This window comes from Trifolium pratense, linkage group LG6 (genome assembly GCF_020283565.1).
Source record: "Trifolium pratense cultivar HEN17-A07 linkage group LG6, ARS_RC_1.1, whole genome shotgun sequence".
NCBI classification, from domain to species: Eukaryota; Viridiplantae; Streptophyta; class Magnoliopsida; order Fabales; family Fabaceae; genus Trifolium; species Trifolium pratense.
In genome coordinates this window covers 27,570,209-27,691,843 of record NC_060064.1, presented here as the reverse complement: position 1 = coordinate 27,691,843, position 121,635 = coordinate 27,570,209, and the positions used below count along the sequence as shown (strand labels likewise).

Sequence of the window (121,635 nt, the reverse complement as noted above, 5' to 3'; positions counted from 1 at the left end):
ACATAAAAAAAATGTTATTAAACTCTAGATACATCAATTTTATAATAAATCTAAAAATAAACTTTTTTTTATATATATAGGACCGGAAATAAAAAAAATTATCAAAAAAATGTATATGAAAGCCGGGGGAAATAAAAGAATTATAATTTATAATAATCTGTTTAATTATGAAACCTGTTTTCTTTAATTTAACCATCCTGCATTAAATTTTGCATAGTGATCTATGTTGAAGAATCAGCAAAACAAAATAAAGAGTTACTACATTAGAAGCATGAACTGAAATAAACAAAACAGTGACATATAAAGGTAATCAAAATGGTATGGTTTTTTGCTATTTAATGTCAAAATAAATCATTGGTTCATCATCATTTTTTGTTTATCTTTGCAAATAGTCCTTCACAGTAGCAAAGAAAAATCAATAGGCGAAACTATCGACCAAATCTTGCTCCTTCGGCTGTACTACACACTTAACAAACATGTCTTTGAGCTTTTCGTGCCGCATCATTTGATCAAGAATTCTATCTTCAATGTTCCCAGCGCAGCTCTTTGACTCATCATCATTATTGGTATTTTTGGCTGTAAATACGAGTTCAGATAATCGGTCCTTATGGGCCTGTTTACAATATTTTGTGTATTCAGCAGTCCCTTGAGTGAGAAGATGATAAGTGTACACAACCCTCTTTTGTCCAATCCGATAAGCTCTGCTGATAGCCTGTTGTTCTACGGATGGATTCCATACAACGTCGAGTAGCACAACCCTTGAAGCTCCAACTAAGCTGATTCCCTCGGAACAAGCTCTCGTTGAAGCAAGCATAATCTTTGCTTGGCTACTTGCATCATTGAAGCTATGGATTCGGGACTGCTTTTCATTTGGATCAACATTTCCATCCAAGTACAGAATTTCCTTTCCCTTGGTCCATTTGAAAACCGAGTTTAATTGGTCTTCGATTAAGCTTAAAGTATCGAGGAATTGGCTGAACACAAGAACTTTCTCATTATTAGCATCACAAAGTTTAACAAACTCCAACAAAAACTTTGTTTTGACACCGCCATATAGATTTAACCATTGCTTTTCTAGCCGATCCTTGTCAACAACAGATTCTTCTTCTTCCAAGAGTTTGCATTGGAGGAAAAGAGATGGATGAACAGATGCCACTGTCTGCTTACGCTCAAAGATCAATGTGTTCTGATCACTTTGAATGCTCTCGATAATTTGCTTCTGCAAACTGTCCGGCTTCAAAATCAGTACACAATCTCTTAACCCGGGAAGCTTCTTTTGAAGGATAGCTCCTTTGTGCACATGAACAAACGGATCCATAATCAATTTCAACTGCATGATCTTATCATCAGAAGAATTACCTGTTGTACTATTGCCAGAATCCGCTTCCCAACTCCATTCTTTTGATTTACTTTTGCGTTCGCAAAATTTTTTCAGCTCACTAGGTATCGTGTTAGGAAAAGAAGGCTTCACTAAGCTAAATGTGTTGTAAAGTTCCAACAAGCTATTTTGAAAAGGAGTTCCGGAAAGAATAATTCGCTTACGCGCTTGAACTTCCGATAACACCTTCCAAATATTACTTCTTCGATTTCTCGGTGTGTGTCCTTCATCTAGAATTAACAAACCAGGAACTTCGAGTAGAACCTTTCGCATAACATCATTTTCTTTTCTCTTCTCCACATCCACCTGTTTTTTCTCTTGCGTATGTTTTTTCTTTTTCTTATCTTTAGATTCCCCACCTCCAAAGGCTAGGATCTTGTACAAAGCATAACTGATTCCAAGAATGCTCTTTTCTTTGAACCATGAAATTAGTTTCGCCATACGTATCTCGCCCTTACTTTGCCGTGTATGAGACAGATTAATGGCATCATTGTGCTCTTTACCGGATAACTCAGAACTGTTTAGATTGTGAAATGGAACTCCAATGTCCCATTTTTTGAACTCATCTTCCCAAGTAAGTAACAAACCCGCAGGAGCAACAATAACCGGCAAGCATTTCGGGAACACTTTCATATATGCCATGAGAAACACTATTGTCAACCTTGTCTTTCCAGTTCCAGGAGCATGGGAGATAATGCAGCCACCCTCTTTGCGAGGATTGGCGTTCTTCAACTTGTGAAGATGAATGTTTCCTGCCATGTTTTTCCAAATGAACTCGAAGCCTTCTTGTTGATGAGGATATAAAGTTTGTTTCACACCAGGAATTAGGTCCCAAACTGTGCCTTCATTATAAGAGAAATTCGGCACTGATTCTTCATCAGAAACATTGAATTGAGATCCATCATAGAGTGAGGCATTAACTGAATCATCAAATGAAGTTCTTTTTCCAGAACCTTCATAGGGAAATCGATCCACCTGTGCATGTACAACACAAGCATGCAAAAGTTAGTAGGTGCCTCTTATCAAGATATCTCATGAATCTCACAGAAATCAATTGCTGTTTTACTCGTTATTTTTTAAATAACCTGAGAAAAAAAAAAAAAAAACTCATACTTTCAACACATGGTGCGGCCGACATCGACACATAGTTATATTGAATCACTTATATTATTTTGAATTATTACCGATATCTACATGTCAGTGTCGTGTCTTGTATCCGTGTCAGTATCACTGCTTTAAAGATTAAGCTAGTTAGTTTTTTTACGCTAGTTTTCATATGAATCAACATCAAACCAAAGATGCAAACAGCAGTGCATCCTATCAACGAACCACATAATTAAACCAGAACAAACATATAACAACCAGTGCCTCCTATCATCGAATCGCATAATCAAATCATAACATACATAAAACAACTAAGGGCGTTTTCCACTACAACAACATGGAAACTAAATGACAGCATAATGCCATTAAATAAAGCATAATCAAATGAAATTAAAATTAAATATATTTAAACCATAGATGGATACCACATCAATTAATCCTTATTTTTCTCTTCAGTTTTTACTTATCTTAAGAAAAAAAAAATACTGCGAATCAGTTTGTCAATGGCGGATCGCAAAAAATAGCGATTTGTTCATATCACCACTTTAGCAGCAGTTAGACAACACTTCGCATTGAATTGCATATTGTGGAACTATAGCAGTTTTTTGTTCAAACTTTTCTAATCAAGATCAAAATAAAAAATTAACCAAGTTATTTTACATAAATAAATATGAAACCATGCTTACCACCAGTGGTGAGATATATTTGATCTCAGTGATAACCACACCACACCATCTGCAATATACACCAATCTCGTCGTCGAGACGAGTATCATGTTCACAGAGAGTAGATGGATTTCCCATGTTTTCTTGTTTAACTTCATTTGTCCCTAAACTTCCAATCTGCACATAGTAAACACACTAAGTTAATCATTGCTACTGATTTCTTCTTAAAATATCATTGAGTGTCTTGTAGTACTTATCATTTAGACCAAAGTTTAAGCATATAAACAATTTACATTAAAAATCAAAATCAGCTTAAGCACTAGTCCTATAGTTCAGAAATTAAACTTAAAAATGCGAAGTTCAAATTTAAATGTTCTTAAAGAGGATTACCATGGATTCAGCTTCTATTTCTCTAAGGGATGTATCCACTTGATCCCATAACATTTCCTGTTCCTCCTCCTCCTTAGTCTTTTCCACTTTTTCAACCTTTTTTAGGCTCCATATCAATGATGGTGTCTCTACACAAACCGGTGGTGGCCGTGAATCTCTCCGATCAACGGCGTCGGCAACATCCTTGATCTCCAATTGAATTGAATCATTCTTGGTGGTATCGTTCTTGTCTCCCCAATAGCACTCAGCAAGGAGTTTAGCTAAATGCAACTCCTTCCGCATAAACAGTGTGCTGTTTACCCTTCGATTCAAACCATTGTTTTCCATGGTTGCCTTCTTCTCACCATTCCAGATGTTAACTCTGCCTCTATAATCCCTTCCTTTGTTCTCCGGCATTTTTTGTGTATCTGAAAACCTCATCTTTTCTTGTTTTGCTTGAAACAAAGAAACTCCTCCAACGCCTAAACCTTTGACTTCTTTTCCTTCATCATAATCATCAACATTCACAATGTCATTAGCTTTAACATAATCTTTTGCTTTTGCTTTGGCATTATTTCTCTCACCCTTGTGAAGCTTAGAAGAACAGAAACTCTTGGGATGATCAGCAATAACTTGAACATCATCACAGACATACCATTCTATGTCTACACTTTTTGACTTGCGCTTCTTGGATGTTTTATTCTCGGTATTCATCTCAGAAATACCATTTTTTTTATCCTTCACCTCCTCCAACACACTGTCATATTCTTGCCACAACTTTTTCATACCCTCGTCTTCATCCTCTTCCACCACATCGTATTTTCTCCAAACCTTCTCCTCCTCCTCCTCCTCTACATTATTTGTGTCGCCCTTGTGAAGCTTAGAAGAACCAAAACTCTTGGGATGATCAGCAATAACTTGAATATCATCTTCATCACTGACATTTTGCATGTTTATTATGTTCACTCTCTTTGATTTGCTTTTCTCGGATACTTTATTCAGGTTGGAAGAACTCTTCATTAAATAACCCTTTTTCTCAAAGGTAACAGAGGTTGTTACACTAGAATGATATGCATGTTTCGAACCATCGTTGTTAACAGAAAAAGCACTACTCTCAATCCATACCTCCTCATTATTCTTCTCAGAAATTCCACTTTTGTTATCCTTCGACAGCTCCTCCATCATGGCACATTCTTGCCACAACTTTTCCAAACCCTCCTCTCCTTCCTCCACCTTACCATCATCATCATCATCATCCTTACCACCATCGTCATCATTAACATAAGGAGAACTTTCATCTTCATCCTCATCAACTCTAAAATCCTCATCACTGGTCTCATTTTCCTCACTCTCATCTTCCTCTTCTTCTTTTGCATCATCATCATCATCATCAGAATCAACATCAACAAGTTCTTCGTCATCACTTTCACCAGATTCATCTGAAAACTTTTCAACAACAAAGTTTTCATCTTTATCAGCAATCTCACCACTTCCTCCACTTTCATCACATTTCACTTCCTTTATAACATCAACACCACCCTCAAACATCTTCTCACCAAATTCCTCCAACCCTTCTTCATCTTCATCATCAACATCATCATCGTGGATGGGAATAACCTCATCATTCTCAAGATCCACAAAAGCTTCTCCCTTTACCCTCGTTTTTCTAGACCCAGTAACAGATCCCAAAACCATTTCATCTTCATCACTCTTTCTCCTCGTTGAAGATAAACCATCAAGTGAAAGACAACCAAACAATGGAATAGTTTTGCTACGAGTTCGGCTAGAAACACCACCCACACTTATTGTAATTGGTTTTTCAGTTTCCAAATCACATTTTTCATCAACAAAGTATCCATCTTTATCAGCAATCTCACAAATTTCTCCACTTTCACCAATTTTTAATTCCTTTTCAACATCAACACAGCCCTCAAACATCTTTTCATCACATTGCTCCGACCCTTCCACATCATCATCATCATCATCCTTACCATCATCATCAACAGACAGTTCTTCATCGTCACTTTCATCAGATTCATCTGAGTAATTTTCATCAACAAAGTTTTCATCTTTACCAGCAATCTCACCATTTCCTCCACTTTCATCACTTTTCACTTCCTTTATAACATCAACACCATCCTCAAACATCTTCTCTCCACATTGCTCCAACCCTTCTTCATCATCAACATCATCATCATGGATGGAAATAACCTTATCATTCTCAGGAACCACCAACACTTCTCCCCTTACCCTCATTTTTCTAGACCCACAAACAGATCCCAAAACAATTCCATCTTCATCACTCTTTCTCCTCTTTGAAGATAAAACATCAAGTGAAAGACAACCAAACAATGGAACACTTTTACTACGAGTTCGGCTAGAAACACCACCCACACTTACTGTAATTGGATTTTCATGTTCCAAATCACACTTTTCCTCATTAAAGTTTTCATCTTTAGCATCAATCTCACCATTTTCATCACTTTTCACTTCCTTTTCACCATCACCCTCATACTTCTTCTCATCACATTGCTCCAACCCTTCAACATCTTCATTTACCTTCCTTTCTTTAGACCCAGAAACAGATTCCAAACCCATATCATCTTCATCAATCTTTCTCCGCTTTAAAGATGAACCATCAGGTGAAAGACAACCGAACAACGGAACATTTTTGCTACGAGTTCTGCTAGAAACACAATCTATCATCCCAAAAGGCGCTTCTTTTACCCTCATTCTTTTAGACCCAGAAACTGAAACAGAGTCCAAACCCTTATCAGCTTCAACATTCTTTCTCAGTTTTGATGAACTATCAAGTGAAAGACAATCAAACAACCGAACATTTTTGCTACGAGTTCTGCTAGAAACACCATCCATAGTCACAAAAGGTTTTTCTTTGAACCTCATTCTTTTAGACCCAGCTGAAACAGAGTCCAAACCCATGTCATTTTTAACATTCTTTCTTGACTTTGATGAACCACCAAGTGAAAGACAACCGAACAATGAAACATTCTTGCTACGAGTTCCGCTAGAAACACTAGCCGTCATCACAAACGTTTGATTCTGTTTGTATTACTAGTATTTTTTACTGTGTCTCTGTTATTTTACATGAGTGAAGAAGAAAAATTGATGTTGAGATGAAAAGGGTTTGAAGTGATGATGAGGAGCAGAGCAGAGTTATGAATGTGTCAAATGTGATGTGAGAAGATACTAAAGAAAGATCGCAAATCGCAATAGAAGATAGTGTAAAGAAGAGAGAGAGAGAGAGAGAGAGAGAGAGAGAGAGAGAGAGAGAGAGACATAGGTCAGAAAAGTGTTTATGATGGCGCGAAACTAGAAGAGGAATCATTATTACTTAACATTAACACCAAATTAGGAGTAAATAAATGGTAGCAGTATTACATTGTCAGTCTATAATAACAACCAAACATGTTTTTTTTGGTAAAATAACAACCATGTATGCTATAGTATTTATTGATTGATAAAGAGAGGCTTAATTAGTATTTTGATCCTTTAAATATATTTTAGGTTTTATGATGGTCTCTTAAAGAAAAAAAAATTATGATTGGTCCTTAAAGAAAAAAAGGTTAGGATTGGTTGCGGTTCGGTTTGGATCTGTTATGAAGCAAAAAGTCATCCGATCCAAAGAAAAAATAGCATGTGGTTCGGTTCGGTTTTTGGATGACTAAGAAAAATATCCGATCCAATCCAATCCAATTTTATGCGGTTTACTTCGGTTCGGTTAGTTCGGTTTTATCCGGTTTTTAAATAAACAATACATAAATACTTGTAATATAAAAAATATATTTTATCTGAAACTATTAGAAAATAAAATTAAGCAAACAACTAATTATAGCTAGATTTAAAACATATACCGACAAAATTATATATATAGGATACTTGGTGGACGGTTTAGAAAGCCATATTTTCAGGATTGCAAGAGAAAAACAAAGAGTATTATTATGCAAAAGAAAAAGAACCAATAAAAAAATTAGGATTGTTGTTGTTATGACAATCGAGTTTTAACATGGGATTATATATGGATTTGGAGTAACTATAAAATATATAGAATAATTTAAAACCAATATATAATAGGTTAATGTAATATATCATACTAATAAAAAGAAAAATCTTTTACTAGTAAAAGGAATGTTGAGTTGCTCATAATCAAGCAATGTGATGATGTGGCACTCTATAAGAAAAGTTTACAATCTCTATTAAAACATTTTCATCATCTCTTTTTTAAATCATTTTAATTATCAAATTATCACTATATACAATTATCGTAAAAAAAAACTTACAAATTATGGTTACCAAATCCAAAAGTAATTTCTTTGCTTCACTAATAAAAATTTTATACTACTTTTTTAAAAAGATTGTACTAATGCAAAATCTAAATTAATAATTTGACATTTAACAATTTTTATTAATTTCTTATCATCCTATTCTTTTTTAAAATAATTTTAATGAGTGTTTTGCATAGTAGTTAATATTAGAGATAAATAAAAGTAAATTCTTTTATTTGTTGAATTATTTTATATTTATTTCTGATTATTTTTTATCTTTTCAAGTTATAATTACTAAAAAATTATTATTATAGAGCAGGCTAATGGATCGAAATTTATTTGTTGGTTATAATTCATACTCCAAATCAATGATTCATTTTTGTTATTTTTTTGTTCACAATCAATGGTCTATAACATCTTTTGCCTTTGCATTTCCCTCATCTACTTTATTATGTAACTCTCAATTAATTAATAGTATATTTTTTTTGACAATAATTAATTAATAGTATTTGTAACCACAATTTAGTGTCTTTGTCCAATTATCTCCAAAGCATATTGTGTGTATCCTTTTGTTTCCTTCACCTACTAATATTAATTAATTAATAATTGAATAATAAGTATATGTGTGCACCCCTATAAGAAAAATGTTATGAAAGATTAATAAAAAAATGAAATTAAATAAATTGTTATGAAAGATGAAACAATCACCTTTTTTAATGTTGGTTTTTTTAGTAGGTACTAAGTCTTTCATTCTTCTAACTTTTCAATCTCATACTAATAAAAAACGGTTGTGTGAATTAATTATTATATATAATATATATATATATGTCTTATGTACAACCCCTCCTCATACATATATGGGCATGTGAAGTTTCTATTTCAAAGGGTTATTAGTATTTTAGAAGAATGGTAATTTTCTGAAACTTTTGTGATCTCATTGTATTTTTTCTTTTTCTTTATATTCAACGAATGAGATACTATTGTTAATGTTGCAAGCATATTTTATACATTTATTTATAGCAATAACTAGCACTAACAATTCGTGTTTGATGCGAAAATTTTACTTCTCTTTTACCATCTTTTTACGTATGTGTGGTGTAATTAGTACATATTTTATATACCGTATGCTCTATATATTGATTGGGCAATTTTGAAGTGAATGATGTATCACTTCATATATATTGTGTACTCTAATTAGTATTTTGCTAGGAAAAAATATGTAGGGAATGCAATGATACCTGCAATCAATTTGAAAACAAGTTTTGCTCATTGTGATCTTTAGTTTAGTTAGTGTGGTAATTAATTCCACACATGTTTTTGATAGATCGAAAAAATGAATATGTATGACAATGATAAGATGATAAAACACAAAAACATGCATGGGTTTGTGTATGAATTTCTGAATGATATTGGTTTTATTGATTTAAATTTCTTGAAAATATTTATATTTTCAAGAAATTGCCTTATTATAATTCGATAATCTTTTTTTTTTTTTGACAATATAGAGAATTGTATAAAAAATGTCGATTGTATATAAGAATATATAGAGAATTGTATAAGGAAATGAGTACATAAAATATATGAAAAACTGTCGATTGTATTAATTGTAATAATGTGACACCTCTAAAAAAAACTTCTAAAAAAATTGCATTCTAATAAGCACTACTAAACTAAACTGAAAATCCGAATAAAAATTATTAAATAAAAAAAAGACAAAAATGAGGGGACAAAACTCATAAAAAAATGAGAAATATATATAAAAAAAATGAATTAAGCTTAGTAAAAAGAAAATAAATAAAACCGCTGGCTAAAAATATTCTAAATTTCTGACCAATAAATATGAGATATAATTTTACCAAGTAAATGTTTGAGAAGATACTTCAATATAGAAATCAATTTATTATTAGAACAAGAATCATCTTTTTTATAAGGAAAATGCTAAACAGTGCCCCCGGGGCATTGGTTAAGCATGTTAAAATAGAAATTTTATCTCGAAATGCGTGCATTCAATGCCTCAAAAGTACAAAAAATTGTCTTTTCAATATAAATTTTATTTTTTATTTCCTTTTTAGGTATACTTAACAAGTGCCCCGGGGGCACTGTTTAGCATGATCCTTTTTATAAATATGAGAGACCTTAAATTGTATGAAGGAGTAGAGTAGATAGTTATAATATTTCAAGAAAAAAATGAAAATCATCAATTATCAATGCTCATACGTCAAAATATAGTGTGTGTGTGTGATTTGAAATTTACTAAAATTTCCAAAATTATTAATTTGATTTAAATAATAATAATTTAACTATTTAAATAAAATAAGTACATATTCTAAAGTGTTAAAAAAAATGTGTAAGTTATGCCTCGAAAAAAAAATAGTGAGATATTTATAAGAATAATATCGCTTTTTTAAGCAAATAATAAGTTGACATGTTAAATTCTTCTAAAATACTAAATTTTCTTTACCTGAGCTAAATAACTAAACCTAAATTCAAATATATGAAATTAGTATCCAAACTTATATCAACAAAAAATAATAAGTAAGTAGAAAAATTATTTGATACTTTAAATTTCATAGAAGGAAGTAAACTGTTATGCTATTTTATACGTAATTTTCATAAAATGAGATCACGTGATAAAAAAAATATGTATGTATGTATGCATGCCTCCAACTCTTATTAAAAATAAAATAATGGATACATCAAAAATAAAAAGCAAAGTGACATGTGACTATACAATTACAACTTATATAAAGAAAACTAAGATCTTATACCATCATACTATTAAACTAAAATATGATGTATCCTTTCAAATTTATAAAATATTATAAGAGATCTATTACATTAAAATATAAACAAAATTACGATATAAATCAATAAAAAATCTCATATTTCTAAACAACCTATTTTTAATTTTTATACATATACTAATATTAAACATAATCATTTTTTTATAAATATACTCTTCAGAAATTCAAGTGCAGAATTCCTTGGAGCCTTTGCTTATAATTTAGGTATCTCTAACTCTCTTAGTGCTGAACTGAATGGTGCTATGTATGCAGTAGAATTAGCTCATCATTTTGGTTGGAAGAATCTCTGGTTGGAAACAGACTCAATGTTGGTGGTTAATGCTTTTAAGTCTTCTAAGACTATTCCTTGGCATCTTAAAAACAGATGGGACAATTGTCTTTTGCTTATATCTTCCATGAATTTTTTTGTTTCTCACATATATAGAGAAGGGAACACTTGTGCAGACAAATTTGCTAACCTTGGCCTATCTATTCTCACTCTTAATTGGTGGTGTAATGTGCCTCCTCATATTAGTGATGATTTTGTTAGAAATAGGTTAGGCTTGCCTTTCTATAGATTTGGTTAGCTTTCTTTAGAGGGTTTGGTGTTGCCCCCCTTCTTTTTGTAATCTTTTCTTTATTCATCTTAATATATTTTTTTCATGGGGCTTGCTTCCTTGGCAAGCTTCCTTTGCTAAAAAAAAAAAAAATAATCATATTTTAAGTTAGTATCTATCTTTTAACTATATGTGATTATACTTATCACAATTATTATTTTTCATTTATAAAAATATTTTAATTATATATTTTAACCAAACCCGTGCAACGCACGGGTTTATCCCTAGTAAGTATTAAAATACATGTTAAGTCAAAAAAAGTATTAAAATATATGTATGCGGTTTGGTTCGGTTTGGATTGGTTTTGAGAAATCAATCCAAAATCCGATCCGATCCAACGGTTTTTACAAAAGGGCATCCAAATGCATCCAAAATTATTCGGTTTTTTGCGATTTTCGGTTTTTTTGGATCGGTTTTCGGTTTTTAATTTGATTGGTTTGGATTTGAGCACCCTTAGGTCCCTTAAAGACACATTTGTTTTTCAATTGGTCCTTTCCGTCAATTTTTTACAAAAAAAAAATAGTTTTAGTAGACTGAATTGTGGATGTCATTAAGTGTAAGTGGTCCACCAAAAACCTTATTAATTTTTAAAATTTTAACCATTGGAATTTTTTGTTATATTTAGAGTTAAAATTTAACAAAAAAGACTAATATGGCAAAAATATATGTTTTAAGGGACCAATCCGGACCTTTTTTTTAAGGGACTAATCCAGACTTTTTTTTTCTTTAAGAGACCATTGTAAAATCTAAAATATCTTTAAAGGACCAATAAATAGCCTCATTGTGGAGACATTAAGAAGAAACCTCGTTGTGAACATGAACTATTGTAAAGTAGCCTTGAAGACATTATATGAAAATAAGTAAGAGTGCACCTGCTACTTGCTGACATTAGAGAAGAAACCAACGAAAAGTTTAATGAAGATATTGAAATGAGTAAAAATGTGAAACGAAGTTGGTCTTATTACCCATTAAATACGAGAGTTGATTTAGAAATAGAAACTGACAAAATTGTAGATGGATTTAAAAATAATTTTATTGGGATTTACATAAAATTATTAAATGGTTTATAAAATATTGTATTGAAGTTAAGTAAGTTCAAATTTAATTTAACTAGACCCTTACCCATGCGGATGCACGGGTGTGATGCGTTGTTTTATACTGTAATTGGAGAAATTGAAACAATAAATATTATTAAAATAATAAAATAGAGAATCCGAGATTCAAACTCCAATCATAGTATGATTGAAGTGTTTTCGCTTAATTAGTCCACAAATAAAAATATCAAATGTATAATTAATTAGAGCATCTAGTTTTATAAATCCATAAATAGGGGATTTGATGAACTCCTCAATAGTCATTCTTTGTGTTTGCATTAAATCATCGGCTAACGGAACAATAATGGGATCGATAATCTGACTCATACCTTGAATTCTTTGGAGTTAATATAGAAGATCACTTAATTGACAAGAAAATGAAAATTAAAATGACACATTTAAATGATACATAGATAATAGATAATTATGTCGCTTTAGAATTACCATAGGAATGCTAATTTGAATTACTCCTCACAAAAGACTTGCGGACTCGTAAAAGAGGATGAATCATATGAACAGAGAAATGACACAAATTAATGCGAAGTATTTAGTTTTGAAAAAAAATTCCATGGGTGTATTCATCACAAAAATACCAAAACCACTAAAAGAAAGAGATCAAAACAAAAATTATGAAAGAAAAATGAATAATGGGTCTTGTAACTCTAACTTAGCCTTCCCCTTCCTTCGCCGGCCCTAATTTTTTTCTTTTGAGTTTTCTTCTTCCTTTACCTCTAAGGGGTGATAACCTAAAATCACCCCCTCTGCATCTTTTTTCTTGTTTTTAATTTAAATAAGTGATTTTCACATATATTAAGTATTTTCATTTTCCTTCCTTTTGTTGTGATATCGTCGTCTGACTGCGGCGTTGTGTTGTTCGTCGTCATTGTTACGACATTTGTTTGCTCGTCTTGTTGTGGTGTTCGTTTAGTTCATATTGAAGACCAACTTCAATCAATTGCAGATTCGATCAATGATTTGGACATCATCGTTGCAGATCCGGAAGCATGGACATTCCAGTGACTTTAGTTTTATCATATTATTTGTAGGCATTTTGTCGTTGTATGCTATAACTTGAATGCTGTGAGTTTGTTCGCAGATTCATCATTTTTTTTTTTTAGCTATGTTGAATTTGTACTTGAATCTGATGTACTCTATCGATTATTGGAATGAATGAATATTGTTGTTTTCTTGTGTCAAAAAAAAATTATGAAGAAGAATGATGGTCACCTATCATCTGCAAAAAGGAAATATTACAAAACAATGGTAACAAATAATCACATAATTTGGACAAATGAAAAGAAGCATAAAAGTTGCATGAATGAAGGTAATATATATATAGGGGTAAGGGGATAGACACATGAGAAAGAAAAAAAACTTGATAAGAGCATACGAAAAGATAATGCATATAAATGGTGCAATATGAAAAGGAAAATGAAACTGATACATAAATGTTGATTGGTAGGCATTGAAAGATGAGGAAAAATTAAATTAACTACTAAATTGAGTTTTAGAGAGAAATAGGAAGTGATGTGGCATGATAGAGTGATTTAATTGGATGTAATGGATGACATGACTAAATGAAAAAATTTGATTGGTTTAAGTGGATTAGGGTTTAGATAAGTATTAAGTATTATGATAACTATCTAAGAATATATATATAGTTAGGAGAAGCAAAAATAAAAATTTGTTTGTAGTAATTTTCAAAATAAATATTCATTAAAAACAAAATAGGATATATGTATTGTGTTGCATGTGATAAAAATTTGTCTTTATTCATTTGTCAATAACATATGAAGAATATTTGTTTATTAAACCAATTGATGATGTAACATATCAATAGCATGTGAGAAGAATCTCATTTTTCTTACTCAAGATATCACTTTATTGATTAAAGCAAGTCATAATGTTACATTTTCAAATTCACACACTCTAGCTTTTTCACTTGTGTTTATTTTTATACAAAGTTCATCATATAATCTGTTAACTTGTTCCAACACTAATGTATCTGGACTATATTATAGACCAAATACATCAATTATTGAATAAATCTGAAAAGTAAATTTTTGCTTATTTATAATTAATAATGGAGGGAGTAATGATGACTTTTTTGAATTTGATAAAAAATGTACTGTTGTGTAGTTGAGTCATGGTTTATTTGTACATAAGTTTACATTTGATCCAATTTTTTTATTTGTAGCTACTAGCTATTTGTGTTTTACACTGTAACTTTTGTCATTTATCGTGTGTATTTTAGTTCAAAATTTCTTCTGTCTACAAATTCATCGGTATGACCAAAATGCTAATATATGGTTAAGCGGGTCGGGTCAGCTGGGCGACTTATTTGACCCGTTATTTTTAGGGGATTGGTCTGACGGTATTTTAAGTTGACCCATCCTGCCTAGTTTGTTTAAAAAACAAGGCAATGACGGGGCGAGTTTTGTCTGCGGGATTTTTATTTATTTATTTACTTAAAATGAAATTGGTAGTGATTTGAGGTTTGAAGAGAGAGTCCAATCCAATGTTTTTTCTTCTTTTTATCGGTAAAAAACTTATTTTTCCTTCTTGTATAAATATACTTGTTCCATATACTTCCTAAATTAGACTTTTTTGCTTTTGGTGTTATAGTTAAAGTTGTTTTGTTTATGTCGAAGAATATGACATTAACATTAAGACTTGTTGAAATTTTATTATGTGATGTTAAAAAATATCTTTTGTCGGCATCTTTGATAATTTTTTTTTATTTTAAATTATGTAGTAAATCAAATTGTAAAACACAAAAGGCGGACTGACTCACCTACTCGTCAACCCGCAAATAAACGAGGAGTTGTTGAGTTTTGAGCCCGCACATCTTAGTTTGCCCGTCGTGCCCTACTTTTGGCGTGGGCTTACGGGGTGTTTTTTTCTCTCAAATTTCACATTTTTATAACGTCATATACTTAAGTAGAGAACTAATCCGCTACTTAAGTAGAGAATTTGTTGGATATTTTCGAAAATATATTTGAAAGGTTGCAATGGTAAATTTGAAATTCAAATTTACATTTTTGAAATCCTTTCAAAGGTTGTGTCCCTTCATCATTTAACATAAGTTTCTCTATAAATTGAGACACTTAGGAGACAGAAAATATATAACAGAAATTATGTTTTCATGAGTCAGGATTCTGTCTAAAAATATTTCTAAATATTTCTTCATTTCTCTAGTGCACGAGAATATTTGAAGAAACTTTATTCTGTAAAATATCGTTGATCGATATGCTTGATGTGTATGTGCAATACATGTCAAGGTTTCCAAAGTATCCTGAACGGAATTCGCCGGTTAACCCTTTTGCATCCAGTTTATGGTGGGGGCGAATCGAACCTAAAGTTTAGTGTGTTCACACACGCTTTGGAATTTATGTGCACTATCATAATGTGTTCTTCTTCATCATCTTCTTGTTCAAGTATTTGCAGTAGTCCCCCAACAAATGTTCTAACAGAATTGGTAAAAATCTTGAATTTTCATATAAATCCGCTACTTAAGTAGCGGATGTTTTAAAATTTTCTTCATATAAATATTTAATATTTTCCTTCATTAAAAAAGAAAAGTCACAAGTTCAATACTACAATTTTCAAAATAACTTGTATATGCATGTTTATTTCACATGACAAACGTATTACTCTTCCGTACATCACAGTTTTAATGCATTCTCGCACCATCTCCTCTGAGTCTCCACTTTTGGACTTCTTTTTGTCATTTAAAAGTAGTGGTGCTAAAAAATATTATTATTTGAAAATAGTGAAAAAAATGTTATTTTTATGAAAAAAATATATATGGGGATGATATTATCATTTTATGATGCTAAAAAAGTAGTGAAAAAATAAAAAAGTTGAGTTATTTTTATAAAAAATACGTTGATTCGTCATTTAGTCATTATATATATATATATATATATATATATATATATATATATATGAGTCAGGATCCGTTGACACCAACTAGTTTGACACCAAATGTTACACCTCTCAATAACGTTTTAATCGATATAAATTTTATAAAATCCACCGTTGGATTGAAAGTTTACATCATATAGATCATTTGTGTAAAATTTCAAATAAATCCAAAATCATTTGATATGTTATTGAGATACATCAAAATTAACGGTTTTTGTATTTTTTTAAATGCCGTTAATCTTTATGTGTCTCAATAGCATATCAAATGATTTTGGATTTGTCTGAAATTTTACACAAATGATCTATATGATGTAAACTTTCAATCCAACGGTGGATTTTATAAAATTTATATCGGTTAAAACGTTATTGAGAGGTGTAACATTTGGTGTCAAACTAGTTGGTGTCAACGGATCCTGACTCTCTATATATATATATATTAAAATTTGGGTAACCCACAACCCACCCAACCCAACCCGGAAATAAGTGGGTTTATACAACCCGGCTCAATACTAAAGTGGGTGGTTATTTTGGTCGACCCAATTCGGAGTATCCTATATGATTCGGGTTTCGGTTTTGGCTAAACCCAACCCAATCCGGCTCATGTACACCCCTGTACTGAATATGATTGTTGAAGTCATGTATATCAATATATATATATATATATATATATATATATATATATATATATATATATATATATATATATATATATATATATATATATATATATATTAGAAGAAGATATTCTCCTTAAGTCTTCATTTATTAAAGATGACTCTTGAAGTCATACATTTCATATAATAATGAATATTATATATGTAAGAAATACAAAATAATTCTAAATTTTAACTTACATTTATCTATTATTTGACAAATGATGATTTTTTAAAATAATTACATAAAAATTTGTAGCGTTTTATTAATTTTTAGACAAGTTATAAATTCTAGTAGTTTTTTTTTTAAAGGATAAATTATAGTAGTTAACATTTTAAACTCAGATGAGAAAATATAAAACTGAATAATGATGAAGAGAAATAATCAATTTGTTTGGCATTCAATATGTATCTTTTCTAACGTGTGCAATGCGTTAAAATTTGTCTAAACTGGATTTTTGTTTTAAATGTTAACTACTAAGATAAGATGAAGAGAAAACAAACAAGAATTATTTTAGTTTGTTACACCTTTTTATTTCAATATTTCATTTATACAATATATTGTATAAGATATTAAAATAATCACGCATCCGTTTAGCTGCAATAAAAAAATAGTGCACACTAGAAAGTGCTTCGAATTCGAAAGGCGCCGGCTGCCTTCTTACTAACAGCATAACTACTTGCATGTTGACACTTAATTAGTAACGCTGATGCGTCACTCGTCTCACTAATTCCCGTAGAAAAGAACCACTAAAATGAAGTGGCTGTCTCACTCCTCACATATTTCTTTCAAATAAACAGGTTGAGCCATGGTAAGAATCCGCTAGGTCGGTTAGGATTTAATCGGTTCGAAAATGACAAGAATGGAGGAATAATGATTAAAAACCTTGAAACATGGAGTGGAGAAAGGAAGAGGAAAATGCCCGTATAATAAATTATTTTTTTGCTGAGGATCAAACCCATAACCTATAATGTAATATCCAACTTCTCTTTGTGAAATCTATTTTTAGTTTAAGGAAATTCAATTTCATAGAAAGAAAAAAAGTTTAAAAAATTAACTCCTGTAACTGCTGCTTCTTTAATTAAAGAGTGATACCCATTTAAGTCCATGAAAAAATTACAAGATACAATCTATTCCATGAAAAAAATAAAAAGAATCTGTCTTTGTTATTTTCATTTGTTTGGTTGATCAAGAAAAAATAGAGGAAATAAAAGGAAGTGAAATAAAAAAGAGAAATATATAGGTCAATCACAAAGACAAATTTAACTTACCTTCTTCATCAACATTGTGAATTATTGAACCGACATTAAACTTACGGCTCATTCAAAATGAATATAATTTGCATTTATCCACCTCAAAAAATAACAATCACAAATTATGGAGAGAAAAAAAGATGAACCCTAATTCCCAAGTATGAGAAATTTAACTAACAGCCCTAACAATGAAAGAAGTTGGAATGATAAAGTACTTTGGAGTAAAAACAATTTCAAATTTGAACCACCACTCTTATTGCATTTTATAATTTCATGTCCTTAATTTCTCTCTTTTTCTCTCATATAATATCATGCTACTACAGTACTACATAATCATCTTATTTTTTATTCATTTTTTTTTTGTTTCCTTTATCAACCAAACAAATAAAAGTTAGCAAGAACTAAGTTGTATCAGTTTATTTTTTTCAGTTACTAAACATTGCTTTCATTTTTGTTAAAAACTAAATTGGATCTTGAGGTTTTTCAGGGTATCTTCACTCTTAATTAAATCAATATTTGATTTGATGGCACTTGTGGTTATAAGATGACTTCAGAGTTGTAGTGGGTGCATTAAGGAATAGTGTGATAAAGACCTTCAATTCTAAAATAATACTAAAAATAATAATATTTGTTGTTTAAAAAAAGTAATTAATGGTGACACTTAACAATGGAAAATAAGATACATCAAAAAGTTACAACCAACTAAGGGTGAAATGAGTTAAAGGAGTTAAAAGTTCCATAATTCAAATCCTGACGAGATGAAAAAATATTAACAACTAATTACTAACTTTAACCGTTTCAAAAAAAAAAAAAACTAAAATAAATCAAATGCCAAAATACCAGATGAACTTGAAAGGCAAGCAAGAAATAAGCATTTCTTGTTTCTTAAAAGATGGTCCAATATGGTTGAAACAACTAAAATCCCCTCAATCACACTTTTCTTTTCTGTAACCAATCAATTTTCTGCAAGATTCAAAGTGTCACACCTCAACTTATCTGCTCTACAATGCCTAATTCCTTGCTGGCAGTACTAGAGCTGAAATCACTTTTGCAGTTTTGCTACTTTTCCTGTTTGGAGGTTGGCCATAGAAAGCTTGTTTAACTTATTTTACAAATGAAAAATTTCAGCCCCTCCAAATTGACCAAAAAATTTCTTCATAAACTTCATATAGCCTTAGAATGGCAACTACCACTTCTCTTTCCTAGTAAAAAAAAACTTTTACTTCTCTTGATTGTTGCTTATATCTTTGATCTTGGCCATCTGTAAATTAAGCAGCTCATGCACTCTTTGCTTCAGCTACACAATAAAAACAATAACCAAACAAGTTAATCAACTTTTTTTTTTTTTATAAGCAATGTTAGTTGTTAATATTACAATATTATGTTAGTTTATTTTCTCATTTGCCAGCCCCGGACCTCGTGCTCCTTAACCCTTAGCTCAACTAGCTTAACCAGTTGAGCTACCCATCCCACCCCCAAGTTAATCAACTTTATCTATAGTCGTTTTTAGCGCCAATTTATTAATTTCTTATAAAATATCTAGTAGATATTTAATCTATAGTCATGCTCATGCATAATAATAGCATTACACTATGAAAATGTAGTAGAGATTTTTCTCACCTCATGTATTCCTTCCTGTGTTGTCACAGACACGTTAATAGCTCCATCAGGACCTGATTTAAGGTACTTCTCTAGCTCATGTTGTGTGAGATCACGATCTTCTGTTGCATATATCACAGGAGACGACTTCAACAGATCAGCTTTGGAGACAACATCAAGCCATAAATGTCCAGAAAACTTTTCTCTGATTTCTTTGTATATTGAAAACTGCATAAGCAACCATCATCAAAGAAATGTCTTACCAAAAAGACACATTTAAAAAGATTACAATTGCGATGATTTTTTTATAAACCAAATACACTTGAAAAGACATAAACATGATGCAGTTAGGGATAAGTTGGGAATACAACATTCTTCACAAATTATCAGGACACAACATGGCCAGAATAGTTCATACAAATAAAAATATATTAAAATTAATATAAAACATGAATTTTAAATGCTTAAGCAGAACAAAATCAAGATTTTTGAAATGCATACGTGTACTCTATATTCCTCCAAAAATGTTTACATCAATATCTCAAATTACATTGAAATGAGGAAAATGATTGGAGTTTGAGTCAACATTTCTTCAGCTTAAAAATTGTGTCAATATCTCTAATTCATTGGTAGCCCAAGTTCATCGCAATAATCAACTACCTTTGAAACACTTGATTATTCATCATTATTGGCACTCTATGTTTCTAGCCAATAATAAATTGTTAAAATAATAGATTATTTGGCTTCACTCCTAATTACTCAGTAAGTCTTATATATCAACTACTTTGAAGCTCTAACGACTGTTAGAATTAGTTTTGCATTTAACAAAGTCCAACTATCCCAAATGATTATTGCTTTTCATAAACTATAAACTATATAAATACAAGCACTGGTCTAACCACCGCTTGTCACATATGAGCCGTGAGTACAAGATGCTGGTCCAACATTATTACCTCATATCTTGCTCAATATTCCACTCATACCGCAAAGTCACCAGACACAGATTCTGATTTTTCCATTGCTCTAAGGAAAGGTATTCGATCTACCTGACACAGATTCTATTTTTTTAAGCTATCATTTTTGTCTCATTATTCATCTCTGTCTTCATTATCATCTGTTTCAATTCTAAAGAACGTGTGAAACTTTGATCATCCAGGACGGCGACAAGCCAGAATTGACTAAATACAGGCTCTTGCACCTAGTGGATCATAGGAGTTGGTTCCTCTTCCTCCAGCGAAGAAAATTGTTGGTTGGTGAAGTCGATTGTCTCACAGCAAACTGTTGGTTGCAGATGGGTGTATGCTATCAAAGTTGGTCTATAATCTAAATGGAGAAGTTGATTGTCTCAAAGCTTGATTTCTCTCCAAAGGATAATAAAAAAATCTATGGTCCAAATGGTGAAAATTGTTGGTTGCAGATGAGTGTATGCTATCAAATTTGGTCAAAATGGATAGTTCGATCGTCTCAAAGCCCACAGACTCTAGACAAGTACATAATTCAATAATACTTTGTAGCAGTTAGAAGGTCATGCCTAATAATTCAGTTGTTCAAAAGGAACTCATGTTAATAGAAATTTTAAAAATGAATCAGAAAACCCTCTTAATAACTATTTAAAGAAGATAAATTTAACACTCATTGTCAGTTATTCAAAAAATTCAGTTCAACACAACTTTGCTGCAGTCCATGAAGAATAGTTGAATGGCTCGAAGGAAATCATGTCTTGCAGTATAAATATGAAACAATAAACAAGATAACCCTTTTTCATAGCCATACAAAGATCAAATTCACATTTAATTTTTGCTTATTTTAAGAATCCAATTTTCATAGAAACACACCTGAGCAGAAGGTGAGGTCCCACATTCCCCTGAAAGGTCGTGAACATACAAAACTGCTGTTGGTAGGTGTGAAAGGACAGCAAGGGTCAACTTTTCCAAATTATTTCTGTCATCTACGAATACAAAACACAAATAATTTTTTATAAAAGGTTAGAGTGGTTATGTTAAAATTAAAACTACACTAAAGATCAAGAAATCAATTTTATTAGAAATGATTATGAGGAACAGGAGAACTAAGATTTACCACCGACCCATACTATTACCCAATGACAATGTGGGAGTTTGTGTGATGTTTTAGGAATGTATACAATAATTAGTATAAGAATCTAAAGTTAGCTTGCAATCTGTAATTAGTTTAAATCAATCAAGGGGTTATTGGTTAGAGCAGGGGGGATATTTTGTTTTCCTGGAATAGTACCTCTATACTTATAGAATACTTGATTGTTCAGTGAAATCATCATTCAGACCCTGCTCCTACCTTCGGCTGAAAACTACCCTAAAACAACCCCTTTTGAATCAGTTGACCTTCATTGCAAAGTTATTTCCTCACTGTTTGAGCTAGCTTTTAGGGTTGTCTAAGATAATTCATGAGTCTTTTTGTTTCAAAACACCACAACAGAATAAGATAGCCCAAAGGGAAAATGGAAAAAACATTGTTGTTTCAGAAAAAGTGTTCCAGAAGGTAATCATCTGACACGACAACTATAATCCTTAATCAATAAATAAATAAAGATCATTAGTAAATAACATGCCTAGATAAGAGATAGTTAATGACTAGACACACTTCCAGCCATCAAACCTTCTAGTTCTAGCGATCTTTGAAGGCACCAGCTTAGAATCCTAAGGGATAACAAATAAGTAACACTCCTAATGCTTAGGACGAGCATAAGAAACAAAGGTAAATTACATTGGACATCATTCTCCACCCTGCTCTCTACTACACCCCTCTTAGGAAAATTAAATCCTAAAACCAAGAATAGAGTAAGAATTCTTCTACTAAGAAAACCTTGTATATAAAAAGGTTAACCAAACAAGATGAACAAATACTACTAAAAAATTGAAAAAAAGTTGAAATGTTACCATCATGTCTCTTTAGTAGGCCTGGAGTATCGGTTACCTACAATCATATCAGGTATGTAATTACAACAATGTGATGTGTAGTTAGAAGAGAGATTATGCAAAAAAATAAATAAGTCAAAGATTATATTGTTAACCTGAAACTTTTGATAGTTAAAAATAATATGACCCATAAGAATTCCTCTTGTTGTGAAGGGATAGTTACAAATCTGAAATGTTAGGAAGAGAGGAAAAGAGAAAACATGAGAAAAGATTATATGGATAGTGGAATTTTCATATCTTCTACAACTAGTAGATCTGCAGAAGCCCAAAGGAAAACATTTGTTAATCTAGCTTAGGTTAGTATCTGATAAAGACCACAATCAACAAAGGATAATAATTGATGAAATTTGGAACTTGGTGCATTTCCAATTCTTTTCTAATGGCAATTGGGAGGTCCAGGTCATCTTAAGATGTTTGGGTTTCAGTTTCATCCTGTAGAGCTAGAAATTCGGAAATTGTTACCATATTTGAAAGAGTTAAGTTGGACTCTTGGACCCGTAGGTATAGATTTTGGAATGACCTTTGACCTGTTTTTGTACATCACATTTTTTTCCAAATCACTCATCATTTTCAAACTCAATCTCATGGGAAAGGTTGACTTCAATTAACGTAAGTTCAGTTTCAAAAGAAGATCGAGATGGTTGAGACACCAACGCGATTCAGGGTTCAATTTCGGATTGGTGTGGTTCAAACTGATATGGAAGATGAAATAACCTAAGATATTCCTTTATTTTTCCAAGATTCTTCTCCATAAGATAAGTATGAGCGTAATGAGCTTTTTCGATGAAGGTTACATCCTGTGACAAAAAACTTATTGGTTGGAGGGTGAAAATACTTATAACCTTTATGGGTGGAAGAATACCCAACAAAAAGACATCAGTCACATCTTGGAGCTATATAATCAAATTCCCGGTCTTATCTATGGGGATCAACGATTGATACACACAAAGATCTGATCTATGATATTTCCCGTAGTGGAGAGATTCGAGGAAATGGAAGAAAATACATCAATAGGGATTTTGCTCCTAAAACTCTGAAGTGTGATTGATAAAAGATCCCTCATTAAGAGGGTATATGTGAGATGGAATAGAAGGGTAACAGAATGCAATTCAGTTAGTTATAAAAGCAATTTTATAAAAAGGAGGAAAATCAGACTAGTTGGGGAACTCTCAGTCTCACATCATCCTCAAGAATGTACAATCTTGGTCACCCTGACTGAGGCCTATCAATAAAGCCTTTTTCTGTTTGTGTGATTTTCTATTCATTTTTCCTTTTCTATCACCAATTGGGTAAGATCAGTAATCTATTGATATGGCATCAAAACTGTTTTAATTTATAGTAATATCTTTGCATCTAGCACTCTAAACTCCAAATTTGGTTTTAATATTGGTATACCAAGTTACGACTTATGAGTTATCGCCGGACAAGTCTAAATCAGTTTACTTGCATTCAAAGTCTAGTAAAAAAGTTACCGCTGTCAAAAATAGAATGAAAATGACACAGTAATCATGATAGAAGGCGCTTGAGCATTTCTGAACTACCGTGGCAATTACAACCAAGGTAAATTGCATCCTTATTGATATTTTCATGTGTTAAATCTTTTAGCAGACCCATAAAGAAAATAAGAGAGATGCGTGAAACACAATTTCTAAGAACTGGCTACCTTAGCAAGATCAATATTTCAATTCAAGCCATCTAAGAAGCCTAAAGGAAAAACAACGAATGTAAGGAGTTTAACAAAGAAATATTCAAATTCAGCTGCATACCTCAGGCTTGCCAGTAGAGAGTACATGGACCAAAGAAGATTTTCCTACATTAGGGGCTCCAACAAGACAGAGAGTTGGTGTTTCCAAATTAATTACAGGCATTGCCCTCAGAGTCTGAAATATTTATCAGAAATCAGATAAATGATTTGGATTAAGCTCAGGTGGCAAATAATTGAAGACAAAAATAAGATTCACTGACCACCCAATTAAGCATAGTGATATGTATATTACAGAAAGTGCACAGATGAACAAAACAAAAGACAGAGAGACACACATACAAGGATTTATGTTTGAAAGCATATTACCTTCGCTATGTTTAACAAATTGTCAACAACTTTTCGTTCTTGATCAAAACTCGCTTCAATTATTTTAGTCCCCTGCATAACGTCAACATATTGTGAAATCAGAGAAATTAGAAACCAGATAGTCATTCAAGAGATATACACCTCACCTCAATCAATCTTTCCTCTGCTTCTCGCTTTGTTGTAGACTGTCACATGGTAGGTTATAAGTTAGAGCAAAGGATAAAAAAATCACCAAATTAAAAAAATAATTATATAAAGAGACATCAGAAATCTTTATCCAAAAGAATTTAATTCCAGGAAAAATAAAAGACTGACATGGGCAATGCTAACTACCATTAGAATGAAACAAGTGAGAATATAAAAATCATATAAAGATCTATTTGAACAATTTTAAAGATCATAAAATCATATAAATGTGAAGATAAGATATTCATACCTTTAACAAAAACAAATCAAATTGTCATCTAGACCTACCAAAAGGATTCCTAGTTTTTCCTACTAAAACTTCCCAAGTATCCATGCAGATAACATTTTCAAGAATGAAAACAACAAAATCACCAAGAAAAAAACAGGTCAAAATCAAAATGTAAATTGTTAAATAAAACCTTAGCACAAAGTGCAGCATGTTCCTTTCCAACAGATACTACCCTCTTCCTCAAACCATCTACCTGCCCTAGCACCTGTTGAACAATTTTATATCCGCAATTAGAAAATGTCTGAAAAACAAGTTTGTATGTATTCAACTATTCATGTGGCCTTTTTAAAATGGGAATGATGAATATTCAAAACAGTATATGGCCTTCAAAAATTAAGGGAAAATGCTAGTAAAAAACACAATATCAGTGCTGCGCTGAAATTGTTCTAACATACCTTTTCATAGTAACCATCTCCAAGCGTCAGCTCAATAAGAGACCTTTCGTAAGGATGAAGGTGTGTTTTATTAGGAAAATTCTCCACATATGTCCTCAATGGAACTGCAAGTTCCTAAGATGAGCTTTAACTTTAACTTTTGCAACATGTTTTTTAATAAAATGGAGAACTGAAGTTGAAGTAGACATTATAGCATGAAACATGATAAGATCAGAAGTTTTAACAACATACTTTCATCAATGCGTCAAGTTGTTTTGCGCCTTTGTTTTTCTCTCTTTTTGCAATATTGACAATTCCTACAATTTGTGCCAGCTAAAAGATTAGTCTCAACCACAAGGTTTAGGTCACGAACAAAAATGTCTATTTGGGATTGAAGAACAAAAGCCAAGAACCTTTTGTTGCAGAAACCTTCCTTGCCTTTCTCAGTGCTGACCCTAGAATGTCAATAGATGGCATCACTACGGGCAACTTTTGAAATGCTCCAATAGAATCAATCGTTCTAGATGGCTTTTCCTACAATTTGAATGTTAAAATGGGAACGCTATTAAATCTTTCTCCAGAGTCCAGACCACCATAAAAACACTCGTAAGAGGGAATAAGAGATTGGATAATAGGTTAAAAAAAAATCAAAACACGGACGCTGTGGTTAAAGCCAAAATATAACAATATGATGCTTCAATATGACAATATTAATATCACAAATATAAACATGCTAAAATAATAGAAGTATAAACAAAAACAGTGAAAATGCAGCATCCTTGAAATAAAGCAGAAATCAAATAATCACGTACAGTGAATAGCCCAAGAGTTTGTGGTCAAGAAAGAATAACATTTTAAAATTATATCAACTATAGAAGTCTTTACAACAAGATTATGTTCAAGAGCACCCTTCTTCTCTGTTTCTCTGCTGTAAATTAAGTACTGTTTCAATATAATATCCATATGAGACAACTATTCCCTTCTTATTTATCGAGGACTCCCCAGTATACATCAAAACAATAAAAGAAATAGACAACAAGAACAAAACTTAACCCATTAGGTGAGGTCAGCTTCAAGGAACAAACAATGCTACGTATTTCTATCGAAAACCAGATTTCCAATTAATCATATAGAGTAAGGTTTTTTAAGTTTGTTCTCCTAAAGTTTTCTTCAATCTTCCTCTACTTCCTTTAACCAAACTAACTTCCATTTCCAGAGGCTTCTGTTAGTCTTGGCCTAACATGACCAATCACCTTAGAACAAATTAAACAAGATACATCAAAACACTAAAGCTATTCAACCAATTCAAACACAAATATATATCCCGGATAAACCTAAAAATCTAATGTACACAAGGATGCAATAAAAATATTTATATTGCTGTGCAAAGTAATGGCATGAATCAATTATCCACTAAAATTCCTTAAAGGTTCCTCCAAAGTATAAAGGAAGCTTAAACAATGATGAAATAACATGATACAAGCACAGAGTGTTAGCGAGCAAGAATTGGGGGGTTAATGTTATATAAGGTCTTCAGATTATAACTTTCAATTCCTATTAATCCTGTTTGCGACTGTTCACATGTGTGAATCCTAGGTCTACCCTATGATCTCAGAATCGGTCACCAACGTGTCTTTTTCTGCCCCTTGTAAGTCAGGTGTTTAAATCCTCCCTAAATCCTATTCGTCAAACTCAACCCCATATTTGGGCAAGGCCCATAAAACTGAAATATCACAAATCCCAAGATATTTCCTGAATCCAATGATTGAAGAATATGTTCTGGCGTGAGAGGTGCCATGTGGATGTGTGGACACATACTCTAAACCTCCTTCACCCATTTGGCCTATTGACCTAGTATGTCAGCTCTAGGTCTAACCGATCAATGGCATAGCACACAGTCTCCCAAGTGTAGAGCCTGTAAGGTGAAAGCATTTAATGAACTCTGCAATTGCTCTGTTTCCTCGCTCAGTTCTCCAGAACCAAACATTCCGCTGAGCTACCAAACAACAAAGAAATGCTTTCCCCTTATCAACAACTTCAGCTTCCCGTCATGAATTTAGCAATAGAGAATAAATTCTTCTCTGAACACAATTTCCCAATTAAACTTAATCGAAAAAACAAACAATAAAAATATTTAATGCATAAAAAAGATTAGCCAAGCTGTCTTTCTCAAGATTAAGATATCTTAACTCATCTCTATCTCCAAAATTGATTCTTTCACCAGGGTCATTAGCTTAACTAGTTTGAGCTAAGGGTTGAGGAGTTAAAAGAACAAGATTCAAACCCTGGTGAAGGAGAAAATACAAACATCACAGCCAAAATAATAACATTAGCAGGATTGGGTAGCTTAACTGGTTTGAGCCAAGGGTTAAAGGACCGAGGTTCAAACCCCAGGTGCATTACAAAAGAGATAATTTCCTTTCGCACCCCTCATATCTTCTTGCCCGCCCTTCGAAATTATCAAAATACCCCGCTTGCAACTTAACTTGCGAACATAATTCGCAACTTAACTAACTAACGAACCTTATAAAAATCTAATCTTTTTATCCTCCTCGCCAACAACTAATAATATAATAACATTAGCCTATCCAAAAAAATATTGATTCATAATTTTTGTGATAATTGAAATAATTTCCGAATTCCAATAAAGATGTGTGTGAAAGCAACACATACCATTGTATTATTTTCTTTTGTTTGTTCAACAGTGGGAGTGGGAACATAACTTCCTTTAGCAACTTCATATGAACTACTTTGAATACTCTTACAAAAGCACAAATTTGGAAGCAATTTAGCATTTTGTGTTCCTGCATTATTAATTACAATGAAAGTATAGACATTGATATTGAAATTAATATGCAAAAATGAAGAAAAAGAAAAAGCGATTACCTTTGGAGAATTTGAAGAGTGAAATGGAAGAAGGGATATGGGTTTTGAGGAAAAGAGTGGAAGGGGGTTTCATGTCGGCGTCGGAGATAAAGGCGGCAACGGCTACGAAAGCTTCGTTCTCCTTGTTTTCAGTTCAGTGGCTAACAACAGCAATGTTCCTTTTCGTTAAAGAAAGTGGATATAATTTTTGGTTTTATTTTTGTTTATTAAAACGAATTTTTAATAAAAAAATTATGATTTTTTTCTCTGTTTTATTTTTGAATATTTATTTAAATATATCATGAATTTTTGTCACGAAGTATATATCATGGATTTATCTAATATCGAAATTCATAATTTTTAAAACTCTATAAATAGAGGTATGGTTTAATGTATTTTAACATATAAAAAAAAATTCATTTTTAAACTTCCTTCTCGGGTTTTTCTTTATGCAATTGATCAAAACAATTATTCGTGTAACAACTAAAACATGAATAATTATCCAATTAATAGCCAAAGTTCAAGCAATTACACGGTGAACAATCAACATCCCAAACAACCACAACATCAAAATCCATCAAATTATAGTTTTGCACTTATGTTTGGTATGCCTTCAACTGTGCCAAATTATCCATCACAATACCACGGATCAATGATGCATTATGGATACAATTCTTCCCAAACAACTCATTATGCTAATCCTCGTTTTCCAAACCAAAATCCAAATGTTCAAATCACTAAAATTCTTGAATTTTCAACTCAAATGATGCTTGGAAACACGAGTGGTGCTAATGTTGATAATGAAGAAAATGTTGAGGAAATTCGTCTAAGTAGGAAATGTCAAATGGACCACTCGCAAAACTTAGTGCTTCTTAGTGGATGGATTAAATATGGAATAGATAGTTTTTTTTTTTTTTGAAAAACAAATATATTATTAACTAGTTCTCTACACAAGACAAATAGAGACCGGTATAAAAGTAACTATATAACAGGGCGTCGTATATATATGCGGAACGCCAAAAGTAAACACCAAAACAAACACCACTTAATAGAGGTCCACCTCCTAATCCCAAAATCAGAAAGGCACCCCTCAGATTTCAGGCCACCAGAAGACACCAATCCAGCCCCAAAAGTTGCCAATAGATTAACTCTAACTCCCGATCTCGAATAAAAAATGATCGGCCCATCAAAATCCAAAAAACAGCTCATTCAGGCTAAAAATTGATGAGACAACGGTAGAATGAGAACCTAGGCAGACATGTCCCAACTCGAAGACACCCTACATTAGACGACGACAGAGTCAACACACGCGGCAGCAACCGACAGATAAGTCTCAGCTCGCAGAACACCTCAAAACAGTGAACACCAACGCGAAAGAGGTCAACTAGAAACACAGAAAACCTATAAATCTCAACAGATTTGAACACCAACAAAGACTCAAAAAGAATTCTGCAAATCTCAACAGATTTGGAAAGCGGTCAGAGAATTAAGTATTCTAGAAAATCACTGCACACGACATCAACCAAATATCGGCGGCGCTAACACCAAACACCACCCATCACCACCGTACGCACCAACCCCACCACCCCATCACCTCACCAAAACCACCATGGTCAAGACCACCAATCAAGACCCCGCCTCCGGATCCGTGCCGAACCAACACACCCACCGAAAAACAACGACCCAAAAAAGAGCCCAACAACACCAGCGACCAACAGCACCTGGATCCGAACGAGCAAAGCTCAGATCCGCAACAACAACCTTCAAATTCCGGCGCGGAGAGGAACAGAACACGAGAACAAAAAGCTTGGCAATCGATGGCGGTTAAATGAAAGGGCTCGATGGAAAGGACAGTGGGAAACGTGGTGGTGTGGAGTGAAGAACTCCACACACCACCAGCCATGGTAGTCACATATTGAGAGAGGAGGATTTGGATTTTAGGGAATTTGCAAGTTTTGAATTTCTAGAGAGAAGGCAGAGGTTTTAAATTTTAGTGAGAGAAAAAAGTTGTATATATAAGGAACAAATAGTGTAATTGGAAGAAATAAAAAAGGAGATACATTTTGGGAGAAAATTGCAGAATATTGGAACACACATTGCTCATTTGATTCTCCACGCGATCACGTTGCGTGTAAAAAACATTATAACTATATCAACACCAAACTGGGTAGATGGAGAGGAGCATATGATGCTGCTAAGCATATGTAGCAAAGTGGGTGGTCAGAGAATGATGTTTTGGAAAAAGCTCATGTTGTATATGGAGATAATGGAAATGGTAGCTTCAACTTAATGCAAGAATAACTCAAGGTTCATGATCAACCAAGATATATGTCTCAAGTTGGTGGGAATATTGGATCAGATCAGACAGTAGTGGATCTAAGAGGGCTTGTGAAGGTGATACTGCTAATTCAAGTTTTGCTGGTTCCATTGCTCGTCCAATGGGAAGGGATGCAACTATAAAAAAAAAAGGAAAAGGGAAAGGTTCAAGAAGGGGAAAAGCGGAAACGTTAACCATGGTCGACGGAGAATGGGATGAGTATAAACATTTCAAGGAGCAAGAATTTGAAAGATTAGACAAAATTGCTTTGGGACAACGGGAGGTAGCGAAAGCACACAACGAGGCAACCAGAGCCAAAGATGAGGCATCTAGAATTAAGTTGGAAACACTACGTACAAAAAAGATGAAAATCTTTTTTAAGTTAAGTGCCAAAGAACATTTGGATGACTATAAACATCTCCTAGAATCATTGAAAGTATAATTATTTGGAAACCTCTAAATCAATGTATTTGTTATGTTTTATCAATAATACATGTGTTGTTAGGTTTCATATCTCTATTATTTATCTAGATTTTATGTCTGCAAACCATATAAAAAGTGGTAGAAAGTGGATTGGGCAGTGTGATGGGAATTGATATGATGAATAATCCCACATGAAAGAATAGTTCTATGTAATAGTGAAAGACGAACAACGTGAATAACAAAGTAGGTTGGACAGTGTGATGATGGGAATTAATTAATGAATAATCTCACGTGAATGAAAAAATGAATAGTTCTATGTAATAGTGGAAAACAAACAATGTGAATAACAAAGTAGGTTGAACAGTATGATTATGAGAATTGATGAATAATCTCATGTGAATGAATAGTTCTATGTAATAGTGGAAGATAAACCACATTATTATGAAAAATAATGCATGACACCCAATACTCATTATAGTATAAATATATTATCATTACAACACCAAGTTCAGAGGCGGAACCAGAGGCAGGGGGTGGCTGGGGAGGGCCGTGGCCACCCCGGAAAAAATGAGAAATTATCTAAATACCCTTGAAATTTTATAAAATTAAAAATATATACTAGATATATTTGTTCACTCGCGTAAATTGACTAAGTTGTAGCGATAGGCCTAGTTGGTGCTGCTTATGGTCATGCATGTTGAGAGTGTGGGTTCCACTCCCTATGGTGCTTGTTTTTGGCATTTTTTTTTTTACAAAAAAATCATTTTTAATACTTTGAACCCAAATTTTTTGAGGCCAAAATATTGTCACAAACTACTAAAAAGCAAAAATATGTCTTTATAAAATATTGATTCAAGAGACTTGTCGAAAGGATGTGGAGTGTGCATTTGAAGTGCTACAAGCTCGTTTTCAAATCATTCGTGAACCAACCCAAATGTGGGATATAAGTGAGTGACTTGGCTATTGGTAGGTGTGTGTATGAAATAAGCAATGAAATAGTGAAAGTACGCAGAAAGTATAAAGAAATTGGAAAATTGTATTAATGATACTCTGCAATTACAAAGAGAAAATAGCATAAAAACTGCAAAATGCTAATAGCCCCAAAACCAACAAAATGCTCCCCAAGTCACAAAGTAACCCCACAAAATAACCACTTCTAGCATGAATATTATTCCCTCACCGACACCAACTTTATAGCACTCACTCTCATGCACATCATCACTTGTCCACCTCATCATTCATAATTCTCTTTCCTTTCTTTGGTTTGGGCTCAGCTTCAAGGCCCATCTCTTGATCCATGTTTCTATCGGCTATCATCATGAGGACTTGTATCATATTATATAATATGATTGTCGAGAATGAACGTGATACATATGCACAAATCTGGAACAACTTTGATCAAGGAAATACAAGTTGTTCCAACTTCCAACACAACAATTCTCATCTGAGATACTACCCTCGTTTCATAATCATGTTCGTTCAAGATCTGGGTTACGCGATCCAAGTGCACATCACAAGTTGAAGGCTGATATTGTCGAGCATATCTGGAAAAAAATTGGAATGTTTCGTGACTGACTAGCATTGATTATGTATTTTAAAGTGTGATTTAGAAGGTTGGTTGTTAGCTCAGAACTTGTCTTGTTTGTTGCAGATTACTATTTTGCCAAATTAGCCTGCACTTGTTAATCATATACAAGTCTCAAGAAAAGTAACAAATTAAAGCATTGAACCAATAAATGGTATAGCCAAGATTCAAGAATGTAACAGAGCAAAGAATCAGAATACAGAGAAAATATGCAAATTTATTTTACATATCACAGTTAAGATCTTGGTCTGTACTGGATTGGGATGTACATCACATGTTCAGAAAATCAACTTAACTCCAATGTTACCCTAGAATAAATAGAGGTATTTAATTGTCTCAACAATAAAATAATAAATATGTAAATTACATCTGGGTCAAGCCAACCCATGATTGTTATCAGTTAGTCCAAAGCGAGGAAGACATCCAGCTAGGCTCATCGTACCCAAGATACAGAATCAATTTCATCCCTTGCTGCTTTATATAGTTCAAGCCTTTTTGCACACTGTATTCTCCTCTCCATCAATGCAGGGTCTTCGTCCAACATTTCAGATAGCTGTTTACCCTACACCAGGTAAAATCATATTAAGGATATATTGAAACTATGCAAGACAAGTACATAGTAATAATGTCCAACATTTTGTAAAATATAGGAGGATATAAACACATTTCAAATTAAAAATCAAAGTAGAAGAAGATGAGCTTATATCATGAAATATAGAAAAACATTGACAAATTCACTTGATCAGTGGTGGAGCTTGACTTAAACAGCATACTATTACTATTGTAAGTGTGTTACCAAAACAAGGTGAAGGGTGAATAAATCAAGTATCACAGAGGCACCACAAAACTATATACTTAAGTTTTGACGGTCAATATGGGTAAATCTTAAGGAGTAAATCTGCAACAATCCATATTGGAAAAAAAAAAGTGAACTCTTATATATAGCAGTCTTGTCAACAACTATAAAAATCTATCTAGCCTACAAGTTAAATTTGATACTAACAATCATGGTCATATGAAATAAAGTAATAAACAATAGACATAAAGTGAGAGCAAGAGAAAACATACCTCTTTCTTCCCTATTTGTGCATAGAAATGGTTAAGCAACGACTGTTTTGCTTGTCTGACCTGACAATAAACAACCGCCTTTGGAATTGTGTTCCTGAGTGTGTCTGCCACCAGTCCTATGTAAGACGACACATTTGATGCAATTCTCCTGAAATGACCTTCTGCATATCGATCTACATTTGAGGGAGCAGGACTTCCAGCTTTCTCCACTTCTTGAGGTAGTCTCCGGAAGAAATCCACAGTGAGATATGAGGATTCCATATCTACAAGCCGGAGAGTTGTCTTCTTACCTTCTTGACGAAACCTTTCTAAAGCCTCATTTGCAGCAGCAGCTAGTTCAGCTTGAAAAGTTGGGAATCGCTTCAGTTCCTGCTCAGACATATGTTAGTATCTCCACAAACTATCACTTCATGAAGAAGGTAAGTCAAAATACACTTGAAAGTTACCTGAGTTTCAGCTATTGATTTCCTCACGAGTTCTTTTAAGACAAAATTAACCTACAAAAAAATCAACAGACAGCTCACTTCTTTAGCTGTTGCATGAAAATCATAAATCAGAGAAGACAATAAGACTGCTTACAGCATCTACTGAAGCTTCAGCTGGGCCTTTAAAGTAACCAAGAGCCCCCTCAATCAGGCGCCTGTAACCTTGCTCTGGGGCAATCAAGTGAGGCTGATAACCATCCGACTCTGACACCACTTTCCTTACATTCTGGAGAGAAAAATGACGATCAAATGGAAGCTTTCGCAATGCAGCGGGAAGCTGATTGTCAAAGACATTATAAATCCTGTCACCTCCTGGCCGCCTAAAAAATTTAAAGAAATTTGTGTAAACATAAAGACCTATCAACCAGTTCATCAGTGATAATAGAAGATATTTACCCTCCATCTAAATGCTCCTTGAATATCCGTTCAAATGCTCGGCAAAGTTCTAGGATAGTGTATAGTTGAGCCTGAAACAGATGATAACATTCAGCAAATACTCAAGAGGACATCAGAATAAGAACCTTACTCTTAAAAAGAAATCACCAAAAGTACAAGCCACCTACCCCAGCATCAAGAGCAATAGGTCTCCCAAGATGATCCATCTCTGATTCAAGTTCCTCAATGCTTTTGTTTATTAAAGACGTTATACTAGGTATCCTTGCCTTAATTACCGACTCCAAGTGCTACAGAAATAAGCTCACATGATTAAGATGATAATCCATCTCATAAAAGACTAGCAAAGAACATACTTAAGAAGGAAACCTTTGAGAGAAGCTTTGCAAGGTATTCTGAACCCATTTTATTGGCCAAGTGCCCATAATCAGGACTGGTTGCAAAATATTCACGCTCCTTCCGTCTAGCAACAATCATATCAACATTTTTATTGATGTCCGACTGAGACCGATTTACTATGCCAACCCAGGGATGTTGCAGACGGTAAGATCTTCCCTCCAGGACCTTGAGGGAATAAAAGTGGATAAGAGGAACATATAAGTTACATGTTTCAAATATGAACATAAGGGATAGGAAACAACTCAAACAAGACGAGGAGAAAAAAATTACATCCAAAGCATTAGTTCCTTTGTCCATCAAATCTAGCTTTGTCAAAACTCCAAATGTCCTTTCACCTAGAGTGATCATTAGACCAGAATTTTAGTCCGAAACTATAAACAAGCAAGGAAATTATTGGCCATTCAGAAAAGCATTTAAAAAGTACCTGTGGGATCAACTTCCCTGGCAAGTTTAATAGCATCAGAAGTTGCTATGTCTTGATTGGCTGGAGATACTGCTAGAATGATGGAATTAGGCTGTTGAGAATAAAGCAATCGAAAAATGAAAATATGAACCTTTGGGGTAAAAGACATACAGTAATTATGGAATTAGGATGTTGAGAATAAATCACAGATGAGCCTTTAGGGTAAACCTCATATAGTATCTCTTTTAAGAAAATCAGCAAGGAAATAAAAAGGCCCGCTTGTATATCATCAATAGAAATACAGAAAAAGGAATGTTATTTAAAAATAGAAAGTTCAAGCTAATACAGACTAAATGAAAAAGAAAAATGAAGTAATATATCAGTACAAAAGAAATGTGCTCTCATCTTAGGGAATTATTTTTAATATTTCATATTTCAGTACAAAGAAAGGCAAATGGAGGTGCAAAACAGAGGAGCAAAGTAAGATAATGCTCCTGTGTAAATGGAAAGAGCACTGCAAAACAGATGCGAGTCTGTCCAAAACTATGGAAAGCGTCCATAAAATATGTGATTTACTGGCAGTTAGGACCAAGGGAATAGTGTTTTTTTTTAAAAAAATTGAGAAAGGATAGCCCTAACAATCTTTTTGGGCTCTCACTCTCAGCCACACTGTAATGCCCACATTTGAGGATCACACACTTTTGACAGCCCATGGTATACCTTCATTCATTTCTAATTATCAAAATTCTTCATCCTAAATTTCAAAATTCTATGTTGACTTTATTATGAAATGTATATATAAGCTTTATCAGAGGAATTTTGACCGGACATGTTTACTATGCACAAGGCACAACATTGAATCACATCATGATGTAAATATCATAGCAGCTAACAGCTGCTTAGCTGCTCCATCACACAACAGAAACACTTCAATACATACAGGCACTATTCACCACTGTTTCCTATTCCGGTGCAAGAAATTTAGGGCCAGGGATGTCTTAGGTCAGGGCAAGAAGCTAAGTTCAATGAGTCATTGAGAGAACTCATCAGCATATCCAACAATAGAAAATGCTTAAATCCAAAAGTTCTGTAATCCAATAGGGATTAAAGACAAGCAAACTGATTGCAATCACACGAATAAATGTACAATTTATACTGAAGTTATTTTACCTTCTCAACATAAGATCGGACCATAGCTTCAATGTCTTGAACAATACTCTCAGATTGTCCCTCTGAAAAAGAGATGAATATTTAGCATCTAAAAATCATTTCATCCAAATAATTTATCGACTTTGAATTAGCAATTAGAAGTTAAATACAAATCATACCTACAGCCACTTTAGTCAGACCGGGTAAATCAATCAAGGTTAGGTTGACAACTGTTCAAAAAACAAAAAGAAGAAGCTTTAAGTCACAGCTGTTTTAGTCTCATTATGTGCCATATAATCATATAATCATACTGCAAAGGAATACACATACACATCTGAATACACTTGGTAATTACAAATTTATATCCGTCACAAAATTATGAATTGTGTCCACAACCACCAAAATAGATAAATAATAGCTGTATATCATTAGTTTTTAAGTCGTAAGAAGTTGAAAATAAATACACTACAAATTTGGTCTAAAAATAACCAGGTTTTGTTGTTCTCAGATGTTGATATTTGAGTTTAAGTCAAAAAGGAGTACAAAAGAGAAAGACTCTTGACAAGAAAATATATGATAGAGAATTTGATGTGATATAATACAATACACTAACCTAATGCTACAATTTTGCTCCTATTTCTATAAATAATTAGACGATGTACTTCTAGTACTAAATACAAAGACTACAATAACCCTAACTATATTGAAACATCAGACAATTCAAAATTCAAAACAAAACTTAGAGAAGAAACTAGTTCAAATCTATATTATGTGATCAATTTTAATTTACACAACAAACCCTCTAGCTTTAAAAGCTCTCACACAAAAAAGAGACTATAACAGATGAAACGCACCATTCGCAGAATAGATGCTGAGATGAATAGGAATAGGAGATATCTGTTTCGACTTCCCTGTTACTCGGTCGGTTTCATCCTCAATTTCCTGGCGGACCAAGGCTGCAATGGGAAAACCAGATTGTGGTTAACATCATTTATATTATTATATATTATGATGCAGAAACATTAAAAAGGTCAATTGAATACAAAATCCAAAAATTAGTTAATAGGCAGTGTAACAGTTATCAAATTGCTAGCCAATGATGAGTTGTAGACACTTGATTTTTCATCATATGAACACTAGAAATATAAATAGGGAATTCAATTCATTATAGGTTTGTAGAATATAGGATATGATGCCATGCCGCCACTCTGACTCAAACTGAGATGCTCTAGCACTGCTTTCTAAGAGCAGCATAGAGAGAAAAAAAAGAAGCCATGACAGGCATATATATAATATAAAACCAAAGAAAAGGTTTGTAGTGGCAGGAGTTCAACCTAATAATCTTTAACCGAGACTTCTAAAAAAAATGGCATCAAGCACAAAGTGTGAAATAAAAAATGCTCAATAATGTTGACACAAGAAAAGTACAAATGCACAACATGAACATAAATTAAATAATTGGCTTTTTTGAGAGAACATATACTCAAATTTATACACTACAAACACAGAATATTGAGCAATATTTTTACGGTATATGTTAACACACATTAATATTCTTTTACAGCCAACCAGAAAAGATAAGCTATCCTATGATTAGTTAAAACACACAATTTTACGGAATATGTTTGTAGGGTTACTGTCAGTACTGTCATACCAAAATCAGTGAACTTTCTCCTTGGCAGGTGAAGAAACTCGGCATATTCTTGTGTCCCACTTTCTACCTTGTGCAGCTGCAACACCAATGGACGCCTTGTCACAATCCCTACAATTCATTCACACCAAAAAACAAACATAAGCCAAACCATAATTAATAATTTGAGGAATAAATGAAAGAAAAATGTCAAAAAGAAAAAAGTCGAACCTGATCCTCTAGGAAGAAAGTCACGACCAACAATGCTTTCCAAAACTGAAGACTTCCCTGAACTCTGCACAAATTTCAAAAGAACTTAAGAAAACCCGATACACAAAAATGGGGTAGGGGGATGAATCATCCGGAAAATTGGATTCTTTTATTACAAACCCCGACCTAGCAAACAAATGTCAAGAACATTAAGGCTGGAAAAATTCCAACCAACAACTAAGAACCAAAAAAATGAAAACACCATTGTAAAAAATGCAACAATAAACGGTAAATTTTCTCAAGCTCTAACAGGAACAATTTTCTCGAGCTCTACTCTACTCAAGAAACAATGAGACATAAAGAGTTCAGAACTACACCAATAGTCACATTAGGTAAACTTTAAGTCCTTGGAGAAAATAAGATCATCTTGCAGTATTCACGAGTACTCTAACAAATAGCTACTCTCACAATTTATTCTCATCAACTTCTGCAGCTCAATTTTTTCAAAAGCTGTACCATTTAGTTTCTATAAACTTATAAGTTATAACAAAGTTAAGAAACAAAATATATCTTCCCAAAACCCATTTTGAGCTAGAATCTAATCCTGAACAAGTAGAAAAAACAAAAACAAAATAACAACACAATAAGGAAAAGTATTCAAACCCCACCCACCAAGAAAACAAAATTTACGATTTACCAAAAACACTCCAAAACTGAACACTTCCTGAATTCACCTCAAATTTCACAAAAAAATGGTTAAATATTCTTTTAGTCCTCTAAAGTTCACAATTTTTCAAGTTTAGTCCTTACATAAATTTTGTTCAAATTTAGTTCTATTTTGCTTTTGTAGTAGGACTAAATTTTTAAAAACTCTCATTTTTTTATTTTTTATTTATAAAAAAACTGCTTTCACAATAGTGTTAGAGACTAAAAATTAAACAAAATTAGTACTATAAGATTAGTAACTAAACTTCAAAAGCCTTAATTTTTTTTTTTGGTTCAGTAGCCTAGTAGCTATATTCACACACCATAAGTGTGGAGAAATGGAGAATCCAAGGTTCCAACCTGACCCCTCCAATAATGTCTCTAATAGCTACCATATGAGCTACGACTTCAAAAGCCTTAATTTTTATAAGGACTAAAACATATTTAACTAACCACTAAAATAAACACATAATACAAATTCATGAATTTTCCATTCTCCATAGCAAAACATGAAAACATTGAAACAAGAAGAAGAAATTGAAGAGTTGAAATAGAAATACCGAACCTGTCCACCGACAACAGCAACAGAAGGAAGAGCTTCCCATAAAGAATTAAAAGAGTTACCATCAGCACCTCCATAGTCACCAAGTACAGTACAAGCTCTTTGAATTCTGTTGACTAATCCAATCAAACTCTCCATAGTTGTCATTTTGTATAAACCCTAGATTCTCGGAATTGACTAGCTGAAAACGACGACGTACAGAAACACGAACAAGAAGAAAAAAACACGAGTGAACTCTAGAGAGAGAAAGAGAGGAAGATAATGTTTGAATGAAAATGATTGAAGGTGATGCGCACCGTTTTGGTGATTTTGTTTTTTCGGTTTAACGAAGGGTGTAAAGTTTCCTAATTTGAAATTTTGAAATTCGAGGTGGGGTCCACTTGATGCTGTTGTTGGCGGGGTCCACGTTGCTTTTATTCTTTTTGGCGGTTTCATTCCGAACGTTGGATTGTAGTAAGTAATTGAGTTGAGACTCGTAGTCTAGTCACACTAGTGAGGTCCAAGTCCAACGGATAGATATCGAGGATAAATTACATGACCGTACTACTAATTGTTAATGATATGAAGTATGATCTTATCTGCATATCAATCTGAACACCATAAAAATAAAACAAAAAGAAAAACTCAAGAAAAAAAAAAGTTTCCATTTCGCGAACATCACGAACGTCTTTTAGAGGAGAAGCATAAGTCAATAAGTCGGTATTTGAGGAAGCTATAAGTTTAGAGAAAAAATCCGTAGATTGATTCTCATATTTAAGTGTGTAATAAAGAAAAACATTGGTTTGAGAGCGCACCTTCTTTATATTCTGGATCCACACAACATGGATATGGTACTTAACTTGGGACCTTTGATGAGGTTGACACGGTGTAAAGAATCAGAGTAACAAACAAGTTTATCAATATTCACATCTTTGACCAGCAAGAGGCCCTGGTAGATAACATACAGTTCAACGAACAAAATGTCAAATGACCCTTGAATGAAGCCTGAGAAGCCTGCAATATAGTGACTGAAGGTGTTTCTAATAATGCTGTCAAATCTAGATCGAACGTGAGAACCGAGGAAACTTTCATCCACATTAAGAATGGCACCAGGATAGTTATTATTGTTTCACTTGATATATCTATCAACTACCCCGTCATTAAAGTTGGGGATAAGCGGCTTATGGATGTTTCGATCATAGCTCATATGTTAAATGAGAGCCGACTTAATGACCAAGTCTCATTGTTCAGGAACATTAGGTTGCAGTGTCTCCAAGACCACTAGACACCAGCCGAGAAAATGAGATCCTGTGAACCTATGACACCCAGCCTGAACCAATCGTACACATCCATAACTTGGAAATCACATATTTTACCGAGAGATGTAGATCATGTTTATCGACATAGGAGACGAGTGTTCCATGAAGGCTAAGTGTGGTCCAAGGAGTGAACCAAAAGGAAGAAGATCCCGAACTCACACACCAAGAGAAACCATCTTTGGAGATGTTTTTTGCTCGAGTAATAAAAGACCGAGTTGAGGAGCCACTAGAAGGGTTGTCGGAGAGGAGGAAATTTAGCCCAATAATATTTTGTTAGAGAGGTCAACTCCAAGCTTACTTGAAGATTGCATCATATCTTACTTGAAGATTGCATCATATCCTAGACAAGTTTTTCCAAAAGAAAGATATAGCTTCCCTTCTCGATTGGACACCAAAACTACCACACTGCTTAGGGCGAGTAATTTTATTTCATCCCAGTAAGAAGATACCATTGTTGTTTGAGTCTCTATAGATGAAATTACGAGTGATTTGATCAATGATGTCACAAATGCTTGAGGGAGCCAAACAATCTGCATGTAGTAGGAGGGGATAGAGGTGAGGACAGATGAAGTTAGCGTCAGACAACCTGGTTTGTTTAACAACATATTTTTCCAAGAAGCAAGCCGCGACTGCATTTATCAATAATAAAATGGAAATCACTTCTCTGAACACCGTACTTGATATTAGGTTTAAATAGAATTTTAATCTCTATATTTTCAATTTTTCGAAATTTTGGTTACCCTATTTTAAAAATAAGCTTTTTGGACCTCCTATTTTAGTTTTTTTTTTCTTTCTAACTTTTGGTCCTTCGTCCTATTTTTGAGGTCAATTTTAGTGACATGACAAAGTGCGCTGTGACATGTCAGATGCCACATGAATGAAACAGTATACGTGACACTACTCTTGATTTTAATTTCTATTAATTTTATTAATAAAACAATACATTAGAAATCCATCGCTCCATCTCTCTGTTTCAAACTCTGGTTCATCTCTCATCTGCTCCATTTCTAAATTTTCATTTTATTAGGAATGGTTCACACTGCATTTTTTACGTTCATGATGATGGAATGATGAAGAATTAATATTAGGGATTTAGTTTTCGTTTATTTAATCTAATATAATAGTATATTGTTTTATTAGTAAATTAATATTTAATAAAATTAATAGAAATTAAAAGCAAGATTAATGTCACGCATAATGTTTCATCCACGTGACATCTAACTTGTCACAATTGATTTTGTCATCTCACTAAAATTGACCCCAAAATAGGATAGGAGACCAAAAGTTAGGAAAGACTTAAATAGGAGGACCAAAAAACTTGTTTTTAAAACAGGACCAAAACTTCAAAAAAATAAAAATAGGAGCACTAAAATTGCATTTAAATTTTGAGATTATTTAGTCTAATAGCTCGGCGAGAATCCTTCTCATCTTTAATCTGGTGATGCATGAAGTATATTTTGAAAATGATACAACCTCTAATATTTGTTTTAAGACACAAGATTATAGAAATTCTTAAGTCATTTTGAAATCTTTTGTGTGTCATTCTAAAGTCTGGTCTTATGTGCTCTTCAAATCAATGGCGGAACCAAAAAAAATAATTTGGATGGGGGACTCAGACGTTGAACTTGAGTCAAATAAAATTGCCACTCATATAATAGGGTGGGAATAGTGCACATATTCTAAAATGCTGAGATTATTTTGGTAGTTTCAGGGGGTGTGTCAGAATTTCTAGGGCTGCGTGAGAATTTCTGGTGGCGCAAAAAATAAATTTCTACTATATATCGTAAAAGTAACTATTAAGCTCAATTATAACAAAAAGCCCAATAATATAAGCCCAAACTATTTTCCAAACATTCCCAACCTATACAACAAATAATAAATATGTAATTTGATTGTATCATATCATATATACCCAACTTATACAACAAATATACCAATCCTATTTGTCAAAGAAATAATAATAAACCATGATAATTTGGATGTATTTATCCATCAATCAATAAGTAAAAGTTTGTTGATAAAAATCCACTTATGTAACTTTTTTTTTTGTTGATAAAAAGTTTGTTCTATTAGTTATTGAACAAATACTCCCAAATTATAAAGAGTAATTGAACAAATACTTTTAAATTATCAAGAGGTGGCGTAGACATTGACTAAATGATATCATATCCATTAAGCAAAAGACTCTGAGTATCCATACAACAAACTTTTACCACAACATTCTCTATCAGAGGACCCGAAGAAGGCCCCGCAACATGGATAATTTGCATTTTTAGGCAATTGAAATTGACTTTCGTGAAAATAAAATGGGTTAGCAAGATGTCTCTTTCTACATTACAGTATATACAGGAGACAAGTAGTCAATTATCATCAACCATAATTTAGAGTGAAACTTACATACATCATTTGCATCCAAAATTAATGAGGAGGAAAATAAGCAAAGTGTGTACTCTTCCAACCAAATTCTTTTTATATGTAAGTGTTAGAAATAGAACTCATGCCTACCTATTTAAGAGACTTGACACTTTTATCACTTGGATCAATTCATTCTTAGTCACTCGTATTCATATTATTCATGTCATGCTCTCACCGATTTTTCGGTAGGTTGGTTTCTTAACTCACAAGAGTTTTAATTCTTTTCCACATTCTAGTGCGGTTCAACATAATTATTTTCGGCAAAAACTAATATGTGGCTGAGTTAATTAACAAAGATATTTGACTCAAATAGTTAATGATCCCTCTAGGACAAATCGTTTGGAGAATCCGAGTTCGATTTTTAGTGGAAACAATTTTTGGTCAAGTTTTACTTACCTCGTGATCAAAGTCCCTTCCACCCGGAACGTTAAAAACCAAAAAAATGTGGCAGAGCTATAATTTATTTTTAAAATTTTGGTAGAAGGAGCTGTAGTCATTTTTAACCTGGGATCAAACATAAAAAATAATTAAAAATAAGTTAAAAACTTATACATACTGAATTTAAGAGTTATATACTTTTAGTTCCTATAAAATAAGAATTAAAGTTATTAAATTTAGTTCATATACAATTTTATTTTATGGTTAAATATATTTTTAATCTTTACAAAATCACAAGCTTTTAAGATTAATTCCTGACAAAAATTTTATTCACTTTTAATTCATATTTTCATTTTATAGGAACTAATTTGAGGGGCTAAAAATATTCATTTTTTAAAAAAAGTTTTCAAAAAATAAGGACTATTCTTACAAACAATAATATTATATATGGAGGACTAAAATTATCATTAAAGTTTAATATAAATTAAATTTTAAAGAACGTGATTATGTATGAACTAAAAACATATTTAACGATAATCATATTTAACTCTAAAAACATAAAATGAGTTATTTTAGTCGCTTGTATTTAATCTCTACATAAAAGCAAAAAATTTGTAGGGACTAAACTTTTTTTTTTAAGCAGTAGGGACTAAACTTGAAGATCATGAATTTTGTAGGGACTACAAATTCAGGTGTCAAAATCATGTCAACTCGCTAGTAGATTTGAGAACTTGAGACTATGTTCAAACGACTGGATTCACAATTTTATGCTAAAAACAAGTGAATTTGTATTGAGAAGTGCATTACCCTAATTTTAAAATTAGGTCCAAATTTAGAAGCCCAACAAGACATCCCATTTTCTTGAAAAAACAAAAATGTTTCTTTATATCAAGTGGTTCAAACCCCTTTCGATCGCTGTTGCGGGGATCGAACTGTGATCATTTATACAAGTTCAGCATCAATCACCACTGAACCAACTAACTATTGGTTGTGTATACGATAAATTTGACTAGTGTTTTTTTATAAGCAATGTTAGTTGTTAGTATTATAATGTTATGTTAGTTTTTTTTCTCCTTTATCAGGACTTAAACGCTGAACCTCCTGCTCCTTAACTCTTAGCTCAACTAGCTGTTCATCCCACCTTGACTAGTGTTGAATCTATCCACCTATACAAATCAGATTTACTTAAAGACTAGAATTTGACAATTTTAATTTTCTAAATCCTATATATGTCCATGAGAATAACAAATTAAAGTAAAAAGATAGGAATGCATATTCCAAATATTTTACCTTAAGCAGAGAAATATATATTGGTAATATGCTTATGATATGTAATTAAATTAGCAAATAATTTTGGTAATAATTAGATTTGAACTTATAACATTCCAAACTCCTACAGACTCTTACGTCTTTTTAGTGCATTTTGTCCTCACTCGAAAATTCACTTAAGGTCACCCATTAAAAAAAAAAATGCTTCAAGTCGAGTTTAATTTTGAAGTTCTTATGATAGGAGCTATAAAAAATATGCACTTTGTTGGTATAAATAGTGCATATCAATTCTTATAAATCTTCATTTAACTATATGGAGTATCACACCTACACGGTTTCATGTTCCCTCTCATTTTGATGTGAATTTGGTTAATTCATTTGTCATTTTTTGCATAAAAGCTCCCACAAACCATTCATTGACATGTCTTGTGCATCAACGATTAGTCCTCTCGTTACGTTAGTGTCTCAAGCATCGTAGAACTTATGTTAGGGTTTTCATTTTCTTAATGCATGATTGTCATCAAATCAAATAATTGAAATACAATATACACAAACCTAGCTAGTTAAGGTTCCTACCAAATCAAGTAGTTAAACACAAAACGTTGGTTGGTATGGTTTTGTTGTGAAGCGCATGGCTCATTCATTCTTATTGGTAATGTTTTTCATTGATTAGCGGAGTTCACCTAAAACCAACCTAATATAGTGCCACAATTTTGTCTCTATTGAAGAATTTTATTTTATTAACTTAACGTATATTGGTTTCATCCGTAATTAATCCCAATATTTGCGCTTAAAAGGTAGTATAAAATTGCTTTTTCACGTCACTTAATATATACACCAAGTTGGACATGAAAATGATTTATTTCTTTATTCAACTAATAAAAACAAATTACTACTGCGTCAGTCAATCACATCTAAATTTTGACAAATCATTCTATTACATCTTAATAGTTAAGTTCTATAAAAATAAAATAAATTTTGAATTTATTTTAATCATAAATTGTGTTGGAAATTATTTTAATCGTAGAATTCAGATGTAATTTGACCTAACAACCTCCATTGTATAAAAAAAAGTTTGAATTGACATATCCAAACATAAAACATAAAGAGCATATTGAGTAAAAAGAGTTTAAGATATAATCGCTTGTGTTATAATTAAGCTATAATAGTATAAATATTTGAATAAACTGTTTATCCAAATGAGACTTAAATATGGTAAATGTTATGACACACAAAAATAGTAATACATCGCTTGGTAATCGAGGTTAAGAAGTGTTTATATACAACACGCACACCTTTCAAACTACCGAGACGTCTTTTCTAAAAAAGGACAAAATTGTGACGGGTTAACCCCAAAGCGGACAATCTCTCAGAGATGTCTTGAGGTAACATCGGAACACTGGGCGGAACATTGGGGCCATCTGTGGGAACGACACCGCGTATGCTCGTGGGTCGACACCCTTTAGCCCCTTAGCTTCGACTGAGGGACTACTGTTCTGGATACACCAAAATAGTCTCACGTCGCTTGGTAATCGAGGCTCAAACACTCACACCTTTCAAACCGCTGAGGTGCCTTTTCTACAAAGGACAAAATTGTGATGAGTTAACCCCAAAGTGGACAATCTCTCGGAGATGTGAACTTGAGCTAATATTGGAACATAATGTAATAGATATTTTAAATTAACGATGTAAAGAAAAGGAAGAACAAAAGATAAAATGATGAAAGATACCAAAACAAAATGACCGAAAAGAAATAGTAGAGCGAAGAACTTGTTAACAGAAAAAATTAAAAGTCAAAAAGTTTTGCATAAACTTAAATAAAAAAAGTAAACGTCAAAAAAGTTTTGCATAAACTTAAATAAAGAAATAGATACATTAGATAGGACGAAAACATATTTAAATATTTTAAGTGTATTTAGCCATCAAAGCGGTTGAAAATCAATGCCCAAAAAGTCAAGCCAAATAAAAAATGTTGCATGGAATAGGGGATTGATTCATTGATAGTGTGACGTCCATGAGGTAAGATACTAATTTATTTCTGTTTTGAGAGGATACTAATTTGGATGATTTAATTGGTAGAAATATCGTACTATATGTGTAGGAGTCGGAGTTCGAGTTCGAACGCCTTTTCTTATTCAATTTTTTAAGTGAATTTTTTAGCAACTAAACTACTTGACAAAACACAATAATAATAATTTAGATGATTCATTTGGGGATAATTTGAAGATGGTTGTTAAGTGGCTTTCTAAATTGATTACAATCTTTTTCATATCTATTTATTTATTGAGAGATATTTTTTTATAGTATAAATTTTATTAGAAAATATTTTCAGTATTGCGAATTTTTACTGGAAAATATCTCACATAGTAGTATAAATTTTATTAAAAAATATTTTTGATAGTGTGAATAATATAGGGTGGGGAAGAGCAACCATTTAATGTGAATGGTTTGAGTTGGGTTAGACTTTTAGACAAATTTGAAGTATATTTTCTTATATGATTTTTTCATTGAAGTATATTGATGGATAATTTCGCAAGTGCACGAAAATCACGTAGTAATAAAAATATCGATCCACAGGGATTGTGTGATCAAACTAGTCGAATTGTGTTCATAGACATTATACAGAAAACACACATAAATTGGGGGTATGTTGAGTAATGAATTGCTGGAAAACGTGCTTTGATATAAAGGAAAAGCGAGGTAGAATCATCGGAATCATCTAGTCTATAGCTAACCACATGCAATCTACTATATCGTAGGAATTTACTCAAATGTTCACAACTAGATCGACAAATTAGTGAATCGCAATCTCTTGTCAAAATCCACTCTATTCGTTGTCGATACTCCCCCGATCTCTCGGGCGGAAGCTACCTACAACGAATGATATTAACGCGCGTCAATCGTTCGCTACACTCTATGCCTCAATCTCTCGACCGGAGACACTCGAGTGCTCAATACAATTCAGTTCAGACATTAAATCAATACTCTCGCACGTGACTTAACTCAAAATCATTATAACACTAATGCAGGATTATAAAGCATTAAAATCAGATTGTATTGAATGAACACTATAGAGAGAGTAAATTCTTACAACATTTGCAGATTACATTCAGTTGAACTACATCCTAAACTATCCTAGATTCTACCTTCAAAGGAGTTTAGCTCCTCATCGTGCTTCGTTCGCTTCCTCGCTTCATCGCCATGGCTTGTGCATCCATGCTCTCGACGTGCTTGGAGCTATCCTCTGGAGTCTTGAATCGCGATCTGCAAGTTCCAAAACCAGAATGTAGATCAATTTTGCAGAATTTTCCAACCCGAAAACAGAATTATGCAGAAACTATATATACAGAAGGCAACCACGCCGCGCGCCAGATCTACCACGCCGCGCGTGGTTGCAAATCCATCAACTACGCCGCGCGTAGTAACAGAATCACGCGGCGCGTGATCAAGTCAGAGAGCAATCTTCATCTTCAGCAAAGCTTCACGCCGCGCGTGATAAGGCATCACGCGGCGCGTGATCAGAGTCAAAATCTTGGCTCTCTGTGAGCTCCATCACGCGGCGCGTGATGGGCTACGCCCCCAGCGTAGTGAAAATCATTCAAATCCTGCAGTTTTTCCTGTTTTCTTGCAAAACAAGTAATCAAGCTAATGGTTAGATTTCTCTTATATTTATTGCTAAAAACCTACTAAAATGTATCTAATGTTGCTAAAATAGGCATGGATTAGATAGTGTGACGATTTGTCATCACAACCCCAAACTTAAACCTTTCCTTGTCCTCAAGGAAACAACTTTTACCTCAAGCTTTTGTGTCAAGACCTTGGCATTTTCCTTAAATTCACTCGAATCATACATACGTGAGGATCACCTGATGATCAATTCTCCACCTGCAAACAATATGCTCAATTGCACACTCGTTCCCGCAAGGCATTTTCAAGTAGTTCACACTTTTCGACCAAGGCTCTATGATTTCATCACACTACTCACATGCACTCTTCAGTTTTTGGTAATTCGCTCAAATCGACACATCAATGCAAGTCAACAATAATTTTGCAAGTAGTCTAAGAATTCATTCGGTTCACTTTGTGCACACACATTAGAGGTCTTTTAGGGTTATAACGTGGCTTGGCTAGGGTGGATGGTGACATTTTGGGATAAGTAGTAGAAAAACTTGGAGTTAGATCCCCCTAAGGTCAAAAAAATATTTCATAAACCAAACCCCTTTTTCCTTTGAACTATAGTGGACTAGAGAACTTTTTCAATACATCAAACAAAGTTTTGCAATTCTTTGAATTCAAGGCTATCACTTCTTTTTGTACTTCTTTTCTATTTTTCTTTCACATTCATCTCTTTTTTTTTTTTTTCATTTTTCTTTCTCTTGCCTTGCAATTTTTGAAATTTTTCTCAATTTTTCAAATCAAAACTTTTTGTAAGTTCTCTAGTACCCTCACCCCAAACTTTATTTGTTGCTAATTCCAAAGAGCAACCCCAAACTTAGTAGTGAGCAATGCGCATCAACCACTAATTAGGTGCCTAACCTCCAAGAAAGTCATTCCTTTTTTTCATCAAAAATTTCTCAAGGTTTTGCAAAAATAACATTTTCTTTTTCAGCTCAAATTGGTTAAGCAAATGATATATATATGTAAGGGTGGATAGAAAGGCTCAAAGGTACCAAGGAACATGCCTCGTGTGTGCTACAAGAGTACCAATCAAATAAAAAGACGACAAGCAAAATCGAGAGACAATACATGAGTGGATGTCACACATAGAAGAAAAAGGAGTGTTTGGCCCAATACCTCTCGGTTGGGTCGAATCAAAGAACCGGTCAAAAAGTGTGCGTTCCCTTCCTTTGCCTCTTGATCACATGAGTGCAACAAGCTATTGCACTGCAAGTTTCACATATCACACACGGAGAAAATCAAGTAATTGATACTCAAGTAACTAGAAGGAACATGCCAAAATATTGAAACAAACTCTAGAAGTAAAAACCATTCCACAATTAAACAAAAGAAGATTCAATTTCAGAGTACACAATTAAAATATCCAGCCAATATCCAAGCAACATCAAATATTATTACAAACCAAGCAAATAAAAGACAATTAAGTAAAGATAGAAATAGAGTAGGAGAATAGCAGCAGCAGCAGCAGTAGAACAGCAGCAGAGAAACCCTTACTTTACAGTTTTTTTATTTTGAAACTTCTTACCAACAAAAGTGCAAAATCTATGATTGAATAAAAGGAAGGTTAATAGTAGTCACGTGCATTGATTTTAGGACTCACATCCTGTTGAAATACCGAGATAGATAGGTGGATCTGAGGCCTAAAACCAAACACCAGACTGTATACCTTAATACCTGCAAGAACCCTCATGAGATTGAATTAATGAGATGAAGGTTACTGGATTCACTTGCACTGATTTTAGGCTTCACATCGCACTTAAGAACTTTAGTGAAATTGATAGATCTGAAGCCTAAAACCAAGCAGATGAATCTGAACCTTGATGAATGGTGAGTCTTTAGCTAGAACTTGAGAGTTTAAATAATCAGAACAGAGTCACCTGATGACGCCGCGCGTGACTTCCTCCACGCCGCGCGTGATCTATTTCAAAATTTCTCTCTGGCCCCAAAATCCAACGGTCATGTTGACCAAATTCAAACGGTCACGTTGACTTGATCACGCCGCGCGTGGCTCTCCTTACGCGGCGCGTGATCACTTTAGCACAACCACTTTCCTCTCTGCCTTGTTCACGCGGCGCGTGAAAGATACCATGCCGCGCGTGATCACTAGTCAGAGAGCTCACTTATCCACTTCCATCATCACGCCGCGCGTAGGAAGCCTTCACGCCGCGCGTGATTGATACTCCAGTGGCACCTCTTTCCTCTATTTACACGACGCCGCGCGTGACTTCATTACGCCCCCAGCGTAGTTCACTTCAACCGTGCTCTGTTTCTGCTCTGTTTCCTACTGAAAGCTGCGCACCTACCTACATCTTGCAAAAGAAAACAAACTAAAACATTAGAAACCGTTGGGTTGCCTCCCAACCAGCGCTTGTTTAACGTCCCGATGCTTGACGTTCCATGCCCCTAAGGGTCTTGAAAGAAAAGGGCCACGTTGTGCCGAACGAGCTCTCCACCACGATAAACTTTCAACCTTTGACCATTCACCTTAAAACTCTGATTCTCCTCCCCTGATGTGAAGATTTCCACAGCCCCATGTGGAAACACCTCCTTAACTACAAAAGGACCGGACCACTTGGACTTGAGTTTACCAGGGAATAACTTGAATCGAGAGTTAAATAGAAGCACCAACTGTCCTTCGTGAAACTTTTTCGGAACTAATTGCGCATCATGATAGCGTTTAGTCCTTGCCTTGTATAGCACCGCATTTTCATATGCCCTTTCGCGCCATTCCTCTAACTCATTGAGCTTCAACAACCGAGCTCTACCGGCGAGTGTGACATCCATGTTTAGTTGCTTAACAGCCCAGTATGCCTTGTGCTCAAGCTCCACGGGTAAATGACATGCCTTTCCATAAACCAACTGATACGGGGAAAAACCGAGGTGGGTTTTAAACGCAGTACGGTATGCCCATAACGCGTCGTCGAGTTTGAGTGACCAATCCTTCCTTGATGAAGAAACCGTCTTCTCAAGAATCTGTTTCAACTGGCGATTGGACACCTCAACTTGTCCGGAGGTTTGAGGATGATAAGGAGTAGCAACCTTGTGCTTAACGTTATACTTCCTCAACAAGTTTTCCAGATGCTGATTAATGAAGTGCTTCCCTCCATCGCTGATTAAGATCCTCGGCACCCCGAATCTTGTAAATATGTTCTTTTTAAGAAACCGCACCACAGTGGCTGAATCATTGGCTTGGCAGGCTGTAGCTTCGACCCACTTTGTAACATAATCCACACAAACCAAAATGTGCACATTAGATTGGGATGAAGGAAATGGTCCCATGAAATCGATCCCCCATACATCAAATGGTTCGACTTCAGTTAGGCCATGCTGAGGCATCTCATCTCTTTTAGAAACACCCCCCGATCGTTGACACGCATCACAAGCCTTTACAAACTCCATGCAATCTTGAAAGATCGTTGGCCAAAAGAATCCACATTGTAAAACCTTCGCGGCTGTTCTTGGGCCACTATGATGCCCGCCACAAGGCGAGTTATGACAATGCCACATAATACCTCGGATCTCACTATCGGCCACACATCGACGAATCATGCCATCATTACTCATCTTGAACAAAAATGGATCATCCCAGAAATAATGTCGCGAATCCGCGAAGAGCTTCTTCTTTTGTTGTGCCGTCATTTCTTCCGGAATGAATCCACTAGCTTTGAGGTTGGCAATGTCACCGAACCATGGAAACTCAGATACGGCAAGCAATTTTTCATCCGGGAATTCACACTTAATAGCTTCTTCCTTATTAGTGATATCCGGATTGCTTAGCCTTGAGAGGTGGTCAGCCACCACATTCTCTACCCCCTTCTTGTCTCGAATTTCCAAATCAAACTCCTGTAAAAGCAACATCCATCGCAACAACCGCGGCTTGGAATCGCCCTTTGTCAACAAATACTTCAAAGCTGAATGATCTGTAAAAACAATCACTTTTGACCCAATTAGATAGGAACGAAACTTTTCCAAAGCGAATACCACCGCTAGCAATTCCTTCTCCGTTGTTGTGTAGTTGATTTGATTCTCATTAAGGACCTTGCTAGAGTAGTATATCACATGGAAAAGTTTGTTATGATGTTGGCCTAGGACTGCACCAACCGCGTAATCGCTTGCATCGCACATCAATTCAAAAGGGAGATCCCATTGTGGCGCAACGATCACGGGAGCAGTAACCAACTTAGTCTTAAGACAATTAAACGCAGTCACACAAGCCTCATCAAAAAGAAACACCGTATCCTTGACTAGTAAGGATGATAAGGGTTTTGCAATTTTTGAAAAATCCTTAATGAACCGCCGGTAGAACCCGGCATGTCCGAGAAAACTCCTTACCCCCTTTACATTTAACGGTGGAGGTAGCTCTTTGATTACCTCAATTTTGGCTTGGTCTACTTCAATCCCCCTTGATGAGATTTTGTGACCGAGAACAATCTCTTCTCTTACCATGAAGTGACATTTTTCCCAATTTAAAACCAAATTGGTACTTATACACCTTTTCAGCACATCATTCAAATTAGATAGGCAAAAATCGAAAGACTTACCGAACACCGAAAAGTCATCCATAAATACCTCCATTGTGTCCTCCATCATATCGGAGAAGATGGCAAGCATACATCTTTGAAACGTGGCTGGGGCATTACATAATCCAAATGGCATTCTTCGATATGCGAACACCCCAAAGGGACAAGTAAATGCCGTTTTCTCTTGATCTTCCGGATCGACGGTGATCTGATTGTAACCTGAGTAACCATCAAGGAAACAGTAGAACTCTTGCCCCGCTAACCGTTCCAACATCTGATCCATGAATGGCAAGGGAAAGTGATCCTTCCTAGTCGCGGTGTTGAGTCGGCGATAGTCGATGCACATACGCCATCCCGTAACAGTCCGAGATGGAATAAACTCATTCTTATCGTTTTTCACCACCGTCATTCCCCCCTTTTTCGGCACCACATGCACCGGAGATACCCAAGCACTATCGGAGATAGGGTATATCATGCCGGCCTCCAATAGTTTCAGCACCTCTTTCTTCACTACTTCCTTCATGGTAGGATTGAGTCTTCGTTGGGGTTGCACAACTGGTTTAAACTCGGCTTCCAACTTGATTTTATGCATGCAAAAAGTGGGACTTATTCCTTTCAGATCGGAGATAGTCCACCCCATTGCGGCTTTGTTGGACTTCAAAACTCTCAACAGTTTCTCTTCTTCCAAATGAGTGAGTTTGCTGCTAATGATGGCTGGAAACGAAGCATCATCACTTAAGAACACATACTTCAGATGTGAAGGGAGTTGCTTCAGTTCGGGGACTTTCCTTTCTTCTTCCCTTTGATCCTTATCATTCACTTCAAGGAGGTTTTCAAACTTAGGACTTTCATCTATCCGATTAACATTCAAATTGCTAAGACATAACTCAATTTCTCGCTCCCATTCGTCTTCCACATTATCCAATGAGTTAACTAACACCTTTTCAAGAGTGGAGGAGGAGTGTTGAACCTTAAAGATATCTTCAATGACCTCGTCAACCAATTCAATTCTGAAACATTGAGTGTCATCGTCGTGTTGTTTCATAGCTTCAAACACATTAAAGAGGATTTGTTCACCGTCAGTCCGGAACATTAGTTCCCCCAACTCCACATCGATAAGGGCGCGTCCGGTAGCTAAGAATGGTCTTCCTAACAGCAAGGGTTCCCAATTCTTATCCTCCTCCATGTCTAAGACAACAAAGTCAGCTGGAAACACAAATCCGCCGACTCGCACCAGAACATCATGTAAGATACCTTCCGGATATACGATTGATCTATCCGCCAAAGAGAGACTCATCTTTGTCGGCTTTGCTACAGCTCCCGGTATCTTCTTCATTATTGATAACGGCATCAAATTTACACTAGCACCCAAGTCACACAAAGCCTTTCCAATAGTAAGATCCCCAATGGAACATGGAATTGTAAAGCTCCCCGGATCTTTCTTTTTCTGAGGTAGCTTCCGTTGAATGAGGGCGCTGCACTCTTCCGTCATACTCACCATTTCATCATCTAATGGTTTTCTTTTCTTTGTAAGCAGCTCCTTCAAAAACTTTGCATAACTTGGCATTTGCTCCAATGCCTCCACTAATGGTATAGCCATCTCAAGCTTGTTCAACACCTTCATGAACTTCTTGAACTCCTTCTCCCGCTCAAGATTCTTAACTTTCTTTCTCCTAGGAAAAGGCATCCTAGCATATGGTGATTCATCACTTCCTTTACCTTTCTCAACCTTCTTACTCTCTTTTTCTTTTATCTCCCTCTGTTTTTCAACTTCTTCTACTTCATCCTCACTAATCTCAACTTCCTTAGGCATATTTTCCTTTTCTACTTCTCCCTCATATCTCTCATTTTCAACTACAACTTCTTGCTTATTTTCAACTTCTCCCTCAACGACCTTCTTTTTCAAAGGCTTCTCCACAGCTGGCCTTTCCGGTATCTCTCTACTCCTCAACGTGATTCCATTGCAAGTTTCATTTTTCGGATTATCATGAGTGTTTCCACCGAAACCTCCTTGGTTTTGCAACATAGAAAACTGTCTTGACAGCTGACCCATTTGCACCTCAAGATTCTTTATAGAAGCTTCATGATTCTTGTTAGAGGTTGCTTGACTCGATTTCATCGCTTCAAAGTTGCTTTGGGTCATGAGCATGAACTGATTTAGAGTCTCTTCCATCCTTGATGGAGGCCTTTGCTGCTGTTGCGGTGCACCTTGACTTTGCATACCATTCCCCCATCCGGAACCGTTGTTATTGTTGTTGTACGGCTTCCGAAAATTGGCCAAGTAGCGAGCCTCCTCTGAACCCTCCGGGAAGCATCCGCCATTTGGGTGGTCCTGCAAACAAAAATCACAGCGCACATTGTCAATTTTACCTATTGGAGAAGTTTGGACTTGCGGATTGGATAGCAACTTCATCATTGCTTCCATTTGGCTAGTCATGAGCTTTTGCTGAGCCAATAATGCTGTTTGAGTATCCAATTCCAACACTCCGCCTTTCTTTTTGGCTCCCCTATCATTAGTAGCTCTATACTCGTTTTGAGCCATGCTTTCCACCAATTCTCTTGCTTCAGTTTCGTCACGGTTCTTCAACGAACCACCGGCTGATGCATCAAGTATCATTCGCGTTTGAGCCCTCAAACCTTGGGTAAACATTTGCATCTGATTGTGGCCATCGAAACCGTGATTCGGACACCTTTTAAGACAAACTTTGAACCTCTCCCAAGCATCATACAACGTCTCACCATCCGCTTGTTCGAAGTTGCTAATTTCAGCCCTTCTTTCTAGAAACTTATGAATAGGAAAGTAACGATCTAAGAACTTCCGCTCCAGCTGTCTCCAAGTCTCAATAGTTCCGGCGGGTATCGTGTCTAACCAATCTTTAGCACGGCCGGTGAGAGAATGCTTGAATAACCTCAGTCTTTTGTCCGATTCGCTCACCCCCGGTGGATCGGTATAGTCGCAGGCTTCATAGAAATGAGACAAGTGTAAGTTCGGGCATTGAGCTTCCGAACCTGAATACGGATTCTCTTTTAAGGCGGAAAGGACTGTGTTCTTGATGTCGAATGAGACAGGATTCGCCGGCTGAAAGCCTTGATTTGCCAACGCGTCATTGTCTCTCCTCCCATAATCACCAAGGGTACGCCTTGGCGGTTGAGGAACCGGTGGAACATGGACCGGTGGAACCTGTTCTTCTTCCATCGTCACTGAATTCTGTCCTTGACAGTCCGGTGTACCACCTAGCAAAACTCTTCCCCTTGAAGCTTGAGCTTCCCTTGTTGCCTTTCGAATTGCGCGAGCTGTCTTTTCAATCTCTGGATCAAATTGCAGCTCTTGAGGACCTGTTCTCCGCATGCACAATGAAACACACAAGTAGAACGCTCCGGGAGAAAAATATAAAACAGAAAATAATGAAGAAAACACAGAAAATATGAACACTATTGCCTAATTGAATCAATCACAATCCCCGGCAACGGCGCCAAAAACTTGATGGATAATTTCGCAAGTGCACGAAAATCACGTAGTAATAAAAATATCGATCCACAGGGATTGTGTGATCAAACTAGTCGAATTGTGTTCATAGACATTATACAGAAAACACACATAAATTGGGGGTATGTTGAGTAATGAATTGCTGGAAAACGTGCTTTGATATAAAGGAAAAGCGAGGTAGAATCATCGGAATCATCTAGTCTATAGCTAACCACATGCAATCTATTATATCGTAGGAATTTACTCAAATGTTCACAACTAGATCGACAAATTAGTGAATCGCAATCTCTTGTCAAAATCCACTCTATTCGTTGTCGATACTCCCCCGATCTCTCGGGCGGAAGCTACCTACAACGAATGATATTAACGCGCGTCAATCGTTCGCTACACTCTATGCCTCAATCTCTCGACCGGAGACACTCGAGTGCTCAATACAATTCAGTTCAGACATTAAATCAATACTCTCGCACGTGACTTAACTCAAAATCATTATAACACTAATGCAGGATTATAAAGCATTAAAATCAGATTGTATTGAATGAACACTATAGAGAGAGTAAATTCTTACAACATTTGCAGATTACATTCAGTTGAACTACATCCTAAACTATCCTAGATTCTACCTTCAAAGGAGTTTAGCTCCTCATCGTGCTTCGTTCGCTTCCTCGCTTCATCGCCATGGCTTGTGCATCCATGCTCTCGACGTGCTTGGAGCTATCCTCTGGAGTCTTGAATCGCGATCTGCAAGTTCCAAAACCAGAATGTAGATCAATTTTGCAGAATTTTCCAACCCGAAAACAGAATTATGCAGAAACTATATATACAGAAGGCAACCACGCCGCGCGCCAGATCTACCACGCCGCGCGTGGTTGCAAATCCATCAACTACGCCGCGCGTAGTAACAGAATCACGCGGCGCGTGATCAAGTCAGAGAGCAATCTTCATCTTCAGCAAAGCTTCACGCCGCGCGTGATAAGGCATCACGCGGCGCGTGATCAGAGTCAAAATCTTGGCTCTCTGTGAGCTCCATCACGCGGCGCGTGATGGGCTACGCCCCCAGCGTAGTGAAAATCATTCAAATCCTGCAGTTTTTCCTGTTTTCTTGCAAAACAAGTAATCAAGCTAATGGTTAGATTTCTCTTATATTTATTGCTAAAAACCTACTAAAATGTATCTAATGTTGCTAAAATAGGCATGGATTAGATAGTGTGACGATTTGTCATCATATATTTTCTTATATGTTTTTCTTACAATTGTTAACATAAAATACAACTTTTTTCTGTGTAAAAAAAAAACATAAGAAACACTTTTTTAGATTTTTTTTATGAGTTTAATTGGTATGCATTGTCGGTGTAAAGTTTATTTATACATGCATTCAACGATGTGTTGCCACATCATTTAATGAATATGACACATCACGTGTTTTTAAATATAATACATGATATATTGGTATATTATTAGAGGAATGTGTAAGATTACTTTTCCCTGATTGTGTATATAAATTAAAATTTTTTTTTATATTAATTCTTTGATTTTTAGAAAGAAGATCAGAGTAATTTAGGCTTATTATTATTTACCCAAATTTATTTAATTTAAAAAAAAAACTTTCCCACATCAAATGTAGGAGTATTCGGATTTGATCGAATCATTTGTTGACTTGAATCATTTTATTTTTCCCATCTCGTTCTTTCTATGTTATGACAAAATCTCCATTCTTATTTTATTTTACAGATAGTGTGACGTCCGGTTAAATGTATCTCTAGAAGTATATTTATGATATAGAGGAGTGCTAGCAACACACTCTTTAACAAACAAACTCTAACACACTTTCTTCTATTGGTTAAAATTTATATGGGTCCCATAAAAGTTATATGGGTCCACATTTTTTTATGGGACCCATGTGAATTTCAACCAATAAAAGAGAGTGTGTTGGAGTGTGTTTGTTAAAGAGTGTGTTGCTAGCATTATTCTTATGATATAATATATCTAGAACTTTATTCCAATTAAATAAGAAGTGAAATGTCTTTTTTAGACAAAATCTCTAGAACAGTTTATTCTTCTTTTTCCTTTTCATCCTAATCTTACTACGTAACCCCAAACTTCCTTTATTGTTTCTTACTAATGTCAAAGTTTGGAACCACATATTGAATTTAATTAAAAAATTTAATTAGATTTATTTTAATTATATTTTTTATATTTGAAAATAAATATGTATTATTCATAATTTTTATAGTTGTACTATGACAAGAGGTTGTCATATCATTCAGTGAGGGAAAAAAAAATCTTATTTTTGTCTTATCTCTTACTACTTTTTTTTGTCAAGTAGTCTAGTGGTTAGACTCTCCCACATTTAAATGTGGAGAAATGTGAAATCCGAGATTCGAACCTCAGCCACTCCAATAATGTTCCTGATAGCCACCATTTGAGCTATACTTATGGGACTACTTATTTTATTCAGTCTAATAATCAATTTTTAAATCAAACAGATTACATAAAAAGTTGTACAATCTAATTTTCTATTTGTTAGTAGATCTAATACATTCTTATCTCTTTATCATTAGGTCAAACTCGTAAAATTAAGTAATTAACAATTTAAGAATTTCTAATGAAAATTTATCCAAAAATATAAAAATAAAAAAGATTTCCAATGAAAATATGTCCAAAAAAAAAGATATTTCCAATGAAAAATAGTAAACACATATGGAGGGAATATTGGCAACATAACAAAAGGTTGGTTCCAATTTGGCACATAGTTGCACAAAATTCAACTCTTTCAAACTAAACGCGTTGAACAACATCACCAAACACAACACAACAATTAATTAAAAGCCACCAAATAAACACATTCTTAATCAACACCATTTTATGATTCACACACATGTTCAAACTTCAAATTATTTTCTTTCTCAAAAAACCATCATCACAAAAAATAAAACCATGCAACTTCATAATCTTTGCATTGTTTTACCACAAAATTCAGGTGAACTAATGAAACAACAAGAACCTCAAAAAAGTTTCAAACAAAAATCTTTTAAATCTTCAAAGAAACAAAAATTTAAGTCCAAAAGTTCTTCTTCAAGAGCTTGTGGTGGAGGACAACAAGTTCTTGATTTGCTTCATGATTCATTAAGCAAGTTATGTAACTCAAAATGGTTGGTGGGTGCAAAAAGAATTTGTAAAAATGGTGGGGTGCAAAAAGAAAAAAAGGAAAATTCTACTATGTTTCATGACATGGATGGTGTACAATTTGGTGTAAAGATTGGAAGAGACAATCCAAGAATTTTCAGCTATGCAGAACTTTTCATAGGGTCTAATGGTTTCAATGAAGAACAAGTTTTAGGAAGTGGTGGATTTGGAAAAGTTTACAAAGCTCTTTTGCCAAGTGATGGAACTTTAGTAGCTGTGAAATGTTGTTTATCAGAAAAAGGTAAACAATTTGACAAGAGTTTCTTAGCCGAATTATCGGCTGTGGCTGATCTTCGACATAAGAATCTTGTTAGGTTAAGAGGTTGGTGTGTTCATGAAGATCAATTACATCTTGTTTATGATTACATGCCGAATCGAAGCCTTGATCGTGTACTCTTCCGAAAGCCGGGGAATTTGAAAGGTGAGCAGCCTCTTGGTTGGAGACAAAGAGAAAAAATTGTTAAAGGTTTGTCTGCTGCATTGTATTATTTACATGAACAATTAGAGACTCAAATCATTCATAGAGATGTTAAAACAAGTAATGTTATGCTTGATTCCCATTATAATGCTAAGCTAGGTGATTTCGGCATGGCGAGGTGGCTAGAACATGAACTTGAGTATGAGTTTAAGTACAATTCTAGCAATAAGAAAGCTTCAAGTAGAATTGATCATTTCAAATTAGGAGAAACTTCAAGAATCGGTGGAACAATTGGTTATCTTCCACCAGAAAGCTTACAAAAACTAAGCAATGGTACATCAAAATGTGATGTATTTAGCTTTGGTATTGTTGTGCTTGAAATTGTATCAGGAAGAAGAGCTATAGATTTAGCATATTCGGACGATAAAATCATTTTGCTTGATTGGATTAGAAGGCTTTGTGATGAAGGGAAGCTTATAGAAGCAGCTGATACAAGGTTTCAAAAAGATGGATCATATAATTTTTCTGAGATGAAGCATTTCATTCATATAGGTCTTCTTTGTACACTTCATGATCCAAATTTAAGGCCTAATATGAAATGGATTGTGGAAGCACTTTCTGATTTAAGTTTTAAACTTCCTTCACTTCCTTCATTTCTATCACATCCTCTTTATATCTCTTTGTCTTCACCAAGTGAAACTACTAGTCCTAGTAGTACTAGTGGCACGGTTACGGTCTCGGAAAATGTTAGCTTGATCACAAACTATAGTTCATCAAACTATGTTACAGCTGCAGGTGAAACAATTTATGTAACTGCTGAAAACAAAAATAGTGGAATCAATTCTTCTAATAAGCATCATCATCATCATCATCATCATAATCATAACAGGCAACGATTTCCGGTGGTTGAAACTCCGAGAGAAATCTCATACAAAGAGATTGTTTGTGCTACAAATAATTTCTCAGAGTTAAGAAGGGTAGCTGAACTTGACTTTGGAACTGCTTATCATGGAGTTCTTGATGACAATTGCCATGTTTTGGTGAAAAGGTTAGGAATGAAGACATGTCCTGCGTTGCGCGATAGATTCTCGAACGAACTCAGAAATCTTGGTAAGCTTCGGCATAGGAATTTGGTTCAACTTCGAGGATGGTGTACCGAACAAGGGGAGATGCTCGTGGTTTACGATTACTCTGCTAGTAGAATTCTCAGTCAACAGCTTCTTCAAATTCATAACAAAGGTATGAACGAAGTACTCGAATGGCATCATAGGTACAACATAGTGAAATCACTTGCTTCTGCTGTTCTTTATCTACATGAAGAATGGGATGAACAAGTGATTCACAAAAACATTACCTCATCAGCTGTTATTCTTGAACAAGATATGAATCCAAGACTTAGTAGTTTTGCTCTAGCTGAATTTTTGTCAAGGAATGAGCATGGCCATCATGTAGCCGACGATGCTAACAAATCAGTTCGAGGGATTTTCGGCTACATGTCACCGGAATATGTTGAGTCTGGCGAAGCAACTACAGAAGCTGATGTTTACAGTTTCGGCGTGGTGGTGCTTGAAGTTGTTAGTGGACAAATGGCAGTGGATTTTAGGTACCAAGAGGTTCTTCTGGTGAAAAAAGTTCATGAATTTGTGGTGAGAAAAAGACCATTGAAGGAATTAGCTGATATAAGACTTAATGGAGAGTATAATGAGAAAGAACTGATGAGATTGGTAAGATTAGGAATTGCATGCACTAGTGGTGATCCTAAATTGAGACCAAGTATGAGACAAATTGTGAGCATTCTTGATGGAAATGATAAATTACTCAACATGATAAAGAAGGAAAGTAGGGAAGAATGGAGAGAAAGAAATTCAAGTTCTTTGTCTATGATTAGGAGAATTCAAGCTTTAGGAATACAGTAAGAAGTTAGTGAATGCACTTTCTTTTTTTACTATCGGCCATTGGATGAAGAGCGGCAGGGATGGCAGAACAGATAGGGCCGTTGAGGATCCAATTTCCTTTTTCTCTCTATGCTTTATCTATTTTATCTGATTATTATTTTTTCTATGTTGTATTGTATAGTTGAAGCTTAATGTAATCATCAGTGTTATGTTTCTATGCATATACACTTGTGTTATAATTTTCAATGTCATAAGGAAAGTGTGTAAATTTCTATAACATGTTATTCATGGTTTGTTCTTGATGAATCAGTGTATGGTTTTGTTGTGATGCTTATATTTAATTTTGTTTTCCAGCTTCTTCTTTCCAGAGCTTCTTCTGATAATGAATAACTTTTTTTATATAACTTGAGTTTAGTACTTAGATGAAGTTTTTTGTATTAGGCTAAAAAATGATGTATTTCCAAACGCTGTGGTTGAGTTTTCTAGGAGGCAAGCTAACGGAGCAACTCATAGTTTAGCAAGAGTGGCTACATATACTAAGCATCCTAGCTCAGATAAATCCGCTACATTACTATTCAAATGATCAACCACAGTTTTTGAATCAAGTTAAAAAATATAACATTGTCCATATTTTGATCTTTCAACCAATTCATAGCGTGAGTCTAATGATTCTGGCCTTTAAAAATTGCTCATATGTATCTTGAAGGCACATACAAGCCCAATACTTTCTTCTCCAAAAGTTGCGTCAACATTACACTTAACCTTGCCGGCTGTACTTGATCCGCTGAACCTGAGCTGCTGCGCCACTGTTCTGTCTGTCTATCGGGCTTCTGGTTTGCATCTCGCCACTGGTGCATCAGTGTGTTGGCTTGGTGACTGACTGCTGTGATGACATCATTGATGTCATCGCATAACCATTGGTTGCAAATATTTCAAATGCTCCTCAACAAAGCACACCAGCTGCTATGTCTGTTATGACTTATGAGACAATTTTCCTGCAAACCTGAAAAATAAATCAGTAAAGTCTGTTGCCTGCATGATTTCCGTTTCAATATCACTCCAAAATTCATTCTGCCAAAATGCCATCTAGTCTCTTCTATCCTTAAATGTGAACATAACGAAGAGTATGAAGACTCTTCATTCTACTCTTCATTATGTTCACATTTATGGCAATACAGCGAGCAAAGCACGCATTTTCTACGAATACACTCTTGTTGGCAGAGAATCCCTCAAACTTAAGGGAATAAACAAAGAAGATAGAATGGACTCTTGATGCACTTTGCACACAAATGACACAATGTAACTTTGGCATAACTTTGGTTTCAATTTTTTCTTTGTTTTGACATAACAAGTTTTAACTTAGTAAGAAAATAAAACATTCTCTAGAGTACTTTTAAAAAAGGAAAAAAAAAAACTACTCTAGAGTAGTAGTATGCAAATTAATAAAAAATCGAAAAATTAATAAAAAAATATTAAATTTAATAAAATAACTACCAAAAAAAATTAATAAAATAAAGTACACATTAATTAAGTATACCAAATAATAGTTAGAAAATAAAATATAATTTTTGTGAAAAAGATCAAAGCAATATATTTAGGTTGTTTAGAGATTTATTTTTTTGTGAATAGTTTGTTGAGAGATATGATATGTATTTATTTAGTTTGCTCCATATACACTCATCAAAGTAGTATTTGTGTGGAATGGCAATGGGAAGGGTCGGATACGGATTTTTGTCTTTCCTAAATCCAAACTCATAAAATTCGGGTTTTTTCAAACCCGTCGCGATTCTCAACAGGTATGAAAAGTAGAACTTCAAATCTATATCCAATGAGATTTAGGTATCTCCATGGGATTCAGGTATCCCCATTTCGCTTCACCTTGATATGAACATGCATTGAATTTTAGTATTTTTTTTTTATTAAAAAGGATGTAAAAGTCGAAAACTATTAAATCCACCATAGATGCTGGTCTCATTACTGGCCTTAATGTTTTGAAGATAATCAATGAACCAACTGCTGCAGCTATCGCATATGGTGTTGGCAAAAGAATTAACTATGTGGGTGAAAGAAATATTTTTGTCTTTGACCTTGGTGGTGGAACTTTTGATGTGTCTCTTCTTACAATTAAGGATAAGGTCTTCCAAGTTAAGGCCACTTGTGGAAACACTCACCTTGGGGGAGAGGACTTTGATAATAGAATGGTGAATTACTTTGCAGAGGAGATGAAAAGGATGAAAAAATTGAACATTATTGGGAACCCAAAAGCTTTGAGGAGGTTAAGAACTGCATGTGAGAAGGCGAAAAGGGCACTTTCTTTTGCTGTTGTCACCAATGTTGAGGTAGATTCTTTATTTCAGGGTGTTGATTTTTCTTCACCAATCACTCGTGCCAAGTTTGAGGAAATCAATATGGACCTTTTTGACGAGTGCATGTCGATTGTTGATAGGTGTCTTACTGATGCTAAGATGGACAAAAGCAGTGTTGATGATGTTGTCCTTGTTGGTGGCTCGTCTAGGATTCCCAAAGTGCAGCAACTATTGCAGGACTTCTTCGAGGGCAAGGAATTGTGCAACAGCATCAACCCTGACGAGGCTGTTGCTTATGGTGCAGCTGTCCAGGCTGCTTTGTTGAGTGGGGACAGTAAGAATGTCCCAAACTTGGTGTTGATCGATGTCGCACCACTGTCTCTAGGTTGGAAGGTAATACATAATGTCATGAGTGTGGTGATTCCTAGGAACAGTCCCATTCCTGTCAAGAAGACAAGAAACTATGTTACTGCTGAAGATAATCAAGAAAGAGTTCCTATTCTTGTCTATGAGGGTGAGAGAGCGAGAGCAACTGACAATCATCTTCTTGGTTCTTTCGGGCTTACCCCCTGCTGCTGCTCGTGGCCATCCTTACGATGTATGTTTTGATGTCGATCAAAATGGTATTTTAACAGTTTCTGCTATCGATGAATCTACTGGCAGCACAAACAAGATTACGATAACCAATGAAAAAGGAAGGTTGTCGACTGAAGAAATTAACAGATTGATTCAAGAAGCTGAGACTTACTGTATCGATGATAAGAAATTCTTAAGAAAGGCGACAATAATGAATGCACTGGACGTCTGTGTTTACAAAATGAGAAATGTGTTGAAAAAGAAGGATATTAATCTAAAGCTCTCTTCAGAAGAAAACAAGAAGATCAATACTGCAATTACAAAAGCCGAAAATTTACTTGATGAAAGTGACCGTCGGAATGAAATTGATGCTCTTAAGGATCTCCTGAATGAGCTTGAGAGTATGTATGAGCGCATCATAGGCTAGTTTTTTATGTTCTGACTTAGTATTTTAAGTGTTATGTTGTCTTGTCTTAGCTTTATTTTTGTAAGCAAATGCTGACCTCTATGATGATAATTAGTTAACATTTGTGGTTTGATATAGTTTGCATTTCACTTGTTATTTAAATTGTTTGGTTTATTTCACTTGTTAAGGTTTAATATGGTTAATACTCGAGGTTTTATATAGGTCTGCATTGAAAATCTTTAAACGTTTTCAAGCATTGATATAGGTTTGAGTGGACTAATTAATCTTCCTGTTAATCTATATACCTGAATTAAAATACTCATCAAAAGCATTTACTTTCGGAGTTTCGGTAAACTTGAATTTGAAAAATTGGTTCAATCATGCAGGCCTGTTATGGTGTGGAAAGATAGCATTTACTTTCGGAGTTTCGGTAAACTTGAATTTGAAAAACTCGTTCAAACATGCAGGCCTGCTAGGTGTGGAAAGATAATGTAGGAATTTTTTTTTCACTTAATAACTTGCATGGCACAGAAAATATAAATTCAATTGTTTATTAAAAGTGATGCTAGTTTACTGTCTGATTATTATGATATGTTATGTTGTATATAACTGAAGCTTAATGTAATCAGTGTTATGTTTCTATTCACATACTTGTGTTCTTATTTTCAATGCCACAAGAAAAGTGTGTAAATTTCTACAACACATTAGAAAATGAGAACTCAAGCTTATACAGATTCAGCATAATCTATCTTTAAGCATTCTTATGATGTGCAGTGTAAGTTCTTTTCATGAATCTACTCATCAACATCAATCCCAACCCAATTAATGAAACCAAATAGAAATTCCCTCAATGTCACTTGTCCATTCTTGTCCCAGTCCATTTCTCCTGCGACGAAGACAAAACCAGAGATCTTTATATTTAGGAATCGAGATAATAAGAATGAGGAAATGATAAAGGAAACAACATATCATGCTATAAAAGAAGAATTGAAATGAAGTAAACAATACTGAATCTGTTTTTGGTAATGTGTGCCGGAGATCTTTCTCTAGGATGAGCCTCATTCATTGTCCTGATCATGTCCTTCTTGTTAAGCTTCCCATCACCATTTTTATCGAAAAACAGAAAAATGTCAACTATGGTATCAAATACTTGTCCAACCTGTGCCACTGCCAACTCCGCCTTTGGAGACTGTAACAAAAAATAAAGTTACAACGTAGTGTCATATGGTTTATGTATATCAACTTCAAAATCAAGAAAAAATAAAACGAGGCAGTATTTCTAGAACCAGACCACCCGGTTGAACCTCGAACTAGGAATCGGTTGAACCAGGAATCGGCCAGTCTGCCGGTTGGTTCAACCTGTTCTCATCTGGAGGTCTCACCGTTTTGATCTCTAGACCGGTTTTGAAAACATTGAAATCAAGTTTCTGAAGAATACATTATTAGAGGATACAGGTTCTGTTAGGATATGGAGGAGGCATAGGAGAACAATAAATTCATTGAACTGTATGCCTTTGCTTCCATCAATATCACAGTACTGAAAAATAGTCTCAATCTCATTCTCTTGAAGATGAAGTTGCAAATCTTCTAAGAAAGTTTTCAGTTCATGTGCCTCTATGGATCCATTAGAGTCCTCATCTATGAAAGATACAACATAACACCATGTTAGTTTTCTATCGAAATTATGAACTTAGGATGTGGCTTATAAAGAAAAGAATGAGTGAACAATTATTTTCGTCACTAAATATGTCTAAGACGCTGTCATTATAATCATCGAAAGACACGATTTGGTATGATTTTGTAATTTTGATATATTCAAGGTCTATTGTGATTTGTGACAGCGTCTCAGACATTTAAGGACCAAAATAAGTGTTCACTCAGAAAAGAATGTTTAGATTGTTTTTGAAGCTTACCATATTCTTCAAACATTGCTCTTAAGGTTTTTAGTCTCTCCTTGAACATAGGGAACTGCATAACTATACTATCAACTGATTTCAATTTGGTTTGTCCAAATTTATTTCTTCTTATTTCAGCTATTTTCTTCTCAAGCTTCTTTTCCAAGCTCTTTTTCTCACTTGGTTCACTCATGCAACAGATTACTGCTCCCATTTTTTTGACAAAGACTTGAGAAAAAGGAAAAATGTAAGATAAACATTCCTTGTAATACAAGGAAACATAAAGTTATAAAAAAGATAAACATTACTCAGGGTGTTTTTGATTTTTCACCAGTCACAAAACAAATTGTTTATGGTCAAAGTGAATAATTTTCTAATTTTTTAAGAAGTGAACCGGACATCGAACCAATGAGATCTTTGGATCATAGTTCAACTGCTTTAATTCACTCAAAGCAAGACAAGACCATAATAATGTTACGTTCAACGTCTAACTGATTGAACCATCTAGTTCGGTTTTTAAAATACTATTTTTGTCAATCTTACTCAAATTTGGAGCCAACAAACATCATATATATGGATGCACAATTTTCACTAAAAATTCTGTATTCTTGATATATTTCAAATCATTACTACATGATAGTATTCAGATAATTGAATTTCAAATTCAAAATATTCTCCAATATACAATAGATTAAACAAGAGAAAAGGATTATTACAACAGTAACTTACAGAATTCTTGTGCTTGGCTACATATATGTTAAGAACAATCATAGAGTCATAAACAAGTAAAGTAAGTAGCTAGACTATATATATGCAAAAATTTCTATGAAAAATGGAAGCACCTTAGAAATCTTAAAGGAAAAGTAAAGATGAAAAATATAGTGGATTCCAAAGGGGAGATGCCAATTTTTCTTTGAGTGTTGTTCCTATATGAGTTCTTCTTTTTTCAAGTATATCTAAATTAAAGGGTACTCAATCAAAGAATATATTCTGTTGTTGACTTAATATAAACTGGGAATAATGCTTATTCTTTATTTGTTTGATGGTGTTTCCAATAAACTAAAACTAAAGAAAAGGACAATTCAAAACCATGTTACAATATTGATTTGGACTATTGGAAGATGTTTAATTGAAGAAAATTCTGCATATGTAGAAAGTGTGTAAATTTCTGCAACACTTTTTTCTTGAGAAAGTGAGAAAATACAAGGTTATACTTCTCTCAAGCATAATCTATATTATTTGCAGTGTAACTTCTTTTCATGCATCTATTCATCAACCAACTTAATGAAACCAAAGAGGAAGGTTATGATGAGTTTTTTAGAGGAACTGAGGAGGACAAACTATTTGAGAGAATACTTCTTCTTTTTTTATTAATTGTTTTATGGCTTACTTTTTACTTATTCAGTTTACAAATGATATGTTCTCGACTATTTATAGACGCCAAGGGAGAGTTATGCATACATCAATATTATTCTACACTTCAAGAAAGAGTTCTAGTACACTATGAAGCACGGACACCTCTATGATTAAGTGTGTCACGGTGTCCGACACTCGTATGACACTCATACGACACGTGCTCAGACCGTTGTCCAAAAAAACTCAGTTTTTCCTTTACTTTTACACTCCATGGATTAGTGTCTGACAGCCGTAAGGAAATAAGAAGTGCATTTCTGCACTACACATATCTTTTTCTTGTCCATGTAATCATTGGAAATGCACAAAGTAATTAGAACTTCCAATTCTTTTAGACACTAAATCAACATGAACACTAAATTGCAAAAAGAAATGCATAAAATGATTACAACTTCTAGTTCATCAAGTGATAATAAGTATAGAAAAAGAAAAAGAAACATACTTGGAGACAAACATAAATCTTCATAATCTCAACCATAGCAGTACATGTTAGGCAAAGCAAGAAAAAGAAACATAATTGGAGACAAACATAAATCTTTCAAACCACAAAACTCCTAAATCAAACAAACACCGAGAGGTGGATTTGATTGAGGTCTATACTTTGCAAGCAATGTGCTCCCAATCTTATGATAAGAGTAAACATTAACAGTAGCAAGTTTAGCTAGGTTTTCGCTATAAGGATAATGTCCCCAATCAAAAGTCATGTTTAAAGGCCTTTCCTTACGAAGATCAAGTTCATCAACCAGAAATGCTAGTTCATCAACGCCACAAAAACGTAAATGAGGCTCATCCATGATAGTAGCAGCCAAGGTTCCAAGTTCTACAGCATTTCTGCATCCGATCCCATAAAAATGTTTCTCCAATTTAGCAAAATTGTCTTTGATGCCACAGCCAACGAATGTATAATTTGGTTGACGAAGAAAATTAAGTAGCGAAAGAGGAATCTTACTCTTAGGACGTGTGTAAATAATAAGACACGAATTTCCATCACAAAGTTGAAAGGTTGCAGGACTGGCCTGGGAAGGAGGAGGACAGTTTCTATCTGCAGATCCATGATTGGTTTGGGGATTGGTTCTAGCTGATTCAAAATATGTAATCGGATGCCACTCGAAATCAAACCCGATTACCTTAGTTCCGTGATCGCTGGTAGGTTGTAAGAAAGACATTATGCGTTCATTGATCACTATTGCTTCATTGGTCACGGTGGTTTTGATTTGCATTCCATTCAGCTCAAACGACATAACCTTTGTGGAATTCATGATGCGATCTGCTTGCCAAAATAAGGATGCTGAAGACTATTTATAGTAGTAAAGCCATGAGGGCATTGTTCTATCTACTAGTAGTAAATAAATTGCATTACCTGAATCTCAGCTACGGATTGGTCTTTGCAATTGTGTGCGGAGGATACCTTTAGTTTACGGAAAAAATTGCATTCATTTAAAGGTGAAGGATAACATGAAAGAGTTGATCAAGTGGTGCACAGTGCAACACTTGTCAATAACTCTATAACCAATACGAATTTTACAAAATCTACAGTTGGATTGAAAGTTCATATCATGTAAATCATCCATACAAATTTTTTAAAAATTGAAAATCATTTGATGTGTTATTGAGACCCACATTTGTCATTTGATGTATTATTCAATTAAAAATCAATTGAATAATAATAAAATTGAAAATCATTACTATTTTTTTATGGACAAAACTTATATGCATTGTTTTAGATGCAATTTTTCCTGTTCCTCTCACAAAAAGGTAGTTATTTATATTTTTTAATTAAAAAAAGAAAAAGAAAATTTTTTTAAAATAAAAATAACTTTTCCCCATATATCTAGCACAGTAAGAACTGTGTACATGGAACTGTACATAATTTTGATCATTTTTTTTATTATTAAGTGCCAAGTAGTGATGACAGTTGAGTAACTTAAGTGACTCGCCACGTCTCCATTGACCACGTTAAAGTGGTGGTGACGGCTAGTGTTCGAGGAGAAACAGTTTTAAAGTTTTTTTTTTGTTACATAAGCAGTTGTAAAGTTATGTAGGAGTAAAACATATTTAACACATTATTTATTACCCTTTATTTTTTTCAATTCTTCAATGTATATTTCTTGTATATTATTAATGATGAATGATAATTTTGTAAATTGACTTATAATTCATATTTCTTACATCTTTTAATTTGTGTAAAATTGTCAAAACAGAATATAATTTGGGATAGATGAAGTAAAACAGAATATAATTGTCAAAACATCTTTTAATATTAAAAGAGGTTTGCTTTTCAAATTCATTGAGAATCTAATGTATCTAACCTGTAATATAGACTAGATACATTAGATTTTCAATAAAATCTAAAAAGTAAACTTCCTCTTATATTAAGGACCGGAGGGAGTACTCAAAATCGTTGATTTTTTGTAGCTATAGAAAAAGGAAGTGACTCTACCAACCAAAAAAGAAAGAAAAAGTGAAGCTGCTTATTTTGATATGAATTTTTTTTTGAGGCATTGATATGGAAATATATTAGAAGGAATTATTAGGCATTTGAATACCAACAAGAAGTATTTAGGCCACATTATATTGGCAGATGGGGTCATAGCAGACCCTAAAATTATAGAACCTGGGTATGTGGCAGACCCTAAAATTATATTTTGGTTAGATAGTTTGAATCTTATTAATCATCAAATGATAAGTATTGTACCCAAAAATTGATAAAGTAGTACATTGTTTATTAAAGAAGCAAGAGACAATAAAACCTTAAAACACCTTCATATTAAACATAGCAGGAGCAAATACATATTAGGCAAAGCAAGAAAAAGAAACATAAAAAAGAAATTGTAACTTCAAAATTTAAATAGACATCAACAAATCTTTCAAACCCAAGGTTATTGACTCATCACCTGAAGATCTTTGAGGCAAGGGAATTTGATTAGGCAATCCACCCATCTGAGCATTAGGAGGGGATAACATAGATGAACCTCTTGAACCAAAATCCATAGGGGTCCTTCTTGGTGTACTAAAACCCATACCACGACCCAGCCTACCAGCTTGGGATTGCCTCTCTTCCCGGTGCACCTCTTCAATCTTCTTTGACCCCTCAACTTTTCTCCTTTGTTGCCATCTATTCTTTCTCAAATCAATGGTATCCTTTAACATTAACCTCACCCTAGAAGATAAATTCATGTTGTTTGACATTATTTTAATTCTTTCAAAATATACACCCATTTGTTCCTTAGCTTTGGGGTGGTCAATCATCTCCCCAATAGTACTCATCAGTTTGCACAAAGCTTCGATGTCTTCTTCATCCGGATTCTGACACTGACCAAGTAACTTTTTTATGCACTCGTGCATTATTCTCTCTGTCAGCATTTTCTTCTTATATAGTTCTCCAATTAACCGGATATTACCCAACATTCGTCTTCTAGCCTTGGATCGTTTTGCTTCTCTTTCCTCATCAGACTGTTTCACGTCACCCTCATCAGCTTTATTAGCTTCCTCTTGCTCTCTCTCACCCCTCTCAAATTCTTCCTGGCACTTATTTAACAATAATCTCTTAAATGTTATCTTTTCATTGTCTTGACTGAGATCAGGCAACGCAGCTGCCAGATGAAAACAGAAATTGGCATACATTTCACAGAAAGTGGGTTCCATCAAGGCCTTCTCAAAGATTTGGGAGATGACACCAGTGAGAGTGACTACATTATCAATATTAACTGCTTTAACCTGCTCAAATAGCTTCTCAAAATTCTGGGGTGTTAACTTGTTCAATATACCTTTCAACTGCCTCTGCTTTGCCTGTTCCTCATCTGTCACCTTACCCACCTCATACTTCTTCTCAGCTTTGTGCATAGTCTGCAAAGGAGATTGAGAAGAAGGAGATGGCATTAAACCCCTCTGCTGCTGGAAGCTAGTAGCACGCTGCCACCTTTCGCCATCAGGGCTATTTCTTTGCATTCCTCCTTGATGTACCATTGATTGCATTGGCCCAGAAAGAATCCCTCCACCATACTGCACAGTTCCTTGTGGGCGTTATAAAGAGTTCTTATCACGACCCAAGTTTAAATTATGCATTGACATTATACATTAACCTGTTATAGTTAGCCATATAGTTTCAATTGTTTTTAAAAGTCAAATTAACAAAATTAAAGCACAAGAAATGTAATGAGAAGGTATATAATAAAATTCTATTGTTTGGCTTTGCAAAAAACTAATGGAATGGAATGAAATGGAACTCAATGGAACCAATTCCATTCTATACCACTCAATCCTTCAATTTTTCATTCCTCCCAATTTGGGGGTATCCAATGTTAGAGTCGAAGAGAGTGAGAGAGAGAGAATAGTTTCATCAATGAGCATTGATTATTATTGATCATATGAATACAATTTATAGAGATACAAATTGTAGTGTATTGCTTAGTTAACAAGCTAACTAGAGTAACTAAGTCAAGTTAGTTACTAACTAACCAACCAACAAACCAAAAGTAGTTACAACAACCTAACAAACTAACAACTATCTTGAGAAGCAAGTGACTAACAAAACATAGGGACAGATGCCACAACATCTGGTACAACATCTTGTGCAACTGATTGAATTATTCTTCAACATCCAATAAATGGAACATCAAATTTTTTATATTATTTTTTTATCCTTATTTTATTTGTCTATTCCTCTTCTCAAATACTCATATTTCACTCATCTCTCTACTTTACTTCTTCTCTGTGCTGTCTGTGCTGTACTTTTGCTGCGCTCTTTTTGTTGACATGATTATGAATTATGTTTGTTATAATTTTTTTGTTATGAATTATCTTTGGTGCCTTGTTATGATTTAGTTGCTTATTATATTTTGTGGAGATCAAACCCAGTTTTTGTGTGTGCTGAGGCGTAAACCACTTTGCAGTGTCAACGTGTGACTTTTAAACCAACTAATTGTCAATGTTCTTCTGTAACATTCACATAGAGCTCATAGTTTAAACCAACAAATCTAGCACTTGCATAATAGACGCTGATGAAACAATATGCATTGGTTTAGTATAGATTGGAATATAATAATAATAATAATAATAATAATAATAATATGTTTTATATGATATATTTAAATAAGGGTAAAAGTGGAATAAAAATATTAAAACTTATTGCATTCCATCCACTTCCCAAATAATAGAGTGGAAACGTTACCGTGTTACATTATAAACTATCCAAACAGTGGAATGAAATTTATGTTTCATTCCGTTCCATTCCGCTAATTTATGTTCTGCTACGCTCCACTGGTTTCCATCAATTCAAACAGAGCCTAAGGGAGAGTTTGTTGTCCATCTGAATCCCACAACACTCGAGGGATTAGTCTTTGCAGTTGCTTGATGAGAATGACCGGAAAAATGAAATTGATGTTCTTGAGGCTCACTTGAATGAGCTTGAGAATATGTATAAGGTCATTATAGGCAAATCCCGTTAGTTTTTTATGTTCTTACTTTATGATGATTAGTTAATATTTGTGGTTTCATATATAGTTTGCAAAACACATTATATTTAATTGTTACTATAATTCGCTTTGTTAAGGTTTGATATGGTTAATACTTGAGGTTTGGTGTATGTCTGTATTGTAAGTCTTCAAATATGTTTAAAGCAGTAGTTTAAAGGAATGAGTAAATATATCCATTTGCTTCATGCACTTCATGCATTGTTGGAAATACAAGAGAATAGTAGTTGGAAAATTGGTGATGGCACAACTATCAACTTCTGGTCAGACGAATGGCTCCAAATCGTATCTCTGATGTGTCGAATCTCGATAGTTCTATCGTTTCAAGACTCACATCCACTGTGGCTGATTATATTAGAGATGGTACGTGGCATTTTCCGGCTATTATGCAACAAAAAATTCCTCACATGTGTGACATCAAAAATATGATCATCCCCACTAGCTCAGCTATTGACACTAGAGTTTGGGATCACTCAAAATCTGGAAAACTTGATTTTAAAGATGCTTACACTAGCAGATTAACCTCCTTCAACAGGGTTTCATGGGGAAAATTCATTTGGTCATATTGCATCCCCCCTGCCAAGTCATTCATTATATGGAGAATTTTTCATAATGTAGTGGCCACAGATGATAATTTGAGGAAGAGAGGTTTGATTATGGTTTCTTGTTGTTCTTTGTGTGGAAAACAATATGAATCTGTTAACCATCTTTTCTTTCAGTGTGATTTTGCTGGTACTTTATGGAATTGGTTTACTAATGTTTTGCAGGTGCAAAGATCTTCAACCAAAATTGGAGTAAGACAAAGTTATCCCCATGCAATTTGGGTTATTTGGAAATGTAGAAATCTTATTAGATTTGAAGACAAAGTTATCCCCATGCAACAAGTGGTTAACATCGTTAAAGGTGAAGTAGCGTTGTCAGCAAATCATTCCAAAGGGAGCATGTATTCATCAATTCGCGAGTTTCAAATTCTCAAGGCTTTCGTCGTTAAATGTCATCCCCCTTCAGCTCCTAAGATAATTCAAGTCAATTGGTCTTGCCCTCCTTTATCATGGGTGAAATGCAACACTGATGGAGCTTCTCGAGGTTGTCATGGGGCTTCTGCTTGTGGGGGAATATTCAGAGATCATGGTGGAAGCTTTCTTGGATGTTTTTCAGAGTCTTTGGGAATTTCTGATGCATTTCAAGCAGAAGTGAAAGGTGCTATCCGTGCTATAGAATTTGCTGCTGTCAAGGGATGGACAAACTATTGGCTAGAATGTGACTCTTCTCTGACTATCCAAGCTTTTAGTAGTCCTTCTTTGGTTCCATGGAGGTTACAAAACCATTGGTCTAATTGCCTTGATATTATTTGAGGATTTCACTTTCGAGTCACTCATATTTTTCGAGAAGGCAACAGTTGTGCGGACAAATTGGTTAATCATGGCTTTCAAATCACTGGTGTGGTGTGGTGGGATTATGTTCCTAATTTTATCTCTAATGACTTTGCCCGCAACAAGAACAATCAACCTTTCTTCCGTTTTTGTTGATACCACTTTTGGTATTGTCTATTTGTGTCCTTTGGCGTTGACTTTCTCTCATCTTGTCATTTTTCTCTGCACTCTTTTTTTCCTTTTGAGGTTTTATCCTTTTGGGGTTTTCCTGGTAGAGTTTTTAATGAGGCAGATGTTGTCGATGTTTTGTATTGTATCATTGGGTTTTGATCTAGTCCCCCAAGTCTCTTTATGCTTATTTATTTAATAATATTTATTAGGGTGCTGCAACTGCAAATGATAGGTGGTGGTTATGGGTGCCAACATAGTTGGAATGTCATATCCACCATGTGATGCCTTTGCACTCTAATTTTAGTCTAAAAAAAATCTTGATGTTAATCTTAATATCTGAATCATTTGCTGCTTCAGATATATTTGAATTAAAAAAAATATTGATGATAATTTGTACAAAAACCATATTGATGCTAGTATTGATCCTCTAATGTTCAATGAAGTTTAATTAGTTGTGTATAGTGGAATGAATAACATATTTTTTGCATGAAATGTCACATGCTAAACAATTATGCCCTTTTTATGTCGCCATATACCTTATCTGGATTATAAGTTCCTTATCCAAAAAAATAAAATAAAATTGGCAGAGTGTTATGGTGACCACCATCACAAGTGATATAATTTTAACGATTGTCAACAATAATTTTTAAAAGTAATAAATAACATACAACGACATCATGAAAGTGCCTACAAATATGACAAAATAAAAGTAATCGAAATCTTCATACTCCCGGATCTACGACGTTGACGTCCAAGTTTTCATCAGATCTGTAATGAGTTGAGTTAGATATGTCAATTTGAATCAACGAAATACCGTACTAAAATAAACCACCAACAAACGCCACACAAGACGACGCAAAAAACAACACCGCACAAGACGACGACAGACTTAAAAAACAAGAAGCAAATCTGTGTGGATAATCACTTATTTAAATGAAAAGAAAAGAAAAAACAATTTAGATGAGTGATTTTGGATCAAAAATCAAAAATTAATCCTAAAACCACTCCTCCTTGGTGGATGAACAAAAGAGAAAACTAGGGTTGGAGGTGAGGGGGCGGTGGCTCTGAGAAGAAGGAGAGAGGATATGAAGATATTATTAAATCATAACTTTTACAGTTAAAACCAGCATACAAAAATGGAGTTTTGAAGACATTAAAAATAGGAAAATGTCGATTGTTACAAAACAACCAGCATACAAAATGCAAGAGCATAATTTTAAAGTCATGTACCATTATGTTTCACTACATGACTCCAATCACCACACATCTTTTGTATACGAGGTTGCTGCAAGTCAATAAGTCATAATATTTTCATTGACAGAGATGAATGATACAATACTTGTTTTAAGAAAATTAAACCCCTCATGACAAACATTATATATCTCAGCCTTAAATTTCTGATGCTTAAATGTGCCTTTCAATTTTCATAACTGCAGTGAAGATATTATTTAGACAGAAATCCAAGGATAAAATTCTCCCAACCACTACTCCCACAAAGGAAAGTATTTTTGCAAGTTCGAGTATTCTAAAAGCACGAAGACAAGAACAAAATTTCACCATTTCTATCCCCTAAAGGAATTTTTCTAGCTTCCGGGATTTAATAGGTTCTGGCGGACAGAAGGTCTTCAATTGCAAGTTGGAGCTTGTCTGGATCTCATTCAAGAAAGCATCACCCTTCTCTGTTTGTATCACTTCCAAGGTACTTCCGAGAATGTCAGCTGCAAGTCCAAATTGTAAGCGGCTACTTGATTCCTCTCCGCCGTCACGTATTAACAGCCCAATCTCTTTCAAAGAGGCTACATGCTCTGTTATAGCTTTGGCAAAAATGCGACCAAGATACTCCGGTGCTCTTGGGGCATCCGTAACAAAATCTTCCAGAGTACTTAGAACAGATTCCAACCTAGCCAATAAAAACAGGTATAAGCAATAAATTTATTTTTTGTTAAATCACAAGACAGATTACCACTACTAGTCAGGCATGTTATCAAATAAATTATACCCTTTAATGAGCTGGGGTTGACTTAAGGTACAGTCATGAGATTTCACAAGGTCGATCAGCAGTTTGGCCAAAAGATCTCTCTCTGTGTCCTTTCTCTCAAATGAATCTGTGACCCAATGATAAACCATGGAAGGATGAAAGCTTGGAGAGTTCAGATCTTTGACGCACAAAACAACTTCGTTTACATCTCTAGCACTGAAATGCATAACTTATAGTCAGATCACTATATGAAAAGACAACTGGAAAATAAATCATCACAGTAAAACAGTATACAAATTAGTAAACAAGTGCGTGTGAAATGTATAGTAAGTTTAATTTAAATTGGCTACTGTGACAATAGCTAATAGCATGTCATTGAATAGAAATAAAGTAGGGAGAAACTTAACCCCAATGGTTTTGCCATTTTCATTTTCAACATTGTTGATAAAGTAATGCAGGGATGTTAATCTCTTCATATGCCTTTCTAAAACAACAGGGTTCCAAAGAGGTATTGACAGGAATCCAAATTAACAGAGAACAGAAATTAGTATTATTGATTGAAAAAAATTTAACTCATGAAACAAATATTGGGGAATTGCTGTTGTGGCAATTAGTAGTATAGTTTAAGCACGTCATTTTCTTTGTTTATAAATAATACAAATATGGCAATTACAACCCATTCAAGACTAGTTAGATATGCTTCAGAGCAATATATTCAGGGAAGAAATACAGAGGACACAATAGAGTATGAACGTAAACCATAAAATCCTATCTCATGGGAATAATATGCTCTACTAACAAAAGCGTATGTGTTGAAGTAAGAAGAAACAAAAGATTTACCATGATGAATCTAGATATGTTCAGCATAACGAGGATTATACTTATAAGAAAATGATAAATCGCCAACTAGAAAATACGCTTCTCGAAAAACATAATTGGCACAAGCTTAAACAAAGGGAATAGAAACCATGTGAAGAGTGTGTGGTACCTATAGTATTCTTTAATTGCTGCCATGGACATCTTCTGTAGTTTCTCTTCTGACAAACCCTTTTCAAAAGAGGTATTCTGGGAGAGTGCAGTCTCTTGTGCTCGGGCAGGAGGTGGATTTACAACAGGTCTATCAAGAAACCTATCTGCACTTCCCAAATCCCTATTACCGTAATTCACACTATGCTCTGGAGCACTTGATTGATCATAAGCAGTTGGACCAGCAAATCTATTCGGAACATATCTTGGTGTGAGGTCCTCCCTAGGGGTGTATGAAGCGCGCTCTGATAAATTACTGTAACCATTAGGACCACCGAAACTGGAAACAGCAGCTGGAACTCTGCTAGAAATTCCTCTAGCAAGACCACCTTGGGGTCCCAAGGTTATTACCTCATCACCTGAAGATCTTTGAAGCAAGGGAATAGATAGCGGCCTAGCCTCATAAGATTGCCTTTCATACCCACGAACATCCTGAGAACCATACCCACGCATTTGATTAGGCAATCCACCCATCTGAGCATTAGAAGGGAATAACATAGATGAACCTCTTGAACCAAAATCCGTAGGGGTGGTCCTTCTTGGTGTACTAATACCCATACCACAACCCAGCCTACCAGCTTGGGATTGCCTCTCTTGGGAAGCATCCCGGTGCACCTCTTCAATCTTTTTTGGCCCCTCAACTTTTCTCGTTTGTTGCCATCTATTCTTTCTCAAATCAATGGTATCCTTTAACATGAACCTCACCCTAGAAGACAAATTCATGTTGTTTGATAATAATTTAATTCTTTCAAAATATACATCTATATGTTCCTTGGCTTTGGGGTGGTCAATCAACTCCCCAATAGTACTCATCAGTTTGCACAACGCTTCGATGTCTTCTTCATCCGGATTCTGACACTGACCAAGTAACTTTTTTATGCACTCGTGCATTATTCTCTCTGTCAGCATTTTCTTCTTATATAGTTCTCCAATTAACCGGATATTACCCAACATTCGTCTTCTGGCCTTGGATCGTTTTGCTTCTCTTTCCTCATCAGACTGTTTCACCTCACCCTCATCAGCTTTATTAGCTTCTTCTTGCTCTCTCTCACCCCTCTCAAATTCTTCCTGGCACTTATTTAACAATAATCTCATAAATGTTATCTTTTCATTGTCTTGACTGAGATCAGGTAACGCAGCTGCCAGATGAAAACATAAATTGGCATACATTTCACAGAAAGTGGGTTTCATCAAGGCCTTCTCAAAGATTTTGGAGACGAAACCAGTGAGAGTGACTACATTATCAATATTAACTGCTTTAACCTGCTCAAAAAGCTTCTCAAAATTCTGGGGAGTTAATTTGTTCAATATACCTTTCAACTGTCTCTGCTTTGCCTGTTCCTCATCTGTCACCATACCAACCTCATACTTCTTCTCATCTGTCATCATACCCACCTTTGGCCCAGAAAGAATCCCTCCACCATACTGCACAGTTCCTTGTGGGTGTGGATTCCTTAAAACACCAGCATTTCCACCACGTGCAGGTCGGAATCCTGTATTACCTACATTACCATTATCATAATGAAAGGCACCAGGAACTTTACTCCGTTTATCATCCTCGATAACACCACTCCCACGACAATCTATACGAGACATCCCACCTGACCTATCTGTATTTCTTCCAGGAAAAGGATGTGTGTCGCGTCCCATAACACGTGAACCAATATTCAAAACCATCAAAGCTTCAGCTATGTCTGCCGTTGTTTCAAACCCTTCGGGAACCTCAGAGAACTGCTCTGCAAATTTTAAAAGGAAATCTCGAGAGTACTTTTTGACAGTAACTTCACTTCCGTTGCTGTCCTTTTGAGTTTTATCTCGAGAGTACCTATATATTAGTATTGTACATTATTTATTCAATGAACTTGAAAAATCAATGGCTTCTTATAAAAAAAACCAAAAATAGTATAACTTTAAAAAAAACAACCTAAATCAAACAAACGCGATAGGAGGATTGAGGTCTATACCTTTCAAACAATGCACTTCCAATCTTATGATAAGAGTAAACATTAACAGTAGCAAGCTTAGCAAGTTCTTCCCTGAGCGGATAACTATCCCAATCAAAAGCCAAGTTTAAAGGCCTGTATTTGTGAAGATCGAGTTTATTGACCACAAATGCTAGCTCATCAACGCCGCAAAAACCTAAATGAGGTTTATCCATCAGAGTAGCAGCCAAGGTCCCAAGTTCTACAGCATTTTTGCATCCAATGCCACTGTGTTTCTTCAAGTACTCAAAATCATCTTTAATACCGCAACCAACAAAGGTATAATTTGGCTGACGAAGAAAATTACGGAGTGAAAGAGGAACCGAAATCTTAGGATGTAAGTGGAAAATAAGACATGAATTACCATCACAAAGTTGAAAGATTGCAGGCTCCAACATGAAAGGCGGACGCCACTCCATATCAAAACCGATAACCTTAGTTCTGTGATTGTCGGTAGATTGTAAAAAAGACGATATGTGTTCATCGAGCACTTTTACTTCATTGGTCACGGTGGTTTTGATTTGCACTCCATTCAACTCAAACGAAATAACTTCAGTGTAAATCATGATGTGCTCTGCTTGACAAAAAAAGGTTGCCAAGACTATTTATAGGAGTATACTGGCGTTTGTGACTTTTGATTAGTAGAATTTCCAAAGCCATGAGGGGCATTATCTTTATCTACTTAAATTGCATTCATTTAACTTTTGTACATAGGAAATGTAACGTCTTTTGGGAATATGTGAGATTAATTAGCGCACTTGAAAATGTTTTGGAAACGTAAATTACTAAAGTCTCTCTTGCGCCCACTAGGCACTGATCCGAAGAAATAATAGGTACGTGATAAGACCATCTCCAACGGTGTAGTACCTATTAGGTACTCATGGTACTTATTAGGTACTACCATTGGAGCACAACACATTTTAGTACCTAATAGGTACCACTTCTAATATAAGAACTCTCTCTTCTTTTTATGAGACCCACTTTATTTAATATATTCAAAAAAATTTAATTTGGCAATATTATTTTAAATTAAATTTCAAATTTTAATGATGTGGAGTTATTGATGGGACCCATTTTAGAACTTTTTAAGAAATGCTCCATTGGAGGTGTTGAGTACCTATTAGGTACTATTATTAAAAAAATAATAAATTGATGATGTGTCTATGTGGGACCATTTAAGTACTCAAAAATGGAGTGCTCCATTGTGGATGCTCTAACTTAGCTAATGACTTAGACCATCTCTAATGATGTGTACTTATTTTTTTAAGTACCAATACCTAATAAGTACTCCTATTGGAGCAAAACACAAAGAGTACCTAATAGGTACTGGTTCTACAATAAGAAGTGGTACCTATTTTATTTTTGTGGGTCCATTTATAATGATGTATAGTTATTGGTTGAATGTGTTATTGGCGGGACTCATTTAGAACTTTTTAAGATATTTGGGTTGGAGAGATTGAGTATTTATTATGTACTATTATTAAAAAATGGAGAATGTTAACATGTGCATATATGACACATGTTAAGGTAGCAAAAGTAGAAATTATGCTTTAAAATTTGTGCATTTTAACTTTTTAAACATTAAATGTCTTGTATCATTAAATGTTAAATTTCTATATTAAGATACCTTATCATGTGCCTTATATGCACATGTTAACAAGACCCTTAAAAAATTATAAATAAGTGATATGTACACGTAGGGTTCAGTTAAGTACTCAAAAATGAATATTTCCATTGTGGATGCTCTTAAAGTTTATGGCATATAATCGATATCTTATAGTTTATAGCTGATATATTAATTGAAATGTTTGATAAAATTAACGATTTAACTAACTAATAAATGTAAAATAAAAAACATAAAAGGACATTCTTAGTTAATAATAAAATTTATGTTAAATTTATGTAATTTAAATATATTGATGTAATATATCTTTCATATTATTATTAAATTAATTTTTTATATTTTAAAATTTTAATTTATTTTAATTTTACTTTATTATAACATATATGTGACGTGAAAGTGTACTTGTACATTAACCAACTAGTGCTTACCAAAAAAAAAAAACACATTAACCAATGGTGATACTTGAAAATAGATTTTATGCTCAAACGTTTCGTGTCGTAGAATAAAATGAAAAAACAATTCTTAATTTATAACAAAGTTTATTATGTAAAATGACATAAGAATAATATATATTCGATGCAATTATATAAATTTTCCAATAAAAATTAAGATAATATTAACTACGCTCGCTAAAAACAAATTATATTATACATGAGATGTTTTGTATTTTAAAACATGATTATATTATATTATTTTAGATTAAAATAAATTATAAAAGTGAATTTTAGTTAAAATAATAAGGGTAAAATAAGGATGCCAGGACTATTTATAGTAGTAAATCGAGGTTCCATGGGTTTACATGCATTCATCTTTTCTGTTGAAGTTTGGTGGATTTGGAGACATCATAATTTGATGTGTTTGAATAATGAAACTTGGTCCCTAAATAAACTCTCCTTCAACATCATGAGCATGGTTGAAACCCTCGCCTCTTGCCTCTTCCCCCCGTTCAGGAAGTGATCCGAATGATAGACTTATCGAATGGAATAACAATAATCACTCTTGTGTCATCCTCAATGTCATTAGAAGTTGTCTAGGATCTCCAATTCAAGCTGGATTCGGAGGAATTTTCAGAAACAACGTCGGGTACTACTTATCAGGCTTCTCTAGCTTTAATCATGATTCATCAGACATCTTGCTCGCTGAATTATATGCAATATTCCATGGTCTCACCGTAGCCAAAAACATAGAAGTTGATGAACTTGTCTACTACTCGGATTCTTTGCAATGACATCAACCTTATCAAAGGTCCCAATTTTCAGTTTCATCTCTATGCAGTGTTGATTCAAGATATAAAGGATTTGCTTTCTCACAGTAACAATACTGTTTGTCACATCTTTAGATAGGGAAACCAATGTGCCGATACATAATTTTTTTAACTATTTGGCTAGAAATTTATCTCTAGTTTGGTGCACATGAAAAACATGTTAGGATTGGCCAGAATCTAAAATGAATGTAGTTATTTCGAGAGAAAATACCTTGGTAACAATTATTCGAGGAAAAAATGCAGTAGTTAAAAAGAAAAGGCTTAAATATGTTAGTAGTCACTTCAATTGTGACACTTTTTGTCATAGTCCTTGCAAGTTATTTTGCTTAGTTTGAGTTTCGCACTTTGTAAAAAAATTACTTTAAGTCCCTGTTTTAAGTTTGACGTTCAAATAAAAAAATAAAAATTTGCTTTAATTACCTGTTTTAATCTTCTTCTATTTTACATTACAAATTTTCTTGTCAATTTAATTATAGGAATTGCACAAAGTAATTAGAACTTCCAATTCTTTAGACATAAATCAACCTATAAACTAAGAGTCGAGTAGGTAGCTGAACTGATTTGAGTTAAGGGGTAAAAAAGTTAGAGTTACATGTTCACATTTCATAGGAAAAAAAAACATTGATCATAATATAACCTTAAAAAACATAATAAGTTGATATAGGAGTACTAATTAGAGACGACCATAAATCTTTCAGACCATAATCAACAAAGCTCCTAATTAATCAAATAAATGGTAGGGCCTATGCCTTTCAAACAATGCACTACCAATCTTGTGATAAGAGCAAACATTAACAGTAGCAAGTTTAGCAAGTTCTTCGCTAAGCGGATAATCACCCCAATCAAAAGCCAAGTTTAAAGGCCTGTACTTGCGAAGATCGAGTTTATTGACAACAAATGCTAGTTCATCAACGCCGCAAAAACTTAAAAAATGGTAGTCCATGAGAGTAGCAGCCAAGGTTCCAAGTTCCACAGCATTTTTGCATCCAACCCCATGGTGTTTCACCAAGTGATCAAAATTGTTTTTAATGTCGAAACCAACAAAGGTATAATTTGGCTGGCAAAGAAAATTACTTAGTGAAAGGGGAATGCTATTATTATAACGATGTAAGTGGAAAATAAGACATGAATTTCCATCACAAAGCTGAAGGGTTGCAGGCACCTTCAGGGAAGGCCTACGCCACTCGGCATCAAAGCCGAGATAACCTTGGTCCCGTGATTGTCGGTAGGTTGTAAGAGTGTTCATCGATCACTTTTACTTCATCGGACACGGTTGTTTTGATTTGCACTCCATTCAGCTCAAACGACATAACATTTGTGTAACCCATGATGTGCTCTGCTTGACAAAGAAGGGATGCCAAGAGGACTATTTATAGGAGTTTATACTGGCGTTTGTGACTTTTGATTAATTAGTAGATTCTCGAAAGCCATTAGGACTTACCCTTTTCCTATTTAAATTGCATTCTTTTAAATGTTTCTAGTAGGAAATGTAACTTCTTATGAGTGATCACACAAGTTTAATGGAGAGGCACTTAAAATAAGAATAAATAATAAATCCAAATTACTTCCTCCGGTTTAAATTACTTGATTTTTAAATTAAAAAAAAACAAGAAATTAAGAAAGTCTATCTTTGCACCTTATTTTCCTATTATACCCTTATTTTAATTCACCAATTTTTTTTTTTTTTGCACACACTTTCTCTTTCCAATAAATTTAATATGTTATGTATCAATTTTTTTTAAACAAATTATACAAAGATGTTTAGTAAAAAAAAAAAGATACAATAAAAAGATTTAAAATAAAAAATCTAAAATAAGGAGGGTATAATAGACAAAATATAACATAAATTATCAAAAAGACAAGTAATTTGAAAAAAATAAAATTTTCTAAAAAGTCAAGTAATTTGAAATAGAGGATTATTTACGAGTTTAATGAAGATGCACTCAATTATTTTTCAATAAGTCATGATTGGAGTAGGATTTAGTATAAGTGTTTATCATGATAAACACAAGTTAAAAGACAAGATAAAATAAAATAAATAGTTTTGTATAAGTTAATTATAAGTTATTTTCATAAGCTTGTTTCAAAAAAATATATATATTTTTTCATAAGCTATAACTTTGAGAGCCTATGAAAATAAACTAAAAAAAGCACATGTCATTAGTTGTGTTCATAATTTCTCGCAAATATTTGTATCATTAGATAAACTCAAATAAAAAATAATAAAATTAATTTGGGTTGACCTAGTAGTGTTGACTTGAGATCTTAGAATGTGCAATATCTTAAGTTCAATTCTCTCTTGTGACAATTTTGGTTGGTGAACCATACAAAGTAAAAAAAAAAACTCTGACTTTAAAAGGAGCCCCGCAAGTAAACAGTGGAATTCCCCTCATTTAACATATACTACTTGTCACTTGACCATTGTGACATTTCTATTACTCTAGGTAATTGAAGAGAAGAGGCATCAACTCCACTCTGTAGGGAAGACACAAATTTGACAGCATAAAGGCAAAGTTCTAACAAACCGCTCTTCACAATTTGATGTTTATGAATTGAGACTAATAAGAAAATTGTAAAGTAGTTTTGGGACATGATGAGTAATAGTTCCATTCCATATGTTATGTAACTCTGTTTCATTACAACTTTTCTTGTCTACGTAATCATTGGGAATGCACAATGTAATTAGAAATTCAAATTCGTCAAATTCAAACACTAAATCAACATGAACACTAAATTACAAAAAGAAATGCATTAAATGATTACACCTTCTAGTTCATCAATTGATAAGCATTGTACTAACAAATTAGGTAAAGTAGTACATTGTCTATGTAAGAAACAAGAGGCAACAAAACCTTCATAATCTCGAAGATAGCAGTACATATTATGCAAAGCAAGAAAAAGAAACATCATTGGAGACAACCATAAATCTTCCAAACCATAATAAACCTTCCGATAATCAACAAAATTCCTAAATCAAACAAACGCAACGCACAGGTGGATGTGATTGAGGTCTATACTTTGCAAGCAATGCACTCCCAATTTTGTGATAAGAGTAAACATTAATAGTAGCAAGTTTTGCAAGTTCTTCACTAGGTAGATCACCCCAACTAAAAGCCATGGTTAAAGGCCTTTCCTTACGAAGATCAAGTTCATCGACCAGAAATGCTAGTTCATCAACGCCACAAAAACGTAAATGAGGCTCATCCATGAGAGTAGCAGCCAAGGTTCCAAGTTCAACAGCATTTTTGCATCCAATCCCATAAAAATGTTTCTCCAAGTTAGCAAAATTGTCTTTGATACCACAGCCAACAAAGGTATAATTTGGCTGACGAAGAAAATTAAGTAGCGAAAGGGGAACGCTACTGTTACGACGTGTGTGGATAATAAGACACGAATTTCCATCACAGAGTTGAAAGGTTGCAGGATGTGGGTAGATTTCATATGATTCAGAATACTTGATCCGGGAAGGAGGATGATTGATTCTAGCTGATTCAAAATATTGAATCGGATGCCACTCAAAATCAAACCCGATAACTTTTGTTCCGTGATTGTCGGTAGGATGTAAGAAAGACAATATGTGTTCATCGATCACTTTTGCTTCACTGGTCACGGTGGTTTTGATTTGCACTCCATTCAACTCAAAGGACATAACTTTTGTGGAAACCATGATGTGCTCTGCTTGACAAAATAAGACTACTGTATTTATAAAGAAGTATACTGGCGTTTTGTTAATTGATTATTTATTACTAGTAGAATTTCCAAAGCCATGAGGGCTTAACCTATCTAGTAAATTGCATTCATTTAACTTTTGTACGTAGGAAATGTAACTTCTTTTGTGAGATTAATTAGCGTACATGAAAATGTTTGCGCAGTCAAAACGGTGCCCACTTAGCTTCTCTGTTGTTTTTGGAAGCAGTTTTTTAGAAGTATGTGTAAGATTAGGGGTCTCGCGGTTCGGTTTGGATCGGTTTTGTGGTAAAAATTCATCCAATCCAAAATTAAAATTATTCGCGGTTCGGTTTTGGATGGCTAATTAAAAAATCCGATCCAATCCGATCCAATTTTGTGCGGTTTAATTTGAATCGGTTTTTGGATATCCAAATTACAAATTAAATTTTACTTATTTAAATATTAATGTTATAAATACATGATAAACTAATATATTTTATGTAAAATATAAGACATAATACGTTAAAAATTAATATTTTGCAATGACAATTATCAAATATATTTGAAACCTATGAAATAGTAAAAAGAAATAGATGAAATTGAACTAATATGTGTTATTGAGAAAACTAAAAACCAACAATTAATATGTTAATGTAATATATCATACTAATAAAAAGTTGAATAACTATTAAAAATTAGGCTTAATTAATAAAATGGTCCCTTAAAGACATTTTTGGTTTCAGATTGGTCCCTTAAAGAAAAAAAGGTTCAAATAGGTCCCTTAAAGAAAAAAAAGTCCGAATAGGTCCCTTAAAGACATCTCCGTTAATCAGTTTGGTCCCTAAAAAGAGGTCTAAATAGGACCAAACTGATTAACGGATATGTCTTTAAGGGACCTATTCGGACCTTTTTTTCTTTAAGGGACCTATTTAGACCTTTTTTTCTTTAAGGGACCAATATGAAACCAAAAATGTCTTTAAGGGACCATTTTATTAATTAAGCCTAAAAATTATGTATGCGGTTTGGATCGGTTTTGAAAAATCAATCCAATATCTGATCCGATCCAGCGGTTTTCACAAAAGGACATCCAAACACATCCAAAAATATTCGGTTTTTTGCGATTTTCGGTTTTTTTGGATCGGTTTGCGGTTATTTTTTGGATTGGTTTGGATTTGAGCACCCCTATGTAAGATGATAACAAAAGAAAAAATTTCACATTTGATAAAAAAAAAGTAAAATATAATAATTTGAAGTATGATATTTTGTGTTTTCCTTGAAATACGTTTTATGGGAAGATGTACAAATAAAATTAATGGTTATTGATTATGCGAGAAAAAAAAGTTAAATAAAATTTGTATTTAATTTCATGATAATAAGTAAAAGTAAATCTTAAAAATAATAAGAATAGGTTGTTTTTGCTTATGATTTGGGACAAGAAAAAATATTTCTTTTTCCTTATAATATATATTACTCGTATATAATATGGAAGGGAGGGAGGGATTATATAAAAAGAAAAAGTATGGAAGGTGATAAACAATGGACCTCGATCCCACGTAGTCAAAGTCTGTTGCAGTCATGCAGTCATTATATTGGAGTTATTGGATTAAACTTTGATCAAATATATAAAATACATTAATAAAATTCAATGGCTCAGATTAACCTACAGTCAAATAGTGACTGCAGGGAATCCATTTCCGATAAACAATACCCAGCACTGTCAAAAAAATAAACAATACCCGGTACTGATTATAGGATCCGGATTAAACGCAATAATTGTGTGACGCGGTTATTGTTTTTAACCGTCCGATTTTAAATTGACGTCCAATATGGTTTATAGTTAATTTTGTTAAAGTGTAATTTAAGTTGTCTGATTTAAAATCGACGATCAAGATTTAGACCATGCACACAAAAAAAATGTTAAAAGTATATATTTTTATAATTTTTAAGGTATTGAATTCACGAGTTTTAAAATAAAGTTTTCTTATTTTAATTAATAAGCCTAACTAACAGATCGTTAGTTGGTTCGGTGGTGTTTAGCGCTGAACTTGGTAGGGAAGATCACGGTTCGATCCCCCGCAACTGCGATCGGGAGGGGGCTAGAACCAATTAATATTAGAAAAGACTCCCGAACCACATTAAACTAGTGGTGAAAAGACAAAAAAAAAAAGATAGCTTAACTATGCCCGACGGAACAGTTTAGCATTTGCTTATAAGTATTTACTTTTTCAACCCGTTTTTCATCTAGGCCGACCCAAAACTGACTAGATAGTCCGTTTTAATAGCTCTAATTACAAGGGGCACGAGAAAACGTGGGGACGTGAAAAGAAGAACTCCCAAATTAAAAGTAGAGGTTTTTAAATCTCATACATCCTCCATCCTTTTTATGCATAGGTAATTTATCTTGAGAAAATCGATAAATACCTTTGTTGTCAGTCTTAGAGTGACCCCACCAAAAAGCATTTAACATCTTTTCAATTTCGTCACAAAGATAAGGTGGCGTTTAGGGTGCACAAAATGTAAAATTTGTGCACCATGCACAAAGTTTCAAAAGCAAGATGGGAGGTTGGATTTTGCATTTCCATTAAATCTTATCATACACCTCATGCACCTTATCACATACCCTTCTTCTTCACTCTCCTTCTTTGCCTCCCTTACCCAAATTACATGTTATTTTTAGTTATATTTTTATAAAAAAAATAAAATAAAAAAAAACTTAAATAAATAATATTAACCCAAATAATCTTATTCTTTCTTCATCTTTAACTCATTGAAGAACACAAAAATCACAGCACATAAATCTCTCTTCATCTTTAACTAATTGAAAAACAGAAAAATCACAACACAAATTTTTTGGACAAAATTGTTTTGCTAACCACTTATTATATGTACAAGTTTATTTAGGACAATTTTTTTCAATGTTAAACTGAGCGTCGATTCAGGACAATTATTTTGTTTGGGTTTTCTGTGGACAGTTTATTTATTTTTCTCAAAATTTAAAGGGTCATGCTAACCAATGTCCTGGGGCACTGGTTAAGATACCAAAAGGAGCAATTTTTGCATTAAAAAAAGTATTTTTTATACTTATAAAAAATAGATTACACAATTTCCAATACATTCATACCTTATTTAGCTCCTTAACTAGTGCCCCAGGGGCACTAATTAACATTAATTGAAAAAATGATAACATGAATGACACAAATGATTAAAAGAAAAGGGGTAGAAAGAAGTTGGAGTAACAACTAGGAGAAATAAGATTCAAGATTGAGCACCACATTATAAAATATGAGTTTTAGTTTTTTGTGAGGAACTCTTGGATTTGTCAAACACACATTGGTTGGTTGGGATTTGGGAGAGTAATTTCAAATTTCACCATTGGAGCAGCCGTCGGAGAAGACACAGTTAACCGGGTGTGGAAATTAATGGCCAAATTGTGTGTGACAGTGTACATATGTTCTCTATGGTTCTCTATTACAGCGGTCTTGGGTGTGAAAAAAATCTAGTGTTGATAGACTACAATAAAATTGTGTTCCTTATATAATCCAATGGTCAAAAATTAAATAATAAAATTGTGCACCCATGCACAAATTTAACAATTTGTGCATTGTAAATGCCACCCAAAGATAATAAGGAAGGATAAAAATAAGCATGGAGTAAGTCGAAGAAATAGATTAGATTTGATAACAAGTTCTAACTCCCAACATACACAAGGTACCATATGGTGCACGGTGCACAAGTTAGCGTTTTCATTATATCGAATACGAATTTTAAAAAATTCACCGTTGAATTGAAAGTTTATATCATATAGATCATTCATAAAAAATTTTAAAAATCATTTGATATGTTATTGAGACTCGTAAAGATTAACGGTATTTAATAAAAATTTATAAACTGTTAATTTTGACGGGTCTCAATAACATATCAAATGATTTTCAATTTTTTTTTAAAAAAATTATGGATGATCTATATGATATAAACTTTCAATCAAACGATAGATTTTGTAAAATTCGTATTTGTTATAATGAAATCACTAACTTATGCACCGTGAAACATATGGTGCACTTGTGCATGTTAGCTATCTGTTTTGATAAATAGTTCACGTGCCACCTTTGATAAGCACTTCTTACTCTAAAAATTAATCATCTTCCAAATTAAGATTCAAAGTTTGATTTTTTGCTTCATTAAAGATGACAAACTCACATATTTATATGACCATCTCCAATGGTAGTACCTATTAGGTACTCAAATAGGTACTCTCTCCTTATTATAATATATTTTTGTGGGACATATTTATAAAAATGTAAAATTATTGATGAGATATAGAGTTATTAGTGAGAACCATTTAGAATTTTTTAAGATGTGCTGGGTTGGAGAGATTGAATAATTATTAAGTACTATTATTAAAAAATAATAAATAAGTGATATGTACAGGTAAGATCCAATTAAGTACTCAAACTTGAAAAACTCATGGATCTCTAAGTGGCCAAACAACTTTCAACACCAAGTATGGGTGAAATGTTTTGTTGATCTGCTTGGATGATGTGAAATTAGTTATTGTACTGTTTACTATTCATCTTCCCACACCACATCTTCGTATGTCTCTCTATCTTTTATATTATAAGTTTGTATACACAAGCAAACTCTAAACTCTAATTTGTTTTTCCTGTTTTCCCTCCATTTTATCTTGAAATTTTTATTAAAAAACAATACAATTTTGTCTTGACTAGGATTCGAACCCGCAACCCTTCAATGCAAGGCAATATTTCCAACCAATATGGCATGTATACCAATCATGATTAAAATTATGTGCAATAATTGATAAGCGCCATCAATTTTAAAAGTATATCATATCAAAATTATTGTTGACTATATTATTCATCACGAAATATTTTTATGAGCAAACCCTAAACCCTAATTTATTTTCTCTGTTTTCCCTCCATTTTATCCTGCAATTTTTATTAAAAAATAATACAATTTTGTCTTGACTAGGATTCGAACCCGCAACCCTTCAGTGCAAGGCAATATTTCGAACCACTATGGCAAGTATACCAATTGTGATTAAAAGTATGTGCAATAATTGATAAGCACCATCAATTTTAAAAGTATATCATATCAAAATTATTGTTGACTATATTATTCATCACGAAATATTTTTATGTCTTTCCTTATCAATGATTTTTTTTCTACCGGATCATAAATTTAGAGAATAATTATCACGTGAGATTTGAAAAGTTATTATCAAACTCAATTCTACTAAATCAATTTTTTTTTTTGCAATACAACCAAACACAACCATAGTCATGTCACTAATCACATTCATTATTTTCATTTTAACATTGCAGATTTAATATTAACCGATGATCAATTGATACAATATGCATTAGCAGACCAATTGTGATTTAAATTATGTCCACAAAGTGTTAAGATCCATCAACTTTCATAGGAAAGATTTCATACGACAATTAAGCACCATCAATTTTCATTGCACAATTTAAACAATTAAAAACCGATAATCTCTTATCTCTTATATTATAAGTTTGCTAACATAAGCTAACTCTAAACCAAATTTTTCCCCCTCTCATTTTCTCTTTCAGTTTTATACTAAAAAAAATACATATTTGTCTACGATGGGAATTGAATCTGCATCCCTTACTTACAATAAAATCTTTCAACCGCTAAAACATGTGCTTCAATTATGAAAGAATTTAGAAATCCTAATATGTTAACCCTGTTTTCAATAAATTTGAACGGCGGAATTAATCACAATTTTTATTTATTTATGGATGTCTACTTAAGTTTATGTTCTTGATTGTGTCTTTAATTTTTTTTTTAACCTTTAATTATCATCAATTTTTTAACCGTTAGTTATCAGCAATTTTTTTTAATAAGTAAACAAAACTCCAAAATTATTTAAAAAATATATAAAATATAAAATAAAGCACATAAACAAATATAGAATAATTAGTCCATGAAATTCCCTATACTACTCTTATTGAAAATGCTCTTAGAATTTTTGTATTTTATTTTTTATTATTACATATTACAGCTAATTAGACCCATGCACCGCATGAGTCAAAGTTCTAGTTATTATTACGTCATTCTCCTTAAACGTTTGGATGGATGACCTAGTGACATAAGAAGCTCATGAACAATGTCAAATTAAGATTTTTTGTTGAGGAAGATGTTAATGATGGGTTAAGTAAATTTGTTAGAACTTTTATACAAATTAAATAAATAATAGTTAAATAAAAAATATTTAATTAATATTCATGTCAAAATAAAATAAATTAATTGTTTATGACCCGTTTGAATTTGACTTATTTTTTAGCTTATGAAAAAAAGTGATGCAAATAAATAAAATTTTATAGTAATTTATAAGTTGTTTTCTCCAAAACTATATTGAAAAACTTATAATAATGCATAAAAGTTTATGGATCAGGATCAAATGAAACTAGTTTGACATCAAATGTTACATCTCTCAATAACGTTTTAACTGATCTAAATTTTATAAAATTCACTGTTGGATTGAAAGTTTATATCATACAGATCATTTGTGTAAAATTTCAGACAAATCCAAAATCATTTGATATGCTATTGCGACCCATAAAGATTAACGGCGTTTAAAAAAGGGACAAAACATTAATTTTGATGTATCTCAATAGCATAACAAATGACTTTTAATTTGTCTGAAGTTTTACATAAAATCTATATGATATAAACTTTCAATCCAACGGTGGATTCTATAAAATTTATATCGGTTAAAACGTTATTCAGAGGTGTAACATTTGATGTCAAACTAGTTGGTGTCATTTGATCCTGACCCAAAATTTATTTATTTGCATAAATTGTTTCACATAATCTCAAAAATAAATCAATCAAAATGACCCCTTAGTTATTTTCCGTTAATTTTTTCACTTTAGAATTAAAGCTTAAATGCAGTTTTACCCCCTATTTTGAAAAATTGGAATTTTACTCCCCCTATTTTAAAATCCGGAATTTTACCCCCTATTTTATAATTTTTTGGATTTTGCCCCCACCAAAATTCTGCACAAAATCTGCTTGTGAGCCTCAAGTTCAAAGCTTCGCACAGAACTCAATTTAGATCAATAATTCACCAAACTGGTACCGAAATGACCGCAATCGAGTTAGTTTTACACAGAATCAAACTCCACTAAATTTGGAGTTACAGAGAGAGAATAATTACCGTTTTAGTGAAGGTATGTCCGAGTTAATCATCGTATGGAACTACTACTGGTATTTTCGTCATGTCTCTCACCTTGTAGCTCATTTTTTAATAGTATTTACATGTCTGAAAAGCTAACGAAATTAACCTTGTTGAAATTTCAATTTCTTCGAATTTGGAGTTACGATTGGTTCGATAAACGATGTTGAATTTGAAGGTCAAAAGTAGTTTTTTGCAGAATTAGTAATTGGACAGACCTTCACTCAAACGGTAATTAATCTCTCTCCGCATCTTTAAATTTAATGAGGTTTGATTTTGTGGAAAGCTAACTCGATTAGGGTTATTTAGGTATCAATTTGAACATAAATTCATATGAAGGTCGAACAGAAGGCAGTAAAAACTCACGAATTTCCTTAAGATAATGAATAATTCTTTATCTTATAGAAATTTGATGAAAAACAAAAGTAGTTATTTTAAACATTTTGTATTGAGGACAAAATTTGTTATTTTAAACCGTTTGAGATAAAAATTTGTTATAGAAACAAAAAAAACATAAAAAAATAAATAATTAAATCTCAATTTTAGAAATAATTAAATCATAATTTAATTTTAATTTTTGTTAAAACCTCCTCTTCTTCTCTCACCAAACACTTTCTCACTTTTCTCTCTCTTTTCCAAAAAATCTATCCTTCGTTCTCTCTGCTGTCGTCTCAGGTACTCTCTCTCTCTCTCTCTAAAACCAATAACTATAAACCCTAATTTCACACTCTTCAGTTCCTCGCTTCACTCTCTTCCCCAATACTTCACTTTATTCACGCTACTCATTTATTGTTATCAATCTGTATTTTGAAATTCGTCACATGTATCGGTGAATTTTGATCAATGGCTCTGTTTTGAATTTGAATTTGAATTTGAATTTCGTATGGTTATTATAGACTTATAGTGATGATCATGATGTGGATCTACTTGTTTTATTGCAGGGAAAATTGAGGGGGAAAAACCCCTCTTTTTTTTTTTCCTTTATTTTTATTTTTCTTTTGTTACTCAACTTTTGTTTATTGAGGAATTAAGGATTTGGATTTATGTCCTTCAATAATCAATCAAAGTCCGATAAGAGCGACACCGCGTACCGACGAACCGGTCGATCAACCAGCTTCAATCAGCAGCGAGGTAACACCGGTGGTGGTACATACGTTAAGGCCGGCACCGGCGCCGCCGCGCCTTCACCCTCACTTAACTCTTCTCGGAGGTTAGTTTCTTAGGGTTTTCAAATTCATGTTTTTGTTGTTTTCAGAGGGAGGTGGTAAATTCATGTTTTTTTATGTTTTTAGAGTGAGGTGGTGTTATAAAAAATAGTACATGTTTTTATCAAAAAAAAAAAAAAACCAGTGAATTTTGGTTTTCTTACTGGAAAAAATTAGTGCATTTTTGGAGGTTGAAAAGATGCGATTTTTTGTCCCTTAGGGACTGAAAACAAATTGAAATTTTTTGGAGGATTAAAACGTAATTTTTTATAGGGACGTGAACCAAAATATTATGCAGTTATTCTTTTAAATATTACTTATTTGTTAAAAAAAGAAATTTAGTGATTTATTTGGATAAAACAAGATAAAACTATAGATAAAATAGTTTAAATGAAGGATGAATTTGGAAGAAAAACTATTAACCAAAGTTTGGTATCCCTTTGATATATAGGTAAAGAGGTAGGATTTAGATCATTAGAAACTTTTGACTTTTATAATAACTATTTATTAAGTAACACACAAGATTGGTTGTGATATGCTGAAGCGTAAAACTTTACATTGAAGTCATGGAAGTTATACTCTATATAGGTATATATAAATTCAGTTATTTGATTGAGTAATGAGGGATAAAATTGGAAGAAAAAAACAAAACCAAAATTCGGTATCCCCTTTATATATAGGTATAGATTATAAGTTTTCTTTTTTCCACCCTTTATATATGGATATAGATTATAAGTTTTCTTTTTTCCTCCATTTTTATTGATATTGATTGTTGCTTTTGTTAGTTTTAACAAGAAGTCTAATAATCATGCACAAGGTGGACCATCTAGGGTAAACCCTACCCAGCTGAATTCAGCCGAGTCTAATTATGCTTCTGCAGTCCGAGCAACACCGAATGGTTCCCATTCCCATGTACAGCCGCAATTTCATGGTAAGCTTAGACCTTGGTTATGTGAAAATTACTTGCATTCCATTTTATAATGGAAGAACCTGTTGGTTTTTATATATGAAAATTTAGTGTTTGGTAAAATGTGATTGTCTTTTGTGGACGAGACTCATCTATGTTGTTTCATAGGAGGGTTTGATGCATCAGTTACAAATGCAACTGCCAAGACATCCGAATCATCAGCTGCACAGAGGATCACCAGAGCTGTTCCTAAAGCTCCTATTTCTCAACCTCCCCCCGTGAGTTCTGATTCAGCAGCACCTAAAACCCCTGCTAAGGGTATGTTATTACTACTCATTTAGGTTTTTATTTAGCACATAAGGTGTGGAATATGGTTTTTTGTTTCCTAATTCTTGTATAGGACCATAGTTGAAATATAACGTTTTCTTATTACTTGTGAGAATGATCTGAATGTTGCTATCTTCCCCAGGAGATGCATCCAAAGCATTCCCTTTCCAATTTGGATCTATTAGTCCTGGCATTGTGAATGTGATGACGGTAAGTATCTCATCTGCAAGTTACTTAACATACAACTGAATTTTTGTATTACATAATGCCTGGATTTAGGGGGAGTAATCATGTTCTGTTATAATATATTCAGATTCCTGCTCGCACAAGCTCGGCTCCTCCTAATATAGATGAGCAAAATCGTGATCAGGTGTGCTATTTATTCTATTTCCCCCCCCCCCCCCCCCCCCCCCCTTTCATCTCCTTGTTATTTATATTTTATACGACAGTTTAGAATATAGATCTCCCACCACTGCCATATCCTTTAGAAGGAAAGAGGATGCAATTGGTGGTCACTGATTCTGACACAACTTAGGAGTAGGATATCCTTTTTCTGTAATAGAAGCTGACAAAGGTGTAAATCTATATATTTTTATTAGTCTTGTTAAGTTTATGTAATATTTTTTTTTTCATAACAATGCAAGTTTCTATATCGTGTCTAATTTCATAACTTTCAGGCTCGTCATGATTCTCTAAGGCCTGTGCCTTCTGTTCCAACACCTACTGTTCCAAAGCAGCTGCCAGTGAAAAATGATACAGGTGTCGCCGACCAATCTAAGGTTGGAGAAACTCATATTGGTACAAGGGCAAAAAAGGATACCCAGGTGTCACCTTTACCCCCACCAAGCCTTATGCAGAATCATTCTGTTGTTCCTCTAACTGGAATGTCAATGCCATATCACCAGTCACAAGCACCCATGCACTTCGGTGCTGCTAATCCACAAATTCAATCTCATGGTATGTCAACAGCACCTCTTCAGATGCCTTTACCAATGCCTTTTCAAATTGGAAACGCTGCACAAGTGCAACAACAGGTATTTGTTTCAGGTCTTCAACCTCATCCTATCCATCCTCAAGGAATCATGCATCAACATCAAGGCCAAAATATAGGTTACATTCCTCAAATTGGTCATCAATTTCCCCATCAGTTTGGCAACATGGGTATGGGCATTAACCCACAATTTTCCCCACAGCAAGGAGGAAAATTTGCTGGGCCTCGTAAAACTACCCCGGTGAAAATAACTCACCCTGATACCCACGAAGAGCTTAGACTTGATAAAAGGGCAGATGATGGTGGGTCATCAGGTTCTAGGTCTCATTCTAGCAAGCCTTCTCAATCTCCATCTGTCAAGCCATTTGCTGCTTCTCATGCTAACGCTCAGCCACCAAGAATTAATTATGCTGTGAGCCATGGTCCACAATTATCATCGCATAATACCCTGCCTGGCAATAAAATTGTCACTTCTATTCCTGGCAATGTTGAACAACGTAATCAAGAATTTTCCCATGATATGCCTAATGCAATTTCATCAACTCCTTTAGGAGTATCTTCTGTATCTATAAAGCCATGTGGTGGATCTGGATCTATGGACTCCTCATTTGCCAATTCCAGTAATTCTCAAAAGGGTGGATCTCCTATTTCCTCAGTAACATCTAGTGATGTTTACTCTTTGGTGCCTCCAAAAGGACCTGAAACTTGTTCTGAAATCTCTTCCCAACAATCTACTGCTGCATCTGTTTCTGCTGAGAAGCTTACATCAGCTTCCTTGTTGCCTTCTTCAACTGCTTTTAGTGAGAATTCTGTTTGTGCTCTTAATGAAGGCAGAAACAAGGAATCTCTTAGTAGATCAAATTCTTTGAAGGATAATCAGAAGAGACTGCAGAAGAAAGCCCAATTGCAACATCAGGTACAAGAGTGATAGTTATTCAAAAACCCTTTTTCTAAAACGATATCAGTATGTTTCAAGTCATGTAAATGTCCGTTTTGTTTTTTTTCCCTCACAGGTGGATGTACAATCTTCTGCTGTGGGTAATGAACCTTCCCTAGCTGATGATGGTGGTATCTCTGATTGTGTAGTTTCTGAAACTGTAGGAACTAAAACACCCTATTCTGCAGCAACTGCCAATGAAGATCTATTAGCAATAGCTTCTGGCACAGTTTCAGCTACCAGTGAGAGCATACCTTCTTCTGTTGAAGAGAAGACCACTGGTTCTACAAAGGTGTCTGCTAGTGCTTCAGCGGAAGGACCTGTTACTCAAGCTGTGGATAGTTTGAACAATCATAAGAGTGATGAGCTAGATGTATTCTCCCGAGAGGATAAACAGCTGAGGCAGAACGAATTAGTCGGTGATAAAATTAAAATTTCAACTCCGCAGATAAGTAAAAATGTCAATGGTGACGGCGGAGAATTTAGCCACCTCAAAAAAGGTGCTTCAGAGATAAACACTGGGGTTGTAACTTTGCAGACTGGGCTGCAAGTACAGGATGAAATTGAATCTGCAAGTTGCAGCATAGACCGTGATAGGATGGCTGATAATTTAGGCATGTCTACTTCTGCACTGAATTCTAAAGACGCGTCTTTAAGCAGCAACGACGGTGTAGTGGGTAATGAAGTCACTTCTACAAATTCTGGCACATCAGATCATCAATCTTCTGGCCATCTCGAAACAAATTTAAAACATTGCAAAGATAGTTCGGAGGAATCTGGCACTGGCGCAGTGTCTCTTCCAGCAGCATCTGTTACTATGGACAGGCCAATTTTAGAGGCAAGTAAGGTGAAAGGTACATCAAAGGGGAAGAAGAAACTAAAGGAATTTCTTCAGAAAGCAGATGCTTCTGGGTCTACTGCTGATCTGTATAACGCGTATAAGGGACCTGAGGAAAAGAAAGAAGTTGTTGCAAGTTCAGAGACTTCTGGAAATTTGAAGCAGCTGCCTATGGATGCTGCTCAGCCAGCTGCAGTTGCAAATGAACAATGTGGGCAGAGTAAGGCTGAACTTGAGGACTGGGAGGATGCCGCCGATATGTCCACACCTAAGCTAGAAGTATCAGATAAAACTCAACAGGACAGCAACGGAAGTGAAGTTACTGGCAAAAAGTACTCTCGAGATTTCCTTTTAAAATTTGCAGAGCAGTGCTCTGAGCTTCCCGAAGGGTTTGAAATCACGGCAGACATAGCTGAAGCTTTGATGGGTTCGAATATTGGTTCTCATGTTATGGTACGCGACACACATCCTTCTCCTGGAAGAAATACAGATAGGTCAGGTGGGATGTCTCGGATAGATCGTCGTGGGAGTGGTGTTATCGAGGATGATAAATGGAGTAAAGTTCCTGGTGCTTTTCATTATGATAATGGTAATGTAGGTAATACAGGATTCCGACCTGCACATGGTGGCAATGCTGGTGTTTTAAGGAATCCACGCCCACAAGGAACTGTGCAGTATGGTGGAGGGATTCTTTCTGGGCCAATGCAATCAATGGTACATCAAGGAGGAATGCAAAGAAATAGCCCTGATGGCGAAAGGTGGCAGCGTGCTACTAGCTTCCAGCAGCAGAGGGGTTTAATGCCATCTCCTTCTTCTCAATCTCCTTTGCAGACTATGCACAAAGCTGAGAAGAAGTATGAGGTGGGTAAGGTGACAGATGAGGAACAGGCAAAGCAGAGGCAGTTGAAAGGTATATTGAACAAGTTAACACCCCAGAATTTTGAGAAGCTATTTGAGCAGGTTAAAGCAGTTAATATTGATAATGTAGTCACTCTCACTGGTGTCATCTCCCAAATCTTTGAGAAGGCCTTGATGGAACCCACTTTCTGTGAAATGTATGCCAATTTCTGTTTTCATCTGGCAGCTGCGTTGCCTGATCTCAGTCAAGACAATGAAAAGATAACATTTAAGAGATTATTGTTAAATAAGTGCCAGGAAGAATTTGAGAGGGGTGAGAGAGAGCAAGAAGAAGCTAATAAAGCTGATGAGGGTGAGGTGAAACAGTCTGATGAGGAAAGAGAAGCAAAACGATCCAAGGCTAGAAGACGAATGTTGGGTAATATCCGGTTAATTGGAGAACTATATAAGAAGAAAATGCTGACAGAGAGAATAATGCACGAGTGCATAAAAAAGTTACTTGGTCAGTGTCAGAATCCGGATGAAGAAGACATCGAAGCTTTGTGCAAACTGATGAGTACTATTGGGGAGATGATTGACCACCCCAAAGCCAAGGAACATATAGATGTATATTTTGAAAGAATTAAATTATTATCAAACAACATGAATTTGTCTTCTAGAGTGAGGTTCATGTTAAAGGATACCATTGATTTGAGAAAGAATAGATGGCAACAAAGGAGAAAAGTTGAGGGGCCAAAAAAGATTGAAGAGGTGCACCGGGATGCTTCCCAAGAGAGGCAATCCCAAGCTGGTAGGCTGGGTCGTGGTATGGGTATTAGTACACCAAGAAGGACCACCCCTACGGATTTTGGTTCAAGAGGTTCATCTATGTTATCCCCTTCTAATGCTCAGATGGGTGGATTGCCTAATCAAATGCGTGGGTATGGTTCTCAGGATGTTCGTGGGTATGAAAGGCAATCTTATGAGGCTAGGCCGCTATCTATTCCCTTGCTTCAAAGATCTTCAGGTGATGAGTCAATAACCTTGGGACCCCAAGGTGGTCTTGCTAGAGGAATGTCTAGCAGAGGTCCAGCTGCCGTTTCCAGTTTCGGTGGTCCTAATGGTTACAGTAATTTATCAGAGCGCGCTTCATACAGCCCTAGGGAGGACCTCACACCAAGATATGTTCCGAATAGATTTGCTGGTCCAACTGCTTATGATCAATCAAGTGCTCCAGAGCATAGTGTGAATTACAGTAATAGGGATTTGGGAAGTGCAGATAGGTTTCTTGATAGACCTGTTGTAAATCCACCTCCTGCCCGAGCACAAGAGACTGCACTCTCCCAGAATACCTCTTTTGAAAAGGGTTTGTCAGAAGAGAAACTACAGAAGATGTCCATGGCAGCAATTAAAGAATACTATAGGTACCACACACTCTTCACATGGTTTCTATTCCCTTTGTTTAAGCTTGTGCCAATTATGTTTTTCGAGAAGCGTATTTTCTAGTTGGCGATTTTTCATTTTCTTATAAGTATAATCCTCGTTATGCTGAACATATCTAGATTCATCATGGTAAATCTTTTGTTTCTTCTTACTTCAACACATACGCTTTTGTTAGTAGAGCATATTATTCCCATGAGATAGGATTTTATGGTTTACGTTCATACTCTATTGTGTCCTCTGTATTTCTTCCCTGAATATATTGCTCTGAAGCATATCTAACTAGTCTTGAATGGGTTGTAATTGCCATATTTATATTATTTATAAACAAAGAAAATGACGTGCTTAAACTTAATTTACAGGCTAGTGTAGAAATATTAACTACATAAAACTGACGTTCAAAAAAAAAAATGTAATGCATATAACTACATAAATGTACTATTACATTGTATACGAGTTGATATTTTATAACATTTCATGCATGAGTTGGTTAAAAATTAATGTTTGATGTAAAGTTGAAAAGAATGGGATTGTAAACTGTTCTTTCTGCGTTTCCCGTTGAAAACAAATAATAGTGTATCTTATTGCCTAGATGCATGGTTCACAACTTATGCATTGCTGTTTTCTTTTGGTTCAGTGGGTTATCCATATATGTCATTGTCATGGAATGCTCAGCAGTGTGGTCAATACCCTGGGTTATAGCATTCATCTTGTTACAGTATATGAAAAATATGTTATAATATGTAAATTGTATCTTAGAGTAATTTAGGGAACTTAGGTTGTACCTCAAGATTTGTATCTATATTTCGTCATATTTCATGATTTGTTTCATAAGTTGATGAGATTAAGAGTCTAATATTAGTATATATAAGGATTAATGCCTATACTACTAATTGCCACAACAGCAATTCCCCAATATTTGTTTCATGAGTTAAATTTTTTTCAATCAATAATACTAATTTCTGTTCTCTGTTAATTTGGATTCCTGTCAATACCTCTTTGGAACCCTGTTGTTTTAGAAAGGCATATGAAGAGAGTAACATCCCTGCATTACTTTATCAACAATGTTGAAAATGAAAATGGCAAAACCATTGGTGTTAAGTTTCTCCCTACTTTATTTCTATTCAATGACATGCTATTAGCTATTGTCACAGTAGCCAATTTAAATTAAACTTACTATACATTTCACACGCACTTGTTTACTAATTTGTATACTGTTTTACTGTGATGATTTATTTTCCAGTTGTCTTTTCATATAGTGATCTGACTATAAGTTATGCATTTCAGTGCTAGAGATGTAAACGAAGTTGTTTTGTGCGTCAAAGATCTGAACTCTCCAAGCTTTCATCCTTCCATGGTTTATCATTGGGTCACAGATTCATTTGAGAGAAAGGACACAGAGAGAGATCTTTTGGCCAAACTGCTGATCGACCTTGTGAAATCTCATGACGGTACCTTAAGTCAACCCCAGCTCATTAAAGGGTATAATTTATTTGATAACATGCCTGACTAGTAGTGGTAATCTGTCTTGTGATTTAACAAAAAATAATTTATTGCTTATACCTGTTTTTATTGGCTAGGTTGGAATCTGTTCTAAGTACTTTGGAAGATTTTGTTACGGATGCCCCAAGAGCACCGGAGTATCTTGGTCGCATTTTTGCCAAAGCTATAACAGAGCATGTAGCCTCTTTGAAAGAGATTGGGCTGTTAATACGTGATGGCGGAGAGGAATCAAGTAGCCGCTTACAATTTGGACTTGCAGCTGACATTCTCGGAAGTACCTTGGAAGTGATACAAACAGAGAAGGGTGATGCTTTCTTGAATGAGATCCAGACAAGCTCCAACTTGCAATTGAAGACCTTCCGTCCGCCAGAACCTATTAAATCCCGGAAGCTAGAAAAATTCCTTTAGGGGATAGAAATGGTCAAATTTTGTTCTTGTCTTCGTGCTTTTAGAATACTTGAACTTGCAAAAATACTTTCCTTTGTGGGAGTAGTGGTTGGGAGAATTTTATCCTTGGATTTCTGTCTAAATAATATCTTCACTGCAGTTATGAAAATTGAAAGGCACATTTAAGCATCAGAAATTTAAGGCTGAGATATATAATGTTTGTCATGAGGGGTTTAATTTTCTTAAAACAAGTATTGTATCATTCATCTCTGTCAATGAAAATATTATGACTTATTGATTTGCAGCAACCTCGTATACAAAAGATGTGTGGTGATTGGAGTCATGTAGTGAAACATAATGGTACATGACTTTAAAATTATGCTCTTGCATTTTGTATGCTGGTTGTTTTCTAACAATCGACATTTTCCTATTTTTAATGTCTTCAAAACTCCATTTTTATTAGTTTAAAATTCAAATGAATCTTACTATTTTAAAAATAAGTCTCACTAAATCATTCAAACTCCACATAAATTTAGTGAAATCCATGAAAATTCAAACTAATAGGAGATAGTGTTAGAGCTGGAGTTAGCTTTTTGACCAGACACGGTATAATTTTGTTGGAAAATTTCTAACATGGACCACTTCATATGGACTAATATATTTAAAAAATATTTAAAATTTAAATGATAACATATGTTGTTGTTTGGAAGTATAATTTTTATGATTGACCAGATACATTCACTTTTGCGACGGAGTAGTAATTGTTACCAGCTTAATTAAAACAACAAAAAATACAAATGCAATTCATTGAATTGACGCAAATTATATCAGTTTTAACTGTAAAAGTTATGATTTAATAATATCTTCATATCCTCTCTTCTTCTCAGAGCCACCACCCCCTCATCTCCAACCCTAGTTTTCTCTTTTGTTCATCCATCAAGGAGGAGTGGTTTTAGGATCAATTTTTGATCCAAAATCACTCATCTGAATTATTTTTTCTTTTCTTTTCATTTAAATAAGTGATTATCCACACAGATTTGCTTCTTGTTTTTTAAGTTTGTCGTCGTCTTGTGCGGTGTTGTGTTTGGCGTCGTCTTGTGCGGCGTTTGTTGGTGGTTCATTTTAGTACGGTATTTCGTTGATTCAAATTGACATATCTACCTCAACTCATTACAGATCTGATGAAGACTTGGACATCAACGTCGCAAATCCGGGAGTATGAAGATTTCAGTTACTTTTATTTTATCATATTTGTAGGTACTTTCATGATGTCGTTGTATGCTATTAACCTAGATGCTGCAAGATTGTTTGTAGATTCACCTTTTTCAGTTTTTAGCAAACTTAATTTTGTAATGATCAGATGTACTTTCAATTTGAATGAATGAATCCATATTTTTTTAGTAAAAAAAACTGTAAAAATTATGAGCCGTTATTTATTACTTTTAAAAATTATTGTTGACAATCGTTAAAATTATATCACTTGTGATGGTGGTCAACATAACACTCTGGCAATTTTATTTTATTTTTTAAATAAGGAACTTATAATCCAGATAAGGTATATGGCGACATAAAAAGGGCATAATTGTTTAGCATGTGACATTTCATGCCAGAAAATATGTTATTCATTCCACTATACACAACTAATTAAACTTCATTGAACATTAGAGGATCAATACTAGCATCAATATGGTTTTTGTACAAATTAGCATTATTTTTTTTAATTCAAATATCTCTGAAGCAGCAAATGATTCAGATTAACAGTTTTATTCAGATATTAACATTAACATCAAGATTTTTTTTTAGACTAAAATTAGAGTGCAAAGGCATCACATAGTGAATATGACATCTCAACTATGTTGGTACCCCATAACCACTACCTATCATTTGCAGCACCCAAATAAATATTATTAAATAAATAAGCATAAAGAGACTTGGGGGCACTAGACCAAAACCCAAGGATACAATACAAAACATCGACAACATCTGCCTCATTAAAAACCCTACCAGGAAAACCCCAAAAGGATAAAACCTCAAAAGGAAAAAAAGAGTGCAGAGGAAAATGACAAGATGAGAGAAAGTCAATGCCAAAGGACACAAATAGACAATACCAAAAGTGGTATCAACAAAAACGGAAGAAAGGTTGATTGTTCTTGTTGCGGGCAAAATCATTAGAGATAAAATTAGGAACATAATCCCACCACACCAGTGATTTGAAAGCCATGATTAGCCAATTTGTCCGCACAACTGTTGCCTTCTCGAAAAATATGAGTGACTCGAAAGTGAAATCCTCGAATAATATCAAGGCAATTAGACCAACGGTTTTGTAACCTCCATGGAACCAAAGAAGGACTACTAAAAGCTTGGATAGTCAGAGAAGAGTCACATTCTAGCCAAAAGTTTGTCCATCCCTTGACAGCAGTAAATTCTATAGCACGCATAGCACCTTTCACATCTGCTTGAAATGCATCAGAAATTCCCAAAGACTCTAAAAAAAACCTCTAAGAAAGCTTCCACCATGATCTCTGAATATTCCCCCACAAGTAGAAGCCCCAGGACAACCTCGAGAAGCTCCATCAGTCAGTGTTGCATTTCACCCATGATAAAGGAGGGCAAGACCAATTGACTTGAATTATCTTAGGAGCTGAAGGGGGATGACATTTAACGTCTAAAGCCTTGAGAATTTGAAACTCGCGAATTGATGAATACATGCTCCCTTTGGAATGATTTGCTGACAACGCTACTTCACCTTTAACGATGTTAACCACTTGTTGCATGGGGATAACTTTGTCTTCAAATCTAATACGATTTCTACATTTCCAAATAATCCAACGAATGTTAGTGATAAAAGAAAGGATAAGATCTTTGATTTGTTTACTCCAATTTTGGTTGAAGATGTTGAGAAGCTCACTAATCGAGCTGATATTTGGTTGCACCTGCAAAACATTAGTAAACCAATTCCATAAAGTACCTGCAAAATCACACTGAAAGAAAAGATGGTTAACAGATTCATATTGTTTTCCACACAAAGAACAACAAGAAACCATAATCAAACCTCCCTTCCTCAAATTATCATCTGTGGCCACTACATTATGAAAAATTCTCCATATAATGAATGACTTGGCAGGGGGGATGCAATGTGACCAAATGAATTTTCCCCATGAAACCCTGTTGAAGGAGGTTAATCTGCTAGTATAAGCATCTTTAAAATCAAGTTTTCCAGATTTTGAGTGATCCCAAACTCTAGTGTCAATAGCTGAGCTAGTGGGGATGATCATATTTTTGATGTCACACATGTGAGGAATTTTTTGTTGCATAATAGCCGGAAAATGCCATGTACCATCTCTAATATAATCAGCCACAGTGGATGTGAGTCTTGAAACGATAGAACTATCGAGATTCAACACATCAGAGATACGATTTTGGAGCCATTTGTCCGACCAGAAGTTGATAGTTGTGCCATCACCAATTTTCCAATTACTATTCTCTTGTATTTCCAACAATGCATGAAGCAAATGGATATATTTACTCATTCCTTTAAACTACTGCTTTAAACATATTTGAAGACTTACAATACAGACATACACCAAACCTCAAGTATTAACCATATCAAACCTTAACAAAGCGAATTATAGTAACAATTAAATATAATGTGTTTTGCAAACTATATATGAAACCACAAATATTAACTAATCATCATAAAGGTCTGCATCTGCTAACAAAAATAAAGCTAAGACAAGATAATACTTAAAATATTAAGTAAGAACATAAAAAACTAACAGGATTTGCCTATAATGACCTTATACATATTCTCAAGCTCATTCAAGTGAGCCTCAAGAACATCAATTTCATTTTTCCGGTTATTCTCATCAAGCAACTGCAAAGACTAATCCCTCGAGTGTTGTGGGACTCAGATGGACAACAAACTCTCCCTTAGGCTCTGTTTGGATTGATGGAAACTAGTGGAGCGTAGCGGAACATAAATTAGCGGAATGGAATGGAACGGAATGAAACATAAATTTCATTCCACTGTTTGGATAGTTTATAATGTAACAGAGTAACGTTTCCACTCCATTATTTGGGAAGTGGATAGAATGCAATAAGTTTTAATATTTTTATTCCATTTTTACCCTTATTTAAATATATCATATAAAACATATTATTATTATTATTATTATTATATTCCAATCTATACTAAACCAATGCATATTGTTTCATCAGCGTCTATTATGCAAGTGCTAGATTTGTTGGTTTAAACTATGAGCTCTATGTGAATGTTACAGAAGAACATTGACAATTAGTTGGTTTAAAAGTCACACGTTGACACTGCAAAGTGGTTTACGCCTCAGCACACACAAAAACTGGGTTTGATCTCCACAAAATATAATAAGCAACTAAATCATAACAAGGCACCAAAGATAATTCATAACAAAAAAATTATAACAAACATAATTCATAATCATGTCAACAAAAAGAGCGCAACAAAAGTACGGCACAGACAGCACAGAGAAGAAATGAAGTAGAGAGATGAGTGAAATATGAGTATTTGAGAAGAGGAATAGACAAATAAAATAAGGATAAAAAAATAATATAAAAAATTTGATGTTCCATTCCATTGGATGTTGAAGAACAATTCAATCAGTTGCACGAGATGTTGTAACATCTATCCCTCTGTTTTGTTAGTCACTTGCTTCTCAAGATAGTTGTTAGTTTGTTAGGTTGTTGTAACTACTTTTGGTTTGTTGGTTGGTTAGTTAGTAACTAACTTGACTTAGTTACTCTAGTTAGCTTGTTAACTAAGCAATACACTACAATTTGTATCTCTATAAATTGTATTCATATGATCAATAATAATCAATGCTCATTGATGAAACTATTTCCTCTCTCTCACTCTCTTCCACTCTAACATTGGATACCCCCAAATTGGGAGGAATGAAAAATTGAAGGATTGAGTGGTATAGAATGGAATTGGTTTCATTGAGTTCCATTCCATTAGTTTTTTGCAAAGCCAAACAATAGAATTTTATTATATACCTTCTCATTACATTTCTTGTGCTTTAATTTTGTTAATTTGACTTTTAAAAACAATTGAAACTATACGGGCTAACTATAACAGGTTAATGTATAATGTCAATGCATAATTTAAACTTGGGTCGTGATAAGAACTCTATATTTTTGAAGGTATTCTTTTGTTTGGAGGACTGGTTCGACAATGGTGTTTTCGGTGGGAGATCTTTCTATGCTGCTTTACTTCAGTTTCATTGTTTCGTTTTAGGTTGTATTGTATGGGGAGGATTGAGATTGTTGTTTGTTGTTATTGTTGTTTGGCTAAGGTGTTTCCATCACCTTGAGTCATTTCTTTGTTTGTTTCGACAATCATTTATACTTCTTGTTTAGGAATTTTGTCCATTAATAAAATTTAGCCGATTAAAAAAAATGCAAATAGTGTAATTTTGTTTGAATTTGATCGTATTTTCTACCTTTTCCTCCAGTTTTTAGGGGAATGAAAATGTGGTGGGTCTCATTGGCATTGCGATTCTTCTATAAGTGAGAGATCGAGACAAGGGAAATAAGTAGCTCCCCCCCCCCCCCCCCCCCCCAAGTAATTTCTTTCTTAAATATTTATTACCACAAAAATGCAACAAATTTAACTAGGGTTATGACCCTCATCCTTAATGTGAAATTCAAATCAAGGAGTGAGCTGAGACGAATTAGCAAAATAAAATAAAAGGATCATACCGACAACTACTCATTCATTACTAAGAGCAAATGCATTCTCAAATTCATATATAAATTCAACCAAACATGTCCTTGACGATAACCGAATAAATTAGAAGCCCGCCTAATTTATTATACATTAACCTCTCATAGTAATAATCAAATACATTCATGTACAGGGGCAGCGCCAAGGAAATCAATCAAATTGCAGAACAAAGAATGTTGAGCATCATAATGAGAAAGGTTTTCTGTAGACATCAAATGCTTCGCCAGCTGTTAACTGTGGTTCCTGTTTAAAGAAAATAGAAGGACAAGGGAAAACAGTAAATAGCAGAAGTCGGTTAAAAATTAAGAACCTCTCCATACTCACAAAACTTGTAATGAATTGTCCTAAGTAGTAAACTATGAGCTAATATCATTGATCATCTCATAGAAAGGAATCAGTTCAAACTTGAGATTTGCAAAATGATTAGACAATTGTATATTTACCTGTCTCAGACCACCGGCGCTAAGACTACCTCCAGTCAAAAGCATGGATATAAGAGATGTTACTACGTCGCCACCCCCGCTACCACCGCTGCCAGCATTTTTTATGGCACTGCGCATCGAAGTAAGAATGGTGCCATATGCAGCCCCGGGAGCACAGCGCTCTATGGCTTGGATGAAGCAAAATGTCATGGCTCCAGTTGATGTAATTTTAGATAGTGCCTGTTGACAGTGATACCCATCATATTGTCAGACATGACTATGACTCTGATAATCCCTTTAGTTAGTTAGGTTAGAATGTGATGTCTATAAGCAAAAGGGTAAATACAGATAAAAATAATACATAAAAATAGCTGAGGCAAGTATGGGTTTCCTAATCAGTTGCACATGCACAAGTGTGGAGCCATAGACGAATCAAGAGACAAGCATAAGTGTCGCTAATTTAGAAATTCATCTCATTCTTATGTCATTCACAAAGTATACTTGATATTTATTTTTATTTTTGAAAAAAAAAAAAGAAGCAAAAATACAGAGTGTACTTGATATTGTGGAAGAATTCCTAATAATTTGGTTAGCATGTGATCTTTACATCTCAATTAATCCCATTTCCTATACAAAATATAGCATACCTGCCAACGCCCAACACCATGCAGTTGAGTTACATGGGTCCAACTCCCACTATTACAGAGAGAAGCAGGGAAAATATTCCCTCTCTTGCCACTTAGGTTTCGATGGAAAGTTTTAAATACAAAATCAAGGGGGACTACGAGGAAGGAGGGTTTATCATAGAATGTATGGTTTAACAAGAAAAGGCAGATGAAGTCAAGGAACTAAGGAAGTCCCAATGACGCAAAAAAAAGAAGTTATTTTATAATTTTTCAAGTTATGTCGAAATGCAAAATTTTGTATTGGCACGAAAGGAAATATGACAGGTAATAGAAAAGGTCGGAAATGTTACCATATCATCCTTCTCTTGGGAATACTTGGAGGAGAGTTGGACCAATGTATCTCAACTACAAAGTGTTGGCAAGTATGTAGCTGATGCATATGCTATATTTTGTATGGGAATGTGGTATCAGATGAGACCCGAATACCACATGCTATTGCTAACCAAGTATTTGGAATACCTCCATAGTATCAAGAAGCATACATTGCAAAAGATTTAGGGTAAATTATGTTTCTAAATTATTCACTTATGTTTGTCTTTGGATTCGTGTATGTCCCTACATAAGGGTAGTTAATTTGGAAAGTCTATACACATCTCTATTACCTTTATTGCATTGTTATTTCTGTGTTTAGCCTTTTGCAGAGCTCTTCAATCTATTATTTTTTCATATCACACCACATCCTAAGTCCTAACCTAACTAACTAGAGGGTTACTAAGACAGCAATTGATCTAAAGTTTCTGAAACTTACAGATGTATCTGCAGAAGTTTGATGATCATCGCATCCACTAAAACATATAACTTCTCCACCACTTGATCCCTTCCATATACCTGACCTAGGGCGATGGTCCTCCCATACATATTGTCCACGACTGTTACAAAGAAGATGGAAACAAAGTGAATACAAGACATCAGGGGAACTATATATATTCTATGTATATAAAGACTGCAACATGTAGTTACTAGTTAAATGAAGCAAAAACTATATTTGTGAGTAGCCTAGAATAAAAAACAAAAGAAACTAAGACAATGCAAAATGTCTATCAAAGTTTTCTTCATCCCAAATCTCCAACAATCATAAATTCCCTTTTTGAATGAACAAATGCTGATAAAGCAAATAAGAAAATTGAGAACAATAAATAAACCTATCCCACAATCACATAGCTTACTAGACAACAACTGGTATCGGATCTTATCAACTTGTCTTCTCTCAACTTTAATATATACTCCTACAGACTCAATTAGGATTGCATCCCCCACAAAATCATATCTGAAGCAGTGGCTAGTCATTTGCAGGTTGGTTTTTATATTAATTTCTTGTCTAAATTTCATACATTAGTGTTTTGTGTAATTTGAAACTGAAATTTATGAAATGTTTTATCATTAACACTGTTTTATCTGTTATGTTCTTTTGCAGAAATATAGTAGAAAGTATTTAAAAGGTGGGATAAAAAAGTCAAAGATGAATGAATTTGAATTTCAAGGTCATATGAAACCCAATACTCAATGACAGCACAGGATCAATGTCATGATAAAAGTCTTGCAGAACAACATTGGACAGAAATTGATTTTGATTCTCAAGGTCAGAAGAACAATGAAACACAATACTCAATGACGGCACAGGATCAATGTCACGATAAATTGTTCTGCAAGACTTTTATCGTGACATTGATCCTATGCCGTCATTGAGTATTGTGTGTCATTGTTCTTCTGACCTTTAAAATCAAAATCAATTTTTGTCCAATGTTGTTCTGCAAGACTTTTATCATGACATTGGTCATGTGCTGTCATTGAGTATTGCGTTTCATAGTTCTAGTGACCTTGAAATTCAAATTATTTCATCTTTGACTTTTTTATCCCACCTTTTAAATACTTTCTATATTTCTGCAAAAGAACATAACATATACAATAGTGTTAATGATAAAACACTTCATAAATTTCAGTTTCAAATTACACAAAACACTAATGTATGAAATTTAGACAAGAAATTAATATTTAATATAAAAACCAACCTGCAAATGACTACTGCACAAGAGAAACAAAGGAGAGAAAAACTGTTTTTATTGGGAACAAATGCTTAAAATACAGTTGAGGATCCTAAAACATCATTTACAATAAATAGAAACATGGGTTTTCAGGTTTCAACAATCTGTTCTCTGCATAACCTACTCTTGGTTAGGCGTATTGGGATCATGCAATCTCACCAATCTTATGTGCAAACGTCGTGATCCTAAGTGATCTCACTAGATCGCATTCCAGAGTATGTTCGAGATCGCCCAGGGATAAAAAAAATGTAGCACTGTGCTTTCATGACATGCACACTTATGCTCCACTGCTTTGTACTTTGTATTTAGCTTTGTAATGAGCTTTGTTATGGGTGTCAGGTTAAAGCTCAGCTTTATTAACACTGTTATGAATCTGTTCTAACAGAATTGATTAACTATTATTTATATGAGGGCAGTAACAGATAATTGCATTCAGGTCAGACGAGAAATGTAAGGAACCACAGTATGAACAATCCGAATTCAGATAACATACTTTAGTCTCTTACTCTGCACTAATCTACTTAGCTACACTTTCTTTCAGTTTCTTCTATTTTCTAAGATCCATCAAACATTACTACCCCGTTGCCTCTCTTGGTTCCGTGTCATTGGTGTTTTATTTCATTTTTTAAATTTACATCAAACATGTCATTGCATGGTTGACCCTCTGGGCATTATAAAACTTCAAAAACGAAAAAGAAAAAAAAAAGTGAGTTCATGTATTAAAATGTTATCATGAGGTAACAGTTTGGTTATTGACCATTCATGTCCACAATTATAGAAAACTTAAATCACTTTTTTTTTTAGCATAACATTTATGTTTTCATTTAGATAAAGTTTTAATGCATAGTCAAGAACTGTTTATCGAACATCATGATGCTAAAGTCAACAAAAAAAAACTAACAGTTAAGCCATGCAAATTAGAAACTATAAACCATCTTAAGGTAACCTGTTCATTCTGCAAAGAAATGGCAAATCCATAACAGTACCACTATGACAGGCATCAATTAGTGCATGCAGCCTAGCCCCATGAGGAAGAGGTCTTACAAGCGTTGCATTGATCTCGTCATCTACTATCATACCCTGTGTTTCAAAATCCAAAGGACATATAGTTTCATCAAAACCATCAGCTTCATCCCCACTATAGTTCCTTTGCTGCGATCCATGACCAGAATAATGGAAAACCAGGGAGTCGCCAGGTAGAGTTCCTTGTGTAAGCCAAAACATTGCCATCCTTATGTTGTGCTTGTTCGGAAATTTCGGGCCATGAGGGTCTTCTTCTTCTGCATTTTTAAATTCAAAAGAGGATAAACAAATTGCCATTTAACCCTCATGTTGCAAAACTGAGTAAGTATTCATTTTAGTCACTTGGAAAAAGTGGAATCTAGTTTGTAAAGAGTAGAATTACAAAATCATGATGGTTAGCCTTTCTGTCCTAGACTGTTTTGTGTGTTTAAATTTTTGTTAGGAATTAACGTGTCTTCATAATTATGATGTGTTTAGTTGTGAACTTTTTCGAAGGACTATATTGGGTTTCATTTTTAATTATATGAAGGAATAAAGTGATGTTTACTCAAACAAAATTACTTCACTTTTGTTATAGAACAAATAAATAGGAGTAAATACTCGATTTGATCACTGACATTGCATGATTGTATCAACCTTGTCTTCCACATTATTAATATTTCAAAATTATCTTCGAAATTGTAAAAAATTTAATCATGTTCATCTCTGTTGATATTTACAAGGACAATAATGCATTACACTAGTAATGTCGATAATACATTTGCAAATAACGTATTAATATTGGGGGATGCAATTGATAACAAATCCAGACCGAGTGACGAACCTGATTAATAGTTTGCAATTCTAAGTCTCAATTTCGAATAATTATAATGTGGAGGATATTGATACAATCTTATAATTTCAATGACCAAACTGAGTATTCACTCAAGTAAATAGTATCCACAATTGTCCACAAGTCCTATGTCAACTAACAAATGCCGATATTGTTAGGTCAAACACCTTCACCCATGGTTCGAAGCCAGTATCTCGCAGTTGTGTCTGAGTTTCAGTGATGCTAGTAACTTCGTCTAAAAAGTATAAACTATCCACAATCACCTTTAAACGAAATTAATCAATTTTCTAGATTTCAAGCTCAATTATAAAGGAATTATTTTCAAACTCAGTTTTTTTTTTTTTTAAGAAACTAAATTAGCCCACCCAAATTAACACCAGAGGTAATCGAATCTGAGATCTTAAGGAGGAGCACACTCCCAGGTCCCAAGTCAATTATAGCGAAATTAATCAATTATCTAGAATCCAAGCACTTTATATCCCAAAAACACAATTAATTTAGACGAAACTAACCTAAAAAATCATAAAAAACTGAACAATTAACAAACAAAAAACAAGGATCAAGAACATTAAACCAATAACTTTCTGAAGAAGTCATCGATCAAAGAAGGATCAAGAACATACCAGTAAGCATAATAATAGAAGAATCAGGAAAACTATATTTATTGATGAGAAGATAACGCATGCATTTAGCATCGTTAATGCAGCCCTTAAGTTCATGACGGGAGAATTTATACGAGATTCCGACGATGACGGCCTTTTTACGGCCGTGAGGGTTAGGAAGGGGACCGGGGGGAGCTTGATTGTAAGGGGAAGGAGGTGGTGGTGCGTGAGGAGATGGTGAAGGTTGATGAGGGAGAGCGCGTGGGTCGGCAATGAGAGTGATAGCTTGGCAGAGTGCGCAACGGATTGATCCGGCGCCGGGAGGGACTTGGAGAGGGGTGTGGCAGTTGGAGCAGTTGACAAGTACGTTGCTGTACATGGTTGAGATGGGAAATTGGGGAAGAGGGTAAGGGTAGAATTGGGATTTTATTGATGGGGTGAATGAAGAGAAGAGAAGAGAAGAAGAGAAACGATGGAGTTGGTGGTGAAGTTATTAAGGAAAGAGGACGCGGAATATTGATATACGCGTTTTTTATCTTGGACAATTTTTGGATCCTTGACTTTTTTTTTTCTTTGAATTTCTACTTGTTTTATTTTTTAATAAAAAATTTGGAATGTGTTTTTTGAATTATTTTTGTCTTGAAAAAACTTCAAAATATGTTTTTCGAATTTAGGTTATTATAATGTAAAAATAGAAATTTTGGGGAAAAGAAAGTCATAGGAGAAGAGAATTTTTCAACATACTATATGGTTTTTAAGGAAAAAATACTAAGTCAAAAAAAAAAAAATCAATTTCTATACACCCTAACTGTACAAAATATTTTGGCCGAACCACCGTTTATGGTCCTAAAAAAATGTCTCATTGTCACATTCATCTTTAAATATATTGAAATTATAACTAAGTCCACAAGTGTACCACACTCACACTTTATCCCTTTGAAAGTGTCAATATTTGCGTAGAGGCTTGTTAAAAATAAATTACCAACAAATGACAATTTGATGAGAACTGTAGTGTCTTATTTGGATTTTTACTTTGTCGTGGCAATTGTGTTTTTAATTAAACAACTAGTCATTTATTTTATAAGTGTGATGTTTTTTGTGCAGCCGGTTGCAAATTGGTTGGGAATAAGTGTCTTTTTTCTCAATTGATGTGTGTTATCATGCCTTACGGTTTGTTAGCAACTACTCCCTCCGGTCCTTTTTATAAGGAACAATTTGGGAAAAAAATTTGGTCCTTTTTATAAGAAACAATCATTAAATTTATTCTTACAATTCCATTTTTACCCTTATTAAATGGTAACCATTCCAAAGTTATGCATTAATTAGAGTGATATACTCCCTCCGGTCCTTTTTATAAGAAACACTTTGGAATTTTTATTTGGTCTTTTTTATAAGAAACACTTTGACACAATTCCATTTGTACCCTTATTAAATACAATCAAATAATTCATTATAATGTTAGTGCATTAATTAGAGAAGTCTATTTCCCATACTAGTCAAAGGTTAGTTTTGGAATATAACATAAAATGATAGAATCATTAATGAGAAAATTTACCTTTCTTGGTCTGTGTGATTTTGTCAAAGTGTTTCTTATAATAAGGACCGGAGGGAGTATTCCCTAAGGATAAATTAATACACCAAGGTTAATTTTGGAATAGATTGTAAAATTTTAGAATTTTTATTAAGAAAGATAAGGTTTCTTGGTATGTGTGTTTTTTCCAAATTGTTCCTTATAATAAGGACCGGAGGGAGTATTTGTTTAATTAAGACACGTAAAAGTACTTTTTGGCAATTTGGATGGCTTGTTGTTGGCTTATTTAGAAAGAACATAATAACATGTTTTTTGCTCAAAAGGAATTGTCGATAGATTTAATCTATACCTATGTATAAAGAGGATAAAAAAAATTTGGTGTGAATTTTTCATAATAACAACAATACTCTTAGCTTTTTTTAGTAGCAAAAATCTTTTATTAACAATAAAAAAATATTTTATTAACAAACTCACCATAACGTAAATCATGTTTTCTTTTCTGTAAGGCCGCTAGTTATTCATAAAGTGAAGACTTTAGTCTGGTGGTGGTTGAAGACTGTAAGACCCTCAATTTTTAAACTAAACCTATAATGCTATTTATTTTAATTACTTATTTAATTTGATTATTTTAGTTTATTTACAATAATAGAAAGAAAAAAATAAATAGCTTACGAGAAATCATACGATATTAATTTAATTGTGGTACCTTCTTTAAAAATGATTAATATATATGTACGAAAGTATATATATAGGATAGATGATATGGAAGTTAAAACAAATAATGTATAGATAAGCTTAATTAAGGGGCACTATAACTATTAAGGTATAAGTCATGACTATCGTTTGAAAATTTGGAACGAACAGTTAGGGATTGTGTTGTGAGATATTAATAGGGCCTTTATCTCTTAAAAGAAATTACTAAAATGAAATTTATAAAGGGAAAATAATTTCTTATGAAAATACTATATTCGTATACATATAGATATTGTGTTTATTATATGCTTAAGGTTTGGTTTGTATAATGTCAATCATTTGTTCCATATAAAACTAAATAAATAAATTCATGCTCTTTGAAATGGTGTATATGCTTCTTGTAATTGGAATAATTATATATGCTAGTGATATTTGGATGGCTATATATATGTCGATATGTTAGTTCGGTATGTGTATTATATGTTTTGTGGTTGCTACTTTCTTACACAACTCGTTGAAAATAAGAAGTGAAATACAAACAAATAAATAGAAGTTTTGTGAGTAAGTTTCTTTGTGTCGGTTTGTTGGTGGTGTATTTAGTGTTGAAAGAAAATAATTTTCTCACAGTACAGAGACATGCATCATATAGAATGTGTATAGTGAAGTCTGTGTGGTATGCCTTTGTGGCTAGTTAGACGCTATTCGGGCCTTAGTGACAAGAGCCTTTGTGGTTAGTTGGACGCTTTGTGGTTAGATGGGCGTTTTTCGGGCCTTAGTGGCAAGAGCCTTTGTGGCTAGTTTGACGTTTTTTCAGACCTTTGTGGTAGTTTATCCCATTGGAATGGGTTCTCTTATCCGGATAGCATTGCATATCATATTGTACAAACAAAAAGTTTTTGGAAAATTAATTAATTATATTTGTTTTGAAAATCTTTTGATCGGTGAAGTGTTTTATTATTGTTTTATGGCATTTTTCTTATGGTGAGTATGAGTCAATATGGATAAAAAAATTGACCCTTGTATTATACATGGTTGTAGGTATCAAAGGATATGAAGTTAATTTGTTGCTCGTATGTGCGTGGGAATAAACAAATTTGGATTTTTTGCAAATTAAGTATTTGGCTTTAATGGAGTTTTGATCCCCCTATTTTGAAAAACCTGAACTTTTGATCCCCTATTTTAAAACTCAGCACTTTTGATCCCCCTATTTTAGTTTTTTGTTAGTTTTAGTCCCCCACCTCAATTTGGTCAAACTTTTGCTAATGTGTCATGCTCACTGATGACATGGCATTGTACATGTGGACAACTTGCTATGATGATGTCAGAAAAATTGGTGACACACAATATTTGACCTATAGAGATGCATGTTTTGCAATGGGATTCCTTAAAGATGATCGTGTTTGCATCACTGCAATCAAAGAAACAAAAGATTGGGGCTCGGGACACTATGTAAGAAAATTGTTTGTCCACATGTACAATGCCACGTCATCAGTGAGCATGACACATAAACAAAAGTTTGACCAAATTGATGTGGGGGACTAAAACTAACAAAAAACTAAAATAGGGGGATCAAAAGTGCTGAGTTTTAAAATAGAGGGATCAAAAGTTCAGATTTTTCAAAATAGGAGATCAAAACTGCATTAAAGCCTAAATATTTTATATAATAATTAGATTGTTGTGGTATTTTTCTTCCGCCGGAAATTTTCAAACTATTAATCATTTTTAACTAAGTTTATATATCTATAAATTTTATTTCAAATATCTTTATAATTATTTCAGTTATAAAAAAAATCGGGTCGTTACAAAGACCAAGAAAAAAAGATTTAACTATAATTTGAGTTATTGGTGCTTTACCTAGTATCTTGCTTAGGGGTTGGAATCGCTTGATTCGGTTGTTTTGACTTGTTTTCACTCTTTGGTTGTAATTGTAATTGCTTGATTCCAATTAGATACACTTTGTTTGATTAACTTACTACTCCCTCCGTCCCAAAGACATGATGCATCTTATACTCGTCCTAACAATCAGGTTATTGTGATGAAAAGGTTCGGGATAACAAGGAAGCACATCAAAATCAATTGAAAGAGGTTTCACAAAATTTGTTGGGCAGAACATTGCATTCGTGGTGGAGCTTTGAGGTGTGTATGAAGGCTAAAAGCTTGTGGGAAGATTGAGATTAGAAGCAATGGAGATCAATGTTGATTCATTTTCTGTAGTGGAGGTGTAAGAGGGTATTCATGGTGGTAGGGTGTTGGGGTGTTCTTTTAAAACGGTTGCGAAACATGCCTTAGGGAAAGTAATCAGTGTCTAAGTCCATGGATTGAGTTCAATAATTTTATTTTTTTGGTGTAAAGAATTTTGGTGTAGTAAGTTATTATCTGTTTAGTTTTAAAGAGTATTAATTACAGTACCTAGCATTACCATTGAATTCACTAATCCATTTTAACTTCATCGTACTTGAGATTATAGTGTTAAGTGAGTTTCAATTTCTTTTACCAATAATGTATGGCAACAATAACAATCAAGAGATATTCAAATGAAAAAGTTGATTACATTATCTAAACAACATCATTATGAATTACTAATATAAAGTCTATGATAATATAACTTTTTACAATGTAACAGGTTACATGGTAGCAATGCTAAAATATAAAATTATATATGATAAAAGGTTCAAGCTTATTCTAGGATTCTTTTGGCCCCTATCATTTAGAACCCGATATTCATTTTGTGACATTGCTTCCAAAAATGATATTGAAGCCAAAGAGTTTGTTGAAGCAATAGCATAGAAGAGATACCAGGCTCCAAGGAGCTAAAACAAACCCGGAATACAATACAATACTCAAAACACATTGATGAGCAATTGGGCAGCAATTGACCACGCTACCTTTCTCATCTTCAAGGTCGCTCACATTCACACTCATTTTCAACTTCGAATGATGATCCATAAAAGTTAAAAAACAGTTTGTTTGCATTTGTAATAATTGGTTGTATGTTAATTTCAAGAGTACTGATTAAACTTGGATCAAAATAAATTACAAATTAAAAAAAAAATGTAAGCTAAAAAATATTACAAATCTAAGCAATTTATCAATTCTAACTAAACTAAAATTGAAAACAATAGAAAACACTGAATGTATGAGGCGTTTCCAAGACCAAATGGCATTGAATAAAAACCATCAATCAGGATCACCACAGTCAATCTGGCGTCCGAGCCATTACATCAAAAGGAACAATTTATCCTTCAGAATTGGTAATGGACGCAAAACAATAATTAAATCAACAATAAATAATAAAACACAATCACAAAGAACAAAAAAAAAAATCTGAAAAGTAATAATAAAGCAATGAGGCCATCAGTGTGTGTAACAATCAGATCCTTGATTAAAATCTCACTGAAATCCGCTAAGATAATTAAATTATCATCATAAGCCAAAGTAAAATTTTCAAAAAAAAAATATAGAAATTGAAACCAAATTTTAAAAGAAATTGAAAATATTATTTGTGCTCGGACAGCCAAGGGTTTAATAATCAAATTCTGGGTGAAGATTCCCAGATCAGAAACTCTAGTCCACAAATTGTATCGTCACTGCACAATATTCAACAGAAAAAAAGAAAGAAAAAAAAACATAGAGAAAAAAATGAAGAAAATAATCGATTGAAAGAAATCACAAAATTGAAAATCCTTAACGAACTCTTAGTACTACTACTCCACCTAAAAAATTAAGAACAGCAGCCAACAAAAATTAATATACTACTTAAAAATTTAGGTAAACTTATGAATTTTTTTGGCCAATTGTTTCTTATATTATTTTGAGACAGGGATAATTGCATTGCAGTAGTAAGTTGAAATCTATTATATAGGCAGTGAAGTGAAGGGGGATTCCGAAATTAGGGTTTATGATGTTGACTGGGCTTTTTAGGGTGGGCTGGATCTTAAACTTCAAAACGGAGGCCCACAT

General features: G+C 34.1%; 11 protein-coding genes, 3 non-coding genes and 1 pseudogene across 15 annotated transcripts; 3 read left to right on the top strand and 12 right to left on the bottom strand.

Moving 5' to 3' along the window:
• Positions 1–203: 203 nt before the first annotated feature.
• On the bottom strand, positions 204–6,887 carry LOC123892525 (SNF2 domain-containing protein CLASSY 4-like). The gene is made up of 3 exons (XM_045942331.1): positions 3,538–6,887; positions 3,169–3,324; positions 204–2,353 (listed from the first exon to the last, which is right to left on the bottom strand). The coding sequence occupies exons 1-3, from the start codon at positions 6,559–6,561 to the stop codon at positions 416–418; spliced, it is 5,118 nt and encodes a 1,705-aa protein (XP_045798287.1). The 5' UTR covers positions 6,562–6,887; the 3' UTR covers positions 204–415.
• Positions 6,888–18,976: 12,089 nt separating this feature from the next.
• Positions 18,977–28,684, bottom strand: LOC123889402 (nucleolar GTP-binding protein 1). Its single transcript, XM_045938727.1, has 14 exons — positions 28,487–28,684; positions 28,274–28,404; positions 26,014–26,134; positions 25,853–25,917; positions 25,622–25,735; positions 25,357–25,431; positions 24,898–24,936; positions 24,752–24,823; positions 24,447–24,560; positions 22,776–22,847; positions 22,642–22,678; positions 21,562–21,674; positions 19,748–19,954; positions 18,977–19,424 (listed from the first exon to the last, which is right to left on the bottom strand). The coding sequence occupies exons 1-14, from the start codon at positions 28,557–28,559 to the stop codon at positions 19,347–19,349; spliced, it is 1,311 nt and encodes a 436-aa protein (XP_045794683.1). The 5' UTR covers positions 28,560–28,684; the 3' UTR covers positions 18,977–19,346.
• Positions 28,685–32,987: 4,303 nt separating this feature from the next.
• LOC123889202 (phragmoplastin DRP1E) lies at positions 32,988–40,135 on the bottom strand. Its single transcript, XM_045938425.1, has 15 exons — positions 39,798–40,135; positions 38,549–38,612; positions 38,342–38,449; positions 37,542–37,643; positions 36,867–36,917; positions 36,709–36,770; positions 35,560–35,650; positions 35,406–35,470; positions 35,106–35,300; positions 34,907–35,026; positions 34,740–34,810; positions 34,438–34,663; positions 34,305–34,355; positions 33,859–34,227; positions 32,988–33,352 (listed from the first exon to the last, which is right to left on the bottom strand). The coding sequence occupies exons 1-15, from the start codon at positions 39,939–39,941 to the stop codon at positions 33,224–33,226; spliced, it is 1,848 nt and encodes a 615-aa protein (XP_045794381.1). The 5' UTR covers positions 39,942–40,135; the 3' UTR covers positions 32,988–33,223.
• Positions 40,136–59,547: 19,412 nt separating this feature from the next.
• Positions 59,548–62,672, top strand: LOC123889268 (receptor like protein kinase S.2). Its single transcript, XM_045938531.1, has one exon. It carries the CDS (start codon positions 59,705–59,707, stop codon positions 62,357–62,359), a length of 2,655 nt encoding a protein of 884 aa, XP_045794487.1. The 5' UTR covers positions 59,548–59,704; the 3' UTR covers positions 62,360–62,672.
• A 1,464-nt stretch (positions 62,673–64,136) lies between these two features.
• LOC123892029 lies at positions 64,137–65,708 on the top strand (annotated as a pseudogene).
• Positions 65,709–66,309: 601 nt separating this feature from the next.
• Positions 66,310–68,601, bottom strand: LOC123893086 (probable calcium-binding protein CML22). Of its 2 annotated transcripts, none has more exons than XM_045943005.1 (5): positions 68,364–68,601; positions 67,540–67,749; positions 67,065–67,264; positions 66,635–66,815; positions 66,310–66,512 (listed from the first exon to the last, which is right to left on the bottom strand). In XM_045943005.1, exons 2-5 carry the CDS (start codon positions 67,733–67,735, stop codon positions 66,421–66,423), a joined length of 669 nt encoding a protein of 222 aa, XP_045798961.1. In that variant the 5' UTR covers positions 67,736–67,749; positions 68,364–68,601; the 3' UTR covers positions 66,310–66,420. The 2 variants fall into 2 exon arrangements, with proteins under 2 accessions (XP_045798961.1, XP_045798960.1); XM_045943004.1 differs by lacking the exon at positions 68,364–68,601 and adding an exon at positions 68,251–68,350.
• Positions 68,602–69,175: 574 nt separating this feature from the next.
• LOC123893085 lies at positions 69,176–70,346 on the bottom strand. Its single transcript, XM_045943003.1, has one exon. The coding sequence runs from the start codon at positions 70,191–70,193 to the stop codon at positions 69,489–69,491; it is 705 nt and encodes a 234-aa protein (XP_045798959.1). The 5' UTR covers positions 70,194–70,346; the 3' UTR covers positions 69,176–69,488.
• Positions 70,347–77,245: 6,899 nt separating this feature from the next.
• LOC123889203 (eukaryotic translation initiation factor 4G-like) lies at positions 77,246–81,524 on the bottom strand. Its single transcript, XM_045938426.1, has 4 exons — positions 80,918–81,524; positions 78,916–80,778; positions 77,949–78,143; positions 77,246–77,849 (listed from the first exon to the last, which is right to left on the bottom strand). Exons 1-4 carry the CDS (start codon positions 81,499–81,501, stop codon positions 77,519–77,521), a joined length of 2,973 nt encoding a protein of 990 aa, XP_045794382.1. The 5' UTR covers positions 81,502–81,524; the 3' UTR covers positions 77,246–77,518.
• Positions 81,525–84,544: 3,020 nt separating this feature from the next.
• LOC123892028 lies at positions 84,545–85,069 on the bottom strand. Its single transcript, XM_045941883.1, has one exon. It carries the CDS (start codon positions 85,067–85,069, stop codon positions 84,545–84,547), a length of 525 nt encoding a protein of 174 aa, XP_045797839.1.
• Positions 85,070–86,791: 1,722 nt separating this feature from the next.
• LOC123892027 lies at positions 86,792–89,952 on the bottom strand. The gene is made up of 3 exons (XM_045941882.1): positions 89,914–89,952; positions 88,458–88,466; positions 86,792–87,460 (listed from the first exon to the last, which is right to left on the bottom strand). The coding sequence occupies exons 1-3, from the start codon at positions 89,950–89,952 to the stop codon at positions 86,792–86,794; spliced, it is 717 nt and encodes a 238-aa protein (XP_045797838.1).
• Positions 89,953–95,270: 5,318 nt separating this feature from the next.
• LOC123889163 (eukaryotic translation initiation factor 4G-like) lies at positions 95,271–104,377 on the top strand. Its single transcript, XM_045938384.1, has 11 exons — positions 95,271–95,386; positions 95,653–95,921; positions 96,702–96,847; positions 96,992–97,141; positions 97,293–97,360; positions 97,464–97,520; positions 97,828–99,057; positions 99,155–102,177; positions 103,481–103,675; positions 103,774–104,097; positions 104,171–104,377. Exons 2-11 carry the CDS (start codon positions 95,755–95,757, stop codon positions 104,187–104,189), a joined length of 5,379 nt encoding a protein of 1,792 aa, XP_045794340.1. The 5' UTR covers positions 95,271–95,386; positions 95,653–95,754; the 3' UTR covers positions 104,190–104,377.
• Positions 104,378–109,816: 5,439 nt separating this feature from the next.
• LOC123890231 (metacaspase-1) lies at positions 109,817–115,985 on the bottom strand. Its single transcript, XM_045939795.1, has 5 exons — positions 115,473–115,985; positions 113,941–114,274; positions 111,701–111,821; positions 110,288–110,506; positions 109,817–110,087 (listed from the first exon to the last, which is right to left on the bottom strand). Exons 1-5 carry the CDS (start codon positions 115,828–115,830, stop codon positions 110,028–110,030), a joined length of 1,092 nt encoding a protein of 363 aa, XP_045795751.1. The 5' UTR covers positions 115,831–115,985; the 3' UTR covers positions 109,817–110,027.
• Positions 115,986–120,805: 4,820 nt separating this feature from the next.
• Positions 120,806–120,928, bottom strand: LOC123893357. The gene has a single exon (XR_006803460.1). It is a non-coding gene; the product is annotated as a small nucleolar RNA snoR80 (small nucleolar RNA).
• A 95-nt stretch (positions 120,929–121,023) lies between these two features.
• LOC123893337 lies at positions 121,024–121,108 on the bottom strand. The gene has a single exon (XR_006803443.1). It is a non-coding gene; the product is annotated as a small nucleolar RNA R11/Z151 (small nucleolar RNA).
• Positions 121,109–121,173: 65 nt separating this feature from the next.
• Positions 121,174–121,272, bottom strand: LOC123893334. Its single transcript, XR_006803440.1, has one exon. It is a non-coding gene; the product is annotated as a small nucleolar RNA Z157/R69/R10 (small nucleolar RNA).
• Between the last annotated feature and the right edge of the window lie 363 nt (positions 121,273–121,635).

Excerpts from the sequence above, each read along its gene's own strand:
- LOC123892525 (XM_045942331.1), bottom strand. The coding sequence starts at position 6,561 with ATGACGGCTAGTGTTTCTAGCGGAACTCGTAGCAAGAATGTTTCATTG. Across the intron at positions 3,325-3,537 it reads AAATAGAAGCTGAATCCATG|ATTGGAAGTTTAGGGACAAA; the intron begins GTAATCCTCTTT and ends TACTATGTGCAG. Across the intron at positions 2,354-3,168 it reads AATATATCTCACCACTGGTG|GTGGATCGATTTCCCTATGA; the intron begins GTAAGCATGGTT and ends GTACATGCACAG.
- LOC123889402 (XM_045938727.1), bottom strand. The coding sequence starts at position 28,559 with ATGAAACCCCCTTCCACTCTTTTCCTCAAAACCCATATCCCTTCTTCC. Across the intron at positions 25,918-26,013 it reads GAAGGTTTCTGCAACAAAAG|GAATTGTCAATATTGCAAAA; the intron begins GTTCTTGGCTTT and ends CACAAATTGTAG. Across the intron at positions 22,679-22,775 it reads TTAACTATCAAAAGTTTCAG|GTAACCGATACTCCAGGCCT; the intron begins GTTAACAATATA and ends ATATGATTGTAG.
- LOC123889202 (XM_045938425.1), bottom strand. The coding sequence starts at position 39,941 with ATGACAACTATGGAGAGTTTGATTGGATTAGTCAACAGAATTCAAAGA. Across the intron at positions 36,918-37,541 it reads CAGCATCTATTCTGCGAATG|TTGTCAACCTAACCTTGATT; the intron begins GTGCGTTTCATC and ends TTTTTTGAACAG. Across the intron at positions 34,664-34,739 it reads AAGGAGCATTTAGATGGAGG|GCGGCCAGGAGGTGACAGGA; the intron begins GTAAATATCTTC and ends TAAATTTTTTAG.
- LOC123889268 (XM_045938531.1), top strand. The coding sequence starts at position 59,705 with ATGATTCACACACATGTTCAAACTTCAAATTATTTTCTTTCTCAAAAA.
- LOC123893086 (XM_045943005.1), bottom strand. The coding sequence starts at position 67,735 with ATGGGAGCAGTAATCTGTTGCATGAGTGAACCAAGTGAGAAAAAGAGC. Across the intron at positions 67,265-67,539 it reads AGCAATGTTTGAAGAATATG|ATGAGGACTCTAATGGATCC; the intron begins GTAAGCTTCAAA and ends TATCTTTCATAG. Across the intron at positions 66,513-66,634 it reads CATTACCAAAAACAGATTCA|GAGAAATGGACTGGGACAAG; the intron begins GTATTGTTTACT and ends TCTTCGTCGCAG.
- LOC123893085 (XM_045943003.1), bottom strand. The coding sequence starts at position 70,193 with ATGAATTCCACAAAGGTTATGTCGTTTGAGCTGAATGGAATGCAAATC.
- LOC123889203 (XM_045938426.1), bottom strand. The coding sequence starts at position 81,501 with ATGATTTACACTGAAGTTATTTCGTTTGAGTTGAATGGAGTGCAAATC. Across the intron at positions 78,144-78,915 it reads GCAATTAAAGAATACTATAG|TGCTAGAGATGTAAACGAAG; the intron begins GTACCACACACT and ends TATGCATTTCAG. Across the intron at positions 77,850-77,948 it reads CAACCCCAGCTCATTAAAGG|GTTGGAATCTGTTCTAAGTA; the intron begins GTATAATTTATT and ends TTTATTGGCTAG.
- LOC123892028 (XM_045941883.1), bottom strand. The coding sequence starts at position 85,069 with ATGAACACTCTTACAACCTACCGACAATCACGGGACCAAGGTTATCTC.
- LOC123892027 (XM_045941882.1), bottom strand. The coding sequence starts at position 89,952 with ATGCTTTTTGGTGGGGTCACTCTAAGACTGACAACAAAG.
- LOC123889163 (XM_045938384.1), top strand. The coding sequence starts at position 95,755 with ATGTCCTTCAATAATCAATCAAAGTCCGATAAGAGCGACACCGCGTAC. Across the intron at positions 95,922-96,701 it reads TCACTTAACTCTTCTCGGAG|TTTTAACAAGAAGTCTAATA; the intron begins GTTAGTTTCTTA and ends TGCTTTTGTTAG. Across the intron at positions 96,848-96,991 it reads TGTACAGCCGCAATTTCATG|GAGGGTTTGATGCATCAGTT; the intron begins GTAAGCTTAGAC and ends GTTGTTTCATAG.
- LOC123890231 (XM_045939795.1), bottom strand. The coding sequence starts at position 115,830 with ATGTACAGCAACGTACTTGTCAACTGCTCCAACTGCCACACCCCTCTC. Across the intron at positions 114,275-115,472 it reads TTCTATTATTATGCTTACTG|AAGAAGAAGACCCTCATGGC; the intron begins GTATGTTCTTGA and ends TTAAAAATGCAG. Across the intron at positions 111,822-113,940 it reads TTTCTTTGCAGAATGAACAG|TCGTGGACAATATGTATGGG; the intron begins GTTACCTTAAGA and ends TCTTTGTAACAG.